This window comes from Pollicipes pollicipes, unplaced genomic scaffold, assembly GCF_011947565.3.
Source record: "Pollicipes pollicipes isolate AB1234 unplaced genomic scaffold, Ppol_2.1 Scaffold_3087;HRSCAF=3621_pilon_pilon_pilon, whole genome shotgun sequence".
Lineage (NCBI taxonomy): Eukaryota > Metazoa > Arthropoda > Thecostraca > Pollicipedomorpha > Pollicipedidae > Pollicipes > Pollicipes pollicipes.
Genome location: NW_023596225.1, coordinates 23829855 through 23970803, shown reverse-complemented (window position 1 = coordinate 23970803; position 140949 = coordinate 23829855). Strand labels below are relative to the sequence as shown.

At 50.7% G+C, this 140949-nt stretch overlaps 10 protein-coding genes across 14 annotated transcripts; 5 read left to right on the top strand and 5 right to left on the bottom strand.

Annotated features, from left to right (window-relative positions):
• Positions 1-1035: 1035 nt before the first annotated feature.
• Positions 1036-4396, top strand: LOC119089913 (uncharacterized). The gene is made up of 6 exons (XM_037212718.1): positions 1036-1216; positions 1486-2740; positions 2957-3013; positions 3146-3286; positions 3437-3630; positions 4261-4396. Exons 1-6 carry the CDS (start codon positions 1152-1154, stop codon positions 4394-4396), a joined length of 1848 nt encoding a protein of 615 aa, XP_037068613.1. The 5' UTR covers positions 1036-1151.
• Positions 4397-14803: 10407 nt separating this feature from the next.
• On the top strand, positions 14804-17497 carry LOC119089912 (uncharacterized). Its single transcript, XM_037212717.1, has 4 exons — positions 14804-14826; positions 15642-16025; positions 16952-17163; positions 17491-17497. Exons 2-4 carry the CDS (start codon positions 15663-15665, stop codon positions 17495-17497), a joined length of 582 nt encoding a protein of 193 aa, XP_037068612.1. The 5' UTR covers positions 14804-14826; positions 15642-15662.
• A 36715-nt stretch (positions 17498-54212) lies between these two features.
• Blos4 (biogenesis of lysosome-related organelles complex 1 subunit 4) lies at positions 54213-60442 on the bottom strand. 4 transcript variants are annotated; one of them, XM_037213248.1, is made up of 5 exons: positions 60390-60442; positions 59179-59276; positions 58743-58814; positions 57351-57569; positions 54213-55730 (listed from the first exon to the last, which is right to left on the bottom strand). In XM_037213248.1, exons 2-5 carry the CDS (start codon positions 59260-59262, stop codon positions 55617-55619), a joined length of 489 nt encoding a protein of 162 aa, XP_037069143.1. In that variant the 5' UTR covers positions 59263-59276; positions 60390-60442; the 3' UTR covers positions 54213-55616. The 4 variants fall into 4 exon arrangements, with proteins under 4 accessions (XP_037069143.1, XP_037069142.1, XP_037069144.1 ...); XM_037213247.1 differs by having other exon boundaries at positions 60385-60422; XM_037213249.1 differs by lacking the exon at positions 60390-60442 and adding an exon at positions 60281-60368.
• A 372-nt stretch (positions 60443-60814) lies between these two features.
• mdy (diacylglycerol O-acyltransferase) lies at positions 60815-76221 on the top strand. Of its 2 annotated transcripts, none has more exons than XM_037212156.1 (13): positions 60815-60952; positions 62891-63117; positions 63866-63924; positions 64304-64373; positions 64564-64661; positions 65221-65273; positions 66680-66785; positions 68182-68316; positions 68790-68982; positions 70493-70601; positions 70939-71162; positions 73061-73211; positions 73532-76221. In XM_037212156.1, the coding sequence occupies exons 2-13, from the start codon at positions 62927-62929 to the stop codon at positions 73688-73690; spliced, it is 1548 nt and encodes a 515-aa protein (XP_037068051.1). In that variant the 5' UTR covers positions 60815-60952; positions 62891-62926; the 3' UTR covers positions 73691-76221. The 2 variants fall into 2 exon arrangements, with proteins under 2 accessions (XP_037068051.1, XP_037068050.1); XM_037212155.1 differs by having other exon boundaries at positions 62908-63117; positions 73532-76220.
• Positions 76222-76722: 501 nt separating this feature from the next.
• Positions 76723-82215, bottom strand: RFeSP (Rieske iron-sulfur protein). Its single transcript, XM_037212416.1, has 5 exons — positions 81934-82215; positions 80335-80478; positions 79490-79667; positions 77422-77570; positions 76723-77008 (listed from the first exon to the last, which is right to left on the bottom strand). Exons 1-5 carry the CDS (start codon positions 82133-82135, stop codon positions 76869-76871), a joined length of 813 nt encoding a protein of 270 aa, XP_037068311.1. The 5' UTR covers positions 82136-82215; the 3' UTR covers positions 76723-76868.
• Positions 82216-86960: 4745 nt separating this feature from the next.
• Positions 86961-88005, bottom strand: LOC119089773 (elongation factor 1-delta). The gene has a single exon (XM_037212586.1). The coding sequence runs from the start codon at positions 87894-87896 to the stop codon at positions 87120-87122; it is 777 nt and encodes a 258-aa protein (XP_037068481.1). The 5' UTR covers positions 87897-88005; the 3' UTR covers positions 86961-87119.
• Positions 88006-88336: 331 nt separating this feature from the next.
• On the top strand, positions 88337-95911 carry LOC119090553 (solute carrier family 66 member 2). The gene is made up of 6 exons (XM_037213374.1): positions 88337-88504; positions 90221-90508; positions 91103-91239; positions 92753-92857; positions 93203-93314; positions 94777-95911. Exons 1-6 carry the CDS (start codon positions 88500-88502, stop codon positions 94964-94966), a joined length of 837 nt encoding a protein of 278 aa, XP_037069269.1. The 5' UTR covers positions 88337-88499; the 3' UTR covers positions 94967-95911.
• A 3374-nt stretch (positions 95912-99285) lies between these two features.
• LOC119089703 (uncharacterized) lies at positions 99286-104805 on the bottom strand. Its single transcript, XM_037212518.1, has 3 exons — positions 104618-104805; positions 101124-101277; positions 99286-100756 (listed from the first exon to the last, which is right to left on the bottom strand). Exons 1-3 carry the CDS (start codon positions 104749-104751, stop codon positions 100082-100084), a joined length of 963 nt encoding a protein of 320 aa, XP_037068413.1. The 5' UTR covers positions 104752-104805; the 3' UTR covers positions 99286-100081.
• A 593-nt stretch (positions 104806-105398) lies between these two features.
• LOC119114871 (uncharacterized) lies at positions 105399-114070 on the top strand. Its single transcript, XM_037238932.1, has 3 exons — positions 105399-105639; positions 112121-112278; positions 113326-114070. The coding sequence occupies exons 2-3, from the start codon at positions 112198-112200 to the stop codon at positions 114043-114045; spliced, it is 801 nt and encodes a 266-aa protein (XP_037094827.1). The 5' UTR covers positions 105399-105639; positions 112121-112197; the 3' UTR covers positions 114046-114070.
• A 1682-nt stretch (positions 114071-115752) lies between these two features.
• On the bottom strand, positions 115753-135269 carry LOC119114870 (integrin beta-3). The gene is made up of 2 exons (XM_037238930.1): positions 134132-135269; positions 115753-116677 (listed from the first exon to the last, which is right to left on the bottom strand). Exons 1-2 carry the CDS (start codon positions 134184-134186, stop codon positions 115791-115793), a joined length of 942 nt encoding a protein of 313 aa, XP_037094825.1. The 5' UTR covers positions 134187-135269; the 3' UTR covers positions 115753-115790.
• Between the last annotated feature and the right edge of the window lie 5680 nt (positions 135270-140949).

Sequence of the window (140949 nt, the reverse complement as noted above, 5' to 3'; positions counted from 1 at the left end):
TGTTCCAGGTATGGGAAGCGCAGACCGTGGATACGACTCGCAGCTGGGTCAGACTGACTGTGTGTGATTGGCGTATTGCGCTAACTCAGTGACGGCAAAATGCCGTACTGTGAAGCATGTGCGGTGTATTTACACACCAACATTCCAGAGCAGTGCTTTGCTTAGTTCTGGAATGGGCTAGATCCTTTCATCAAGATTTATGGTTGCTCATCATGAGAATGTTTCCTCTTCCTTTTTCCAAAGGCATCTGCTGTCATATGTTCCGGCCACTGCATGCACTGATATTTTGTCGACTGCACCAGCAGTGGCTGTCACCTGGACTGTGCTGTTTCCCTGTGTGCGGTGATAGGCCGTATCCGGCGTTTGCTCGTGTCGTGCGTTGATTCATGCGCGCCGGTTCCCCATGTCTGCTTATGGCCCCTGTCCGCCGATGACCCCTTCCGCCGATGTCCCCAGTCCGCCGATGATCACTGTCCGCCGATGACCCCTTCCGCCGATGACTTCTTCCGCCGATGACCCCTGTCCGCCGATGACCACTGCCCGCCGATGACCCCTGATCGCTGATAACCACTGCCCGCCGATGACCCCTGTCCGCTGATGACCACTGTCCGCCGGTGACCTCTTCCGCCGATGACTCCTTCCGCCGATGACCCCTGTCCGCCGTTGACCCCTGTCCACTGGTGACCCGTGTCCGCGTTCCCTGCCAGATGAACGAAGACGAGGAGGTGGAACGCGAGGAGCTGCGCGGCGACACGGCCGTCCGCATCTCACAGAAGGAGGTCAACAAGCTCATGTGCGAGCTGCTCAAGGACGTGAACGAGCTGCAGTGGCGCGAGCCGCCCTGGGAGGACGAGCCGCCGTTGCCGCCGCCTCCGCCGCCGCCGCCACCGCCGCCGGGCGCCGGCGGCCAGCCGGCCAGCCGCTGCGCCATGACGGCGACGCAGGCGCGCCAGCTCGACCGTCAGATGGCGGCGCACGTGCAGCTGCTGGCGCAGACGTGCCTGCTGAGCGCCGAGCAGGACTGGCTGCAGGAGGAGCGCGTCGGCTGCGCCGCGCTGCTGGTGGAGCTCAACAGCCTGACCTCGGCACTGCGACCCGAGGCGCCCTCCTCCTCGTTCTTCTGCGCGCCGAACCTGGCGCCGGCGCTGGAGATGGTGGCCAAGCTGGACCAGCTGAGCCCCGAGCAGCTGCGCGGGCGACCCTCACAGGTGTTCCGGTGCGTGGCGGGGCAGGGAAGGGTGACGGGCGGCCGGTGCGGGTCCTGCGTGGCTGAGATGGACGCTGGTGTGCGTGCGGTGGGTGGTCGGGTGCGAGTGGCAGTGTGGGGCGAACCTCGGCTCTCTGCCTGAGCTATATAAGTATGTTGGTCGAGTTCTAACGGGGCTTCTGAAGTCATTTCCAACCATCTCCAGCGCTCTTGCGATACGAGTCGTCTTTGTTGACCGACCCCGCTGCCCCTCATCTCACCGTGCGCGACACTTTCAGCGGCCGCTCGGGCTACTACTGCCGGTTCTCGGACCGCGTCATCGACACCGTCCTGGAAAGCACGGCGTTCGTGTTCCCGAAGCTGCTGCCGACCAGCGCACCCCACCTGCGGCCCAAGAACTGCGTCACGCCGGGTCGCGAGTTCACCATCTTCCGCGAGCTGGACCAGCTGATCGCCATGGGGCTGGAGCAATTCACGCCGTACGCCAACGCGATGCGGCCGGCCGACCGCAGGCGGGTGGCGCCGGTCGCCGCCGCCTGCCGCTACATGGCGCGCTATATGCTGCCGCTGACGACAGCCCAGCTGCAGGCGCGGATGCGGTACGTGCGCAACAGGAACCTGTCCGACAACCCGATCATGGTGTTCCTGGACCGCCGACGCGCGCCGCCGGTGCTCCGCGACACGACGCTGCCCGAGTACCCGCTGACGCCGCTCATCAGCCGGCCACGCCAGCTCGACGAGCCGTGGTCGTCGCTGGTGCACCGCGGCAACGCCTTCTTCAAGGCGCGCGGCCTCAGGAAGGGCAAGCTGGTGTGGCTTAAGAAGAACGAGGAGCTGAAGAAGCGGATGGAGGCGGAGCGCCGCGCTAGGATGCCGCCGCCGCCGCCCGAGAAGAAGCGCAACGAGCCGCGTCCGCGTGTCAGTCGGCAGCAGACGCAGGTGTGGATCGAAGATGCGCGCCGGGTGCGCTGCAACCTGCGGCGCGCGCGTCCGATGAAGGTGGCCATCTCGGGCGTGGGGCCGGTGCGCGCCGACGACCGGGCCCAGCTGCTGGCCGGCGGCGGCTGCGACCCGCACGGCACGGTCGACGAGTCGGGCGAATGGAGCGGGTGCGAAGGACGGGGTGGGCAGGACGAGCTGACTGAACGGGGTGAGCGGAGTGAGCGCGGCGGACAGGCCGACTGGGATGAGCAGGACGACTGTGATCAACACCACGTGCGGAGTGAACAGGACAGACAGGAGAAGTCGAACGAGTCGGACGATTCCGACGGAGCATTCGAGTCGGCGCGCGAGCCGGCTGCGGGGCCAGACATCCTGGCCATGTGCATACCCGAGATCACGGGCGAGCGTCCCTGCCGCCCACGGCGTGCCGAGGTCAAGGTGGAGCGCCTGGCCGCGGCCGCGGACATCGACGGGCGCGTGATACGGACGTCTGCGCTGCTGGCGACGGCGGACGCCGACGCTCCCGGCCCCACAGAGCGGCCGGCCACCGACTCCGACGCTGCGGACCGACCGGGAGACGGCGCCGTCTCGGCCGAGCCGCCGGTCGACGCGGCGGCGTGTCCCGCCACGCCGGTCATCTCAGTGGAGCGGCCGCGCTCGGCCGCCAGCTCGGTTATCGAGCTGGCCGAGGAGGACGGCCGGCTGGTGGTGATCATCCGCACGGCCGGGCGGCCCACCGTCCGCGTGCCGGTCAAGTCGACGGCCGGCTCCACACGCCTGCTGCTGCCGCCGCGGCTTGCGCTGCAGGAGATGGCCATGGCACGGCCGCCGGCCGCCCGGCGCACCGGCGTCGTGGCGCCCACTGTGCGGCCACCGGGTGGCGCCACGACGCCGTCACCGCCGCCGCTCGCGGCGTCGCCGCCGCCGCCGCCGGCCGCGCCGCCGCTGCCGCCATCACCGGCCGCGCCGCCGCCGCCGCCGCCATCACCGGCGCAGCCGGACGACAGCCGCCTCTTCAAGCAGCCGTTCACGCCGCACAAGCTGCGCCGGCCGCCGGCCGCCGCCGCCGTGATCACCGTCTGCCCGGTCACGACCACCGTGACGGGCGCGGCGACAACGGCAGGGAGCAACGCTCCGGTGCCGGTGGCGGCGACGGAGGAGCCGGCGGCGTCCGGCCCCGCCCCCGTCCCCGTTTCAGCCGCCATGGACGCTAAGCCGGAGTCCACGACGCCGCCGACGACGGCCGACTGGGTGCCGCCGCCGGCTGCCGCTCTCGCGCTGCCCGAGCTGTCTGATATGATGGCGCCGGCGCTGCTGACGCCACGACGCGGTTCGCCCGACCCGCTCGTGTTTGGCTTCCCCACGCCGGCCTGTGAGCGCTCGCCGTCGGAGAGCGGCGACCTGCGCACTCCGCCGCCCCCGCCCGGTCTGCTGGAGACGCCACTGGTGCGGAACTCGCCGCCGGTCTCGCCGCGCACCCCGTCTCCCCGCCGGGCGCGGGGCGGCGATTCCGCGCCGTCCCCCGCAGTGGTGACATCCGGTGATAGCCAGCCGAAGCTCAACTTAGGTTTCTTCCGGCCGACGGCGGGCGAACGCGAAGCGCCGGCGCCGGCGGCCGAACCTGCTCGATCAGGTCCGGACCTGACCTCAGAGACCTCGGAGCAGTCTCTGGGTGGAATCCTGGATATGTTGCTGACGCGTCCAACTGTCCCGGGCTGTACCCGGGCAGAGGCTGCGGCGCCACGCGCGGACAGCTCAGCCGCGCGCCCCCACCGTGCCTTTGTCGAGCCGCCGCCCGACCTGCCACCATCAGGCTCGCGGCCCGCGACCGCGCCGGTCAGCGGAGCCGCGGTCGGGTCTCCCGCGGCGCGCGGTACCGAGGCGGCGCCATGTCCCTCGGAGGCAGCGGCAGTGTCTCCGGCTCGCCTCGCCTCGACGGCGCCCGACGCAGCGCCGCTCGAGCGCGAGCCTGCGGAGCGGCCCCCCGAGTCATCGCGTGGTACTGAGTCAGCATCGCCGCCGGCGCCGTCCTCCGAGCCGCTGGGAAACCCGCCGACGCCCGACCGGCGGCCGGCGTCGGGCGCGGCCGAGCCGGCGAGTGTGGGCCGCAGCAGCGGCGTGCGCACGCGGAGCGAGACAGGCGGTCCGACAACGGGCCGTCCGTCGGAGCCGGTGCCGGACGCCACGTCGGCGCGGGAAGAGGACGGCACGCCGCAGGCAGAGGAGGTGAGTTTCCGGTGGCGGTGAACCGCCCTGTCTTGTCACAACACGGCCGAGAATCACATAAGAGCATCACTTACAGCGATCATCGGCCACCACGAACATCGCCTAAACCCTGAAACGAACATAGTCTAAAAATGTTGTTTAAACCGGGTCCTATGGTGAAGTTCGTACGTTCAGCCAAGGATGTAGATTCCAATTTCGATTCGGAAAGTTGCTTTAGGAGAAGCACGGTTCGAAGTGTTGAGTATCATCAATATAGTCAGAATTTAGCCTTACAACTTCGTGCCGAAGTGCCGAACAGGACGCTTCCGCGCATAGTGAGCAGCGCGTGCATAGTGACTTGAACCCCCACACCGTCTGGTGGGTTGGGATCGTCAGGAGCAGGTGCAAATTAAGGCGCGAAGGGCGACAAGCTGTTGCTTTTGGTTTCGACGTAATTCATTCCGGTCACCGTGCGCGCCCTTCTACCTGTGATCGCTGGTTTAAGCCCTGATGTCTAGCTGGCGCACTATACCAGGTTTTAACTTTTTTCCATACCGTTACCCAAGAACGGGTCACCAGGAGTGCCCCTCCCTCTATCCCGGCGGCGCAATAAACCGTACGTTAACACCAGAAAACCTCAAATGAAGTCGCGGCACTCCCAGCTTGGGAGAAAAAAACGAACACAGAGAAGCAGTCGAAGAGGTGGTGCAGACCTGGCGGGAATTGTGTTATGCGATAGGCCAGGACAAATTATGCATGAGAAGGCTTAAAGTAGTCATAGCTAAAGTCAGCTATAATGACAGTCCGCGAGAACCACCCAATAAGCTGCAGCCACTTACTCACAGTATCAGTAACGGTTGTACAGTTACACAAGGCGGAGGGGCAGTGAACTGGTCATTTTCGTGCTGGGTTTTGAGCTGGATGCATAGGGAGTCCACCCAGCTTAGCGGAGCTTGTTCGGAGAACTCCCGAAGCCAGCGCCATGAATTTGGGTACAAGTGCGTGGATATAACTACATCAGAACGTCCTTATGGAGCGTGAAGGAGGTTAAATATGAAGTGAGTTACATACGTGCAGAGCAAAAATTGCAATATCTTCGAATGTGTTGGTTACGTCGATATGTATTCACGAAATGCGTGAGGATGATGTTGGTAGCGATGGTTTTTGATGCTGAGATATCAACTATTCTTGGAAAGTATGAAATCATAATATCGTTCCACAGCTTAGGGCCAGGGCAAGATAGTGCATATCACCTATAATTACCATAAAAAGAAGATTGGTCTAAATGGTTTACTTGCCTCATATTCATTTCATTTGATTTGTAGAGCTTGTATATTAAATGAAATGATTCAGGAAGCTGTGGAGTTAGAAATTTGGGGATTCTTCAAGTACTTCACCTTTTTTAGAAGAAGAAAAATCTCCACCGCGAGCGTTTTATGCGCAGTACGAAACGGGCACAGCCAGCTCACGTTAGCAGAATTGGCCAACTTCGAAATCATACAACCCAAACAACATCTTTAGCACCAAAAATAACGAGCAGGCAATTAGCATTATTTACTTCGTCGTTTTGACCATTGCTACTCACAATGCCCGCTTGAGTGCCTATCATCTTCAAGAAGTTACCATCGGACACTATTATCATTTCGGCAACAAACCAGTAACGTGATTTTTAACTCGCAGACACCAGACAATTTATAACACGTACTTAAAGGGCAACCTAAGGACCAAATCACGGACATACGAGGAACCAAGAATAGTATCCCAGTTCTGCACATTCGTGTCTCGAATTATCTGTTGGTGCGCTGAGCCAACAAATTCACACTTATTTGAGCCAAACACATCGTGACGACAATGTCGCTTAAGCTACAACACTTGGGTTCAATTAATATGGCTACTCCGTTGCCGTGAGATCCTGCCATCATGTCGTGCGGAGGGACTGTCGTAGTACCCTCTTAAAGTAGTGCACCTCTTGTACAATTCCCACGAGCGAGGCCTGAAATCACTCTGACATCCAGAGACATACTCTGCTGAGATAGTATGCCAACAGCAATCCAAAGGAGACGGACCAAGCCCCGGGAAAATAAGACTGAAGCCAGGCCAGCGTTTTCGGTACGGTACACATACGTCTAGTAGCGTAGTGCACCTCACAAACGAGTCCGGATAATGCGATTCACACTTATTAGAACGTAACACATCGTGCTGACATTGTCGGTGGAACTGCAAGACTTCGGTCCGATGAATAAGACTCATGCATTGCCCTGAGATGTTGTCATCGTGTGCGGGCGGACTGCAGTAGCACCCTCTTCAAGCAGTACACCTCTTGTATAATTCCAATTGGCGAGACCTAAAAACCGCTCCGACGTCCAAAGACATCCTCTACCGAGATAATATGCCAATAGCAATCCTAAGGAAACGGACCAAGCCCCGAAAATCGAAGACTGAAGCAAAGCCAGGTACGGCACATATACGTCTATTAGCGTATATGTGCCGTACCGGAACATCCAAACCGTACCAAACTGACATTCAAAGACATGCTCTACCGAGAGAATATGCTAACAACAATGCCAAAGTAATAAGCCAAGCCCCGGAAACCGAAGACCGAAGTAAATCCCACGTTTTCAGTACGGTACATATGCTTTAATTGGCGCATTGCACCTCATACACTGGTCCGGATGATGCAATTCACACTTGCTAGAAATAAATATGTCGTGCGGGCATTGTCGGTTCAGTTACGACACTTAGGTTCAATGAATAAGACCCATGCATTGCCGTGAGATGTTGCCATCATGTGCGGACGGACTGCAGTAGCAGCCTCGTAAAGTAGTGCACCTCTGGTATAATTCGAATTGACGAGACCTAAAAACCGCTCTGACATCCAAATACATGCTCTACCGAGATAATATGCCGACAGCAGCCCCAAGGAAATAGGCCAAGCCCCGCAAACCGAAGACCGAAGCAAAGCCAACGTTTTCGGTACGGCACATATACGTTTATTGGCGCGGGGCACTTGAAACACCAGTCCTTATAGTTCGATTCACACTTACTAGAAGTAAACACGTAACGACAATGTCGTACTTGGGTTCAATGAACAAGACTCATGCATTGCCGTGAGATATCACCATCATGTTGCGCGGACTGACCGTAGAAGCAACCCCTTTAAAGTAGTGTACCTCTTGCATTATTGCAGTTCGCGAGACCTGAAAACGCCTCTGGCATCCAAGAACATTCTCTACCGAGATAGTACTGTCGTGTATAAGGTGCGCTGCGCTTATAAACATGTATGCACCGTACCGAAAACGTTGGCCTCGCTTCGGTCTTCGGTTTCCGGCCGACCGACCGGGGCCTGGTCGGCCCCCGTAGAATTGCTGTTGGCACGTTATCTCGGTAGAGTATGTCTTTGGATGTCATAGCGGTTTTTGGGTCTCGCCAATTGGAATTATACAAGAGGTGCACTGCTTTAAGAAGACGGAAATTTGTGCATTACAATCAAGATCTGGGATTTAGGGATATCAAACAATTCCAAAATTGCGTATAGTTTGAAGATGGGCTCGGCGCTTTGTGAAGGGTACAAGTTTTCTATCAGACGCACAGCCCTTTTTTGCAAGATTACTAACCTGTAGTTGAAAAGCATAATATACACCCTGAATCAAGCAACGGTAATTTAGATGAGGAAGAATTAAAGTGTTATAGTGTAAATGTGTCATTGTTTTATCAATGAAATACCTAATCCAAATTATTATTCCCATATTTTGTGACATTGTTTTATCAATGAAATACCTAATCCTACCTGTTATTCCCATATTTCATCTTGATGAGATGACAGGATGAGATGGGGTGAAGCTTGTTTTCATTAGGCTTAGTAAGGCTACTTAAATGGAAATAATCAGTGCTATTTTGCAACGAACAGTGGTACATTATTTGTATTTCTTGGTCCCATCTTAACAGAAGCCAGCAGTGTGTCTGTTGTGTCTGATTTGCTGATGTATTGATTTGGAGAAGTTCAATGCTTTTTTGTGTGAATACTAAACGCTTGTTGATTTTTTGGTTGTTGCTTCTGTTGTTAAATTCAATTGCTTTGTCTTGTGTTGATAAAATCCTGTGGAAGGGGAGCACAAAGTGACACATCAAAACAATGGTGCTGCATAGTTTTTTATGCTCATCACACTATCATGAAATTACTATTAAATGTATTCCATTTTACTTTTATGACCTACAGTGTTGAGACAAAACTATTTTGTGATGTGTATGATTTTGCTTCCATGCCAACTTGTATGTATGTCTTTGTTTGCTAGAACATCCCTCACTTGTCAGTTGTTGTCTCAGTCACTTATCACCTCTTTGACTTGTCAGTTCCAACTTTTGTTGAATTGAATTTTTCACTTCTGTGCAGCCTTGCTGGATGGAATTTTTCTCTCCTACCCTGGGTCAAAACCGATTCTAGCTTCTTGCTTACATATGTCGAGTGGCCAATCCCACAGAAAATCATCCTTGATAATGCATTGCATTAGCGTGTGTAGCATTAATGTTCCTTTTGGTTTGTCTGTATTGTTTCACTTTTACACCTTAAAAGGCAAACAAGAAAACAATGATGGAAAGGCATCCCACATTTTATTGGAAATAAGTACACAGACGAACACGCAACCAAGCACTCACTATCCCATGTGTAGACATCTGGTACACAGCCTCCATGACAGAATAGATAAACAGACAGCCACTCGCTTACAGTAATTCACCAGACCTATCCAAAGCGCCTGAGCCACCCACAGAAATCAAGAATTGAGTATAGTGTCGTTAGATCGTAGAAGATGTAGTAGTGTCGTAATCGTTAGATAGCCTTGGCGGTGCCTTCGTCTGCCAGCGACGAGCAGATCGCATTGGTATCCTGGTTTACCATGTTTCGCCAGATCTTGCATAAAGGCACTTCAGTCAAGACGTCGATGAGGACAATTGCCCCGCAGATTGCGAAAAACTCCGCTGGTTTGCGAATTTTGATCATGTCCAGGCGCCAACGCGGCGCGACGAGTGTGACTGCCAACATGGTGAGAGTTAGGGCTCGGAGAATGGTGACTACTACCCAGACCAGCAGAAGTCGGGGCTTGAGTTGACGCAGTCCGAACAAGGCGGAGGCCCCGGCCGGAACAGAGATGGCGAGCGCGGTCGCCTGAATGCCAGCGAAGGACATGACGGCCTTCTGCAGGTATTCTGGGCCGAAGTCCAACACGATGGGCGAATTGCAGATCGTTTCCGAGTGGTTGTTTCCAGTTCCAAACGCGTTGTCCTCATCTTGCACCCTGGTCGTCCAGGAGTTGAGGATGCAGTAGTAGTCCTCCAGGTGTTGTGGATTGATGACCGCGGCGAATGTAGTGAATGCTCCCGCCGCGACAACAATCTTGAGAACGAGAACAGTGGCCGCAAATTTCACCAAGATAGGCGCGCAACGCGTACTAAGCGGGCTGCACGTACGTTTCAACGCCATCATAACGAATGGTACCGCTCCGATGCTCGGTTGAGGACGAATGCCGATACAATGTCGCGGTACGAACATTCTCAACGACCTCGCACGTGTCATTGCCATTGATAACATTACGCCACGATGGCGAAACATCGCAATGCGCGCTGATTGGCTGAACTCACTGCTGCGCCACGTTTTCGCATTTGTGGCGGGAATTCGTACGTCGTCCTAACACCTCATTGGCTGAACGAGACGCGCGGCCGACCTTCGGCCGCAGCATTGGGGCGGGGACACCGGCTAAAACGAGGAGCTGAGGTCTCCAGATGGCAGCACGCGCGCATGACACCAGTGGGATGAAGCGCGGCGGTGTGCTGCGGCACGGTAGCTTGTGGGTTTTGTTCCTGCCCTAATTACAAGGCAAAAATAACTTTTAAAGGAGGAAAACAGTGCCCCTTGGTCACAAATAAGCTAAAGTCGGCGATTTTGGGAGGATTACCATCAGGAGAGGTTTTATCGACCCTGTGCCTCCCTTCGGCACAGTGCTCATAAATAGGCAGGGGCATAGCAGGCGTTCGGCAATGTTCTGGCCATGCCCCTGCCTATGCACAAGAGCAGATCTAGTCGGCTGCAATGAGTAGGGGGCAATTGAATGTCTATTGGGCCAATTCGTGCTTATGGCAGGCAGCTTCCTGAAAGCTTTTTTCTGCGAAGCTGTGGTTTAGGCAAGATAATTCGGAAAAGGGACTGAGACTGAACAGTTATAACAGGACGCGACGCAGACGCTGATACCAACACCAACACTGACACTGCACAGATACCAACACCAACCCTAACCCCAGCACTGGTACCGACACCATCACAAACACCCACACCTACACCGACACCGACACCGACATCGACACCGACACCGACACCGACACCGACACCGACACCGACACCGACCATTTTCAGTCACATCCAGAAGCCCGAACAGAGTGAAGTAGGCCATTTCATAATTGCGGGCTTGCACGATCCTCCGTGATGCTTTGCTTGTTCGTTCTCGACCGCGTCTGTCCTCGCCCTGCGAGTGTCTAGACTGGGGACTGGAGGGGGCGGGCGAGGGTGGGACGTTGGCCCGAAGTTGCGCTGATACTGGGCGCGCGTCCAGCGCGCCGGCCGACGCCCGTGACGTCTCGCCGCCGCGCTGCAGGACCGAGAGCTGGCTGCGCTGACCCTGAGCGGCGCGGCGACTCTGCCGGCCGGCCGGGGCCGCTCGGCTAAGCGGCGCCGGCCGCAGCGCGGAGCCGAGCTGACGCGGCTGGCGCTGGCGCCCGAGGCGCCGGCCAGCCGCGAGCGGCGAGAGCAGACGCTGGCGCAGCTCTTCTTCAACCGCGTCAAGGTGAGCGTACGGCGCGCCTGCGCCAAGATCCCGAGCCTGTGTCGGGATGCAGCACTGTCGCGTGCGACGGGGTCCGCAGGCAGCATCCCGAGATCCTGTTCTGGGGAGCACGCGAAGCGGAGCACCGCCGTCCGCCGCGGGCGGCGCGTGACTGTTGTGGTAAGCGGCGGTGACGGCGCTGCTCCCGGCGTCTCTTCCTGCGCCACCTGGGACATCTCTGGATCGATGTGCATCGGTGTGGTGTGCAGGACACGCGCCGCGTTCGGTGCTCTAGCGCAGTCCGTGCTGGCGGGGCTTGAACAGCGCTGACCATCTCCCGGATGCCACCCCTAGTCCTCTCGGACGCCACCCCCAGGTGTGGGGGTGGCGTCCGAGATGATAAACCGGATTGCCAAGTGACATTCCGTGTATTGCGTTGCAAGGTCATCGTGTGACCGAATCCGTCAATCTCCCGACGTTGACTGTGGCTGCCATGTGTATGTCAGATTCGCGAAGTTATGCATTCATTGCTTGTATTGTTGATAAAGAAGCGTACCTATAGTTCGATTCAAAATATTGGGCAGGAAACTGACTTCATTTGCATCGTAAGGTGTTCAACGGCTGAGAAAGCGTCCTACCCATAAGTTAAGTTTCTCACTCGCCACTGGACGTCTGACATGACTAGTGGGAACCGCCTGCCTCGCTGCCTGCAGCGAGGCAGCGTAATTCAAAGATAACTTTCCTTTACCGCCCAGTGCTAGCCAGCATTCAGCATAGCCGTAAGCAGCATATTATGTCGGGTCTGCATTGTGATGGCGGTGGCTGAAACCTGGCGTCGGCAACGGACCGGAGATGGCTAGTGAAATGGTTACAACAGGACGCGACACCGACGCTGATACCAACACCAGCATCAACACAACACCAGCACAACACCTACACCAGCACCAACACCAACACCAACACCGATAGCGACACTGGCACTGCACAGATACCGACACCAACACCATCACCGACACCGACACGGACACGGACACGGACACGGACACCGACACCGAAGCCGAAACCGAAACCAACACCGACACCAACACCGATGCCGACACTGTCACGGACACGGACACGGACACGGACACCAACACCAGTACCAGCGCCAACACCAACACCACCACCAGCATTGGCGTGAACAGGAACACCGACACAGACACCAACCAGATCGGATTGATCCTGTCCGCTGTTGTGCCCCACTTGTCCTAACCTCTGCCCACGGCACTGTTACCTATACCATGCATCGACATATCGTGCCCTGTCTCTGCTCTGCACTGCCGTTTGCTCTGTCCCATCCTAATCTCTATTATGCTCTCCGTCTCGTGCTGTCCCGCCCTGTCGTGTCGTATCGTGTCGTGTCGTGTCGTATCGTGTCGTGTCGTGTCGTATCGTGTCGTGTCGTGTCCTGCCTTGCCCTGCCCTGCCCTGCCCTGCCCTGCCCTGCCCTGCCCTGCCCTGCCCTGCCCTGTCCTGTCCTGTCCTGTCCTGTCCTGTCCTGTCCTGTCCTGTCCTATCCTGTCCTATCCTGTCTTGTCTTGTCTTGTTGGTGTCCTGTCCAGTCCTACTCTACCCTCTGCGCTGTCCCGTCCTGTCGGATCAGACTGGTGGGGCGGCGCCGACGCGGACCTGTCCGGTCCTGTCTTGCCCTCCATGTTCTTACTGTTAGGCTGCTGGATGTCTTGCACTGCGGCATTGCTCAGTTGCCGGAGCGCCGACACCGTTAACGTTTTCCATTTTATGTTGACGATGAAGTCAGCTTGAATTTTTCCTGGTAACTGTGTCACTGCCTATTTGTTCGGTGACATGTATGAGTTGACTTCACGCTGCATTGGCCTGCGATGCTGGCAAGAATTCGACGGCGTCCGACAGCTGATATTTGACGTTTGTATGACGCTTTTCTAATCGCTGGACACTGTTCATATACTGCCGCTTATATGTCAAAAATTGGCAGTGGTGGGATATGGCTTAAAACGTCACATGCAACCCGCAAATGGAAAAGACTGAAGACCACGATTACTCAATCTAAAGACAGCTGAAAGAGGTTAAAACACCTAACGTTAAAAGGCGTAAGACATACGGTCCACATGCATTGTTCTGCTGCTTTGTTTACCGGAGAAAGCTCGTAATTTTAGGGCTGAATCATTAAGGTAGATATAAATTGTTCAAGCGCACATTGAATATTTTGTCTCCGCAAACGTTTGCATTGCTAATAGGACGGGCCCTAAGTTTGAAGTAGAGTTTGTGATAGAGCTTCCGTCTGGTTGTACCACAAAAATGATGTCGAGGAATGGAATCGACCGCTTTGAGCATTTTGTCCCAGAGCAAAAGAAATATTAGGGTGGTGTTGATTTGATCTTTTCAAAGAAGTCTAGCAGTGAGCTCAATCTGGTTAGATGCCGATTTTTTTTTAAAGCGAAAGATGGGATGGTTACCGGGCTTAAGCAGTTGTATAGAAGGTGAATCACTTAAACGTGCACTGATGATATTTGTGTAGCATCAGAAATAATGGAAAGGCCGTCGGTTTATAAAGGGAATGTTGTTCCACTGTTAGGGTTGATTGCAACTTGATGGCACCAACTTATCATATAAAACAAGCATATCAAGCTAGTCAGTTTTCGGTAAATCTAGTATCAAAATCCTAGGTAACCTGTTCAAAGATGGTGCACTAGTTTTGAAAGACGCCTTGTCACGACTCGTTTTTTGACGATGAAAGTTTCGTCTAGAAAAACACCATTACACCAAGTGAAGAGATAGGAACGCAAAAAGCTCAGGTCTTCAGTATCTCCTGAGGCTGGAAATTTGGAAAGTGGATTTTGGAGCGGGAATGCTCGGCTGGGCGTGGTACAACTTGGTATGTATGCCAAGGTTGGCCCAGAGACGTCACTACAGAGGACCGGGGTCGAGTACTCAGCGATGGCGGGAAATCGGAAATAGAAGGCTATGCAAGGCGGGCGTCCGCAGATTGTGATTATCCACACAGCTATCGCAAATAAAGCGTGGAAGCTGTTTTGTGGGTTCTTTTAACGCGTGTCAGTTATGGAATGGCTTCTGCCGGCACGCGATAGAGAAACCCTGCGGTAATGATTCACCGGGATGTTTAGCATGACTGCATGTTTTATCGCTCACGTTCGAATGTAGGGCCTGTGCAATTATATGGCATGACATCGATGAAACTAATACTTTCAATTATGCGTCGTCTAGGCATGTCGTCCTGGCAGACAGGACGCATGATAATCTGGCTATGCACGTTTTTCAGTAGCCATGACAAATGAAACATAGGATGGGGCCGCTTACGTCATTGTTCAACCCTTCTTATCAGCGGCGTCCTGTGCCGTGTTGCAGGAATGCACGGAGAGCGTCGACCCCGCCATCTATGAGCAGTTCCTCGAACTGCTGAATATGTTCAGCGACACGGCGGATGACGAGGCGGCACTGTACGACCGTGTGTGTCAGCTGCTGCGCGGCTTCCCGGACCTGACGTCCGAGTTTCTCGGCTACCTGTCGCCGGACGTGGCCGTGCGGCGCGGCCTCGTCACCGAGCACGTGCGCGCCGTTCGACTGCGCGAGCTGGTGCGGCGCATCGAGGTCGTCAACGCCGGCCACCCGGCTCACGTCCAGAAGGTGCGCGGCCACCGAGGCCGGCGGCGCGTGGGGGTGTGACTCGAGCCGGCGCCGCGGCTGCAGAGGCAGCCTGGGTCCGAGAGCTGCGGCCCACGTGTGCTAAGGAGCATTGTGCCATCAGATGGCCGGCGAACTGTATTTCGAGATCCACTTAACTTTGGCCCCCACTTTACTTTGGCCCAGGATCGCTGGTTTCAGATCTCTGCTCTGACCATGGTTGGATGAGCAAAATAAGGTTTCTGTCTCCCGAAATTACCAAAGAACTCAACATTAGGGGTGCAACTTGCGTTTTTTTGCGCTATTTTCACTAATTGATCTCGAACAGTGCGTAACATTTTCCTTAGTAATGGACTGCAGTGCGCCCTATTCAGAGGATGTCACGCATTGATGAAACGCAGGTGTACGTAGCGGCTTGAATCTGCCAAATATTTCTCGGAGTCACACATTTTCGCGCTAAGTGAAGTTGGTTGCGGTTGACGCCGGTACTGGTCCGGTGCATTGTATGAATTATCTGAATGGATGGCCGTCGCCACCTATTTTTCGAGGCCTGTTTGGCTGTCACTTTCGACAAGTATTCGTGACAACAGCTGGATCGGCAGTCACGTGAACTGAAATGGTTTACATTCCCCCGTTGACGTGCAACCTAAAATCGAAGTTAGCATGGCGCCGAAGTCCCCCCTCTCCCTCCCCATCTTGGTCCCCAGCACGCTCCGTGACTGTCATCGCCCGTCGTTCGGCAAGCCGTTCACGTTGCGACCTGTCTCTCGGGTGCCCCGTGGCTGCAGCTCGACTCCAGTTCCCTGGTGCACCAACAGGTGGCGCGTGCGCTGACGCAGATGGCGAGCCGTGGCGAGGACGTGAGCGCGTCCGAGCTGCGCGCCGTCGTGCAGCCTTTGGTGCGCAGCTGCCCGCTGCTGGGCGCGCAGCTGCAGTCGCTGCTGGACTCTGAGCCGCCGCCGGCCGAGCCGGCGCCGCGGCCGACCGACTTCCAGACGGCCGCGCTCGACGTCGAGCCTGAGGACGAGTTCGAGGAGGTTTCGGAGCTGACCAGCGACGAGCCGGACCCGTACGGCACCGACCAGTGCCCGTGCGGCTGCCACGAGCACGCCGAGGACGCGCGTTTCCGACTGCGGCGCCGCCACTGCGAGCGCTGCGGCCTGCGCTTCATGGGCGGCCGAGTGTACCTGCAGACGGGCAAGGTGGGTGGCTGGACGCACGGATCGGCATTGGGCCCGGTGGCGAGCCCAGCGGGAGGGGTGAAGTCGGTTGCACGGGATCCAACGCAGGGAAGCGACATGTTTGAGACCGCTCCATGACCTGCAATGTTGTCTCTTGAGTAGTGGAATGATGGAGGCAATGTCCTATCATTGGCGCGGAAGAACTGGGGTGGCAGAGCGAGCACTGAAGAGCCGTGGGTGCAAATGAGTTTGGCGTGGGCATTGGCAGCCTTGTATGGCATCGTTTGTGTGGGTGTGGGTGTGGGTGTCGGTGCGGGTGTGGGTGTGGGTGTGGGTGTGGGTGTGTGTGGGGGGGGGGGGGGGTGGTGTTTGTATGTGCGTGTGCGTGTGCGTATGTGTGTGTGTGCCGCAAAGCCAAGGAGGCCGTGTATGGTGGCTCTGCCGTTGATGACCACCAGGAGCAATCAATGCTACGAATGGTCAGCAGCTCGACGCCTTGTCTCAGGGTTCGCCGTCCGTCACCCATTGTGTCTGATTCAGTCTGCCGATCTTCGGTCGCACCGTGAACCTCGCCGGCTTGAAGCTCGGCCCGGCGGGCTGACCGCGGCCTCTGGCAGCCTCCAGTGCTGTGTGGAGTGGTGGGTCGCCCGGCGGTGTCCCCGTGGGTGGTCTGGACCCGGGAACGTCTGGTCACAGAGACGCCTTTGCTGCAGGTGCTGCGGCCGGCCCGCGTCATCAGCTGCTCGGAGCCGGCCGATCCGGCCGCGCCCGCCCCCGCCGCCGCCGCTGCCGCCGCCGCCGGTGCCGCGGGCCCATCGGGCGACTCACCTCCGCCGAGCAAGCGGGCGCGACGGCGGGTCGGCCCGCGTGCCGAGCGAGGCCGCCGCCCGAAGCCGGTGGCGCCCGAGCCGGCGCCGCCCGTGCCGCCGCCGCCACCACCACACGAGCCGCCGGAACCGCGGGGGGCGACCGAGGCCGCCACCGCCACTGCCTGGAGCTGCGACGACGACCTGGAGATCTTGACCAACTGCCAGCGTAGCGGTGACGGCGAGAAGACGTTCCGCGCTATTCAGCGTCGCCTGCCGACGCGCACCGTCGACCAGCTGCGCGCCCGCTTCCGGGAGCTGATGCGGATGCTGCGCGAGCAGATGCAGCAGACGCCGCCGCCGCCGCCGCCGCTGCCGCCACCGCCGCCGCCGGGCGACAGTTAGCCCCTCCCCGTCCGCCTGTCCGCGGAGATGGGCTGGTATGTGGCATGCTCAAAGCGGGCGCGTGGGGCGGGACCGCGGCGCGCGGACGGCGTGTCGGGCGCGTTGATTGATCTCGGCCACCGCGCCTCTTCCCTTAGGCGCCAGCGTTGTGCTGCCCGGGTCACATCGGGCCGTGGAGCTGTATACGGCAATCCAGGATGGTAGTGTGATAGTGTGTGTGCTTACCGAAGAGTACGCTTATGCACCGTGTCTATGTGCTCCGTGCGCTTTTGCAGCACTTGATAGTCGTGCGGCGCTGTGATCAGTCGATGCGCTGTCACGCTGAGCGGGCGTGGGTCCAGCGCCAGCGCCGTCGCGGGACGTTAATAAACTCATCCGGCGTGTGGCGAGTCTGAACCGGACGGCGCATTATTGAAGACGAGGCTAGAGGCACGTGCAAAGTGCACGTGCCGCCTGCAGCATGCAAGATAACTTCCTCGTGCATGCGCACATACTACATCGGCACGACGCCTCGCAGTCTGTGTCACAATTGGCCGTCTCAACGCGGGTGATGAGCATGCCTTTAGAAAAAATTGCACAGATAAACATGTGGTACATAATAGAAAATGGCATTAAGGTTGTGAGGCTCAGTATATTTTTTTGCGGTTTGAGACGTCTACAGGGAGTTTCGAAGGGCCTGTACGACATGGAAAACAGGCTTCCGAGGCATTTAAATAGGTTCCCGATCCTGACAGTACCTCGAAGAGAAAACGATAGATGGAGCAGCGAAAATGGCGGCTAAATGGCCTGTGGTCTGATTGGACCACCTCCCTGGGCCAAAGCAGAGCTGTGCTCCTGGCCCGAGCCAAGACTGATTTTCGTGGTTCTCGTCTATTTTTCATTATTAATGAAACCGCACGTGATTGCCGCAGGGTAATGGGGGGAGGGGGCGATCGCGGGACGTGTGCGGGATCGGTTTATTTGGCTCCGTTTTTGATGTCTCATTAATTTCAAGTGATCATTAGTTCATGCACACGTTAATGCAGCTGTGGTGTGTGTGATGATGCGTGCTTGCCGCCTCGCTGGGCGCGCCTCTGCGCGCGGCTCAACCTTGACCGCGTGACCTGGCAAGACGGCACGGATGCAGCGTGATGAGTGATGTCTGTTTGCTGAAATTCGTTTGCATGCACACGTATTTTCGCGTGTTCTGATTCTTAGATATGCTCTGTATCGTGGTAATGGCTGGCAATCGCCCTTTGTTTAATCCTCTGGATGTCGGTGTCCTGTAGAAACTGTGACCCATTGTTTCAAAGAAAAAACTGAACAATCGAGTAGGATCATCGGCAGGCAGTTTTGAATTTATTTCTGCCCCTTGTTTCGATAAAAGCATGTCGCCCAAATATGGACCCATCTATATCACCAGTCTCCTGGTTTTTCTCCGAGGAATAAGGCTATTACTGTTGTATTAATTGAGTGACAGCTCGCTTAGATGACATCATCGCGAATGGAAAGACTGAGTCAGAACATTGATCCCTGCTTCAATCCGTCTTATATCGGCTTCGGCAAGCAGGATTGACAGTGAAAAGCTCTCAGGGGTGCCCTGTCGCCGCCGGAGCACGCCCCTGGGATACTTTGTTTTGGCCTTTGAACTGGAGCCCGATCCTGATAAGGCAGGCGCGATCAGAAGCTGGCCTCGCCCGGAAACAACCAAGCAGGTTTGTCCATGCGCTGGCATGAGTAACCACTGCAGCAGCTTTGTAACAGACCTGCAGGTTCTAGCCGTCCCTTACATGAAATATTTGGCAAGGCCTGTTTCTCGTAGGACGATTGTAGGCATTCTAAACATTTTGGATTGTAGGCATTCATAGAGTAGGCATTCCAGAGCCTTAAGCAAGCTCTCTGCAAGGAGCATTTCAGAAATGTCATAATGGCTTCCAGCTGACCAGCAAGCTCTACCTGGTCAGCTCGTGGGCCCTCTCTGGTCGTTCAATGCAATCTTTCTGACCATCAGGGGCACTCTGCGTGCTTAAGGGCCCCTATAAAGAGTAAGCGCTAGGTTTTTGGGCAATGTTCAAGTGAATGTGGAGGAGAGATTTGGCAGCACAGCTGCACACCGGTCTTTGGAAGAAGAGACAGCGTCTCACATGTATTATGTGTGCTGCCGAGATCTAGCCAGGAACTATATTGGTCATCACCATAGTGAGTTCTTAGGCAGCCTCGAAATATTTTTTCATTTCATTCTGACGGCACGTTCGCCTATATGAACTCTTCCTGCTGCTTCTAATCACCGACTACATGATCGTCCCGTGATCACCATCAGTCATCCACGCGGGATGAATGCGAGCCCCAACAGCAGATTGCGCGGATGCTTCCCTCCCGCCTTTACTTTGGCATCAGGGAGGCAATATCGCCGGGCGTGCTAGTGACAGAACGGGTGAAACAGGACATATCCGCCATGTTTTCGGCTTTTCTGCTAGACACCGGTCCGCAGGTAGGCCATGAATGCGCGTCTTCTGACGCCTGTCTCAATTTCCAGAAACATTGGTATATTTCCCAGCTTGATATACTTAACTTCCTCTTCATTCAGTATGTTCGTTACGTATGACTGCGATATGCGGAAATGCTTTGCTAGTACGCGCTGCAGCGTACTAACTCGACTCCCAGTCGCTTTCGCCATCTGTCGCCTGAGTTCTTGCACCATTTCCACCGGGGTTTAACATTCTCTGGCGTGTCGGACATGTCTTCTAGTCGCTAGACGTGGTAAGTCACTGCTAGCGGTCACTTTGGTCAAACCACTATCTTTTTCAATTTACGGACAACACAAAGTTTGGAAAAGCCAGAATGGCCTTGCCGATATCTTATGATAATAGCACAAAGTAGTCGTCCGTTAAAGCACACCATTTTCTAGCTTTAAAGAGGATAAAGAAACCGGCAACGCGTTTTACTAGCACCAGACTGCTACTATTACTATTACTTCCAGAATTCATTCGCAGCCACACCTGTCAAGCATAAAAAATGTTGTAACCATTGCATTCCGTTATGGCAAGATAAAGAGACAATATCTGTAATGCATTCCCACTTTTTTCACTGCATGAACATGAAATGTGTGCGTACGGCATGTATATGTTTACCGCATGCAGTGCATTATTGATCTCGTCTTGGATGGAACCGTCATGGATCTCGTCTTTGTTGGAACCCAAAGTGGATAGCACCAGATGACAATGTGCTCCTATCAAATTGCCATTGTTATAAATCACGTTGTCGCACCGCACACAGCTGGTACCCAACGGCATCCATTTGCAAACGAGATGGAGAGTCGCCATGTGAGCAATTTCGTTTCGCTAAAAACACGCGGAGCACGCCTCAAGCTCTTTCGATTTTGAATTCGCAGTTCTTTTTGCAGTTCACTTGACGCAAGCTAATACGCGAGCCAAGAATAAAGTTCTCACGAGACTATCCACAACTATATACGTGTTGACGGGTGCATTAGAAGCTTTGTCGTCCTTGCCCGTATTTGCAAATCTCAGGTTCAGCACTGTACAGCCGTTGATAAACGCCAAAAATTTTCAGCTCTGGTGCGTCCTGGTGCCGGCAGCTTGGATTACGTACAGGTAACTTACTGTATTATATGTTAGGACTTTTAGTACGGGCCATTGACATATAGACATCTTCAGTCTATTGTTACGAGGTCCTTGCTGGTCAAAAAGCATTGAAGCTAGTTGAAATAACTGGTGCTTTCGCTGTCTTCCTTGTCGACATGCTCTCTCTCTCCACGCACACACACAGACAGTAGACTCGTATGGCTTTGATCTATTCACAGAAGTAGTCACCACGGCCAGAGCAGTGCATGACACGTCTATAACGCACGCCATATGGATGGTGAAGTCTCTGGGTCAGTCAGTCCATAGTCCGGTAGGCGCACAAGTTTACTTCTTGAAGTAGTACGGATAGCCGTAGTATCCGTAGTTGTAGGGCATCGAGTACGTGAGGAAGGCGCTGTCGGCCTTCTGGTCGACGTCGCGCTTCTTGCGCAGGTAGTACGGAACTCCGTAGTAGTAGGGCATGGCACCATACGAGTAGATCAAGGAGTCCTCAGCCTGCTGGTCCTGGACCGGAGCCTCACGCTTCTTCAGGTAGTGAACGTAGTCGTACGCGCCGTAAGTGTACGGGTAAGCGCCATAGTAGTTGTAGAGCAGTGACTCATCCGCCTTCTGGTCACCGGCAGGGGCCTCAGGGGCAGCCCGCTTCTTTCTCTGCGGAATAATTGAGATGAGATCAATACAGATGCAATCTGTACCGAATGCACAATTACTACGGGATGGTTGATCATTAGCGCCGTTAGTAAATCTTCAGTAAGTCGATAGTTAAGTAGGCTTTGCAAGTAAAAACAGCCTTTTTCTTTTAAAACGCCATTGGGTATGAGCGAGAGAGTTACCACGTCTGGACATATTCGCATCTTCATATTTGTCATGACGCGTTAGTTATTAACACGCGATTTAGCATTGCTCTTGCCACCACATTGCTGAGGTCGTCACTTATCTGTCATACGCAGTCCACAGCGGGTCTGCACTCAGAGGTGGTAAAATGCCTGTACCCACCCAGATCGGAGAAACGGCACCGTAGTAGCCGCTGTAGACGTAGGGGCTGGTGTAGACACCGTGGTAGTACGCCGAGGCGCACGAAACCACGAGCAGCAGCAACACCTACGACAAGAAGCTTTGTTGCAACGGCTGTTGACATTGTTCGCACGACATTCGAGATTGCGGCATTATCGGATACTTGTGGCTGCTTATCATTGGGATTGTGATGTAGGTTGCTCGATCTCTGCATTGGACTGCTATCTCTTGATACACTGATGGTCGACATATTTTCAGCATAATATCCCCTGCTGCTGAACCCTCATGAAGGCACATTTCCTTATGCGTCACTCAGGCTTATTGTACTGAGCCTCCTATTCCTAGCTATCCTGCGACGCCACGCAAGAAGTCTTAATGAATTACCTTCAACTGAAAGAGATTCACCGCTAGCCGAATGTAAGAAGCTGATAATTCACTTACGATGCTTTTCATGATGAATGCAGTTGACTGTCGGATGCTTCGAGTGATGCAAAACGTGCTTATATACGGAGGCTTGGCAGATACGCCCTCTCTGGTGACCATTTAAACTTGACATTCGCAAGTCACGCCTTTCAAAACGGGCTCGTCCGGAAAAACCAGTTTCTGCTGGCCTTGGTAGTGACGTCTTTGGGCGACGTTTGATGCTGCATTGCCTGCAATGTATGTTTATTTATATTTTGTATGCAACTTGACTGCCCTGGCCCTCTTAGTGTCGAGAAGCACTGTCATTGTGAGACGATTCACGTATTTACGACTGGAACGGGATTCATGAAGGTAATAAGGGTAATGTAGAGTTTATCACGCTGTTTTGGGTTTAGAAAATTTTCAAGCTGCGCTTTATTGCTCGGCCTAAGGGAGGGGGGTTTCCTGTTCAGTCAGGAGGACTTCAGCTCCCCATCTTGAACTGCAGCCACGCCCCGCCCCAGCCCTTGAGAACGAAGGGGACTGAATATGGGGGAAGCCCGTTATCCCGGTGTGTTTGGGGGGTAAGTTGAGTCATTTTGCACCATTCAGCCCAGCTCCCTCTAGCTGTTTTGCGAAAATACGCCCCTGTGTTCATAAAATGGAAGAGACGTAATCCAGTGGATCACATGCGTATCAAGGTGGCTTGTAAATATAATCCATCAACCATGCAGGTGAAACGTATGTTGCTTATGACATGAGGCCTTTATGCAATTTTTACGCATACTGTTTTGAGACCAACCTTTGACCTCTCTGGCTATCTGGTATGTCTAGCTAATGCATACAATACAATCATGGCTAGAGATCCTCTGGGCGTTCGGCGGGTCCGGAATCCCCGGACCCCTGAAAGTCAAATCTTTGGGGTCCAAGGGGTACATGAGCCCTTTTGAAGGGCATTATCCGACCCACACAGCTGCTAGAAAATAAGCACACAAAATGAGAAACGCTTCAAAAGAGTTTCTTTAGTAGGATAGAAGTTTAAAGAGTAAGAAGTTGCCCCCTCGGAGATGCTCCGTAGGCCCCATGTGGCAACCCCGGGTTGTTCTGGCATTTCAACAGTTTTTTTTCTGGCCAACAGGGACACACTGATCGCTTAAGGGCCCCTGCAGCTACCAAGGGCTCTCATGTCTTTCGAAGTAAGCTCGCGTGGTTCGCTCGGAACCCTGTGTGCTGAGAGCCCCCTAGCAGCTTAAGGGCCGTTTTACTTGTTCGGGGTCCTCTCGGGACACTGACGGTCCCTCGTTATTGAGGAGTCCCTGTCCCGTGGCTTTCTTCTCTGAGTATTCATGGGACTCGCTGACCATCCAGGGCCTCTCTGGTCACTGATGGGAACCTTTGACCTTCGAGGGGTACTTCTGACCACCTAAATGCTCGGCATCATATTGAAGGCTCACTGGTTGCTCAGCGGTCCATATGATCGCCAAAGCCGTTTGGCTGCATTTTTGCAACCATCTGGCCACTCAGTTCTTGTCGGTTGCACAGAGTCTTTTTGGCTGATCAAAGGGCCTCCCACCGCATAAGAGTCCTAGGCTGCTCGATTGACCCGCGTCGCAGGCACGGGCACATGGGGAATGTGCCTTCCCGCAGGCCCCATGTGGTCGAATGGCTCTTGGGAACCAAAGATAGTGGCTCGAACGAGGTGCTCAAGTGTCCTAACGACTGGCTAGAGGTCACATTGACGAGTTCTGATACTGGGGACTGGGGCCTTCGAATGCCATTCAGAGGGCCTCCTGCACCAATATCCTGTCAAATGTGACACTTTAAGGGTCTGCCGGCAGAATCCGGAGATGAAAAACGGTCGGTCACAGGGCTATTTTCAGGGCTTTCAGGGCAGGGCAGGTCACAGGGCTGATGTCAGTCAAGGGACTTCTGTCATCGATCGGGATTCCTGAGACAAAGGCGTGCTCGTAAGCTTGTGTTCACCAGAGCGCCCGTGGTGCCTTCCGGAGGATTCATTGTCTGGAAGGGCCTCTGAGTCACTCAGGGCCCATTTTCTGAACAGGTCAGTCGCTCAGTGACCCTCTGACAATACAAGGATGTAAGGTTCCACAGTGGGGAAATTGAATGACCCGTGTTACTGAGGGGTTACATACCCAAATGGGTCCACGGGCCCGTTTCATCTCGGGCTCTAATAAATCGAACCGGGGCCCCTGTGTCATTTATTGGACTCACGTCAGGGACCTAGATGAGACAAAGGCATCAAAAACCCTTTTACGTCGTTGAGGAGGCCCCGTGTCGATCCAGTGTCAACCATTCCCGTCGGAGGACATTTGGCGTCGAGGAGAGGACCGATGTGTCTTGGATTCCCCTGAGGACTCCGGATTGATCAGAGGCCCAGGCCAACTTTTCCTTAGAATGGAAGCCGGTAGGTACCTCGGAGTGGGACGGAAAGGCGTCTCAGCCACTAATCGTGAAATGTATTTGGTCCCCTTGTCGTTGCTAAAGACTCGGTTGCAATCTGTGGGGCATTCGCAGTGTCAAGGAATTCCATGGAAGGTCTCTTCTCGGGTCGAGCATTGCGAACAATTGTCATGCTGCATGACAAGAGACAAAGCTATTTCTTGTGGCAAACATAATTTAAGAAAATGCCATAACAGCCTCTACCTGTCCAGTAAACCCTACCTGGTTAGCTAGTGTGCTCTCTGCCTGTTCATTGGAGTCTTTCTGGCTGCCAGGGGCACTCTGCCCAATAAAAGGCCTGATAAAGAGTGATTGTTGGGTTTTTCGATAATGTCCAAATGCTTATGGAAGGGAATTTTTGTCGTTCTTAACACGAGTCCGGCCGGAGATCTGAGACAACCGCTCCCGGTCGGGGAGGGGAGGAAGTTGACTTCCACTTGGGATCTCCAACTTTCATACGCCGTATGAGAAAAGCGCAAGTAACATTTTGAATGTCTCGTCAAGCCATGACGAATGTATACCAAATTTTGAAGTTGGGGCAAATGTAAGGCCACCAAATTTTGCGAACGGTCAAAAACGATCCTTCCGATAGACGCAGCTAAAATATATGCCTGCGTGTCCATGCGGATATGGAGCACACAGTAATAGGTGTTAAGGCTCTGAGGAGTCCTTTCCGCCTATTTCGGTTCCAACACACGGATCAGGTCAGATCAGATCTCCGTCCCAAATTGTTGTACCAATAGCATACAAGAACACGAAATTCGTCATGAAAAGTGTCGTAAGTAATTGCTCGCTCCTTACATTTCGGCTGGCGGTGAATCTCTGTCAGTTGAAGTCAGTCATTAAGTCATTAAGACATCTTGCGGGGCGTCGCAGGATAGCAAGGAATAAGAAGCTCATACAATGAGCCTGAGTGGGGCATTAGGAAATGTGTCTTCCACGAGAGTTTACCATGAGGTATTATGCTGAGAATAGTCGATCTTTAGTGAATCAAAAGATAAATGCAGACATCGAGCAAACTACTAGGCAGCATAAATGAGCCATGTTGATAAGCATGTGATCCACTGGATTACGTCTCTTCTATTTTATGAACGCAGGGGCGTATTTTCGCAAAAAAGGTGGGGGTTTACCGCAAGGCATGATGTTGAGAAAAGCCGATCATCAGTGTACCTAGCTGAATAGTGCAAAATGACTCAGTTTACCCCCCCCCCCCCAAACACACCGGGACAACGGGCTTCCCCACATTCAGTCCGCTTCGCTTTCAAGGGCTGGGGCGGGGCGTGGCTGCAGTTCAAATTGGGGAGCTGAAGTCCTGACTGAACCGGAAACCTCCCTCCCTTGGCCGAGCAATAAAGCGCAGCTTGAAACCTTGCTGAACCTAGACTCTTCTGCTCACAAAACAGCGTGATAAACTCTACATTACCCTTATTTCCTTCATGAATCCCGCTCCAGTCGTAAATACGTGAATCGTCTCACAATGACAGTGCTTCTCGACACTAGGAGGGCCAGGGCAGTCAAGTTGCATACAAAATATAAATAAACATACATTGCAGGCAATGCAGCATCAAACGTCGCCCAAAGACGTCACTACCAAGGCCAGCAGAAACTGTTTTTTCCGGACGAGCCCGTTTTGAAAGGCGTGACTTGCGAATATCAAGTTTAAATGGTCACCAGAGAGGGCGTATCTGCCAAGCCCCCGTATATAAGCACGTTTTGCATCACTTGAAGCATCCGACAGTCAACTGCATTCATCATGAAAAGCATCGTAAGTAATTACCCGCTTCTTATATTTCCGCTAGCGGTGAATCTCTTTCAGCTGAAGTAAGTCAGTAAGACGCCTTACGTGGCGTCGCAGGAGAGCTAGGAATTGGAAGCTCATACAATGAGCCTGAGTGCCGCATTAGGAAATGTGTCTTCCACCAGAGTTTACCGTAAGGTATGATGTTGAGAAAAGTCGATCATCAGTGCATCGAAAAATAAATGCAGAGATCGAGCAAACTGCATCAGCATCACAGAAATTAGCAGGCACGAGTATCCGTCTTTCACGCAATCTACATTTTCATACGAACCCTGTCAACAGCCGTTACAACAAAGCTCTTCTCGTAGGTGTTGCTGCTGCTCGTGGTTTCGTGCGCCTCGGCGTACTACCACGGTGTCTACACCAGCCCCTACGTCTACAGCGGCTACTACGGTGGCGTTTCTCCGATCTGGGTGGGTACAGGCGTTTTACCACCTCTGAGTGCAGACCCACTGTGGACTGCGTATGGCAGATAAGTGACGACCTCAGCAATGTGCTAGCAAGAACAATGCTACATCTCGGCTCAGCAATCACCGTTTCATGACAGAGATCCAGATGCGAATATGTTCAGGCATGGTAACTCTCTCACATCATCCTAAATAATGTCGTAAAGAAAAAGACTGTTTTTACTTGATAAGCATACTTAACTATCGACTTACTGAAGACTTACTAACGGCGCTAATTATCAACCATCCCGTAGTAATTGCACATTCGGTACAGATTGCATCTGTGTCGATCTCATCTCAATTATTCCGCAGAGAAAGAAGCGGGCTGCCCCTGAGGCCCCTGCCGGTGACCAGAAGGCGGATGAGTCACTGCTCTACAACTACTATGGCGCTTACCCGTACACATACGGCGCGTACGACTACATCCACTACCTGAAGAAGCGTGAGGCTCCGGTCCAGGACCAGCAGGCTGAGGACTCCTTGATCTACTCGTATGGTGCCATGCCCTACTACTACGGAGTTCCGTACTACCTGCGCAAGAAGCGCGACGTCGACCAGAAGGCCGACAGCGCCTTCCTCACGTACTCGATGCCCTACAACTACGGATACTACGGCTATCCGTACTACTTCAAGAAGTAAACTTGTGCGCCCACCGGACTATAGACTGACTGACCCAGAGACTTCACCATCCATATGGCGTGCGTTATAGACGTGTCATGCACTGCTCTGGCCGTGGTGACTACTTCTGTGAATAGATCAAAGCCATACGAGTCTACTGTCTGTGTGTGTGTGTGGAGAGAGAGTATGTCGACAAGGAAGACAGCGAACGCACCAGTTATTTCAACCAGCTTCAATGCTTTTTGACCAGCAAGGACCTCGTAACAATGGATTGAAACTGTCCATACGTCAATGACCCGTACTAAAAGTCCTAACATATAATGCAGTAAGTTACCTGTGCGTAATCCAAGCTGCCGGCACCATGACGCAAAGGAGTGAGGATTTTTGGCGTTTATCAACGGCTGTACAGTGCTGAACCTGAGATTTGTAAATACGGGCAAGGGCGACAAAGCTTTCAATGCATGTGTTAACATGTATATAGTTTTGGGTAGTCTCGTGAGGACTTTATTCTTGGCCCGCGTACTACCTTGCGTCAAGTGAACTGCAAGAAGAACTGCGAGTTCAAAATCGAGAGAGCTAGAGACGGGCTCTGCATGTTTTTTTGCGAAACGAGATTGCTTACATGGCGACTCTCCATCTCGTTTGCAAATGGATGTCGTTGGGTACCAGCTCTGTGTGGTGCGATAACGTGATTTATAACAATGGCAATTTGATAGGAGCACATTGTCATCTCGTGTTATCCACTTCGGATTCCAACGCAGACGGGATCAGTAATGCACTGCACGCGGTAAACATGTATATACCGTACGCACACATTTCATGTTCATGCGGTGAAAGAAGTGAGAATGCATTACAAATATTGTCTCTATCTTGCCATTACGGAATGCAATGGTTACAACGTTTTTTGATGCTTGACATGTGTGGCGACGAGCGAATTCTGGAAGTAATAGTAATAGTAGTAGTCTGATGCTAGTAATACGCGTTGCCGGTTTCTTCATCCTCTTTAAAGCTAGAAAATGGTGTGCTTTAACGGACAACTACTTTGTGACATGGTCATAAAATATCGGCAAGGCAATTCTGGCATTTCCAAACTTTGTGTTGTACGTAAATTGAAAAAGATAGTGGGTTGATCAAAGTGACCGTTAGCAACGTCTTACAACATCTAGAGACTAGAGGACATGTCCGACACACCAGAGAATGTTGAACCCCGCTGAAAATGGTGCAAGAACTCGGGCGACAGATGGTGAAAGCGACTGGGAGTCGAGTTAGTATATTGCGGCGCGTACTAACAAAACATTTTTGCATATCCCAGTGTCATAATAGCCTCTAGATGCTCAGTTACCCCTATCTGGTCATTTTGTTAGTCCTCTCTGGTCGTTCAATGTAGTCTTTCTGACCGCCAGGGGCACTCTGCCTGCTTCAGGGCGCTGATAAGGAGTGAGTGTTATGCTTTGGGATAATGTTCCAATGCTTTTGGAGGCAACTTTTGTCTTTCTCAGAGGCTAAAATGGTACTAAATGCGTTGTGTTGTATGGATATTGTGATCGATTAAGGGTTGCAGACCTGCAACACCGCATTTCGCTGCTACGTGCACGTGCAGAGCCACCTTTTCAAGCGCTGTACGAGGCGCCTCAGGGTTAAGTTCACGGCTGGTTTTTAGGATCCAGACCTTCGGCTGCTTGATCAGGCGTGCTTGCCAGCCTCCCGCATACACTGCCTTATTGATCAGATCCACATGCCTCTTATTGGTCTGAGATGGAGAGCGCAAGGTGAGCTCATCTTTTTTAGGTGCAAACTGCACGCCAGTTTTTTAAACAGAGGCAGTGTCTAAACTGCACCATGCGTGCCGCAGAGATCTAGCCGAAGTTGCACTGGTCATCACCGTGGTGAGTTCTTATGCAGATAGTTTTTTATTTCATTCTGACGGGGTGTTCGCCTATACAAAGTCTTCCTGCTGGGCGTAATCACCGACTGGGTGATCGTCCACGTGATCATCATCACAGTCATTCACGTGGGATGAATGCGAGCCCCAACAGCAGCTTGCGTGGACGCCTCCCTCCCGCCTCTCCTTTGCCATCAGGGAGGAAATGTCGTCGAGCGACACGTTCTCCCGGAGTTCCCGGAATTGTAGTGACAGAACAGGTGGAGTAGGACTCATCCATCATGATGTCTTCGGCTTTTCTGCTGGACACCGGTCCGAGGAATAGTTATGAAATGTGTGTCTTTTGTCGCCTGCCTCGATTTCCAAAAAAACATCTGGTACATATGCCAGCTTGATATGCTTAACTTCCCCTGCCCTTAGTATATTCGTTACATATGGCTGCGATACGCAAACACGCTTTGCTAGCATGCGCTGCAAAATACTAACTCTATTTCCAGTCGCTTTCACCAGTTCAGGACTAAACAAGTGCCTTTTCTGTCAACGACGAAATTTGGAACCGTCTGAATTGTCACATGGAGTCAAATCTTTCCTAAACCGTTGTAATGTGGAAATGTGCCAAATGCAATAAACCGCAAAAGCAAAGACGAATTAAATGCAATGCGGCATAACCAACAAACCTTTTCGTTTCGGGACTTCATTTGCACTCAATTTTGATTTGCTGGCCATGAAACATTGAATGAAGGTTGAGACTAACCTAGCAGAACCATCAGATGAGGGCATATTTAACATAACCGGCCTTAAGGCGCTTAGCTTACTAATTAGTTGCGGGGTTAGGCAAGATTGTGCCTCGTAACCAGTGTTGCAGTTTCCTATTTGCAGCTATTACTTTTATCTATAATTTTTCATTTATCATGATTAGGGGGTTCAGCCCCAAAAACTGATTTTGAGAAACTACACCCCAGCTGCCCGCTGCAAATCTGGGGAGAGAACTGTTGTTTGTCCATCTCGGAGGCAGGCTCAGCCATTTTTTCTTTCTGCACCCCCTCCTCTTCCCCTCTCTTCCCTCACCCCCATGGATTTTAGAAAATGTATATTATGATATAGCACATTATTGGTATTAACGGATGCAAATGACATTTCTGAACACCTTTAGCACCTTCACTTAGCTTTATATGATGATAACTAAAAGTCTTAATTGGTGCAACGGGGTTCGCGAAGGAAATGAACGTAACTTGGAATTTAACGCGCTGCCTTGTGGCCAGGAGTGTCTAGGTTCAGCAAGGTTTCAAGCCCCGTATCCCGTAAAAACCAGTATCTAGAGGCTGTTATGACACTATGATTTTTTTCTGACGGAGCAGATAGGTTTTGGACTTTATCATGCAGAATAATATTTTTCAGAGCGCGAGCCGAAAACAAGCGTTCAATGGAGCCCATGCACTCTTCGAATGGCAACAGCCTAGAATGCAAAGGAGTTTCAGCCACGACTAGGGGGTCCAATGCCTTTCTTGATTAGTTAGGGGCCCAGTACATTTCTTCCTCGATTCGAGAGGCGAATTAGGGCCGAATGACTCAATTTACTCCCAAAAGACACCACAAGAACTGACTTCCCCGGATTTCGTCCGTTTTTTTTCTCAAAGGCTGGGGCGTGGCGTGGGCTGTAGCCCTAGTTGGGGTGAGTGGGGGGGGGGGGGGGAAGAGGGATTGAACCCCGCTCCCCCCTGACTGAACAGCAAGCCACACCTCCGGCCTAGCAATAAACCACAGCTTGAAACCTTGCTGAACCTTGACACTCCTGGCCACAATCAGCGCGATGAATTCCAAGTTACGTTCATTTCCTTCGCGAATCCCGTTGCAACAATAAAGGCTTAAATCACCTTACAATGCGAGTACTTCTTACTGCTCAGGAGACCAGGGCAGTTGCGTTTCAGTCATAATATCAATAGACAGGCAGTACAACCAATGTAGCATCAGATATTGCACAGAGACATCGTTACCAAGACCAGCAGAAGCTGGTTTTTCCGGACGAGCCCGTTTTGTAAGGCGTGAATATCAGGTTTGAACGGTCACCAGAGAGGGCGTATCTGCCAAGCCCTCGTATATAAGCACGTTTTGCGTCACTCCAAGCATCCGGCAGTCGACTGCATTCATCATGAACAGTATCGTAAGTAATCACCCGCTTCTTAGTTTTCGGCTGGCGGTGAATCTCTTTCAGCTGAAGTAAGTCAGTAAGACGTCTTACGTGGCGTCGCAGGATAACTAGGAATAGGAAGCTCATACAATGAGCGTGAGTGACGCCTAAGGTAATCCGCCTTCCATGAGAGTTCAGCAGCATGGGGTATTATCCTGACAATAGTCGACAATCAGTGTATCGAGAGATAGCAGTCCAATGCAGAGATCGAGCAGACTACATCACCATCACAATAATTAGCAGCCGCGAATATCCGATAATGCCGCAATCTCCATTGTCGCGTGATCCATGTCAATGGCCGTTGCAACAAAGCTTTTGTCACAGGTGTTGCTGCTGCTCGTGGTTTCGTGCGCCTCGGCCTACTACCACGGTGCTGGTGCACGGTGCTGCACCAGCCCCTACGTCTACAGCGGCTACTACGGTGGCGTTGCTCCGATCTGGGTGGGTACAGGCAGTTTACCACCTCTGGGTGCACACCCGCTGTGGACTGCGTATGACAGATAAGTGACGGCCTCAGCAATGTGCTAGCAAGAACAATGCTACATCTCGGGTCAATAACTGCCGTCATAAAATAATAAATATCAGAATATGCTCAGGCATGGTAGATGTTTCATGTCATGCTCAAAAGCATCTTAAAGGAAAAGGCTGCTTTTGCTTGCTAAGCGTACTTAACTATCGAATAACAGTCCAATGCTAAGATCGAGCAAACTACATCATCATCACCATGACTACCAGCGACGAGTACCCGGCATTGCCGCAACCTCCATTTTCGTAAGAACCCTGTCAAAAGCCGTTGCAACAAAGCTCTTGTGAAAAGTCGTTGCAGCAAAGCTCTTACAGGCTTACTAACGACGCTGTTTGTCGTCCAGATGTATGTCCAGACGTGGTAGCTATTTCACGCCATGCTCAATATGGTTTTGAAAGAAAATACTGGTTTTACGTAATAAGCATACTTAACTATCGACTTACTGACGACTTACTAACTGCGCTGATTATCAACTATCCCGTAGTAATTGTACATTCGGTACAGATTGCATCTGTTTTGATCTCACCACGATTATTCCGCAGAGAAAGAAGCGGGCTGCCCCTGAGGCCCCTGCCGGTGACCAGAAAGCGGATGAGTCACTGTTCTACAACTACTATGGCACTTATCCGTACACTTACGGCGCGTACGACTACATTCACTACCTGAAGAAGCGTGAGGCTCCGGTCCAGGACCAGCAGGCTGAGGACTCTGTGCTCTACTCATATGGTGCCATGCCCTACTACTACGGAGTCCCGTACTACCTGCGCAAGAAGCGCGACGTCGACCAGAAGGCCGACAGTGCCTTCCTCACGTACTCGATGCCGTACAACTACGGATACTACGGCTATCCGTACTACTTCAAGAAGTAAACTTGTGCGCCCACCGATCTATGGACGGACTGACCCAGAGATTTCACCATCCATATGGCGTGCCTTTTAGACATGCTGTCCATTGGTCTGGTGACTACTTCTGTGAATAGATCAAAGCCATGCGAGTCTATTGTCTCTGTGTGTGGGTGTTTGGAGACATGTCAACGAGGAAAACAACGAACGCACCAGTTATCTCAACTATCTTTACAGCCCTTTGACCAACAGTGGCGTTGAAGCAATGAACTGAAGCTGGCCAGACGTCAACGACCCGTACTTAAAATCCTAAGATATAATACAAGAAGCTACTCATGCTTAATCCAAGCTGCCAGTTCCATGACACAACGGAGTGAGCATTTCTGCCACTTATCAACGGTTGTATGCTGTTAAACATGAGCTTTCTAAGTATGGGCAGGAATGACAATGCTTCCAATGCACGTGTTAACACGTATATAATTGTGAGCGGTCTCATGAGAGCTCTACCCTTGGCCCGCGTAAAAGTTTTCGTCAAATGGACTGCAAGAAGAAATGCGAACTCAAAATCGAGAGAGCTAGAGGGGTGCTCTGCATGTTTTGCGCGAAACCAGATTGCTTATATGGCGACTCTCCATCTGGTTTGCAAATGGATGTCGTTGCGCACCAGTTATGTGTGGTGCGATAACGTGATGTGTAACGATAGCAATTTGATAGGAGCACATTGTCAGCTCGCGTTATCCACTTTGGATTCCAACACAGGCAAGATCAATAACGCATTGCGCGCAGTGCACATGCATGTGTCTTATGCACACATTTTATTTCTATGCGGTGCAAAAATGGCAAGCATTAAAAAAGTGTCTCCCAATTTTACCATGACGGAACACAGTGGCTGCGGCATTTTTCAGCTCATGGTGACAACGAATGAGGTCTGGAAAAGCGGAATCTAAATAGCAAATGTCCCTAGTTCATTCGTCTTTGTACTAAGAAAATGGCGTCCTTTAACGGAACGTGTTCCGCGATGTGGTAGTCAAATATATGCAAGGTTACTCTATGTTTTCCAACGTTAGTGTTCATTGCAAATTCAAAAGAAATATTTCATTGTCCCAAGTGGCCGTTAACATTGTTTCACAACAAATGGAGACTAGAGGGCATGTCCGTCACACCAGAGAAGGTCAAATCCGGGTGAAAATGGTGCAAGGAATCAGTCAGCGGTGAAAAAAAGCTTCTGATTTACCGGATAAGATCAGTTACAAAAATTTACACTTTTGCGAAACAAACGGTGACGAAATCACGAAAATGAAACGAGTTGCACCAGAAAAAAACATATTACGACAGGTTATCCCAGCTCGACAAAACTCAAAGCTTACTATTGGTCTGTACTTGCTACCGCTTGCGGCGTGAGCACGTGTCGAAACATTGACGTTCCGCTGTATGAGCAGGCTGAGCCATATAATACTTTCAAACAAAGAAGCCTCAATCTATTCCGATAAAGTTTTTAGCAGATGACGGAGACGTCCTACAAAGTATACTACATCAGTGCTAACGCCACAGGTCAGTGGTTCCAACACACTTTTCCAAGGCTGTTCAGATCAGTGCTCTTCACATATTTTTTCAGCCAAGGTTTACTTCACATACTAAATAGCATAAAATACCAAATAACTGGGCGTATTACTAGTCGCAAGAGTCGTGGCTGGCTAAAGCATCTTGCAACGAACGTGATCAGTTTGCTACGCAGCGTTTTAAAGTGTCGTGTCGTTTGTGGCACATGGACTTGATCGCACGCCTCGCAGTGAAGCGTTGGGTTCAGTGTGGGGTTGTGGGCTGCTGTTGGTTGTATTCATGTCGTGATAAGCTGCCTGGCTGGCAGGACGTAGCTAATCGTCAATTTTGTAAGATAGGGGTGTAAAAAAGCCCTGCCGATGTAGGATTGATTGTGGATACCTGAGCTGTAGTTTCAGAGGTGAACGGAGGCCGTTGGAGCGACATATTTCAAGGGATGATCCGGGCCTTCCGGCTACTGAGAGGAACAGCGGCTTTGAGGTAAGAGGCCGAGGATCGCTGGCGCAGGCCTCTTTCATTGCTCATTGCAGTTATCATCATGCTTCATCCAAAGCTAAGTGAGAGTGCTGAAGGTGTTCAAAAATGCCGTTTGCATCCGTTGATACCAATTATGTGCTATATTGTAATGTGCATTTTGCAAAGTGCGTGGAAGTGAGGGATGAGAGAGGAAGGGGAGGGGGTGCAGAAAGAAAAAGTGGCTGAGCCTGCCTCGGAGACGCACTTAAAACAGTTTTCTCCCAAGATTTGCAGTGGGAAGGAGGGGTGTAGTTTCTAAAAATCAACTTTTAGGGCTGAACCCCATAAATATGATAAATGAAAAAGTATGGATAAAAGTGGTAGCTACAAATAGGAAACTGCAACACTGGTTACAAGGCACAATCCCGCCTAACCCCGCAACTAATTAGTAAGCTAAGCGCCTTTAGTCCGGTTATGTTAAGCATGCCCTCATCTGATGGTTCTGCTAGGTTAGTCTCAACCTTCATTCAATGTTTCATGGCCAGCAAATCAAAATTGAGTGCAAATGAAGTCCCGAAACGAAAAGGTTTGTTGGTTATGCCGCATTGCATTTAATTCGTCTTTGCTTTTGCGGTTTATTGCATTTGGCACATTTCCACATTACAACGGTTTAGGAAAGATTTGACTCCATGTGACAATTCAGACGGTTCCAAATTTCGTCGTTCACGGAAAAGTCACTTGTTTAGTCCTGAACTCAGGCGATAGATGGTTAAAGTGGCAGGAGATAGAGTTAGTATATTGCAGTGCATGCTAGCAAAGCGTGTTTGCGTATTGCAGCCATATGTAACGAATATACTAAGAGTAGGGGAAGTTAAGCATATCAAGTTGGCAAATGTACCAGATGTTTTTGTTGGAAATCGAGGCAGGTGTCAAAAGACACACATTTTATAACTAGTCCTGCGGACCGGTGTCCAGCATAAAGGCTGAAGACATCATGATGGATGAGTCCTACTCCACCTGTTCTGTCACTACAATTCCGGGAACTCCGGGAGAACGTGTCGCTCGACGACATTTCCTCCCTGATGGCAAAGGAGAGGCGGGAGGGAGGCGTCCACGCAAGCTGCTGTTGGGGCTCGCATTCATCCCACGTGAATGACTGTGATGATGATCACGTGGACGATCACCCAGTCGGTGATTACGCCCAGCAGGAAGACTTTGTATAGGCGAACACCCCGTCAGAATGACATAAAAAACTATCTGCATAAGAACTCACCACGGTGATGACCAGTGCAACTTCGGCTAGATCTCTGCGGCACGCATGGTGCAGTTTAGACACTGCCTCTGTTTAAAAAACTGGCGTGCAGTTTGCATCTTTAAAAGATGAGACCAGTCTCAGACCAATAAAAGGCATGTAGATCTGATCAATAAGGCAGTGTATGCGGGGGGCTGGCAAGCACGCCCGATCAAGCAGCCGAAGGTCTGGATCCTAAAAACCAACCGTTAGCTTAACCCTGAGGCGCCTCGCACAGTGCTGGAAAAGGTGGCTGTGCACGTGCACGTAGCAGCGAAATGCGGTGTTGCAGGTCTGCAACCCTTAACCGATCACAATCTCCATACAACTTAAAGCATTTATGACCATTTTGACCTTTGAGAAAGACAAAAGTTACCTTCCAAAAGCATTGGAGCATTATCCCAAGGTATAGCACTCACTCCTTATCAGCGCCCTTAAGCAGGCAGAGCGCCCCTGGTGGTCAGAAAGAGTACACTGAGCGACCAGAGGACTCACAAATTGACCAGATAAGGGTAAATGAGTATCTAGAGGCTGTTATGACACTTAATGATTTTTTTCTGACGGAACAGATAGGTTTTTGAATTGTATCATGCAGAACAATATTTTTCACTTCGCGAGCCGAAAAGAAGCCTCCGATAGAGCCCATGCACTCTCTGAATGGCAACAGCCCAGAACGCAAAGGCGTTTTCAGCCACGACTAGGGGGCTCAATGCCTTTCCGCATTAGATTAGGGGCCCAATACATTTCTTCCTCGATTCGAGAGGCGAATTAGGGCCGAGTGACTCAACTTACTCCCAAAAGACACCACGAGAACTGGCTTCCCCCGGATTTCGTCCGTTTTGTTCTCAAAGGTTGGGGCAGGGTGTGGGCTGTAGCCCTAGTTGGGGTAGGGGAGCGGAGGAGGGATTGAAGCCCGCCCCCCCCCCCTTGACTGAACAGGAAGCCACACCTCTGGCCGAGCAACAAAGCACAGCTTGAAACCTTTTCCGAACCTAGGCACTTCTGGCCACAAACCAGCGTGATAAAGTCCAAGTTACGTTCATTTCCTTCGCGAATCCCGTTGCAACAATAAAGACCTAAATCACCTTACAATGCGAGTACTTCTTACTGCTCAGAAGGCCAGGGCAGTTCCGTTTCAGTCATAATATAAATAAACAGGCAGTACAACCAGTGCAGCATCAGACATTGCACAGAGACATCGCTACTAAGACCAGCAGAAACTGGTTTTTCCGGACGAACCCGTTTTGTACGGTGTGAATGTCAAGTTTAAATCGTCACCAGAGAGGGCGTATCTGCCAAGCCTCCGTATATAAGCACGTTTTGCATCACTCGAAGCATCCGACAGTCAACTGCATTCATCATGAAAAGCATCGTAAGTAATTACCCGCTTCTTAAATTTCGGCTAGCGGTGAATCTCTTTCAGCTTTAGTCAGTATGACGTCTTGCGTGGAGCCGCAGGATAGCTAGGAATGGGAAGCTCATACGATGAGCCTGAGTGACGCAGTAGGAAATGTATCTCCCATGAGAGTTCAACAGCATAGGATATTATGCCGAGAATAGTCGACCATCAGTGTATCAAGAGATGAAAGTCCAACGCAGAGATCTAGCAAACTACATCACCATCAGCATCATTAACAGCCACAAGTATCCAGCGTTACCGCAATCTCCATTTCCGTACGAACCCGGTCAATAGCCGTTGCAACAAAGCTCTTGCTACAGGTGTTGCTGCTGCTCGTGGTTTCGTGCGCCTCGGCGTACTACCACGGTGTCTACACCAGCCCCTACGTCTACAGCGGCTACTACGGTGGCGTTGCTCCGATCTGGGTGGGTACAGGCATTTTACCACTTCTGAGTGCAGACCCACTGTGGACTGCGTATGACAGATAAGTGACGACCCCAGCAATGTGCTAGCAAGAACAATGCTACATCTCGTGTCAATAACCATCATGAAAAAGATGAATATGAGGAGACAGACATGTCCAGACATGGTAGCTGTTTCACGTCATGCTCAGTAGCGTCTTAAAGGAAAAGGCTGTTTTTACTTGATAAACGTACTTAACTATCGGCTTATAGTCCAATGCAGAGATCGAGCAAACTACATCAACATCATCATGTCGAGCAGTCACGGGTATTCGGCATTGCCGCAACCTCCATTTTCATAAGAACCCTGTCAAAAACCATTGCACCAAAGCTCTTTTAGACTTACCACAGATGCTGATTGTTGTCCAGATGTATGTCCAGACATGCTAGATGTTTCACGTCATGTGCAATAGGGTTTTAGAGTAAAAGGCTGTGTTTGCTTGATAAGCATGTTTAACTATCGACTTACTAAAGACTTACTAGCAATGCTATTCGTTAACCATCCGGTACTTATTGCATCTGTGTTGATCTCACTACGATCATTCCGCAGAGAAAGAAGCGGGCTGCCCCTGAGGCCCCTGCCGGTGACCAGAAGGCGGATGAGTCACTGCTCTACAACTACTATGGCGCTTATCCGTACACTTACGGCGCGTACGACTACATTCACTACCTGAAGAAGCGTGAGGCTCCGGTCCAGGACCAGCAGGCTGAGGACTCCTTGATCTACTCGTATGGTGCCATGCCCTACTACTACGGAGTCCCGTACTACCTGCGCAAGAAGCGCGACGTCGACCAGAAGGCCGACAGTGCCTTCCTCACGTACTCGATGCCGTACAACTACGGATACTACGGCTATCCGTACTACTTCAAGAAGTAAACTTGTGCGCCCACCGGACTATGGACTGACTGACCCAGAGACTACCCCATCCATATGGCATGTCTTGTAGACGTGTTATTCACTGCTCTGGTCATGGTAGCTACTTCTGTGAATAGATCAAAGCCATACGAATATGGTGTGTGGTTGTGTGTCAACAAGGAAGAGGACGAGCCCACCAGCTATTTTAAGTAGCTTTAGAGCTTCTTGAGCAGCAAAGGCCTTATAATATTACTCTGAAGCTGGTCAGACGCTAACAGTCTTTTCCGGATTTCTAAAATACCATACGGGAAAAACCTAAGCTTTATCAAAGTTACCAGCACCATGACGCAACGGAATGAGGATTTCTGCCGCTTATCAGTGGTTGTATACTGTGGAATATGAGCTTTGCAAGTAGGGGCAGGGATGAAAAAACTTCCAGCGCACATGTTAACCCGCACATAGCTGTGAGAGGTCTCGTGAGAACTTTTATCTTCACCTGCGTACCGACTTGCGTCAAGTGGACTGCAACACAAAATGCGAATTCAAAATAGAGAGAACTAAAGGCGTGCTCTTTATGTCCTCAGGGAAACGAGATTGCCTGCAAGGCGGTCGCTTGGGAAAGACTCAGATCCGACGTTTGACTGCATGTCCGTCTAATCCTCTGTCCACCTGTATGTGTTGTCCAACATTGGAGCGTCTAACACCACATCGCGTCGGCGAATCTCGACACCAGAGGCACCATCGGCAGCGCTGGCTTGGGCAGACAATGGTGCCGGTTTTGGAGCGATCGGCGCCGCCAGCCGGACCTCTGAAGAGTTCTCGTAATGATACTTTCAGCTCAAACGGAGGTTGCCACTGCCTTCGGCCGGGGGGGGGGGGGGTATCATGAGCCCCGCTGCGGGGGGGGGGCGTGCTTTTGAGGTCAGCAGACGTGCGCGGTCAATGGCGTGACCTGCTGGTGCGCTAAAAGATTTGGACTCGGGTTCCTCACAGTGTCGAACACAGTGACGGAGGAAATTCGGTGGGTGGAGAGACTCCCGCCGAACGGCACCCAACTTAGAGTGTCTCGTGCCCCAGATGCTCGCGTGGCGCGCCTGCTCAATTTGTTCACTTTTCCTTGTCACTCCATTGCAGAGACTTAGACGGCTCGGTGTGGCGTTGTATGTAATGGCCCCGAAGACGGACGGATGGTTGAGTGATCGCTTCTGATCGAGGCCGGTTCACAGGCGGCTGTGTCTCCTATTTGAGGCGTGACTTCCAAGATCGGTATCCCGGTGCCTTTGTCGCCAACCAACAACGCTAAGGTGATGAAGTTTGGCCGGCAGGATCGTGACATACGTGTCAGTAGATAAGCGACTGTTTTGCGACCCAACGGCTTCAGCCTCACTGTGCGGGAAGTGCCTTTGTCGCCAACCAACAACGCTAAGGTGATGAAGTTTGGCCGGCAGGATCGTGACATACGTGTCAGTAGATAAGCGACTGTTTTGCGACCCAACGGCTTCAGCCTCACTGTGCGGGAAAGTTCGCGCTGAGTTACACCTGTCTTCTGTGGGGAGTTGGTCTGGATTGACACTTGAAAGACACTATTACATACGCAATATTCATCTATACGCATATCCATATCGCATATTCATAGCTGCCTACAATTTCCTAGATGAAGGAAATATTAGGGAGCTTGAATGAGCATTGGGGCGGATGGAGAGGATTCTAGGTAAGTGCAGGTAAGTGCAGGTAGGCACTCTAGGTAAGTGCAGCTGAATACAACCCCCCCCCCCCCCCCCCTGTTTCCATACAAGTGTACACCGATTTTATGGACGCCTCAAAAGCACTTTCGGCTTAATGATGTTTCTGGCATGGATGCAAAAGGTCATCAAGATAATGCATGGGTATATCAAATATATTTTGGAGCCTCACATTTTGAAGTCCGGTTTTCACTTTGGGAAACAAAATACAAAGGTGTCGTTGCCGAATCTTAAATGGACGCCGTGGCAGGCGTCCCGGCACCCACCGAGTCTTTGTCGTGGAACTCCTGACGTAATCGTGGCAGGCGTCTCGGCACCCATCGAGACTCTGTCGTAGAACTCCTGACTTAATAGTGGCAGGCGTCTCGACACCCATCGAGTCCCTGTCGTAGAACTCCTGACGTAATAGTGGCAGGCGTCTCGGCACCCACCGAGTCTCTGTCGTGGAACTCCTGACGTAATCGTGGCACGCGTCTAGGCACTCATCGAGTCTCTGTCGTGGAACTCCTGACATTATCTTCACGCTAGATTTATCAGTGATCGATCATAGCTCATAAAGGCGAAGTGGTCATGCGGTGGGACAGTGACGTCGTTGACCTGACCAGTGACGTCAGTGACCTTTGTGAAAGCAGTCCCCAGTCATACGAAAGATTGAATGAATATCTGTCGCATAAGCAATTTTGACCTGTCAAAGGTGAACTTCCCATTATCCAAACCATTCCCCACCAAAATATTGTTATCATCCATTTATTCTATGATCACACCATAAATGTCCACATTTCATAGTACAAGAAGCATATTACTGCCGTCAATACAATATGCAGCGACCCCTACGACCTGTCTTGACCTCAGAGGTGTCGAAATGACCCCTTAAAGAAAACAAGCAAACTTGGACAACTTGAACAATGATGCGTCTGTTCATGTCATGTCACCCCATCTTGTTCAGTGTGTCAGCTACCGGTAAGGTATGGGAACTGCCGTTTTATAGCAGACACTCCTAAACTCGGTCATTTCCAGAAATACAGACAGCGAAGAACACGTCGGATCCTATGTAACTACTTGTTGCCTCTGGAAACTGCATGAAACTGCGACCAATTGATGCAAAACGTTTCCTCAAAGTCTCGAGGACCGGGATGAACCGATTTAACCAAATTTGACGTCGTGAACATACGGACGTCGTTTTCCCACAGCCTGGCGCGCCATAATTTTAGTTGGACGATAATTTTGTCATCAAATCAGCCTGACGCTGAATATTGGGCTGCCGGCTGATTCGTTTAGTGTTCCATAGATCAGTTCTTATTTCTCTCTCACTCAAGACAAACAGTCCCAGAGCATTCATTGCTTCGCATCATGTATTCTATGTCAACATTACATCAAAGCCATCTACGCTTGAGCAAAAGTCAGGTGTGAGTGGAATGAAACGACCAGCCACACTGGAAGTCTCCTGGGAGGTCGAATCCAGTGGAAAAACGCTTACTTCTTATAGAAGGCCCACGGATATCCATAAGCGCTGTACACTGTGGGAGCGTACCCAGAGTACAGAGAGCTGTACACAAGGGCGCTGTCAGCTTGCTGATCGTTGGAGTGTTCTTCAGGGGCCGCGCGCTTCTTGCGAAGGAAAGGCAGACCGTAACTGTAGGCGGACGGGTATCCATAAGCATAAGCGCTGTACGCTGTGGGAGCGTACCCAGAGTACAGAGAGCTGTATACTAGGGCGCTGTCGGCCTGCTGGTCGTTGGAGTGTTCTTCAGGGGCCGCACGCTTCTTGCGAAGGAAAGGCAGACCGTAACTGTAGGCGGACGGGTATCCATAAGCATAAGCGCTGTACGTTGCGGGAGCGTAACCAGAGTACAGAGAGCTGTATACAAGAGCGCTGTCGGCTTGCTGGTCGTTGGAGGACTGCTCGGGGGCTGCACGCTTCTTGCGGAGGAACGTGTCCGCGGGGACACCACGCTTCTTCCTCAGCTGAAAAACAAAATAAGCGTAAAACAGCGTAGGGTGTAGCGTTCGTTGAACATGTTTTTTTCCAATTCCAATGACACTGCTTGGCTTGTACAGCCCTGTAGACATTAACGCTCATAGGAGTACATGCTTGCATGGGCAGGGCACAGAACTTGAAGATCACAATTTAAAATCCTTACTTAGTGAGCTCTCACACCGAATTGGAAACCCCAGCTCCTTTACAAGAAGCACTACGTTGTGCTATTGTTACGAAAATGTCCCCCCAGGTTGTGGTCTACCTCTGAAAGCATTGCTTGTCACTACTCACGAAGAACGGGCTGTAGTAGCTCGCTGGAAGCGAATGCGCAGGATACGTGTAGTAGGCATACTGTGCAGAAGCACAGCTCACTATTGCCAACAGCAGGACCTGCGGACGGAAATGAAGAGAAAACGCGTCGCAGTTCACTAGTCACACGGAAACGTACACAAACGAAACGAATAAAAAACGTGCTGCAGTTCATTAGTCACACAGGAACGTACACAAACGAAGCGAAGAGAAAACGTGCTGCAGTTCATAAGTCACGCGGAAACGTACACAAACGAAGCGAAGAGAAAACGTGCTGCAGTTCATTAGTCACACGGAGACGTACACAAACGAAACGAAGAGAAAACGTGCCGCAGTTCCGTAGTCACACGGAAACGTGGCTGTTGGTTGTAGGCAGAGCATACGCTTACCACAGTGCCTGGGCTCTGTGGCCGGCATTTGCAAACTGGGCAGATCTGAGATCACCTTTTGTGGAACGAGCGCAAGTAGGGCGACGGAGCCAAGATGGGGGGATGCATGCGGCGGTTTCGCAGCATCAGCAACATAATGGGAGCGCAGTGACCTAAACATTTGTTTAGCTCATCACTTTATGGAATATGACTGTCCTAGAAGCAAGAGAAGTAGAAAGGTAGACGGATGGAAGGGTATGGTAGCATAAACATATTAAATAACAAGCACCAACATATCAGATACGACCAAGCCACCTAAGGTGTCGACCGATATTCCGTCATGCGTTTTTATAGGTGTTGCAGATATCCGTCGCTGCAGGTCAGGCATACATCCACGTGATTGCTACGACATTTGCTTTGGCTGTTTGAGTTGCATACTAATATCTGCTCTGTGATACAGGATGCCGAGTCAAACATGTCTGCAATGCATGTCTCGATAGATCAGAAATGCACTGTGAAAACGACATAAGTTTAAATCATATATATATGTATATATATATATATATATATATATATGTATGTATGTATGTATGCATCTATATATATATATATATATATATATATATACATATATATATATATATATATATACACACACAAGTATGCATCATCACTTCATCGTTCTTATCTTTTATCTTTTTCATGCTTATGGCTTATGTTGTGGACATGTCTGCCTCCAAAAATGGGCAAACGCCTTGGTAGCAGCGCTGCCGCTTTGCCTTTTCCTTGCCCAGTTTCATCAAACCAATTTCTGTACGCTGCAATTGCCACCCCTAAAATCGCCCACAAAGCGGCAAACATCATTCAAGCACACATCACTGCCAATGCCGCCTCGTAAACGCCAGGTGGTACTTACCACGCACTTCATCTTGCCGAGCTATAGATCCTGGTCTGCTGCCGGTGCTCGCCGGTTTTATACTGCTCGGCAGAAGCCTCACGCCGAGAGCGCCAATCCTGCGCATGCAACGTTGTTTGTAACGGCAGAAATGCCCGAGGATCGCGCTGGTAATGTGACCTTACATCGCTGAGCGGCCGTGTTGTTAACGAGCTAGGGCGCGTCTGTCTCGCTGGTAGGCAGATTAATAGGAACGCGGCGCGCCGCACTGATTTTTACGCTCAGTCATCAAAGTCATGCTCAAGCTTTGGTGGATGTAATTTAACGGCAAAGATGTTTTAGACCTCGAAAGTCGTCATATTAATCACGAAGCTCCTCAGTGCTGGCGTGTTTTCCTCCCGTTTCAAGTCACTCACCAATGTCAATAACTTGCAAGAAGGCCGCAAGAACTCATGTGTAAAGGAAGAGCGTTCCCATGTTGATTTCGTTCAAGTGTGGTTCATTGTTTCTTTCATAATGAGGTCCGATCACATTCATGTAACTGCATCACACACAACTGGTTTCCAACGAAGTTCCTTTCCAGATGAGACGGAGGACCGGAACGGGCTGTCGAGTCACACTTAGCGTTGCGGGTCGATCCTCCACGCAGGTCCCATGCCGTCGGTTAAGACCGCGACATGTTGGGGATTTAACTAGAGCACTAAACGTATGTCCACCATGTATCACGGGTCATGTGAAGCTGTAGAAGGACTTCTCTTGCGTGCGCGCTTTATGCGCTCTATGAAGACGTAGCCAAAGGCTTACCCTCTAAGGCAACTATGCGTCCCCTTTGTTAACGAAGTAAAAAAAGACTATAACGCGTGAGTTGTCGTGTATCATTTTTTTCACGACAAACAAGTTGAGAAGCCTATGACTGCTGCGGGTGATACGTCCCACACCACGGATGCAGTTTCCTTCTCACTTGGGGGGGGGGGGGGTACTCAGTCCCCCCCCCCCCCCAACTTTGGAAATAACGAAGTCCAACTCTGGGGAGAAGCCTATTTGTTGTTGTATTTTGCGGGTCGGTTGGGTCATTATTCACTGTTAAGCCCCCGAAACTCTCTTTGTGCAACATCGCCCCGGTCCCATAACACCTGAAAGCGTAAAGTGAGGCAAACATTTTTTGAGGCAAAAGTGCGTGATAACACCCTGGTTTGATATTTGGAGGATAAGCCCAATGAAATCTGGATCTTTGCGAAAGGCCATTTTGAAATGGAACGGTGCTCTGTTGGTGTTAACTTCCATAGTGGTGGATGACGCTCATGTACATGCACATACAAGCTCTCCAGGCATAATTGTTTTATACAAATGTAAGTGCAAATAAAATACTCCTTTGTGCTCTACAGAACCGGCAACTGCAGGTAGATTATCGTATCATATTTCAGGAATTGTAGTGAAGGAGGTTTACGTCTCGCCAGCTTCAATATATGGTTTCAAATCCATTCGTGTGAAAAAGCTGTAAAGCCATTTGAAATAAAAATAAACCATTTGGTTCGTTGTCTTCCTGCCGATTCTTCCCCCGCACACACAACATATTCGTATGGCTTTGATCTATTCACATAAACAGTTACCACGGCCAGAGCAATGAATAGCACGCCTAAAAGGTGTGCCATATGGATGGAGTAGTCTCTGGGTCAGTCAGTCCATAGTCCGGTAGGCGCACAAGTTTACTTCTTGAAGTAGTACGGATAGCCGTAGTATCCGTAGTTGTACGGCATCGAGTACGTGAGGAAGGCGCTGTCGGCCTTCTGGTCGACGTCGCGCTTCTTGCGCAGGTAGTACGGGACTCCGTAGTAGTAGGGCATGGCACCATACGAGTAGATCAAGGAGTCCTCAGCCTGCTGGTCCTGGACCGGAGCCTCACGCTTCTTCAGGTAGTGAACGTAGTCGTACGCGCCGTAAGTGTACGGGTAAGCGCCATAGTAGTTGTAGAACAGGGATTCGTCCGCCTTCTGGTCACCGGCAGGGGCTTCAGGGGCAGCCCGCTTCTTTCTCTGCGGAATAATCGGGGACAGGTCAGTATCATGCATCAAACGTTGTGGCAAGACGCGATGATAGCGTTTGTTTGCTTTTCCTGTTTCAGGCCAAGTCGGCGACGCCTCGCAACGCCTAGATGCCCCAGTCCTTCACATATCTGAAATGATGGTCAGATGTGCCCACCCAGTGCACTTTTTGCTACCAGCAAAATGTTAACAAAATAGCGCATACTTGATGCCAGGAAGTGCACAATGGACGTCGAAATCAAACGTCAAGAAAAGCATCATGCTGTAAGGACCACCAACCTATGTTGAAGGTCCAAGTTCACGGAAGGCACACGACTCACCCAGATCGGAGCAACGCCGCCGTAATAGCCGGTGTATGGGATGACGGAGTGGGCACCGTAGTAGTAGTACGCCGAAGCGCACGAAACTACGAGAAGCAGCAGCGCCTGCAAGGAATGGAGGTTGATTATAGCAGTAAGGAGACCACACAAGACAGACATCACGAGATAGTGCAAGAAAGGAGCGTGAGGGCTTTTGAGGATGTACTTGAGGAGCAGAAGATGCCGACAAGTGCAAGTCCCGAAAGGTTTGTAGCTTCAGAATATGCGCTGGACAGCGGTATTATCAATACGAACGTTTGCGTCAGAAAAGCGTTTGGGGACCGAATGAGATCGGCAACAACACAAGGCGCAAACAGCTCACTGCGGAGACATTAGCGAAAGACAACCGTAAGACACGGGTTTGTTCTTACGAGGGTCTTCATGTTTGACTTCGCTTCGTTGTGGGATGCCTTGGTGACAGAAAGACAAGCTTATATACGATCATTTTACGGGCACGCCTTCCCTGTGCACCAATCAGAAGCACTCATTGGCGGTTGGGACCGGACAGACCTGCTTTGCACAAATTGCCCGGGCACCTTGATGTTTGAAAATGTGGCGCGCGACAAACCTCGTCCGACATCTGACCAAATGGCGTCCAGCGTTCTTACTTGACAAAATAGATCGCGACTCAGAATATGCTTACAAATCACTGTGAGAGAATGTTCCAAACAAATCATGGAAGCTGGATTTTGTCTTCCTTGTTTTGCCTCACTTAATGCAAAAGAAAGCATGCACCTGTTTTAAATATCTAACGAGCAGTTTAAGACATCGTAAAAATGCATGACACATTTGATTAAGAACTTACAATGTGATGTCCTCCACCCAGCATGTATTTTGTGAATCGGGAAAAATCGGAAGCATTTTCACAATATCATGCAATACATGTTGCGTATTGCGTTATTGCGTATATATATATATATATATATATATATATATATATATATATATACACGCGCTGAAATTCGTTTTTAACAGGACAAATCAGGTTTTTATTTCAAGACTCCACAAAACTGTTTCGTCAGACATATTCTCTGTGTATGTGATGGTGATGTTCACTTATGTCTTGGACAATATCTTAACGGGGAGCATTGCTTCCAGAAGCAACAAACGTCGTGACGTTAAGGATACCTTTCAAGTGCTGATGCACATTAACTACCGTGGTGTTACTGCATGTGCTTACATGGCACCTGCATCACAAAATAAACATATCGTGGAAATTTTGCTTCACCTGCTGGTGATGTCCGCCACACCACGGAGTGACATGATTGGAATGATGTTCTTATGACGTCATGAATGCCAAGGTGACTTTTAAATACTCATCGCGGTATACTTTTCCCCATTTGTGCGGGCTCGTAGCTCAGAATCAAGAGGGGCTGAGGTATCCAGGTGCTCAGGTGTTAAGAAAGGCAGTGTTGTGAACAGCACCGAAGGTCTTCAAGATGGCTTTCAGTTCAAAGCCCCATGTTTGCGTGGAACACTCCCTTCAATGTCTCTGACCGAGGGGCGACCCGCACGTGCGTTGGTTGTGTACATCTACGAGCATGTAGGCAATGGTAGAAGCCATATTCTGCGCTTCACGCAAACCTCGTAGCACCATATTGTCAGCTGGCCGGGTCTTAGTGGGCTAGGCCTTCAAGCCTGTGGAACAATCAACATCATTGGCCAACTAAATTGCGCACATAAACCCAATTCCTTCGAGACGTTTACGCATGCATACTGGCGGTAAGTTCCGATTTTTTCAATATCGGAAAAGGCATTGCTAGTTTCCATCATGTGTCCAGCCGGTTTTGTAAAAGACAAACTTCTTGAAATCCTCGTGCTGCCTCCTGAAATTTTGCCTTTTCAAAGACGCCGTTTTGTTTTATATGGATAATGTTGATGAGGTGTGGAAGGAATGTTTTTTAACCCTTGTCGTGTAACATAAGCAGGTGGCGGCTGGCAGCGAGCAAGTGTAGCAGAACATGGCTCCGTGATTTCTCTAGTCATCTTGGTCCTCAGAAGGTATTCTCCAGACCCTCTGCTCTCAACGCAGCTAATCACATGCCAGTTCTGCGTGCATATGTCTTTAAAAGCATGTCTTTAAAAGCAAAGTGTGTTTGCATGCCGCCGCCGTCATGTCAATTCATATGACAGATGTTCTGATTCCCCAGAATTTTCTAGAATTTTTTTCAGAACCACTCCACTCATCAGTGTCACTGTCGGCGTCACTCGAAGCCCGCAGGTCTCGGATGACGTCCGCGCATGTAGAAGGGCGCCCTCAGGGTTAGGCGTTCCCTTACGAAGATCATCTACGCACCCCCGCAGGCAACGGCTAGCGCTTGGCGGGCACAATGGGGAGGAATTATAGACATACGTTGGCGCCGTCTGTCGGCCGGAATCTAAGCTCCACGCCGGCGCAACAGTTTACCAACGTCCGAGGGAAGAGGCGTGGCTTTGACCTTGGACGACACCAAGGTCAAAGCGGTCAAACAAAGGCACATCTGTGCGCGCGGCGCGCCAGGCCTTTACAGAACGTCAATAACCGGAGCTGGTGTTGTTTCAGCGGTACCCAGACTGGATCTCCCGCGCTTACCGAACGGTTGATGGATGGAAGACGCGTTAAACGTAATCATGCAGGTTATCGCATTGAAATAGTTGATGTTTTTCAGCGTGTCTTTCCTGCCAGCCGACAACTCAAGCGCTCTGGGTAGTCAGTCTATTCGTTGGCATGCCAAATAAGATTAAAAAGAATAATGCAAGGAGACTTAAGCTCGAATTCAGATTGTACGCATCCACTATCCACGACATTCTTTGCCACTGCCGACTTCTAAAAACGACTATGCAGTCCTTCCCGTATACTACGCTAAAGCGTCGTTTACCATCGTAACGAAGGACGGAGCAGGCATGTAGGCGTCGCGAAGTGATAAACAAAACGCTGCATTGAAAATGTATCGAGAGCAGTGGCGGATCCACAGGGGCTGCGGGGTCATGCCCTCGCCCCATTGGGTGCCGAATGGGTCCATGACCGGCTAAACGGACGCAGTTTTGCTTAAAAGCAAAACATAGAAATGGGTGTTTTGGGGGCCTCCAGACGACCAAGTTAAGTCGCAAGCGATAGTGAAGTTCCCGTGAGCCGAAAAGAATATCTTGCTGATTGAAAGGGTGGTCATTGAGAATATTTTGATGCTCATCACGCTGTCCAGAGGTCTTACGCTGTTGCCGGGGTCCTGTATGTCCACTGGCCGGGCCAATCCGATCGCTAAGAAGTCTTGCACGGGCTTAATCTCTGCATTTGCTCGAGGGGCCCTACCCTATTGTCGGGGCCCTAATTGCTAACATGTCGGGTCACTCTTGATCGATCAGGGTCCCTCAATAGCCTTTTTCCATTCGCCTCGAAGATTCTAAATGTTATTGACTGGGCCCATGTATGAACCTACAGAGGTACTCTAGGTTGCCCTTTTGCATTGGTCTCGGGCTCATTCCACTTTCTCGGAGGGCCCTAGGCTGGTCCTGGGCCCATATACGTAAACGCACTGAGGCACTCGATGCTCAGGGACCTTCCACATTGATGCATGACTCTTTCCCTTCGATCCCATCTGTGGAGGACTATTCAATCTTGTCGGAACTCTTTCTGCCAATTAGCCCGGGCACTCTTGATCGGACAGCGGCCCGCTGCAACGGTCTCGGAAACTTCGTTCTCGCTCGGAGGATCCTACGCTTTTGTCGGGATCCTAGATATTCCTCAGCCAGAGCACTTCAGATCGCTCAAGGCATTAAGTCGTGTACAATGACCTTGGGCTCTTCCCGTCTGCTCGAAGGGCCCTGTGCTCCAGCCGGGGCCCTATAGTTGATCTGCCGGGGCACTCCCGATCGTTCAGGGGCCTACCACATTGGTCTTGGGTTCTTCTCGCTTGCTATGAGCAGTGACGCACACAGGGGTACAGGGGACACGTGCTTCACTTAGGTCCCAATTTGAGGGCCTGATAGACCCGAAATGTCTGCTGGGGGGTCGTATTCAGCGGTCCCGGCACGCGGGGACGGGCCACCAAATGATACTCAAGGGTTCTTTGCACCGATCGGGGACCCCTGAGTCCATAGACCTCTATGTCGGCAAAGCTCCACCAGTATCACACGGTCGACACCGTGTCAGTTTTGGTCCGCGGGCCCGCTTCCCAAGCATCTACAAAGCCGTGGCCAGCGATTTACATGGGTCGGGGCCACTGCATCTGTCACGGGCCCACAACGCTTAACAGGGGGGTCCTGTATTGGCAGGGGACCTCGAGTCGACCAAATGCAGCGTTCGATTAGGCCCGAAGAGGGGCGCGGAGGCCACCGGAACCGTCGACCAAGGGCCCGATTAAAGGGCACAAGGGCCCAAAGGACTGGCTGTAGGACACATAAGGGATCTCGACTCGTAGAGCTGTAGCCTGAACTATCAGAGGGGTTCTTGCACCGATACATGACCCCCTGGGACAATGCGGACCTCTATGTTGACCAGAGACGACCAACACCGAACAGTTGCTCCCCGTCGTTCTGAAACCTGGAGGCCCATTCCCCAAACAGGAGCAAGGTCGGGATCCGCGATTTGCATTGGTCGGGCTAGTCTGGATATGGGCTGAAAAATTACAACGCGTGTCATCCGAACGGATTTTTATGGAGTTTGTGCGGGACGTATGCAATTGCGCGTTGCTGTGACATCAGAGACGAAAATGTAAGCCCACATAGTGCCAGGGTAATGAAAAGAGGGGGCAGTGGGACTTCATAGTAGCTGCTCTTGGAATTTCAAGCTCGTCACGGCCACAAGCCACTTATAGCTCGTTGCTGGTGACGAACTGATTCAGTGTCGAACCAGTTGATCAAATCCAAGAGAATAGATCAAATATTATCTGAAATCATTTCGGGAAGCTAGGGATTCGAATCAACCTCTATTCGCGGACAATTTGGATGATTCCTGCATCGATTCTAAATTCGAATCGAAACGAGCACAACTCTGCGTGCGGACATTCCAAATTCATAGACTTGCACGCATTTTGAGACGAACGTGTTAGCCATCGTGATCTGAGAACCTTGCACAGTTTGTGACACAATACCGCGCATAAACACTCCAGGATTCACTCAGCGTGGTTCGATGTAAAGTTCAGGCAGGCATCCATTAACGCGGAGCCGTTCTTTTTTAGCTTGTCGGGTACGTAAACGGAGGAGGGTTCCCATCCCAATTCCTTATGGGAGAGAAGTAGTGGCTCCACCAGCCGCTTTTGCCGAGACGGCACTAGTGCTAACACAGGAATGCCGCGGACAAAAACAAGTCGGCCATCCCCGGCGGCCGCACGCAATGATGGCTCTAAATCGGCGTCCAGCCGTGAACCTAGCGAGTTAGCGGCCGCCTCCCGTGGCGGTCAGCGGGGGAGGGGCGCGGGTTTGACATTGAACGAGTCGGAGTTCACTGGCAGGGCTTAGGCCGACCGCCGGGCAAACAAATAGCGTCAGGTGACAAGGCCAACCACTCGTCTGCCAGGCGGCCTGTCCAGATGCGGGACGAGCCCACCTGGGGGGCGCGCCCCTGCACAGCTGCGCACGCCGACGACCGGCTGCCGGCTCACCCTCGCAGCTTACGTGATTTTGACACGTGTCAGCGCTCGCACCATCAAATCATCACCGAGGATATGTACTTTAAACAGTCACGCGCAAACGTTTTCCTTCCTCACGATACCCGGACGCGCTTGTCATCGTAAAACTTTTGTGTTACACGGCAAAGGTACACGTTGCACATGGTTCATTGTTGTTGTGTTTTTTTTGCAACCGCAACCTCCCATAACCGTGGGGCTCAGATTTCTAGTCGCCCGTAAACGTAAGGCTCAAATATGTAGCCGCCCGTAACCGTAGGGCTCAAATCCGTAACCACCCGGAACCGTGAGGCTCAAATCCGTAGCCACATATAACCATAAGGCTCAAATCCGTAAACGCCCGTAAACGGAATGCTCAGAAGTAACCTCCCGTAGGCGTAAGGCTCAAATTCTCAAGCGCCCGTGATCGTAAGGCCTAATCTGCAACCGCCCGTAATCGTAAGGCCTAATCTGCAACCGCCCGTAATTGCAAGGCCTAATCTGTAACCGCCCTTAATCGTAAGGCTCAAATCCGTAACCGCCCGTAACCGCAAGGTAACGAGTTTTATAGCTGCCTGTACCAATGTTTTAACTTTTCAAAACGTATCAAACGAACGTGTTGAGTGTTTAATAATCGCGCCATTTTTAGCACAGCAAGCGATTACTGGAACACAATTACATAATGCAATAGTAATAGCATTAGTCCTTGGAGAAAAACCAGGGGAATGGAGACGTGGATGGGATGATATTTCGGCAACATGCCGTTTTCGGAACAGCAGTAGAAATGAATTCAAAATTGCATGCCTATGGTCCCAATCGATTATTCGTTTTTTGTTTGTTTTGTTCTCTTTTAAACAGCCAACCACAGTTCTTCGCAAATGCACTGAACAACTTACTAAAACGGCAATTGGTAAAAGATGTAAGATGCTTGGAAAATTAACAACTCCAGGAACGCAAAACAAAAACCCAGGAAGATGCCCACACAAAATGTGAGAATAAATATTTTAACAGCTTTCTTTTAGCTTCTATGTCGTCGCCAGCGTAGTCTCTTCGTTAATGTCTGTCCAATTAGAGGGAAATTATATATGTAAGGTGTGGCAGAATCCTTTTCTATACGAGGCTTACGCAATGTCCAGTCATTGTCCAACGTCCAGTCATTTTTGTCAATCGGTTCATGTACTCGGCCTCATCAGAAATGATTCATAGGTAATGACTTTTCAGGTTGTATCGCACCTCACTGTAATAGCGACTGTGATCATTTAAAACCAACATCGTTGAACAAGAGCGCTACTCCACCGGCCATGGTCTTTGATGGCATCCTCATCGCGTTTTCTTGCTGCTATGCAGGAACATGATGGCGTCCACCGATTCCGGTGCCAGCGTTGGCCGTCGCTCCCCGAGCACCCGACCGGTCGTAGAAAAGGTACGCTCCGAAGCAGCTGAGGCAGACGTTGGCCGTCGCTCCCCAAGCACCCAACCGGTCGTAGAAAAGGTACGCTCCGAAGCAGCTGAAGCAGCCGGAATCGCTAGCAGCTGATGGGCCACTGGTGACATCGCTGAGAACTCATATTTAACTGTGGGTGCCGATCAGTAGCCTGGGACATTGTTACGGCCCACAAGTTCTCCAGAATGTCGTTGCTGCTGATGCGCCAAGTCTGGGCGTCGATGCCGGGGTCAACTACATGCGCTCACTATACCGTCGCTGCCTGCGTTTCACACTGGGGCGGACTGATGCTCGTCTGGGTTCTCATGGAACCTGAAGACCCAGAATGGTCCAGGCTCGGTGCTGTGTTCCGCCGTCTCCTGTCCGCCACTGTTTGGGCCCGCGGCCATGTGGGTTTACCTTGTTACGTATTTAGTGTTCCGTTACTGCACTGCACTCAGGGACACATTCCAAAACTGGTGCTGCATCATCCTGCATATTTCAGTAAGAAACAGCACCATACCTCGTAACGTTTATTGCTAGCCCAGTGCGATAAAAAAAATAACGGCAATGTAAACACACCTTCCAGTGCACACATGCAACACCAAACGCTAAGCGAAGGGTTTATGGAATAGCACGACATAAAATTAAATGGTAACAGGTGGCACATTAAAATGCCCATTAACTAATGACAATGACGCCCAGGAGACGCATTGCGGGCGTAGGCACCTGGCTTCATGCAGATTTACCGCCGGTGTCCTGGGCCGCCACGAACAAAAACGGAATGTCAGATTCATGGATGATTTGGGCGACTCTCAAATCGATTCTGAATCTGAATCGAAACTGAGGATTAGCTGGGAAGGATCAGTAAGGGATCAGCTGGGAAACTGACCAAACCATGTCGAACTTAACAAAGGACAAAATGAAAACATGCTGGCTCAAAAAGTTGTGGATAGATTTGAAGCAACCGTTTAAACAGCAATATGGGAATAAAACATACTTCGCTTTCGTTACAACACACGGGTCTTTGTGTAACTAAAATAAACATTCCTAGATGACATGCCTCATCTTCAAAGTTTTATTCGTGAGAATCAGCACATGTGTACCTGCTCTCACGCCCCTTGTCCGCCACAAGCTCGAACTACAAAACACTATCGGTCACCAACCCGAAATCCCGGCATGGCTCCACCTCAAATGAGCAGACAATCGTAAGTGGCGTGCACCGTGAGGTGTTGTCTTCACTGTGCGTGCACCGTGATGTGTTGTCTTCACTGTGCGTGCACCGTGATGTGTTGTCTTCACTGTGCGTGCACCGTGATAGTCTTCACTGTGCGTGCACCGTGAAGTCTCCACTGCGCATACTTTGCGCGTGAGTCCAGTCGCGTGAGTTGATAACAGCACTGCAGAGAGGCAGGCGTCACCTTGACCAGCGGCGTGCGCACACAATATGTGGTATCAGCATCAAGAGCCACATGCTGACAATGCGCAGCCAGCAAGCGGGAAGGCGTACGTGCACGTCAAATGGTACAGTGTTGCTCATCGTCCGGGTTGTTTTGTTTACGCTTACCGTAGGCTATTCACTCACTCTAAAGTATCGCTGAAAACCGCGCCAGTCGAGCATGCCTTCGCAACACCGCATCGCAGTCGTAAATGACACCCCAACAACGCCTGAACAACGCTTATCATTTTCACAGGCACAACATAATGGATACAACCGATTCTGCAGCGGCGGTGTACTTGGACGCCGGCACCTGAGCATCAATCCTACACACCCCCAGTCCGCTTTACCATTGCCCTGCTTGTGTGCGCCCCAGAAACGAACGCAACACAGGCCACTTCTAGTTCAAAATCCCTAAAAGATAGCGGCGCTGGCCATGCAGCGGGCTGGTGATGCGGCGTGCCGCTGCGCACGGAGCGGAATCGTCAGCCCTCGGGCACGCCGAGCGGCTCGCTCCGCTGATGGAAGAAGTCCTCTGACCGGTATATCTCTGGCGGCGTGAACACGGCTGGCTCCTGGGCCTCGTCCCTCCGCCTCGTCTGGAAAACAGGCACGGCAGGCGGACTAGTGGCGCTGTCTGGCCGGTCACGTGACCCGGACAGCCCTTTGCCGTCTGGGCCGGTGGGCAAGGCTGCGACATCGAAAGGGTTTCACCGCATATACGATGGCCCGTCAGTTAGTAGTGGTTCACGCATGTACAAAAAAGGCATAAACTGAACATAACGCATAACCTGAACACAGCTGCTCAACCCGCTAGCAGAACACTGTTTGCGATGACCGCCAGGTTCGACCGAGCTCAGATGCTGCAACCCTGCAATTTACTCCCCTTCTCCAGACACCAGAATGCCCATAGTGCGATAATATACGTAGCAAGTCTTCTTTTCATCCTCAAATGCCTGCACCAACGCCCTGCCGTTCCCAGTCGCGGCAGTGTAGCCCTAAGCAGTCCGGCACTCTCGCCTCCAGTGGTTGGGGGTGCCACTGCCAGCGTGTTGGTGCGCTAGATTGGCGTGTTGAAGGATGGTATGTTGGTGTCTGTCTCACCATTTGCCTCGCCCACGGGTGTATGACTGCTGGCCTATGTACGGAAGGATTGGGACGAGATGTTAGTACCACGGATGGCGTGATTCTTCTGACCATCGTCCTCGTTTGGTGTGTCGGCATGTACAGCACGTTTTGGCTCGTCGAATCTCCGGCCGTCATCAGGGGTTATTCAGTCCAAAAAGGACGAGATGGAGTTTGGCTGTTAGGCATGCACGCGTCACAACCCGACTTTTATCGTTGGAATGACTGGCATTCCAACCGTGAGTATTTTAATTGCGAGTGCAGCGCTCTACCGACTGAGCTAAGCGAAAGCAACTATTCCCGGTGTAAGGGCTTCTTTCCCGCATAGCTCAGCTGGTAAAGCGCTGGACTTGCAATCAGGAGACCCCAGTTCGAATTTAAGCAATGTCAAGGCAATAATTCGGGTTGTCACGCGCATATGGCTGAAAGTCCATCACCATCCGGTCCATCGCAGGGTTCAATACCACCCGACAGCGGCCGGGGAGTTCACGAATCGAAGAGCCCTGTACATGCTAACACATAGGACGAGGACGCTAGTCTGAGCCGTTGTTTCAGCCGTGAGGGGGTATACATTCCCGCCAGTTATCAGAGCACAGGTCTCGGTGTGACGGCGCGTGCATTGTGTCGGAGTCTCATGCTGGGTGGCGCTCGGTGTGTCGATGTACCACCGGTCCGTGCGCCAAAACCGCTCAAGTCAACTGGTGCGTGAAAGATCAGGAACATCACTTGCCTTTGGATGATGAAATAGTTAACAGCACGCTAAGCACGCTAAACGAGCCGCATGACTGACAGCCGCATGACTGACAGCTGCATGACCTACATGACTGGCAGCTGCATGGCTGACAGCTACATGACTAAATGACGATACAGTGGAGTGAAGCTCAGAAAAGCGCCGCCAGACGTCAGAATTCTCAAACAATCCTGTAACGTAAAAAAACATCGAACAGCCGCTGGCAGGACGCAATTTTCGCTTCCTGTCCTTCAGTGCAGAGGCTTATGCCTATAACACATTTGCCAGGGTTCGGGGCTGTCACGGACGGCGTCGCGACCTGTGAACCCGTGGCCGCTAATCAGCTGCCCATGGCGCAGCGTACCTGAAAGAGGGCGGAGAACGTCTGGGTCAGCGAGCCTGGGGCGGCCAGCTCGCGCTCGGCCCGGTCCATCTGCTCCTCGAGGCGCGCCAGCTGGCTGCCGGCCGTCGCCACGAACGTCTCCATGGCGTCCACGCGCTGGAACAGCTGCTGCAGGCGCTGGCGGGCGGCGAACACGCGCGGCACCATCTCGCTAAGCGCGGCGCCCGAACACTCGGACATCTGCGAGCGGGGGCGAAGACGCGCTGAGAGCGGCACACACACCCGCAGGGTCAGCCAGACGAGAGCAGTGACAGAGGTGCTTGTATGTCTGGAGATGGAAGTACCAGCATGCTGAGAGGGGCTCTCAGCAACATCTGGGGGCAGGGGCCCAACATACAGAGAATAGTATACAACACAATATATACAACATACAATATATACAATATATACAATAGAATACAACAATAGTACCTGCACATCAAGGTGTACAGGTATCTGGGGGATAGCAGCAATGATCCAATGGCCTCACACACTGGATATACAGCACTCTCACATCTGGGTATACAGGTATCTGGGGGACAGCAGCAACAATCCAAGAGCCTCACACACTGAATATACAGCACTCACACATCTGGGCATACAGGTATCTGAGGTCAGCAGTAATGATTCAATAGCCTTGCACACTGGGTATACAGCACTCGCACATCTGGGTATACAAGTATCTGGGGGACAGCGGCAATGATCCAATAGCCTCGCACACTGGGTATACAGCACTCGCACATCTGGGTGTACAGACATCTGGGGATAGCAGTAATGATCCAATAGCCTCACACACTGGGCATACAGCACTCACACATCTGGGTATACAGACACCTGAGGATAGCAGTAATGATCCAATGGCCTTGCACACTGGGTATACAGCACTCACACATCTGGGTATACAGACATCTGTGGACAGCAGTAATGATCCAATAATCTCAGCAGTTGCAGAAAACCTTGGATGTTGGCAATAGGAGGAAACACCTTGACAGCATTAGTTGAACATCTCCCTGACAGCATTATTTGAGCATGTGAGAATTGGAGCACAGATGTGTTGGGCATAGCACTCCAACATCTGAATTCAAAATGCTGAGACCACCTCCAAGTATAAGCAGGCATACATGTGGTAAAACAGTGAAAGGACCAGCACACTGAAAGCGTGGCTATTAAGAACAGGGCCACAAATATATCAAGCATTATTTTTAAGAAGCTGGTGGCTGACAAACTAACATTCTGAATGCAGCACTCAGGCATCTGAGGGTCATAAAACTTATAATGGGAGCAGCATTCATATATCTGAAAGTGGAGGATGGCAAATGATTCCTGATTATTTTCTTGAAGCATTAAAAGTAACATTAAAAACCAAATACATACCATTTCCATGAGACTGCCAAACTCTTCTAGCTTTGCCAGCATATCCTCAATTGCTACATCCAGCTTCTGACACTGTAACACAAATCCCAGCTTATCAGACACTCGTTATCATGTACAGGATAGTGTGCACTAGCAATCTATTTGGGCCTACTCACACAGGTGTCGAGATTGAAGTGATTTGTACTCGCAGCTTGGCTTACAATCAAGGGTGGCAAGTGTTTGGCAGCAAGAACTGTGAAGGCATTGTTGATGTTATAAACAAGTATGCTTATTAGGCTACAGCCCCTGACATGTCAAACCATACATATTCATCAGTACAACAGTTGTATCAATACCATTAAGCACTGCCTTTTTGCACCTCAAATTGCAGTAACTTCACACATTACTTTACCCATATTTGGTATGAGCATATTTAACAGCCCTAACCAATACATACCTCTTGAGAAAAATCTACTTGTGCAAATGCAGAGTAGTCTTGGGCCATTTCTGCACTGATTTCATGTCCTTCTGATCTATCCATGCTTCAATTTTTTTCTGGAAATTACAGCAAATGTTTATTCAAACACAAAGCACTTAAATTAGCCTTTATATAATGTTATAAGCATCAGTCACAAAAAATAATTTTGTGCAAAACTTATTTCTGCACATGTCAAACAACAGCTCAGGGTAGGAAGACATTGTTGGCCCAATTTGTACCAGATATTAGTGGTGTGACATGGGATCACTCTAAGTGGGTTTAGGGATATATTTTCCATTTTTGTACAGTCAGATTTTTTCTTTAGTTGTGCCTCTGGGGAACTGCTTTCATGCCAGTGACAATGTACAAGCATGCACAAGCTTGCACAATCTTGTACAAGCATATGTGAGTGGGTACATGTCAATATATATATATATATATATATATATATATATATAATACCACACAAGATATTATTTAGCATCAGGAATTTGTGCTTTTTCAATCAACAATAAATAAAAATGTTCTGAAAAATGAAAAAACTTCCCAACTATGCTTAAGTACCCATCCCAGATGTTTTCATCTTCTCTACCAGACATGCACCTGAAACACCCAAAAATGTGCAAAAATCCCATTAACATGGAGCTTGATGGGACCCTGCTTCCACCATTGTGATCCATGCATGCATGCATTTTCTTCTCCCTTGTTCTCTCAGTAGGCAGCTGTCATTATCCACTAGGCAAGAATTGCTGTGTTCACTTTGTGTTTATGTGTCAAGGGTTAGGTCTACCTGTTATTAAATATCTGTATTTTAATTGCAGAAAGTGGATACTCCATGTCTCAAACTATCTCAACTATTGCTGGAATCCGCATCCTTTCTCTTCAACAAGTGCACAGAGCATTGGTCCCACAATAAGCCCAATGGGTCAGGCATTTGGTGTCTTATCACCATACCACTCTGCAACATGAATTTATATGCAGAGTTGAAAGTATGTTGGATGCTTATTTGTTAAGGCGCAAAAACTGCTCTTGAGCATAATAATCTGATGTTTCAAAACACTTGTTAGCTTCAGTAAATTACTCGGTCCAAGAACAAAATAATGCTCATGGTAATCCTCTGCACGGCTTTAGAGCATTTTTAGGAATTAACTCATAATGGCTGGTGCAGGCGACGAACAACCATACGTAACAGGAATCACGCAGCTGTGACACCCCGGGGTAACATCAAGATGCCAATTTTGTCCCGATCCAAAAACGAGACATCTGCGCAGACTTCGAATGGCCTACCATATTAATAAATTCTTTTAAAAGCTACGCAATATTTTATTGGAATGACAAATTTTGACGTTTAAAAAGCGGTGAAATATTGAAAATGCATCAATATTGTTATATCAAACATAATAAGGAATTTATTCCGTATTTGAGCCCAAGATTTTTAAAAAAGGTCGAATGGATACTTCTCATGGAGCAATTTTACAAAGTTTTTTTATGATAATTATTGATACCATATTTCGATGCATATATGACGCTTATGAGACATCACTGTCGCCAAGATCGCAGCTGAGGGGTTGCGACGGGCTTAAAATGAATGAATGGTGGCCATCGGTGGCCATGACCTTCGATCTCGCTGCCGCTACTCGCTTGAAGGAGAGGGCAAGGGTCGGGGACACGCCCGCACGGAAGCGTGCGCGGAAGCTGGGCATAAAGTCATTGGATCACGTGGCTGAGACCCTCATCTCTGTATTGGCATCGGGTGAGTGCCTGCTATAAGCAAAAGACATTTTACTTGAATGACATGGTCGCATTCCCACCTAGGTTTATCGTGTTTTTTAAAAATTGTATGAACTTCTGTTCTGCAGGTACCTCACCAATGGCTGCCTGCATTTGGAATTATGTGATGGTTAGTTGTGACTTGCATCATTAACACAGCTTTAAACTCCTTAACTGTTGATTTAGATCCATTGCACATCTAATTAAAATACCCCAGTCATTGGTATTGTGAATGGTTGGATCATTATGCACATGGTAATACATCTGTCACCCTGTCGTGGTCATAAGCCAGTTAGTGTAATGGTTATCTGTCACTAACGGTTGTAGGTTTTATGATGTTTGCTAATTGGCCAAGGTAATGACTCATCTGGATGTGCTAAAATTGTGAGATGCAAGAGGGAGTCACTCATTTTCTCTGCATGCTAAATGCAAAGGTGACACCCCCTAAACATGGTTGGACATGTTAGGAAAGGCATTTCTGACTACCTAATATACAGGGTTCTGGTGTTGTATCATTGTACATATACCTCTGATCATAATCACATGTTGTGGTGTTCTGACCCTTAACAAGTATGTTAAATGTCATCTCTAATGTGCTTCAATTACCTGAAATTCTGGGTGATTCTTTGAAAGGTCTACACCTGTCATGTAGGACCGCCAGAGACAGCTGCAATGCAGAAGTTAAATGATATGGTTTCTGTAATACTGACTTAGAGATGGATATTACTATGAATGTGAGTTGTGAGCTAATGGCTGCCACATTGCCAATTTTTGGAAATCAAAGCATAGTATTTTGATACTCAATTAAAAGGAATCTGGACTCCCTACATGAGCCCCTTCTACACATAAGGCAATTCCCCTAACTGTGAATCAGGTCAGCATCACCTTGCATGGGGCTGCTCCACCTGTCACTGATTGATTTAGGCAACACTCTATGGTATGTTGTAAGGGGTAGGTTGTGGCTGGCCCTTAGTTTTTACATCAACAAGATATGTACAAGTGGCAAGTATTGTGGCCTGCTCATTGAAGTGTATGAGGGTGAGAAAAGTGCATCTGCAGGTACATTCAAGATTTGAGCTTATGTGCACTCTGAGTCAATTTGTCCTGGTTGGAATGCTAATAAATAACCTATGTTTGGTGTCTTTGTGCACTTTTATGGGGGTATATGCTTATAGCCAGTTAAAGACAATCTAATGTGCACTGAAAACCTCAACATTGCCTGTGAAATTCCCTTTTAGGCACATTAATTTATAGATTTGCTCTGACAAAATATGTTGTCCAATTGTGCAGCTACCTGCATGGTCAAGTGTGTGGAGCTGTCTGGAGAGGTTTTACCTATATGAGGTTGTACATTTAGCTCTGCACCTGTTTTTTATGCATCCACACATGTTTCAATTGCACTTATTTGTCTCTGCACTGCTTATTCTATGCTGTGATGAATCTGGATGAACCTGAAAAGCTACCTAGACCAGACTCTAGACTTAAGCTAGACCCCCTGCCAGGCTCAAGCAGTTTTTCACCTCCAAAACTTGGTGTTCAAGAGAGCTATTTTGGCTTCTTGTCTCATAAACATTACTGTAGGCAGCAACATGTGGAGCCCAACAGGCATAATTTTAGTAACAAGACTAGCTGGTAGCTGAGTGAACATGGGCAGTATGCAGCTGAAGCAATTGTTTAAGGTACCCAGACAAACCAACATGGACAGCGTCTTGACATGCTTGGTGCTGTGGGTGTTACCATTTGTGGGTTCTGCTTGCCTGTTTGTGATGTGTAGGAACTGCCAAAGGGCTGGGACTCACTCATGGGAGATCAGTCCCCATTGCAAATTCTGGCTGGGTTTCTAAAAGCCACCATGTTTATTTTTACCCCTACCATCATTATCATGTTCAGCCCCAACTCTGAGCTCTGCCTCTCCTGGCAGTGTATTGTGTGACCCAGAACCGACGCTGGGCCGACAATGACGGCCGGACAGCAGAAGGGCAGTCCTCGTGCCGCCACTGTGCGGCCGAAGACGGCGGCGGCCCCGCAGAAGACCTCTGGCGGCGGGCAGGGCGCGCGGCCGCGCCTGCGCCGGACCATCTCCGTCGGCCGAGCAGAGGACATCAGTCAAACAGAGCAGCGGATTCGGCGCAACCAGCCCGACGAGCCGTGAGTCCCGAGCCAGCCCTGAGCCAGCCCCCAAGCCAGCCCCCAAGCTAGCCGTTGAGCCAGCCCGGAGCCTCCCCGAGCAACCCCCGAGCCAGCCCCGAACCAGCCCCTGAGCCAGCCTCCGAGACAGTCCCGAGCCAGCCCCCGAGCTAGCCCCCGAGCCAGCCCCCGAGCCAGCCCCCGAGCCAGCCCCCGAACCAGCCCCGGGCCAGCCCCTGAGCCAGCCTCCGAGACAGTCCCGAGCCAGCCCTTGAGCCAGCCTCCGGGACAGTCCCGAGCCAGCCCCCGAGCTAGCCCCAAGCCAGTCCTCGAGCCAGCCCCCGAGCTAGCCCGAGGAACCCCGAGCCAGCCCCCGAGCCGACCCCCGAGCCGACCCCCGAGCGAGCCGGCGGCAGCAGCTAGATTCGCTCACTGGCCGTGGGCCCAGTTGTGTTGCCCTTCGCAGGGCGGCAGTCACATGGGCGTCGCAGTTGTAGTGCAGTTGGTCAGAGGTGTGTCAAATACTGTGTGTTTATGTGGCCTGAACCTAGAGAGAAACTGACTCGAATGTTGATAGAAACTGGTTTTGTTTGCTTTGCTTATCTAGGCCACAGTTTTTCATGCAGATGAATCGTTCTGAATCATAGCGGGTCTTTCAGGAAGTGACGTGATGATTTGTGTTCTATCAAATCCGCATTCATATCTTCCTTGAACTTAGTGAAGCTGAAAATGAGGGCTCATCTAACAATCATGTCATTTCCTCCATCAGAATTCATAAGAACTGTGACTCCCTTTTGTCTTGGCGGGCTGAGTTCACCGAGTACAGCGGTACGTACCAATTTGCTTAGTGCAACTGACATGAGTTTACTGGAAGGAATGCATATCACTGATCACCACACACGCTACTTGGTTGACAATGCCAAAGGCCTGGGCAACTGCTGGAGGTCCGTCGCAGCTTTTTGCAACCTCTCTGCAATGTCCTGGCTGATTGCGTTTTTATGCTGCTAGATGGTTTACATATGGTTTTTTTCCTACCCCATATGTTTTCTTCTGGACATTATTACATGTTTCTTGTAGACCTTGTTTTTTTCTGCTCCTGTGTGGTACGCTGTTGCAGGCTAAGGTTTTAGCGTAGTCATTGTCGTCTTTTCATGTGTTGCTTTTTATGTACCACAACTTGTATCATCCCTGCCTGCTTGGTTTCCAGGCTTTGTCAACTGGGGCTTCACTCTTCTGTTCTTGGGAGGAGCGAGACTGATGCTGGAAAACATCCGCAAGTACGTGTAGCACACGCACGAAGTTACTCTGCTGCTCACAGCCGTGGGCTCTGGCTGTTCCCCATGTGCTCTGTTCGCCGCCGAGAGGAGCACCTGATCTTGTGTGTTCTCAGTTGGCCCCTTCGACCTCTTGTTCCCTTCTCCACCGATCGCGTCGCGTTGTGACGTCACGCGGCTCGCGCTGCCGCAGGTACGGTCTGCTCGTCGATCCTCCGCAGTGGTTCGTCGTGTTGAACGGCGGCCCGTTCCGCTTCGGTGACCGCTACCCTTCGCTGATGACGCTCCTCTGTAAGCAGGGTGCGGCCCATCAGGCCTTCTGAACTGGCCCATAGCCAGCTGTCTCGTCTTGTCGGACTTTCGTATCGCCGTAGTCTTCCACTTGAAATTTGGTTCGTTTGTTTGGGGGATGTGACCGATGCCTTTGATCTACCGTTCTTGTGAGTAGTTTCAACTATTGTGTTTGTGAGTAGTTTCAGTTATTGTGTTTGTGAGAAGTCTGAATAGGAGGAGGGCTGTAACATGGCCTTGAGTTGTGTTTGTGAGTAGTCTGGGTGGGGCTGTAGTTATTATGTTTATTAGTAGTTTTGGGCGGGGCTCTAGCGGGGCGTTGCCTTTCTAAGCACGTCGAATTTGTGCTCATCCTAGTTTTTCCTGAGTTATGTGAAGCATAACCTATATTAGAGCGTGGTATCGTCATGAATCTTATCTTTATTTCTACTGGGAATGACCATCTTTCGCTACCGCTTGTGCTGTGCGCTTTTCGTTGGAATGCCCCTTTTGTTTTCCATAAGCATAATGTACGATTGTCTCGGTCCATCTGGTGCTAACCGTGCCGCTGTGCCTGCAGACCTGCAGGTGCACGCATGGGTAGCCCTGGCTATTGAGAAGCTTCTGGCGCGGGTGAGTGGCGCCAGAATGGAGTGCCCGTGCCCGTGATTGACCTTTCGATAGCAGCAGCAACACACATGCTGGCAGCGGTACAGGGAAAGAGCTGCCTTGTCACTATCGTTTCCGACCCGCTGGTCGCAGTTCCCGCGAATCGCGATAGGCCAGCGATGACTAGCTGTCGCCAGTCTCTTCAGTGCTATGCGCGATTGGACGAGTCAGTCATACTCGGCCAGCCAATCGCTGCTCTTTCTGCTCCCACACATTCTTATTACCGTAACAGCTGCCAACACGACGCTTAATATAACGTGTCCGCACACAGCTGCAGGGGTGGGAGCAGGAGCAAAGGGGGCGGTTTCCTCCTGCTGGCAGGCGAGAGGGTGGAAAACAAGGTTGTGTGTTTTGTTTCAAGACGGTTTCGCGGCGACACTTATGTTACCAAAGTTCATACCAATAAGGCCCCCAGAGCTGAACTAGGGTAAGTTAAATCTGCCTCAGAAAGCCCCGTTCGCATCAAGAGGTCCTTTTTCTATATCAGACGTCCTTTTGATGGATGAGATAGTTCATGTTCCGGATCAGGTCGTATTTTGTTTTAAGGTTCCCTTTGCTGGCTTGAGTGGCCCAATTGTGAATAAGTAGACCACTGTTCTGGATAAGGATACCCCTTTATGCATCAGGAGGCCCCTTGCATCAGAGTGCAGCGGCCGTGCAGCAGAAGGTCGCTGTTCTAGATTAAGATGCCGCGTTCTGGGATAATGCTGTTTGCTTGAATGGAGACCTCTTGTGTGAGTGGAAGCATGCTGTTCTTGATGAGGAGGCCATCCTATGCAACAGGGGGCTCTTTTGTGGAACAGGAGGCCATGTTTTGTGATGGGGTTCTTTTCTGGATGAGGCAGCCTCTGTGTCAGTCAGAAGGTTCCTCTTCTGGATGTCTCAGTTATCAACATTTATTTACATGTAGGCTAATGCATGTAACAATTTGATGAGGGAGTACATCTCCCAGGTGTCCCCCTGGATATGCTACTATCCAGGAGTCCCCTCCCTCTGTGAAGAGGTTCTATTATTAGCTCTATATTCTATCCAGGAAACCCCTGAAAGTCCTTCCCGCGACTCCAGCTTTGTGCCGCCGCCGCCGCCCAGCTGTAGCGACGTAGCTCCATCTATCTGCCTCCGCTGCACGCAACGCATCTTGTCAGGATGTGCTGACCGCGCCGGGCATTGTTGTCTTCCTTTTTAACTTGGTCTTATTTTTCCGTTTCCTTCGCCCATGGAACACTCTCTTTTACTTTCTTTTTTTCGCGTTTTTGTGGATCCAATTTTTTCAGTTGGCATCGCGTCTTACCCGTTTTGCGCTGGTCACTTCGTCTCGTTTTGCCTCATGTTTTCGACGACGGCTGACGATTCGCATCGCTGCATTGCAGTGGGTGATATCACCTGTGATCGGGATCATCCTGCACACCATCAACATCGTCATGATCCTCATTCTGCCGCACGTGGTCGTCCACTTCATCGAAAACATTCCGCTCGGTAAGCAGCTCCTCGCGCCGTGCCGATCTGTGAGGTCCTGACATTCCACGTGAGCTGTGCGTCTGATGACGAATCACATCACGCTGTTTTTTTGTAATTTTCTGAAATGTGGCAATTCCTCCTAGGTTTAGCAAAGACAAGAACATAGTGCAGCATCTGTCAACATATTTGCCTATGACGCATCATTTCTGTGTGCATATTCGGGGCATGTAATGCACAGTATTGATCTGGCGTAGTAGGGACAGTACTTGATCTGGCGCGGCAGGGACAGCACTTGATCTGGCGCAGCAGGGACAGTACTTGATCTGGCGTGGCAGGGACAGTACTTGATCTGGCGCGGCAGGGACAGTACTTGATCTGGCGTGGCAGGGACAGTACTTGATCTGGCGCGGCAGGGACAGTACTTGATCTGGCGTGGCAGGGACAGTACTTGATCTGGCGTGGCAGGGACAGTACTTGATCTGGCGCGACAGGGACAGTACTTGATCTGGCGCGGCAGGGACAATACTTGATCTGGCGCGGCAGGGGCAGTACTTGATCTGGCGCGGCAGGGGCAGTACTTGATCTGGCGCGGTAGAGATGCAACTCTATCTGGCGCGGTAGGGGTAGAAGTTCATCTGGCGCAATAGGGACAGTGCTTGATGTGGTGCGTACTGACGCCTTTGTTGGAAGTTCAGGTCTGCCCCTTTCTTCGGGGAAGTCCGCGTGAGATTGTGTTAATCCCGTATTCCCGTGGTGATGTGCAAAAAGGGGCTGCAACTTTGCCTTTTTTGGAGGGTATCGTCAAGCTGTTTTGCTGGTAGCTGATCAATTTTATTGCGCGTCTTGAGTTTTAAGCCTCGTGGATGTGGGTTCGGGTTAAAGTTATCAGTAAATGTCCTATGCAACCCTGCAATGGGACTTGAAAATATGCAAGTTGTAGTTTTGCTTTAGGAGATACGCCCATAACGCTCAATTAAGAAACGACGCAAATTTAGCGTGACAACACTTTCAAGAATACAGTTGCTGTCTTGCTCATGAAACTGCTGGAAGGATGGATCATGTGCTTGTGGGATTATATCGCACTCCTAGCGCCTGTGTCTTGTCTGCGACCAACTGGCCATGACAAGGACTCAGGCCATGACTCTGGCCGTGCCACCGTCTCGTGACACTGCTCTGTCTGTGCGCTCGTGGTGCGGCCACGGCCCTGCGTGCGGTCGTCGCGTGGATTTGACGTCACCCCGCCGCCCCAGTCAGCCTGTCTGTGCGCTCGTGGTGCGGCCACGGCCCTGTGTGTGGTCGTCGCGTGGATCTGACGTCATCCCGCCGCCCCAGTCGGCCTGTCTGTGTGCTCGTGGTGCGACCACGGCCCTGTGTGCGGTCGTCGCGTGGATCTGACGTCACCCCGCCGCCCCAGTCGGCCTGACCGTCATCAGCATGAGCTGCGTGGTGCTGGCGCTCAAGCTTTCCAGCTACGCGCACGTCAACAAGTGGTGCCGGGATGACGCCAGCGGCAAGCGCCGTTACCGCAGCCTCTCGTACAGCAAGTCCAGTACGTGTCGACTGGCGGCGGCCGTCGATGCCGGACGTCCTTCCGACGACCGCCCGCGCTCACAGCTGTCCTGCTCGTCTTTGTAGCCACTGGGGTCTCGTAGAAGCGGCCCCTCGTCTGAATGTGACAGAATGGGCGCTTTCATCCCCGATATTGCTCGTGACTTCCGTCATTGTTGTATTTTCTTGGCCGAAAACTAAGTTCCGGATCAGTCCGTCCCTCCGTGTCGTCATGTATGTCTTCTCCGACCTCTTGAGACACGTGAATATCCGTGGCCACCTCATCGCGGATGGATTTCACGCACATTGCAGTCTTAGGGGTTTGGGCCCTCTTCTTATTTCCGCAGCGCTTGTACGCATTATTGTTCCGCGGTTCGACTACGTTGAACTCGAGTCTCTTGAAACCCCCATACGTCGAGCTTCTGCTTCCCGGCGCGCGCTTGGATGACGCCAATGAGCCGGCCCCCGTTTCAGTCGCGTGCTTCCAGCTGCCGGCGTCGGACCGCACTGCGGCCGACTCGCCGACGCCGGCGTCCGAGCCTATACCGGAGCAGCGGCTGGTTCGCTACCCGGACAACCTGAACCTCTCCGACCTCTACTACTACCTGATCGCACCGACGCTCTGCTACGAGCTGAACTTCCCGCGCTCTGGCCGAGTGCGGCCGTGGTAAGTAGGCCGCGGGGCCCACGCCTCGTTGGATTCAGGGAGCGCTTGGTCGGCGTAGAATCGCGGTGTGCCGCGGCTCTTTTTCTGCCAGCATTGTGTCGTTGCTGCGGAATTTGTTTGGTGTGCTGAACGAAACGTAAGGTCTGCAAGCATGCATGATGAGATAACGAAGTGGTGGAAACCGGGCGAGACGCTGGAGAAAATTACGTTGTTTATTGCATTAATGAGCATCTGCTTATAAATGTACAAACCTTACATGGTTTTCCTTTTCTGCTCATGATTTCCACGAGAGATTTCAAAATGCCAGCTCCTGTAATGCACTTGACTCGTTCTAGCCTGCTATCCAACCATCCGCATTCCATTCGTTCAGCTCCTATCCCCGTCCTCGCTGCCCGTTTGGATGTCCGGCGCTCATCTGGCAGACCCGGGCCACGGGGCATCTCCACCATGTGCGGCTCTGCCGTGTGCGTCTCCGCCACATGCGGCTCTGCCGTATGCGTCTCCACCATGTGCAGCTCTGCCGGGTGCGTCTCCGCCATGTGCGGCTCTGTCGTGTGCGTCGGCATCATGTGCGTCTCTACCATGTGTGGCCTGTCGTGTGCGTCTCCACCATGTGCGGCTCCGTCGTGTGTGGCCTGTCGTGTGCGTCTCTGCCGTGTGCGTCTCCACCATGTGCGGCTCAACCATGTGTGGCCCGTCGTGTGCGCCGCTGTCGTGTGCGTCTCTGCCGCGCGCGTCTCCACCATGCGCGTCTCTGCCGCGTGTGGCCTCCCGTGTGCGCGTCTCTGCCGTGTGTGATCCACCAGTGTGTCCTGTAATGTGTGGCCGGGCCGTGTGTGGTCGTACGGTTTGCGTTACCGCCGTGTGCGATCTACCGTGCGTGACACCGCCGCGTGTGGCTGCCGTGCGTGTGTGTGGTTACCCGGATGCTCCTGCTCCAGGGTCCCGCTGCGCCGTGTGTGACTGCCATGTGTGGCGACCCGGATGATCCCGCTCCAGGGTCCCGCTGCGCCGCTTGTGACTGCTGTGTGTGGTGACTCGGATGCTCATGCTCCAGGGTCCCGTGTGTGACTGCCGTGTGACTTGTGTGACTTGTGACTCTGCCGTGTGTGACTGCCATGTGTGTTGACCCGGATGCTCCTGCTCCACGGTCCTGCTGCGTCGCGTGTAACTGCTGTGTGTGTGGTGACCCGGATGCTCATGCTCCAGGGTTTTGCTGCGCCGCATGTGACTTTGCGTGTGGTGACCCGAATGCTCCTGCTCCAGGGTCCCGCTGCGCGGCGTTTGACTGCTCTGTGTGGCGACCCGGTTGCTCCTGGTCCAGGGTCCTGCTGCGCCGCTTGTGACTGCTGTGCGTGTGTGTGTGGTGACCCGGATGCTCCTGCTCCAGGGTCCTGCTCCGCCGCGTGTGACTGCCTTGTGTGTGTGGTTACTCGGATGCTCCTGCTCCAGGTTCCTGCTGCGCCGTGTGTGACTGCTGTGTGTGGTGACCCGGATGCTCCTGCTCCAGGTTCCTGCTGCGCCGTGTGCTGGAGCTGATTGTGGGCCTGAACATGCAGGTGGCGCTGTTCCAGCAGTGGATCATCCCCAGCGTGCGCAACTCGCTCGAGCCTTTCTCGGTATGTGTGTCCCGTTACCATCCGGCTCGGGCTCTGAATCATCAACGTTCTGGGATGTCGGATTCAAGAAGTGCAAAGGGGCAGGAGTTCAGACATGTTCGTCCCGTGCCCAGTTTTTCGTTATTATTTTTCGCGTGATATTCAGGTAAAGTTTTCATATAGTGCGGTGTGGGTTTGTGTGATGCCACTGTCACGGCACGAAACGACGTATCTTAAGAGACAGCTAATATTCACTCTGACTTCAGAAAGTCCTCCTTTCGCCAGCTCTTTTGACAAGTTGTCACTATTAGATGACACCCTGTCCCGGCGCGCGCTGACCCTGTCATCGCTCCGGCAGAGAATGGACCTGACTCATAGCCTGGAACGTCTGCTGAAGCTGGCCATCCCTAACCACCTGCTGTGGATCATGATGTTTTACCTGGTGTTCCACTCGTACCTGAACCTAGTGGGCGAGCTCACACAGTTTGGGGATCGCCGCTTCTACCTGGACTGGTGGAACTCGCCCAACATCAACACCTTCTGGCGCACATGGAACATCCCTGTCCACCGCTTCGCCATGAGGTGGGAGGCGGCAGATGCGGAAGCGTGTTGACATTATTGCAGGTAGTGCTGCACAAGGTATCGAGGCATCATTGCAGTATGTGTTTGTCTCTGGAACATTAGTGTGTCGTGGCACGGGATCATTTTATGTCGAAATATCTTTGGCATGTAACAGAGGGCGTAAGTGTGCAACCTCTTTGGCATAGTATTCCTCGCGCCACACCCACGTATATGAGCAACTGCTGCTGCGTTTCCAGGGGTGTTTCAGCCTGTTTTTCATCAAAGTCGTCGGCCATGACGCAGTTTCTCGACTGGAATTCGCCTTCGAAATAGTCCTAGGTGTTTTTGCTACGGGTGATCGTGTTGGATGTCACCGCGGTTTCAGTGGAATCGGCCTGTCCGACTCTGACCGCTATCTTGACTGAAGATTTTGCTGTCTTTCAGCTGCGCTCTGCGCTCCGTTATTTCTGTGCCTTGAATTATAACGCGCAACATCGAGATCTGCGTCATAAATCCACCTCACAACTAGCGTAGTCTAGTGGCGTCAGAGGGATGGACATGCCCCACATCTCGCCAAAGGCTGCACTGAAAGGCAATGCCGAGCCGTTGACCCAATCGGCATCGCCACACCCACCTGGGTGAAGCTGTTTTTGTTCTGAGACTCCTTAGTATGTAGTTCCACATCACATGTGCATCTTATTTTACGTTATATTGCGGTCTCTAACGGACCGTAAGACATTGGGGAACGGATGGGCCGCCCGTGTCATTTGTGATTTGATTGGCATGGACGGCCCATGTGTTGGGCTTGGGGCCTGCGCCCATCTGACGGCGCAGGTCCCAACCCGGACGGCCCACCGGGCTGGGACCCGTGCCTGCAGAAGCGGAGCCTCTGCCACCTTTCTGTGAATCTTTGGTTTTGTGTGCGTGATACCCGATAACGATCCATTGTGTTATTTGCAACTTCCTTTTAGATAGCGGAACGCATTGACTAATGGTTTTACGTAAAGGTTGAGACGGGACGTAAACATCAGGGATGGCATAATTATCGGACGATCGCGTTGATCTGATGTGTTAGTATGCACGCAACGCTTCGTCCATTTAGTTGTCCCACCGCCGTCCGATGTTACTGAGTCCTGAAAAACACTGGATGGTGTTTGGCTTCCAGTCATGTATGCGTCGCAAATTCAGTTCTTCTCTTGGCATTGCTGTGACTCGAACTGGGGTCTTCTAATTGTGGTTCCCGCGCTCCGCCAACTGAGCTAACCGGGAAGGGCTGGTTAGAAGTGACAGTAAGGTCCTTCAAGGTTAGCCCAGGTGGTAGAGCGCTGCACTCGCCGTCAAAAGACCCCGGTTCGATTCCAGCAATTCCAAAGAGATAAGTTTGGTTGTGACGCATTCGTGGCTGAAAGCCAAACACTGTCAGTCCGTCTCAAGACCCAATACCAGGCGACGGGCGGAAAATGAACTGGCCAAACCAGCAGGCTGCGCGAGGAAGATAGGCTGAGTACTTATTCCATCAGTCAATAGAATATAGAATAGAATAGATTATGAGTAAATTATGAATAGATTATGAATAGATTGTGAATAGATTATGATAGAAATAGAATAGATTATGTGTACGTTACACAGAAACCGAAATATGCAAATAGCGACTTGATCCCTACGAAGCTAGCGAATCTTGGACACAATTCTACGCCTAACAACGCAGTTCCAGGCAAGTGCATCGGCCACTGCACCGCTGCAAACAAGACCTGTGTGTCCGCGACGAGTTCGCCTGACAGGACACAGATACGGACACCTTCTCAACACTGGCGCATCTGACAACACCGTCACAGGCGCGCACATGAGCCACCGGCCCGCCTGACAGCACCACCGCCGGCCTGCGGACGTGCTCGCCACTAGCGCTTCCGGCGTTGCAGGCACGTGTACCTGCCGCTGGTGCGTCATCGGTTCAGCCGGTTCTCGGCGGCCGTGGCGGTGTTCTTCATGTCGGCGTTCCTGCACGAGTACCTGGTGGCGGCGCCGCTGCGTCTGCTCCGCGTCTGGGCCTTCCTCGGCATGATGGCGCAGGTCAGGCCGGGCTCAGTGCTGGGACACTGGAGCTTTGCCGTCTTTCTGCCCCTCGCCCCGTCCCTCCCTTCGACTTTCCGTGCAAACAGTAGGTCATATTAGTGTTTCTACGGCTTGGTTGATACGCGACGTGTCCAGAAGCTTCCTTTCCAATTTCAAGGGATGCAGCATTCGGAGCGTATCAATAAATTGCACCGCACATGTGGCTTGTGCCAATGGTTTGATTGTTAAGGCATGTTGCAGCCATTGTTTTTGTTTTCCGTGGCGAAGTTCATTGAAGGACACCTCGCATAGCTAACAGCGGGACTCTCACCATCCAGATACCGCTGGACTCGCTGACGGCGTTCATCCACAAGTACTTTTCCCCGCGACTGGGCAACGTCATCGTGTGGATGTCGCTTATCATGGGCCAGCCCATGGCGATCATGATGTACTACCACGACTACATCATCGAGACGCACGGCGACCTGGTGGTGTGATGTGGTGACCTGGGGATGAGTCGGCGGCCGTGCAGCGCGCCCGCCGGGAAGCCCCGAGGCCACCCGGTCAGGGAGACGCGCACCAAAGCGACTCGCTCGCATTGCACGACGCCGAAGACGTGGCGGTGTACCAATTCACCACGTGCAGGAAGCCGCCCGGCCCTGGAGGCTCGGCCAGCTGCGGTCCGAACGGGGAGGGGCGAATGATGGACCCCTTCGTCAGGTTGGCAGGGGCATGTCGCCGAAATCCACCTTTTTTTTGTCGCGTGATCGTAAGATACCGGGATTCTTCTCTCCGTTTTCCTCCGGCTGATGGCAGCCTCATTTTTGGACAGAACGCTTTGGTATCTTTCTGGGATTTGCTTTGGACGCTGTATCATATTTAGAGATGACGCCCGTACAGTAAGGAGCACAGTCGGTGCCGACAAGCAACACGACAAACGTCTGTTCCCTGGCTTAGGACCACGTCGAAGCAATCCTAACAGGGTAGGGATTCCGAACACGATGCCCATTTCGCTGTCTGCTTAACTATACTGGGAGTTTGTCTGCACGTCGATAACCGCGATATTTTGTGCGGTGCTTAGAACTGCAAGGACTGATTTTCAAGTTACAATCTGAGTGTTGCGGCCCGTGGACAGTTATTTGTTCTTTGTGTGCCATGCTGCCATTAACACTCATTGGCGGGCTTGGGCTAGAGTAATTTTACCAGTTTTCGTTCCGGGCTTCCTATTGTTGGTGATAAGCAAAGGTATTTCGTAGCATGGACGGAGATGCCGCGTGAACACGTAACGCTAACCAATACGAGATTAAGGTCAGTCATGAAGCTGTGGAATGAGTGTTTCATGACCGTTTGATTTGTCAGTTTGGGCGGGGTGACTTGTAAGATGGCGGTTGGCATGTGTGGAGTGGTGCCAGACGGCAACTCGAGCTGTCCGTAACGAACGTCATTGGGCCTACTGGCCCGACTGCTCTTAATGAGCAGCCATTCTGGCCCCACCGTGGAGGCGCGCGGGATCGTGCGCGCCCCCTGCCAGCTCGGGACGACATGAGGGCTCGAGCGTCTGTTCACAATCTGGTTGCACCGGGCTACTTTTTGCCTGTGCTGATCGCTGATGGAGATCGGACGATGTCGCGGCGCGCTGCGGTATTTGTTCGCGAGCAGTGCGGGCTGTCCTGCGCGAGACTGGCTCGTCCCCCGCGGCAGGAGAGGCGGGCGGGAGGCCGCTGCATCGCAGGCGTCTGTCATCACGGGCGGGAGGCCGCTGCGTCGCAGGCGTCTGTTACTGACACTTAACCGCGGACTGGGCTGATGCTTGTGATGTCGCACTTCTTTACTGCTGGTTGAGTTCACGTGACTCGCACGCATTCCCGGGCTGGCACGCACGGCGTTTGGAAGGATTATTCAGTCACCTCTCGCTGTAATGTAGTGGCCATATCATTTGGCACCGGTATTTTGTGCTGTTCCTGATGAATGACGGGGTCTCGTCTGGTCAAGGTGTGGCAGCGTAAAGATTATGTGCCCTGGAGATTATAGCAATGCAATCGGGATTTGTGCGTGATTTCGTCGCGAACAGTGGGATAGACGTAGTATTTGGGACATCTATGCGTAGTTCGTTCGTATGCCTGTGTTCGGGCTGTGACCGCGACGTATCGGATGTTGCACGTGTTGCTGAGGACGCGAAGGCGTTTCACAATCGACTGCTTCTACCGTGCGTGTCTTGCCAGCCGGGTGTTGCCGAGCCGAGGAGCACAACTTGCGTGCTGCTGCTTTCGTACTGTGTGATCCCACCTCTCTGCTGCCCCACTGTGTAGTGAAAGCCCCGGGCGTATGCAATGGACGATTCATATGGGTCATAACACCCACGTGGGACCTACATGGGAGGTCCAGGGGGAAATTGTAGGCAGTCGCAAGCGTGGCCAGCGTTCCACGGACATCACAGGCACCAAGAGCTTTTGTAAGCCCAGGATGTATTAAGATAATGCGACAAAATGTGGTGGCTGTTGGTCAGGGTCCTATCATAATGGCCTGACATTTTTCGAAAATTGTAACATCTTCGAAGTGCCCCACGGCATCTTGTAGGGGATTTGTCCGGCAGGGGAAAGCAATGGGGATGCCAGGGTAATTTAATGGCCCGCGCTTAACGATAGCCGAGTCCGCCACTGGCGCCCACTCTGTTTAACGAGACCGTAGCCCAGTAAATCGTCGACTACGTTCCGCAGTCAGTCAGGCCATGCTAATGACCTGAGCGGAGAAATGGCGGGTTTATCGAATGCTTGCCATTGATCAGCGGGTTACTTTCAATCAGACATGACGTTAGTGGTTGCTCAACGGCCGCGCGTGACCGCCGGAACCCCCTGTCGCAGTCGGTGCTCAGATGAATGGTCAATAAATCGGTCGGCGGTGGTCGGTGTTTGCGTTGTGCTCGGCTTCAGATTCACGCCGGGTCTGCTTGTTTAGAGACAGACGGTTTGTCCCAATAGTGGTGCCGCCGGTCGTGTCGTGCCGCGATGGACAGAGCCGGAAAAACTGCAGCCAAAATGATGCTTAAGGGGGACAGCACAGCGCACAAAGCTGGGTAAATAGTGGCTCAGGCCCGGTCAATAGCATCAATTACGTAATGATTAATCAATAGCGTTAGATATATAACATATACAATGGGTCAAAAGGTGGTTTCTGACCCGCATCACTCGGAGGAGACCTCGGCTATGCTGGGTTTGTGCTAACGCGATGCGGACGGCTGTGCAAACGCAGCACTATTCACTCTGGATAGACTGGTCGGATGTAAGTGCGGATTATTCAAACAAGAGTTTTAAGGAACTTGTTAGGACCACAAATTGGGGTTATGTGCGCACACTCACCATCCCAAGCCCAATACCTGATGTCAATTTTCCGAAATGTTCGGCAGGCAGCTGTATCACCTATAAACAAGAACGCCCCGCAGCTACTTGTGTAACTGTGTACCAACTGCCACAAAACGGCACAGCGCGGTTCAATCTCTGTCGTTGAATCTATCCTGCCACAATCTTTGGAAAGGATTTCTGACCAACTCGGTCACCACACAGACCTGTATTCACATTTACACACCGCATCGTCGCATGCGCCACTTTGACCTAGTGCCGGGGCGGGGCAACCCAGGCCGCCCCATAAACAACCCGGCGAGGGCGCTGCCCGGAGCGTTCAGCCCACCACCAGCAGGTCTTCCGTCTGGAACACGTACTCGGGCACCTCCAGGTTGAGCGGCGCTGGGCCCTTCCTAATGCGGCCCGAGGCGTCGTAGTGGGAGCCGTGGCACGGACAATAGTAGCCGCCATATTCACCTGCAGGCACGACCGCGGTCCAGGTCAGGTCAGGTCAGGCCGACACACGACCAAATCTGTCCGGCTAATTAAGTGCTCGTACTCCAAAATGAAGCCTATCGCATAGCAAAAAAATCGTCCGAGTAGATCTGGTCTCTGACCGATAGCACGCTTGGCGCGAACGCCTTCATCAACGAACGTGCGGAACCACAAGCACAGCTTCCCCGCAAAATGCAAAACAAACTTATCGAAACTGTCATAATCTCAGTGACTAACGAAAATAAGTTACACGCGTGTTCCACGCACACCGTCCACAGCAACGTCAACCCAGCGAGAAAAAAAAACAGCAGCTCAAGTGGCCCCCAGACAAGCAGAGTCCAGGGTAGTCGCCCCGCCCTTAAGCACTCTGCCTGGAGCGGGCCCCGCGTGCGTACCGGAGTTGGCAATGGGCACGCAGCCGAGGTGCGTGCACACGCCGACCAGCACGAGCCAACGGTCCTGTTTGACGCGCACGTCGTCGTGCTCCGGGTCGCGCAGCGTGGCCAAGTTCACGCTCTTCTCCGCCTGGATTTCTTCCGCAGTCCTGGCCGCGGCAGGTTGTCAGTGGCGTAGGGACAACAAGACAGCATGATGTTTTTTTTTTATTTTTTGGGCGCAACGACTACCACAGCATTTTGCGCCCAGCATGACACAGGAGTGCTGCGACATTGGTTCTACACGATATCCCTTCCAATTACAAACTTCTACACACTTAACGTATACGCAACGCTGCTTCGATTGCCAATGCCTATGCACGATGTTAGTGCTACGCGATAAAACTTACACTTCCAAAACGTATACCCGTCATTGCTTTACAGCAAAACCTATGCAGTCACTACTCACACGCAACACTTATTTTACTGCCAAGAGTTCAACGTGACATTAGCACTGTACGAAACAAATTGTGCTTCAAAAAGTTATATCCGCCATTATTTGTACAACAATAGCATAAGTAATCATCACCTATACACGACATAAATTCAGCTGCAAAACTTATACGCGCCGTAAGAGCTATACGCCAAAAAGTGTGCTTCAAAAACTTAAACTCATTGCCTTCATGGCAAAAACTTCTGTTGTCATTACTGCACTGAGATGCTATTTCTGCTGAACGCGCGTCAGACACCACGTTGGGGCCCGCGTTCGAACCCCGCTAGCGCCACAGCCCCTGAGGGCTAATATGGCCAATGCCGTCGCTGGCGATCCATAGAACTGACGCGGCGACGTCCGTCGCGATCCCTTGCCCAACCGAAATCCCGGGGGAGCAGACGCACAGGAGCGCATGGACGGGCGAAAACAGACAGGAAACGTCCAATTCATTGTGTTCACACATCATTGCTGCTGAAAATACTGAGACGGACAGAGCCATAACAGAAAATATTACACGCGACATTTCTCTTCCTGACTAAGCAATGCAAAGTGGAATTATGCAATGTAAAGTGCGGTGTCATAGCGTTGTAAAACCAGTTCGGGGGCTAAGCAGGGGAAAACGGCCAATCTCCAAAATATAACAAAAAGACTCAACGTTTCCTCTAATGTGACACACCTTCCCACCACAGATGAGAGGAGCATGAAAATGAGAACACATCCCTAGCCTGGTGTCCACTAACACATGACATTATATCTCCTGCCATGACTTATATAAGGTCTTGGTACTACACATCTAGATGACACAACTAACGCTTCTAAAGTAACATAGGTTATAGGGATTATCCTACCAAAACTACGGCCTTTACTCAAATTCCAAGCGCACACGCCAAGCACGACAAACGGACAAATAAGCCTAGCATAACTAATAAACCATTTTCGTATATGAACCTCGAAGTTTTCATTGCAGTATTGCACAGTTGAAAGTTCACTTCCAGCCTGATAATTGTTCCAAACGCCCTACAAGGTCGCCATACATTTTGCACTCCACAGCTAAGCGTTCGCAGCAAACGTAATATTGCATCGATTCAATGGTTATAACTTTTTGCGGTGAGGTAATCACTGGCATACATTTTTAAAGGACAAGCTTTGCTGTTTATTGCCAAATGTTGTGCATAGGTCTTTGCAGTAGAAGAAATGTGCACAAGTTATGCCTGTAGAATAAATGTTTGTGTCGCTGTTTTTACTACTCACTCACATACAAATAAGATTTAGTACAAGTTATGACTGTCAAGATCTTACAGCTTAAGTAATGCTGGTTTTAAGCTTTTGTAGCACACGTTTTATCGCACAAAACTAGCGTTGCATATCAGTGTCGGCAGTAGAGGGACCAGCGGAACGCGCGCGGGGACGCGTACGGAGGAAGCAGACACTGGCCAATAGTACGACATCAAGTCAAAGACTGGTAAACAACAGAACTGATGCGGAAACAACCGATGAAAGGTTTCACACGGTGTCAAGTGAGAACGGGAGACAGGAGCGATCCGCGCACGTCCGTGAGACATGAGCTTTGGATGCAGGTGATTGTTCAGGCCTCACCTGTGCCGGACGAAGAGCGGCTTATTACGCCACTTGAAGGTGATGTTCTTGCCCTCTGGGATGTCGTTCAAGTTGATCTCGATCTTGGCAAGTGCCAAAACATCGGCGGACGCAGAGAGGGACGAGACGAAGTGCGACACCACAGACTTAGCGCCATACGCCGCGCCCACGCTGCCGGCTGCCGGGCGACGCCATTATCGTCAGTGCTGCGCTGCCTCTGTCCTTGAATAAGCCAGCGAGAACTGGCAGCCAGGATCTGGTGCTTTGTGGGTTAACTTAAGGGAACCAGGGGCCAGCTTCTGGTTTTGAAAAAAGGAGGAGAGGAAACCAGGACCAAGCACCTGGTGTTTTTAAGGGAATGGGATCTTGAAATTTGTCTGTTTGCAAAAAAGTCAGGAACTGACATGCATGAAATATGATGTCAAACTACTAACAAACTGAGGATGCAGGCAACTGATGGTTATACATGAATGAACAGGAACCAGAAACCAGTGTCTGATGTTTACCAAGGAGTTGACATGAAATATGCAGCAGTGTCCAGTGATACCAATCAACAGGATCTAAGACGAAAGGTACTCATAACAGAACCAGTAGTAACCAAGAGCCAGTGTCTAACAAAAATAAATGGTGCTAAAAAACAGAAACAAACATTGGAAATAATGTAATTAATGGCCTGAACTTGCAAAACAGCATGAAATAGACTCAGCCAACCTTGTTCATTGACAGCCAAAGCTCATCAGTTGTCTGCAACCAGGCACCAGATGACCCTCCTCTTCCCATAGCTATCATGATGTCTCAGACTGCCTCCTTGCCCTCCCCCAGCATCAGCAGCAGGTAAGTCTCACCTCCAGCCATCAGGTAGGAGAAGGTCTGGCGTGGAGCACGAGTCTCGTCAGCCCGGGCATGGGGGTCGCGGGTGGCACTGCGCCGGTAGTCGCTGAAGTCCGGAACCGGGATGTCCGTGTGTGCACATCGTACCTGTGACGCAACTGCCGGCCCCACAGAACAATACGCTAAGGGGAAAATCCAGAGCACAGCAGTGTTCTTCTGCACACATGGGGATAAAGGCAGCAATTGCAAGTCCAGGACCAGGTTTGACAACATAATCATGTACAGCTTTTAAATCAGTTCACATTCATGGAGTCAGTGAATGGGTTTAGAATATGAAATGTTTGCCATGTCACCAATCAACCATGTTATGATTGTGTTCCAACCCTGTGCTGTGGCTTCATGGCAAAGCAGAAATGAAGGGTGATGTAAAACGATGTAGGAGTAAAACTGCCAATGCAGCATACAGCATGAGCACATCAAAACATTCAGAGACACTGTGATATGCCTCACAGGTCATGAGGGACTGCATGCACCATATGTGGGTGTGGTGACATATGATCATAATTCAGTACTACCTTATGGATTTCAAATTTGAGCATGAGCTCAGCAAACCAATCAGTATGTATGCTTCCTACAAATTTTAGCAGTCTACACCTTTGTGCCATCTACCTATATGATTTCTGCTTACAGGAAATGCCCTAACCTTGGAACACTTTGAAAGGCATGCTCTTAACAACCCTTAAGGCCTGGCATTGATGTTCATACTACAGGGTAGTGCAACCTCATCACCAACATGCTATAAGCATGTTCAGATTAGTCATTTTCTAGCCCAAATCCTGCAATGTCCAAATCATGCAAACATCCACCAGCATCACACTCACCAAAGTTTTCAATTATAGCTGAAATTTGCAACTAGTAAGCTGATTGTGTGGGAAAACTGCCTAAATTATGGCACGCATCATAATTTAGGATATTAATGCCAATATACTTCAGACATCATGCCTGGGCAGCATTCCCTATGGCCAGCAGCACATGGCCAGCTGCACTTGCTGGTAGACAGCACAAAGGAGGTCCCTTAGTGAACCTAGCCCCCCCAGATCGCATAAGCAACTATTCTCCACACTGCCAGAACTGTGCTGATGCCATTACGTCTGATGCCATAGGCTGCAACTTGCGAACAGCTGTTGGTGATGGGGAATGCTACCTAATTTCCCAAATTATGGCATAATCATTACAGAGGAACAAAATCAGCACCCAACATGGATGTCTAAACAAGGACAACAATCAACAGCCTGTGATCTATTACCTAAATAAGCTGCTGATGGCACCTAAGTGGCTAGAACATACCACCAGTGATTTGTCAAAATTGTCACCTAAATTTTAGGTTACTGATGTGAAGAGGGTTACAACCATTATTCTGACTTAAAAATAAAGGCTTTTCAGAAATGACAGAAAACTGTATGGAGTTGCTGTATTATGACCAGATTACATAACATTCACATGCACAACAATAATATTGTGATGGTCATCATCATCACGGCACAAAATCTTACAGAAATGACAAATGTCTACTTTTAATAACAATCATTGCTAGAAATGTTCAAAAAGCTCACCACCAACGCCAACAGAAGCCCTGGGCGCCGTTCTTGGGGCTACAGCACTGCGTAAAATTTCACTAGTAAGCTTAGGTTGCGCAGGAGCGGCGATCAGCCTCTCCGACGTCGCGGCAGAAACTGCACTTGCACCTGATGGAATAGCCTGGGTTGTGATCCTAAAAGCCGATGCAATCGTGCTGCTACGCCCGATGGCGTTCATTCTGTACGATGCGCCGTCGGGCTGTCCCCCGCTCCAATGCAACGCAGATCCCCACTCGCACTTTTCCCTGCGGTCTGTAGAGGTAGGGATGAGTTTTCGTGAAGATAAAGCGCCACCGAAAACGGTTGCTTATCACCTCAGATTATATCGCTATTTCTCGTGATCTTTAAGAGTTCAGGGTGGGTTTTGAATGATCCTAATTTTTTTCAGGACAAAAAATTGTTTTTTTAAAAAAATAACCTTGTGTATTTCGTCGAAATGAGCGAGCACAACCTATCGATACGTTTAGAGAAGAGCTGCTTGATTTACAGTATATCGATGGAGAAGGATCCACGCTGAATGGGTATGTGGCGAATACAGTCGCGCAGCCGAAGCCAAGGCCATTGAACAGAAGCATCGGCTAGGCAGAGGGGGTACAGAGTTAACAAAGAGCCCCATGGTAGTCATAAGGCCCCCAAGTTTATCAGATAGGGTCCATTTGTTCATGGGGTTACGCTTTTCATTGATTTTTTCCGTTGTCCTTCCGCTGCTTGAAAAGAAGCGAGAAGCTACCGCAAAATATATTCTGGCCGAATTTTATTGTCAGTCAGTTGAAGAAATCATGTGTTCAACGATTGGATGAAGTAGAACGCCGGCGCTCTACGTTATGCAACGGCCTAGTGGGCTCTTTCTAAAACGATAGGATTCAGAAGCTTCGTCAAAATTTTCACGTGGGCTCTTAGAGATATCAGAGACCCCACGAATGCAGATTGCAGATCAAAATGGGTCAACAGTTTTTACTTGTTTGGCCAAGCCATATTGGCTTTGAAATACTCAACATTAGGCCAGAATCGATTAGTGATACGAATTATGTACGTAGTTTTGAACGTGCGCGCTCGCAAACCTTAGTAACAAAAACTCCATGACAGGCGACAGGCAGTCTCCGTAAGCCGTGCGGTGTTGGCCTTGCGGCTAACATTAAGTCGTGGTCAACGGTGAACAAAAATGATGACCCATCTGAAAGTTTTTTTCAATGCTTTAAAACATTAAATCGTACATTAAGAGGGTAGTACGGGCGTGCATTTCACCGGTGCGATTTTTAGATCAGTGTTAATAACAGAATGACATTTACAGCACCGTGAAGTGGTGCTGGCTCGAATCTGGTGGTGGAACTGGAAGGATAAAAGCAGAATCTCAGAGAATAAAGGGGAAGGACATTTGGAACCATTATTTCACGACGGTCGTTCTCGCGCGGGCGCGTGATGTTGCTTGAAGTCGCCAACGCCGTTCAGTTTTCCGGAAGCTGCAACGCAGACCATCGCTGTCTGTTCCCGAGATTTCGGGCGCGCAGGTTCAAATCTTTTGATGTATTTTGCTTTATTAATCGATTCTGCAAAAGAATGGGCGTCTCAGGAAACAGGGATGACCCTGTTAGTTTCAAAGCTCATTCCGTCCCATCCCTTTCAACACTAGTGAAACCTCTTAATTTCTTTCCGGGTAAGAGGGTCTTTTGAGAAGGACACAAGAAGGTGCATTAGTGTTCCCGGTCAAGTGCTGGAGAGCCAGTCCGTTCCATCGCCGAGTGTACTCGGGCTGCCATTCTGGCGACACAGGGCGAGATCCCCTGGACGATCTGGAGGACGTTTAAGGAATACACCATATCACATTAATCGTTTCCTGACGTGACAGGCCTTCTGACCTGCGTGATTGGCCCGGATCGACGCAGTAACCCCCAATGACGCAACAACATTCCTGATCGCCGCAGGTGGTCCAACAATTGGCACACAGACTCCGTTTCGGCTTAACTGGCCCATGCTGAATTTAGAGTGGAGGGCCCGCCGTTCGGCACTGGTGCATCTGGCTGGCATAAGACTTTTCCTTTGTCTCAGTGTAAACACTTACATTAGGTTATAATGTTCGCTTTCATTGCCAGAGGGCCGCGACCAACGTATGAGGTCCTCTGTCGTTCGGGGTTCCGTCCACGTCCTCGCTGAGTCCTGACCGACCCGAGGCATCTCGTCTACACGGAGCACCCTGTTAGGCACCGGGCTCCTGACCGATGCGGGAATCAAATGCAATGAAAGGCCGAGCCCAATGCAAATCGCGGGCCCGGCCTTCTCACTGCTTGGGATATCGGCCCAAAGAGATCAGACCGGCACGCACCCGGCCGTTCGGTGTTGATCTCTGGCCGAAGAAGAGAAACACGTTGTCTCGGGGAACCGTAATCAGTACAAGAGACCCTCTAACCAACAATGAATATGATGGCCCTATGGACGGGGTAGTAAATGCGACTCACAGCCCTTCGGGCACTTCACCTCTCCAATCAGGCTCTTGATCTTTGGCCCCGAGAGGCTCTTCGGAATCCTCAAACAAAGGCTGTGAGCGACTGGGGGCTACTAATTGGCACACGACCCCCTGTTATGTACTGTGGGTGCCCGACCGACACAGGCGCCCCAATCATTGTTTCAGGGACCCAGGCCAATGCAAGTCGTGGACTCCGGCTTTACTCCTACTTGGGAAATGGGCCCCAGGGTTCAGACTGACAGGAATCGAACTGTTCGGTGTTCGTGGTCTCTGGCCGACCGAGATCCCCGCATTGCCTCGGGGTGACCCCAAACGGTGCAAGAGTCCTCTGACTGATATCCTAGGTCACGACCCCAAGGGCTGCGATTCTTTGTGACTCACAGCCAGCCCTTCAGACCCTTATGCCCTCCAACCGAGCCCTCGATCGCCGGTTTCAGTGGGCCGCCTGGGTCCCTCTTCAGGCCTCATCGAACGATATCCTTGGTCGGTTCTGGGCCCCTTGCGAACATAAGACCCTCTGTTACGTACTGCGGGCCCCGAACAGATACTGGGGCTCCGACCAGTGTGAATCACTGTCCCAGGTTTTGTAGCTGATTGGGAAGCGGGTCCTTGGCCCATATCGACACGGAGCTTACGGTGTGGTACTGGTGGTGCTTGACCAACATATAGGCCCATATCGACTCAGGGGCCCTATATCGCCGCAAAGGGCCCTCTGCCCATCCCTGCAAGCTGGATACCCTGAAGAAGACCCAGCTAGCACTTCCTGCCGTCAAGCCTTCCAATCGGGCCCTTGACCGTTGGTCCCTGTGAGCCCTCCAGGGCCTTAGGGCCTCCTCGAACACTGCCTCCGGCCGATTCGGCCCCTCGCCAACACAGGGCCCTTGTTAGGCGCTATGGCCCCCCGACAGATGCTTGGGGCCCTAACCATGTAAATCGCTGGCTCCTGCTTTGTCCTTGCTAGAAGAATGGGCCCTCAGGCCCGTGCCGATGCGGAGGAGACTGTCGTAATTGGTCGTGTCTGGCAGACACATACACCCTTATCGACTCAGGTAGTCCCCGCTTAGCGCGCGGCCCTCTGGATAACATTGAAGCGTCCGGCCCTGCGGCCCGGGCCCTTGCATGCCACCTCTGGTCAGCCTTTCGGACCCCTCGAGTCCTCAAATCGGACCCTAAATCGTAGGTCCCGAGGCCTCGGGCGGGGTCCCGGATCCGTTTAGGTCTGCTATGTGTTACGTTGCACGAAAGGGGATAAGTTTGCAAACCTCGTTTGCAACCAGAGCAGTTCCTTGGAGTCATGCTATTAATTTATGCTAATGCATTATTTACCTAGCGCATCTGCACCTTGCACTGGAATGGACAGGTCGAAATTGTCATGGAGTCCTAAGCCGGTTTTGCGGCGCTCGTATGAACTGAGTGGAATCATAAATTCATTGCATCACATATTGCCATAGCCTAGTTTGCTTTCGTGGCGGTGTAATGGTGCATATTGGTTGTCTCGTGACCGCAGGCCTAACCAGATCATTTTGTAGGTGCAGGTACATGGGGGCGGGCAAGCAGATAGGCGAGTTTTATGAATACAATCACGGGGGGGATGGGGATGATATACCCCACCCACATTTTTACAAGGTGGAACTTCATCCCCTTGAATGCTGCCATTGGAATGCATATTTTCCCCCGAAAAATCTCATTCACTGGCAAGGTTGTCCTAAATGGTTCATTTGAACTTCTCCAATCCTGATGTTTCCCTAACTCCACCAATCTCAGACATGTTTATGCCTAGTGTTCTAGTTCTCATTAGTGAAGCACCAGCCCTAGAGCAATCTGTGGAAAGGATTGTTTGCTCCAAAAATGAATTGCCTCCAACCTCCCACTTCTTCTTGTCTCAGTTAGCTATCGAGTTTCAAGGGCAAGTCAAGTGTTTTGATGATTTGTGCCCATTTTTCTGAACTTGTGCCCTAGACTTTCACATCCTGATACTCTGAGCCTTGATTCTCATGCCCTTCAACAAAATCATACTGAAGCCCGCTTCCATGAAAAATGTTTATGACTGGGTGGAGACTGGATGTAAAAACAGATTGAAGATGATAGACATTATTCACTGGGAGATACTGGATGTCAAAACAGATTAAAGGTGTTCAGCTTGTTCATAACTTATGTGGATCAAGACATTGTACAGAAATGTGACAACCAATTCCATAGATTGGAATGTATGTATGTGTGTGTGTGTGTGTGTGTGTGTGTGTGTGTGTGATTGGGGCTTTACCACGCACTCAGCCCCTGAGGCCATATGGTGTCGCCCGCCTCTCACCCTGGCAGGAAGGGCGGGCACTGTGGGGAGTCAAACCCCAGTACCTCTGGTTTCCCAGACAAGCTAACCACTACACTACCAGCACCCCAGATTGGAATGTAGGGGCACACCTAACAAACTAACAAATTTCAGCTTCTAACAATATATACACTACTGCTAGCACTGTTGAACTTCGGGAATGGTGAATGTCATTGGTATGCAATACACTATTCACAGGTATTGGCAAACAAAAAATATGCTTTGCTTTGTCATGGTGTATTCACTTGACACTTTTCACAAAAATTATCAAAAGTACTTTGAACTTTTTTATGTTGACAGACTTGAAACAGGCCATATTGCCCCAGAATGATTAGATTTTACCATTAGATCAGCGTGCCATTGTTTTCCTGACGATCAAATCTTGTTGAAGGCCGCAACATCAACACTTTGGACAAAGTCCTCAAACTCCTCAATCTTCTCTGACAGTTCTTCAATGGACACCTTATCATCTTCAACAGTGCACATGATAGAAAGCTTCTTAATCCCAAATGCCAATGGAACAAGCTTGGCAGCACCCCAGACCAAGCCGTCCATTTGGACCGTGCGAACAGCTTTCTCCATTTCTTTCATGTCAGTTTCATCATCCCAAGGTTTAACATCAAGGAGTACAGAGGACTTGGCAATAAGTGCTGGCTTCTTGGCTTTCTTGGCAGCATAAGCAGCAATTCTCTCCTCTTTCACCCTCTGAGCCTCTGCAGATTCTGCCTCATCATCACTGCCAAACAGATCAACATCATCGTCATCATCATCACCATTGCTGGCTGCCGCTGGGGCAGCCTTGGCCTGAGCAGCTGATACTGGCCCGGTTACCTTTAGCTCCAAGGCTGCCAGACGTGCCTCCAGCTTCTTGATGATTTCGGACATGTCAGAGCATATATTTCTGAGGGCGATGTTTTCCTGTTCAATGGCAGACACCTTGGCGATGGCATCACCGCTAAGTCCGGCGCCACCCGCCTGCAGAGACTGCTGGATATGTTGTCTTGCTTTTGCGATCTCGCTGGCGACTGACGACACCGGCGTGGCAGATGGAGCTGCGTCCCCTCGCGAAAGCCGCTCGTAATACTTTCGCTCCGCATCGTCATAGGTTGACTTATCGAACCATAGCAGGTCCTTAGCGTTCTTCGTTGCCATCTCGAAACAGCCTTAGTCTGCTACAAACGCCAAGTAAGTGTTTGACCCACGACCAGACACGGGGGAACCGACGCCTGCCTCTCTGACACGTGAAAGGGTCGCGTCGCTTGTCTGCCTCGTAGTGTCGAGCTACCGAAATCAGAAGATCACGAATTCCAAAAGTACCTTTTCTTGTGAGCATCACAGCAATAAATACAACTCACTTCACTGGTTTAAAGTCACTTTTTGGTGTATTTTGTGTGCATCGATAACATTACCATCACGATTAATTACAGGTATATCTCACTTAATTGAGAACTCACCGACGAGTACGAGCAATGGAGATAACGTGCCACTCATAATATCCATCACTATACGCTTTGGGGACAATAATAGCGCAACACAGGCATACAATAGTAGTTGCAAAGTCGTGGCACCTGAGGCCGTGCGGGGGGCTGAGAACTGGGGCCGTGTGGAGGGTGGAGCCCGGTGAATGGGGTAGGGTATTGACGTGATATAATTACGGTGGGACTTGTAGTTTTCATCCTGCTGAAGTAACCTTCAACTTTGCGTCATTTTCCAGCTTGGATAGAGGACATTTGGTACGGGTAGCAGAGGGCTAAGATGGGGTAAGTAGAACCACATCCATGCGCCAAACAGGAAAAGTATGTCGGGATGTGAGCATGTCAGACGTGGCACGCACATCGGGGCAGTAATTTTAGCGCCTGTATGCAGCGAATCAGAGCACTGAGGGTGCGGTAGGTACTCATCGTCAATTTCAGCAGTTAGAGGGCCCATGTTTATAACAAAATTTGATGTTGCAGTGGCAATTTTAGGCAAGGATACTCGAAATGCTAGGTCACCAAAAGATGCTGAACTTAACACAATTTGGATTTGTCTCAGCTTTCCAGGCATAAAGGCAAGATTCAGTGCACTTATTACATCAGAGTCCAGTGCAGCACACATATTTCTGTAGCTGTGGTATTCATGATCTTACATTTCACCTATTTTGGAAAGTTTAAACCAGTTTATTAGCCTAATATTTTACCTGTGGCCAGTAGCCAAGAGGTTAATGCATAATTGTTGGCACAGAGGATTGAGCCAGGCAAAATATATAAAAAACTACTCTTATTTTCCTATTAACTTCACTGTATCAGTAAGGATAACTGTCATGCATCCTGAGGCTAGGTGCATGGTGAACAGGTTATAAAAATATGTGATCCCAAATTTTTATAGCATAACCGGGGCAGCATCACATATTTTGAGATGGGGGAACAGGCTTTTCCATGGTGTCTCCTGGACAAAGTGGGTTCTGTTGCAGGGGTCATTCTAGGCAGTGTTATATTTAAGACAGAGGGATGCCAAGTGAATGTAATCCTTAGGCCAGCCAAGTATAGCAACATTATCAGGCTATTAATGCCACAAAATTGGTGCCACATCATCTGTCATGGTCAGCATTAATTTCTATGTTTTGAGTGTTTCATTGCATCATAAAAGTTGCAAAAATATGTTCCAATGAAACATCATAAAACTTTTTTGAGCAAAATTTATGGAGAAATGCAGAGTAATATGGTGTGCACAAAATTTAGCATATACTTGTGCCAAGTTTGTGCACCATTTTAAAAAAATGTTGAATAGGTATGTCTAGGCATCAACACTTTGATACCTTCTGCATGATGTATCAGTGCTGATAGCCTAATTGATCAGAATACCTGCTGTTTGATCAATCTTTGTGTGATCTTGTCAGTAGAAATGACTTGAAATTGGTTTATATGAAATATTTTCTGTCCTTTACCCTGGTGTACTGTTTTGTGTGGGCACACCTCACAGAAATGCATCTTATCAAAATTGTAGGCTAAATTTTTATATTTTGTATATTGGTGTGTGGAACTTTTAATATCATTGGAGGATGCATGTGCTGCTTGAGCATAGAAGTACTAATGTGCAAGATTCTATGCTTGGGATTGCTACCAGCTTATATTGGTGTCGGTAAGCTAGGTTATCTTATGTAATTGTTGATTTTTTCAGTAGGTATTCCATGTAAATGAGAAACAAGATGTTCCTAGCTACCATTTCCCCAAAAATTATCTCAGCTCTGTAGAACTTGGAAAAATGTCATGTATTCAGTGGTGGAGACATCACTGTAGATTGCAGCACTGCTGCTTTTGGTCATCCTGGGTACTTGAATTGTTGGACAGTGCAAAATACTTAATACAAAACAAAATCATCAGATAACACAGGCAGCTTGCCTTGCATGTTTTGGTCACATAATCAATGACAAGATGAACAGCAAGGGCAGCAAAACCCTGCCCCTTACTGACTGTTTCCATGCCTGCCTGTTTTAGGGACCCTATGGCGGCCATGGTGGATGCTCCGGCCGGCGAAATGGTGGAGCCGGTAGCGGCGGCGGCGGCGGCAGCAGCGGCGGCGTCGGCGCCGGCCTGGGAGGATGAGGCGGCCGCGCTGCTGGTGCAGGCCGTCTCACTGGTGTCGGCCGGTGCCATGGTGCTCGGCGGCGCCGTGCCCTACATCCCACAGTACCTGGAAGTCAAGCGTAGTCAGAACACAGAGGGCTTCTCACTTTTTGTCTGCCTGGCGCTCTTGCTCGCCAACACGCTGCGCATACTTTTCTGGTGAGCAACTGATTGCTACAATCTTGTTACACCTGTCTCAGCAAGGGTTGATTCAGTTGTTGCTGTTGATCCTGGTTAAGCCTGTAACCGCCCTAACTTACACAAATATCATTTTCTATTTGTACTATACCATATATTGTGAACTGCCAATTGGCTCAGAATCCCGCCCTATTTTCGGATATGCTACTTAAGCATATTTTGGTGGTATATTTGTGGTGTGCACAACAAATGTTGTTTAAAAAATGTTCTTACCTCAAGGCCACCTTGGATGTTGATTGCAATTTATTCCTTTTCAAATGAAGTAAAACACCTTCCAGCCTGGACACCTCACACTGCCATTTCACCACAAGCCTGGTCTGTCCTGCGCTCCTCCTTCAGCGTCTCAGCTTTGACCTGGATCCCATGACCCCTCTCATGGCTTGTCTGAGCCGGACCCCGCCTCTCGGGATCACCTCTGTTCGCGCGCTCTCGCAAGCTTGGCTTATCTTACCCATACCATGTGCATAGAGCCCCTGTTGTCTTTTTTTCGCCCCCCCCCCCCCTGCTTCCTCTGTTTTCTAGTTCTCTGTGCTGACCCTCACCCCCTCTGGTCAGGATGGGACACCCTTTCGAGCTGCCGTTGCTGGCGCAGAGCGTCATCATGAACGGCGTCATGCTGGCGCTCATCCACGTCTGCGTTGCCGTCAAGAGCCGCCAGCATATCGTCAAGTACAAGGAGCGCACCTTCACAGGTTAGCTGGGGCATTGCTTTGCACTTCGGCGTGATGCAGTTGGCGAGCTGACTGCAAGTACGACAATCCACGGAATTATTTCTCTACAGCTCTTGGCATGTAAGGTTCATGCTATTCAATCATAGATGGGATGGCCCGTATTGTTCCAATTTGATCGTCGTGCGTTTTTCAAACATTGACTGCAGAGTTTGCAGGGGTGAATTCGGGATCAGTCCTTGCTAAACGTAGATTGTTCCGAAGATCCCACCCCCGCCGCCCAGCAAATGCTTGTCACCACTTCCACCGCTCAGAAAAGCGATGTCACCACCCCCACCGCTCAGAAAAGCAATGGCACCACCCCCATCGCTCAGAAAAACATTGTCACCACTTCAACCGCCCCGTTGAGTATTGTCACCACCTCTACCGCCCAGTAAAGCATTGTCACCACTCCGCTGCCCGGTAAAGCACTGCCACCACCTCGCCGCCCAGTAAAGCATTGTTACCACCCCGCTGCCCGGTAAAGCACTGCCACCACCCTGCCGCCCAGTAAAGCACTCACCACCCCGCCGCCCACTAAAGCACTGTCACCACTCCTCCGCCCAATGGGGCGTTGCCACCACCCCGCCCGCCCACTAAAGCACTGTCACCACTCCGCTGCCCAATGGGGCGTTGCCACCACCCCGCCGCCCACTAAAGCACTGTCACCACTCCCCGCCCAAGAGGCGTTGCCACCACCCTGCCGCCCAGTACAGCATTGTCAGTTCGGCGACGATTACTGACTATATTGTAATGCGCCGCACATTGCCCCAGCAGCCTGACTTTCGGCCAATGGAAGACTGACCGCCGCAAACGAATAACATCAGCGTGGTTTCTGGGATGCGTACCCACAGATCTGCCCCACAGCGCGCTGGCAAGTCTTGCGCTCCCCAAATGAGCCGCCTTGCGACATAACATGTACGGACCGGCACATAACTTCTCCAACGGGGTTTGCCGGGCTTTGCGGTGAACTGGTGGACTACGCTTACCAAGGGCTCCAGCACTGGATCTTTAAGAAGCAATCTATATATTGGGCAGGCTACTGGGAAATCAAGTGCAAGGCGGGGGGGGGGGAAGTTGTCCCGTTCCGCTACCTACGGGGGCCGTTTTTGCGCCCTCCCAAGTGTCTCAAACACGCCAGTGTGGTGTATTGTGTACTTGGTGTGATGCATCATGCATCATTAGATACGTCATTAGATAGTGAGGATCATGTCGCACGTTTTGTGCATTTGGCACATAACATTGTACACGGCAAAGTATTAGTTAGCTCAGTTGAGATGACGTCAAATAACCACGGAGATGCGATTCGTGGTTTAAGCGGAGGTCCTTCAACGCATCCTTGACAGTAAAAACACTACGTCTAGGCCGTCGTAATCGTTGCTGGCCCACGACTGGATTGCGCGCTGACGCTTCGTGAAAAAAAATGAAGAGAGCTCGTTCTGCACTGGGCTTTGCCGATCTGTCGGTGTCTTTCGTCACAACTGTTTTGTTTCGGCAGATTTTGACATGCGGTACTTCTGGGAGTGGACCGACTTCGAGTCGTACGTGGAGTGCATGCTCACCTTCGCCCTGGTGGGCTCCGTGCTGATGTACTTCTTGATCGGTACGTAGCTTGGAGCTGCCCCGATGTCGTACAGTGTTCAAGTGTCTTGCACGGCTGTTTCCTCTTATGCTGCTGATCAGGCATGTTTTTTTAACGCAGTTAAATCAGCATTGCATGCGCAGTGGTGATGTGTGGAAAGATTGCCCCACAGCGCTAACACGTAGTGGGTTTTGCCGAGTGCGGGATGTCGCCATTGTTTGCGGTTTAACGACGACGAGAATCATCTTTAAACCGATGGAGTTTGCACAATTGCAGCCAGAGGTACACCATTAGCAGTGGGCACGCAAGAGTCTTCACGCTTCACCCGGGCTGTGATTGAGGCCGCTCTCCATGTCTTCTCCACAGACAATCCTTGGTTTGTCGAAACGATCGGATTTCTCGCCGTTTTTACGGAGGCCATGCTGGGAGCACCGCAGTTCTACAAGAACTTCGAGCAAAAGTCAACATACGGAATGAGGTTCGTGCGCAGCCAATCAGAGCAAAGTACCGTTTCTTCTATTATTGAAATTAAAATGCCATTCACAATCATCTTGTAATGCGTGCTTCACATTGGGGAAATGCTATTTTCTTTTGACGTTTGCAAAGGCTGAAAATGTTTCACTATTAAGGTGTGGTCTTTCCAAATCGTAGGCTGTTCACCAGCATTTCGTCTGCTTTTTATGCTTAATATCAGGGTTGGCATCGGGGATGTCTTGAAGATGGACAGGCTGGTGTCCATGGCGAAACTTTACCATAAAAACCAGTTTCCTTAGACTGAAAAGTCGTCACATTGCATTATGGTCTGGGTTATGCCTGGCTCTGCTTCGTGGCGCAAATTTAGGGATGTACATATTTCCTAGGAACCCAAACTAAAGCGAATGAGGCACTGTTTTCCTCTGGAAAAATGCGGCTAACTTCCCGAGGGCGCAGGCGCGCCATCCTTTCTTGGAGACAAGCATAGAGGCACTTTCGAACATGCGTGAGATTCTACGTACAATAGCAGCGTATAAGTACAATAGCAGCGTCGTTATAGTTAAGTGAAACCAGCTAATGCATACAGGGTTCTTCGAACGGACGCTCTTCTCTCATACGCGTCTCCCACCATATGTTGATGTTCAGCTTCTTGTAATGTTTGTTATTGTGCCCTTCTCCCATGCAAGACAGGGGCCTTCTGTAGCACGATCACCCGATAATCATGCGTGATCCTTTCATATCTGTTGCCTTCTCTCGATCATTACACTACGTTTTGAACGTGATCCGGATCGCCCCTCCCGCTGCTGCTAATCTTTGCCACCACCATCGTGTACGGGGCCCGGCACGGCTTTCGAGGAAACGCCTATAGTTTCAGGCCTTTATATAGTTTTGTAAGTATAAACGCCCATAGCTTCTGGGTGGGCAAAAGGCGGCATTCGCCGACCCTGTCTGAAAACGTGGTGGGCAGTCGTTCAGCCTACCCACTCTGACACTGCCTGTGATTATCATACTGTTAGACATTATGTGAAAAGTTCATGGTGTTCATGTGTTTTTGGCCCGATGAGGCTTTTTTGGCATGTTTGGCAGGCCCCAGTTTGGCATGGTCCTGTCTTAAGATGTGGTTGGCTGGCCGGATCTTCTAAAGCTCTGAGTGTGAGCTTTTGTAACAGCTTCATGCATATTTAAGCACAAAAATGCGCATAAGGGCACTGGAGCGGCAGTACTTGAATGCTGGTGCTGACTGGTGGCAATGATTTCGCGTGATTTATTTGTGCAATGCTTGCGTGTGGTTGCTTTGGGCAATACTTGCGACGTTATGCTTGCGAAAAGAGCATATCAGTGATTGTGTTCTTTAATATTTAGAAGGTCTCATCCATCTGGGTCACCATCTCAGCCGGGATAACCCAGGATTTACAGTACCTTCTAAGAGGTGGACCGTTCTGTGCATCTGCCTACGTTCTTTGCAGCGTGAAGATGGTGGCGATGTGGACGTGCGGCGACACGTTCAAGACGGGCTACTTCATTCTGCGCGAGGCACCCGCCCAGTTCTGGCTCTGCGGTTTTCTCCAAATCATGATCGACGTGGCGATCTTGGCGCAGGTGGGCTACTACCGGCACGACACGGCGCGCCGTCGCAAGAGCGACCTCGGCCGGTGACGGGGGGGCACCGCCAGGTGGCAGGTCGCACGATGGCCTTGGGCGGAGTTACCATGTCCCCGGTAGATGGCGCGAGTAGCGCGGTCGCAGGTTTTTGCGCCATTTTAGCTTATGTTGCGGGTGTAACTGCACAAATAAGGTTTGTGTTTGACTGATAGCTGTTCAATGATTGAGTTCGGTGGATGTGAGATTGTAGCAGTAACTAATTATTTTTGCGCATTTCGGAAGCTGTGCCTTGGGTGGTGTTTGTCGTGATCCTCATTTTGCGGTTGAGTTTTGCCTTCATGTGATAATGCTGTAGCCATTAAGTTTCTGATTATAGCAATAAGCTTAGTTGTTTTATGCACTTTGTACCTTGACGAAGTGTTAAGCCACTGTTGATACGAATTAAGTCATTTCTTGTCGCTGTGCAAATCTGACTTCTGATGATGTGCTACAAAACTTGATAGTCGCAAAGTATAGCATGCTATCCAGTTACGTAGTCTACATAAAGGTTCTCGTGCGCTGATCATCCCAGTGTGCCATGTTGGCGCTTATGATTTGTTTTGCAGCCACTCGTTTTCCGTGATTATACCTAGGGTGACATATGTCTTATTGGTGCATTTCATGCATTCAATTTCCATTCATTGCGTTAGCGTGAATAAATACAGAAATGGAAACTGAATGCATTTAATTAGACTCTGTATATCTGCATATAATGCACATAGCACGTGGCAGTGCACAGATGCATGTTACTCACTTAGTAGTGTTGTGTGGTGGTGCAGCCAGGAGCCGCTAACGGAAATGTCTGGCATTGACAACTTATGGTGTAATTCGGGCTCCGACTTCTGCCAAAACTGTTGATTTTTCATCCTGTTTGTGATCTCATAGCCGAGTCGAATGACGACCGTGTAGTGCGACGCACAAACGATCGTGAGCTTGACGCTGTTGCAATAATACAGGGCACAGTGCTTATCCAACGTTTTATAGCACACCTCCGGCGAGTTATGCGGATAAAAGTATGCAAGAACTTGGCTGCTACGATGCCCAAGGTTGTCTGCACAGTGACGTAAACGCAGGATTTCCGCTGGCACCCAGATCCTGGTTCAAAGCATCATCAGCCCCAGCTAATGAAGCTGGTCTCTGGTCTGTACCCTGTGGCAACACCTGCTCAACCAGATGGGTCGGTCAGCAATCATCGGGTTTGGTCTAAATATAAAAAATGCTTCCAAAAAATGACATCACTGTTCGTACATTATGTGTAAATCACTGTTAACTGTTCGCGTATTGACATGTAAAAGCAGCATGGCAGGAAACATCGCACCACCTGAAGTTCTACACCGGAAGATAGCTGAGGTCGGCATAATCTATTGATAGTCGGCACGTGTCACGATCGGCTGATGCTGGGTCTCGAAATATTTGCATGCGGTGGACCCCGCACATTTCCTGCACGGCAGAACGTAAGTCAGCGGCATAGGCATTCGAAATTAGGTCTGGGACTGCGCGTGCAGTTTGGTAAAACACATTGTGATTTGAATTAGTTTATGGAAATTCCGTGTTGTACTGCATCGAGGACCCGGGTACGAGTTATCGCTGCGCGACTGAAAGAGTGGGTGTGGGATGTAAAAGAAGATCACTGATGGAGGCTAGCACGAAAAATTCACAATTCTGTTGCCAAAAGTGTTAATAAGCAAACTGAGAAGAAGCGACCAACCGAGCTTTGTGGTACGTTAGCGCAAAACCGTGGTAATTGCTCGGGCACTTCATGAGGTCACGTGTTACAAACTTTTTAAAGAGAGCGTCACACATTTGTATGGGTTTCTGGATGGAAATAGCCACATTGAAGATCGTTCTGTGCAGTTTACAGCCCTGCCCTTCGTAAGACCTTATCCCCCTCTAGTTTCTGAGCTACATGTCCGCAAAGGTGCGAATGCTATTTCGGGGAGACTCTTTTAAAGTTACCCAGGCATCCATGATGCTGTAATCATGTCATTCAAATCCTGTTATTCCTTTAGCCATTTGGTAACCAAGGTCAAACAAGACAATTGTCGAGTCGTCATGTCTAGTGTTGGTGAGCGCGATTTCCAGATATAAAGGCCATCAGTTGGCTCTCAATTAATGTTGTACAAGGTACAATGGTGTAAGTCGTTCAGTGCATTAGCGAGGAACATTAGCCGCATACATAAGACAGTAGTGTTAGCCTCATGCCTCGGAAAAAACCGGGAGAATGGAGATATAGTTAGATTGATATTTCGGCAACATGCCTTTCTCGAAACAATAGCAGAAGTAAATTCTAACTTACCTGCCGATGATCCTACTCGAATTTTCAGTTGCTTTTTTGAAAGGGCAAACCACAGCCTTTAAAGGACGCCAACGCTCAGGGGATTTAACAAAGAGCGATTGCCAGCCATTACCAGGATACAGTGCCTATCTAAGAATTAGAATGGCCGGACTTGTGTGCATGCAAACGAATTCAAGCAAATAGGCATCACATATCACGCTTCATTCGAACACGCAAGCGAACTTAAGATAAGCAGGCATCACACATCGGGCACCAGTTATGCATGCAAACGATTTCCGTTGAACAGGCATGGCACGTTCGCGTCAGGCATCACTTATACATGTAAATGATTTTAAGCTGGCACACATCACACATAGAGGCACATATCAGGTTCGCATATTTTGCCATGATGAGCCCCGTATGTTTAGATTTCGTCGCCGACTTTTTATAGGAATGGGTTCACTTATTTACTGTCTGTGTGGTCCTGCGCTCTGTAGATGACTTTGAGCTTTAAAAGGGGCATAGGGTCCATACTTCCCTCGATTTCAGCCTGAGCGTGTTTTGCCAAAAAATGGTCACCGAAAGGGGTATTCCCCGTTTTGTTTTTAGCGTCTCGCAGGTGTTCATTATATCTCAAACGAATAGGGCGCATGGACTCCCCGACATAGACTATACCCCCCCCCCCATGTTTTTCTCACAGTTAACACTTGTTTTCGTAAACTACGTTTTTTTGCGTGCAAGCTCCTTGAACCCAGAACTGCACAAATGACATCTGTTGCCACTCGGGCACTTGGGTTTCTAGGTGGAAGATTTCGCCAGAGACTTTTTAAGCCTATTGTGTTTTTTCCAAGCTATGCGTATGCACAGCTTTGATTTTTAAACTATGTGTTTGATTTTCCACAGCAAACATCATCCATGTAACGTAGCGTTAAGAATCCCCCTTCCGATAGGACGTGTTGCGCCTCCTGCCACCCATCCCCCCACGCGCTATAGACTTTTTTAATTCTTCCAACATTCTACCTAAAAGTTGCGGAGAATATCCGTTACATAACAGCAACGCCCATATTTTGTTTACGCTGTTTTTCACCACTTGATGAGTTGTTTAGAGCCCCGTGGAATATGTCACGAATTATGTTGTGCTTAGTGGAAGTTGGATGCGCAAATTCGCAATGCAGAATGATACCAGAGTTGGTGGGCTCGAGCTCCGTTTCTAACGTTGTGCGGCTGCTCTTCCCTTCCACTGTCACTAGTGTTTCCAAATATGGGCCACCCTTTCCGCCCCCCTGCATGCCTCATCGTAAAACCTGGATTTGTATGCTGGTTGTTCATGAACTCTAAAAACTCTTCAAGGGCACGCTGTCCGTGCGTCCATACCCCAGCATAACCATCGATGTATCTAGCTAAGAAACTTGGTTTTAATGGGCTGGCGGCCAGGGCCTTCGTTTTAAATTGGTCTAAAAATATTATCGCCAGAGGAGGAGCGCATGGATTCCCCACTGCCATTCTCAATTGTTGTCGGTAGAAGTCATTTCCGAGCGAGGAAACATTATCCTGGAGACACTGTTCTAAAAGCCCTCAGATATCCTTTGATAGACCGAGAGCACCAACTTCACGGAAATGTTTGTCTACCTTAGCTTCCATGGCACCGATAGCCTTGACTGGTGTATTGCCATGTAAACTGACAACATCTGCACTGAAGCAAATGGTACCTTCTGGTAATCTTGCCTGCGAATGATAAGAAACCTTTTTAAAAAGTCGGGCGGCCTCCTCCTGCCGGCGCGCGCCCGTCACCCCGCACAGGAGCACCGTCGCCGCTCACTGCCCAATGGAGGAACGATGCCGTTGAATGCCGGCGTACGGCCGTCGCCCGCCAAATGGCTGCCATATCAAGCTAACAATGTGAACGCGACTGTGCCGAAATTGCAAACCTGTCTCCATGCGTTTCTGATTTGGTATGGCGCGGTCGTTGCAGGCACGGTGCGCGGTTAGCCGGATCGGTGCGTGCTATGCCGCTATATTTCGTGGTCGAGTTGTGCCAGAAGGCACTTGTTCTGCACGGTACCAGTTTAGCTGTATTCGTACATTTTTCGGCTCGGAGCCCAACGGCGAGCAAACAACACACCGCGGAACGCTTATTCTCCATATGTTCTCGGTGTGCCGCACACACCACAAGTGCTGAATGCTAGTTATGCTTGCCTTTCATTTCGTTCGTATCTCAAACATATGACCGCGAAGCACGTGTCCCTGAAGCCGTCTTGTGGCGTTGCACAACATGTAACACTCGGTAGTTTTGTAGCACGGCAAAAGGCGAACGTATTTGGTGAACCCAAATGGCACAACTCAAGCTCAAGATGCTCGCAACATAAGTGTTCTGCAACGAAAATCACTCCTGCAAACTATTTAAAATAAAGTCTCCAAAGATATCCGTTAATGAGCCTGGAATGATGTGATGAAATTTCTCCTTTGAAACAAACGGGTACACGCATGCATACACCTATAAACACACATATGCATATTACCCACTTGACCAACAAGTGGATCAGTTTCCCTGAAACATGGCCAATGCCAACAGGACAGTATATGCCGCCGAGTCGAGATACGGACAACCAAGTCTATTTCCAAGCCAGCGCAGGGGGGCACAGCCTGAAGGATTCGGTCGTTCCTTTTGCTGGGGCTGACATCAGCCCGTAAGCCATCAGCATAACATGGTGTGCAGGGGGTCAAAGGCCTGCCTGCGACGACAGTGGTCATCGTAATCCCGTTGCAGCCTTCTACCAGCAACGGAGCCACGGCAAATGTGATGCTCTTCCGTCAGTGACGTGTGTGAATGCCTACATCCGGGCCCTCACGACATCTCACGTGCCCTCGAGACCCGACGGTCGATTGACACACTTGGTCTTCAACCACACCACCTCCATCGCCCGAGGCCATTTCCCATCCATGCCCGGAATGCGGGTGTGTGGCTCCTCCGAGAGGTTCGGCTCGTACGAGAACAAGTAGAAGCCCATCTGTTGTAGGCCCAGGAACGACGCGTAAACCTCCCGGTAGAATGCAGCGTTTTCCAGCGTCGCCGGATTGCGGAAGAAGTGCAGCTCAATTCCCAGCTGCTCCACGTTCTTGAAGAGCGTCGAGTCGCGCCCGCGTTTCACCTGCTGCCGGAGCACCTGCCACTCAGCGTTCTCCACGTCCATCTTAAGGTACTGGATGGTGCGGCCAGCGTGCTTCAGCCGCTCCACGAAGGTGTCAAGCGTGCGGATCTCCCATTCATGTTCGGCGCTGTAGTCGCGATCGCCGACGCCGTACTGCAGGAAGATGATGGAGCCGTTCTGGTAGCCGGTGGTGGTGTTGATGGACGGGTCGAACGAGTAAACCATACAGCCGAACGACTCCATGTCCCAGTCGAACGACCAGTCATCGCTGACGCCGAACGAGTACACCAAGCACGAGTCGGTGCGCAGGATGCTGAACTCGTCATCTACGCAGACGTATTTGTGGCCATCCTCTATCGGCGGCATGCCACGCATCATCAGCTGAGGAAAAAGCGCAGGTCAGGTCACCTCGGGGCGGGGCGCGTCTGTGCGAGGCAAGAGCACGGGCGGAGAATGTGGACGAAGGCTGGCAAGGCAGGGTTGACGGGACGGAGAACGCGTAACGGAAACAAAGTCCGAAAATGCTGCCTGCATTGATGGCCCATATATGGGAGATGTGTTACGCTGTCCAATGCATAACGCTACGTCGGCAGCGGAAGGGTCGACAAGCGGATGAGGTTCCAGACAGCTGAGGTGCGTCAGCGCTAGCCTTCACCAATAGGAAAACATAAATGTTGCGCAAACGAAGACAGACAACACAACTGCAACAAAATCGCTACGCTTCATCGAGAGCAGCGCCGTCACTTACCGCCATTCCCCCGAACCTCAAGACTCTGCCGCACGTCTTGCTATTAGGCTGGGTAATGTAGGAGAACAGGTCCTTGAACATGGTAGCGTTGTCGTCTGACATCGGCGGCAGCACATTCACCTCCATTTCAGGTCGGCAGAGAGCGGCGGACGCGCTGCAGCACAGCAAAGGGACATGGTCACGTGCTACATAAATACGGCACCCACATCAGAAGACACAAACAATAAAAGCACACAAAAACCCAAAAACATAAATAGAAAATACCGGAAAAGCATTTTGACATGTCAATATTTTGTCATGCTCACCTCGTTTAAACGAGTGCTTTTTTTACATATAAAGCTTGCCATTACAAGGGGTGCACAGGGTTTTCAAATGGCGCTCTAATGGTGAAAATCCCCCCCCCCCCCAACAAAAAATCAACGGATATGACTAACTTGTCAGTGGAGGACGCGGTTTCCCATGCTTTATATGAGTTTTACCTTCTATAACCGGAACAAAAGTCAAAAACCACCGCGAAATCTATGTTGTTTCAATTTGTATGAAGAAATTAGGTGTTAAACGACTTGCATGTAATACATTGCCGGCGCTCTTTATTTTGCTTTGGTCAATGGACTCTGTCTAAACCGATAAAAGTCAGAAGCCTTGTCAGAACAGAGTTCTTCAAACATACTGAGGGCCCCGTGAACGTAGATTATAGATAGAAATAAGTCAAAAAGTTTCATCAACAAGGCCATGCTGCCTAAAAATGTTCAACACTCAGTCAGAATGGATTAGTGAGAAGAGTAGGGCGGTGTAGTTCTGAGCAGGCACGCCCGCAATAATAAGTAACAAAAGCCCCGACGCCCGGTATTACCATCCCCATAAGCTGCTCGGCATCGGTCCCGCGATCAGCACTAAGCGGTGCACAACGCACGGACGAAAAAGGAGTGGTCAAACTGGAAGAGTTGACTTAGAATGTCTATTTTTGTGTTGACATAACTGTCAATCCGTCCAGAGGACAGCCTCAAAGTTGTAAAAAGGAAGACAGAGATATGCGCCAGTCCCATCTTTGAACGGCACGGATTTATTTTTTTAAGGATTTTTACGGATTTATATTTTTCGTAAGACTTTCGGAAGCATTATTTCACGACGGTCGTTCTCACGCTGGAGCCCGACCAATGTAAATCGCTGATCCCCGCTTTGCCCCTGCTTGGGAAATGGACCCTCAGACCCATGCCGACACGGAGCCGAATGTGTGGTGCTGGTGGTGTTTGACCGACTGGTATGGCCTCACTGATCCGGGGGCCCCCGACCGGCATAAAGGGACCTCCGGTCGGCATTTGAGTGCCCACCCCTGCAGGCCGGGGCCCTGAAAAGTTACGGGGGGGGCATATGTTCCCTGTGCCCCCCTTCCCCTCCCGGCCTGCTCCGCTGCCGGCTTTTCGTTCGCTCTTGTATCAGTTTTTTCGCGTAACATGCAGTCTGTTGCCTTGAATGATGCATTTAGCCTATATATGTATATATACATATACATGTATATATATACATATATATATATATATATATATATATATATATATATATATATATGCCGACTAATCCGTAACGAAAACACCATTACGACGATCATCACCATGAAGTTGGCAACAGGATTGCCAGACAGTTCGTGGGGAGGGTCTGCGAGCACTGCGCTCGTGCCAGCAAAGGTTAAAGGGAGTGTTCCACATTCCTTGGGGGGAGGGGGGAGGCAATTGAAGCAGCCATCTTGAAGATCATCCAGTGCAGTTACACAGCCCCGCCCTTCTTCAGACCCATCTCTCTCTGGCTTCTCAGCTGCACTCGCGCTAAAATGGGCAGACTATTTCGAGGAAGTATTTTAAGGTCACCTTGGCATTAATTCCGTCATAATAGCGTCATTCAAATCCCATCAGTTCATAAGCCATGCGTTGATCAAGACCAATACAAATATGATTGGCGGGTTATTCATATCTGGCGTTCGTGAGCAAGACTTCCACGTAAAACCGCCGTCCATTGGGTCCCAATCGGCACTATACAAGGTACGATGACACAATCCAACCATGACGCATTGAGTAGCGTATTTACTTAAAACAAATATCGTACTGTCTGGCGCAGTATGTTTTACTTAAAAGTATACTTAAAGTTATAAGTTAGCTAGTTTCGTCATCTCTGATCTTTGCTTCAATATCTTCAAGCGTGACACATTCCCTTTAAAAATCCCAGGGACCAATCACTATTAGTCGCTGGCGACGAGCGATCATTGCTGGCGTATGATTATGTGGAGCGCAGAACCAATGGTGAGTTATCAGTTGATTGGTCAGGGGATGAAGTGAGTAGCCTAGCCAAACAATTTATGTTGTATGACCTGCCCGTCTTACGAGGTATTATTTTGTCTTACGAGTACAAAATGATACTACTGATCAACGAATTCGACAGGATTCCATAGCATTAAGTATTCATGTAGTGCTAATTTCAATTTCGTTTTCAACCCGATTTCGGCAGCAGTAGCGCCTAACAACTCATTAGTACAGCTAGCATTTGACATGGATGTTATCCAAACGAGCTCGTACCTTTACTTCCTTTAATTGCTTCTACCAGCATGACTGCTTCCTACTCGCATTCTCGCACCGACGTATTGTTCGCATTTAGATATACACGTTCTCATCGGTACACTGCCTCGTTAGAAGGACGTAACTGCCAGTCTGCTGTAATACAATACGCATCACATCGTTGTTCAGCAGCTCAAAATTTCAGCTCCGTGCGAAGACTGGGGATAGTGCGATCACGGGTCTCGGTTCTGGCACCCAAACCATTACCGATCACCTTGGTTTACCCCTAGTGTAGCAGACGGCCTGACTCGATGATCACACGGGAGCGCTGATGCTCACCACTTCCTCCGTGTATAATATGACCTCACTGGCCGTTCGCCTGACAGTCTCAGTTAAATGGAATGTTCCATATTCAAAAATGTTGAACCAATCGTCAGATACGATGAAAAAAGCTCACTTACAGCTAATGGTATGCCTTTAAGTGGTAGAGACCACTCTAAAAAACAATATTTTTATTTTTAGTAAGTACACTTCTCTATGCGTCATTGCTTGATCACACCGTCCTACCCTGCACAACATTAATTGAAAGCCAACGACTATACGATTACATTTGTCTTGACCCTGCCCGCCGCATGGCTAATGGAATGGCCAGGTTTTGATGACGTTACTATGGCATCATGACGCCTCTGTGGCCTTAAAATAGACTCTCCGAAACAATCTGCGCATCTTCGCTGGAGTGTTGCTCAGAACGGTTATGTCCAAAATGGGGGGGGGGGGGGAGGGCTCTGAACTGCACCGAATTATCTTCAAGATGGCAATTTTAGTCGAAAATCCCATGCCAACGTGGGACCCTCCTTTTTTGGGTCTCCATTCACGTGCCCATCGATGAAATATCCCACTTGGTTCGCCTATGGTTCATCCAAAACGGTGCAGCCAACTCGCACCCACCTGTGTGCCGGCGCGACCGTTGCCTGCCGCGTTCGCACGAGAAACGCTGTCAGGAGGATGTAGCCTGCCAGTGCAGCCGTCAGCCACTGCAGCTGTGTCTTGCGCTTGAAATACCACCGGGGCGGGACGGCCATGCCTGCACGGAAGGCGCCTCCTCGGGGCCGCCCGCCTCCAGCCGGCGGAGCGAGGCCGCCACCGCGAGTGACCGGCCCGACCAAAAACACCGGCCCACCGCCGGGGTCGCTGACTCGCCGTCGCCATGGCAACGGCCGGCCGGCGGGCAGGCGGGCCAGCGTGAGTGCCGTTGTTGGCGTAGGACTGTCGTTGCTGTGTGATACGCGGAAGTTCGCTTTCTCTTGCAAAACATCTACCCGAGATCTTTCAGTGAGACATTTACCAGACATCTGTTAGTGCACTGCGGAGAGCCAGGTCGTCACACAGGCAAGTTTACAGGCCAGGGCCTTTAACAGCATGCTGCTGGCGGGGAAAAATCCCCTCCTGCGCTTTCACTCTCGATGTACATTCCTCAGGCTGTGCTGCAGGAATGCGCCGCCGCCCGTTTAAAGACATTGTACGGTACCTCACGTTGGATTGTTCTAATTTTTGAGCCGTTCTTCCTTGCTGCTCAGGTACCCACCGTCAGCACATAAACGTGCGTGATAAAGCTGCTATAGTTAGCAATATATTATTCTAGCTCTACCACACCAAACACAAGACAACACCAGACAGTGACCCCTGACCACTGACCACCGGCCGGACCGGGACCATTTTCCAGCAGCCACGTGGTGGTCCGTGACCTTGACGGCGGTCTCGACGAGGAGTCGGTGACCGGACGCCGCGACGGGTCTGCTGCCGCCCGTCGCGGGCAGTCGGTCGGCGGCGTGGGGCAGGCTGGCTGTGCTCCCCAGCATGGCCTGGTGGCTCAGGACGTCGCGGCGCCCCCTGCTGGCCGTCGGGCTGGCGTCCGCCCTGCTCTACGCCTGTCTGGTGGGCCTGCCGCGACCCAGCGCCATCTTCAACAAGTGAGCTCAGTCTACAGGCTGTCGTCAGGCACTTTCGCTTGCCAGGTGAAATGATTTAGCCGTGGCTGAGGACTTCTTGTGCCACAGCCAGCCTCACTGTTACCAGGTGGGCGGGTCTTGTCGCAGTCCAGTCCTGTTTACCAAGTGCCGGAAGCCTGTTCGGCTTATCAACGCTGTCTACCAACCGAGCGAATCCTGGGTATCCACCACTCGTCAAGCACGCCAGATTCACGCGCGGTCAGATCGGCCAGGTGATCTGCATCGCAATGGTTGTTGGTTCCCAGGTTCGTCTAACCTTCGACGATGTGAGGCTGTGATGTCATGACCGATCTCGTTATAGGTGTACCGTACATCCAGCGGATGTAAATGATACCGCTTGTCTTACAGATTGTTCATTTTTGTAGGTCGCCAAGCTTATGAAAACATTCGGACCGGACAAGTGGGTTAGCCAAGTTACAGTTACAGTTAGACTAGACAAGTTACAGCCTTGCCTTAAATCATTACAGTGTTTGGAGCACATACGATCATAGCATTGTGCAAACACTGAAAAACTTAAGAGCGATGCTTTTGACCTGTTTCCTCTTTTGATGGACGACGACAAGGTGAAATATGTGGATCTATTAATATTTCGACTACAAGCCTTTGTCGGAGCAGTACAATGAGGAGCACTAAACTCAAGCCATTTGAAGGGATTTAAGGCGATGGGCAAGTTTAAAAATAGCTGCTCATTGATATCCTGTTTTGACGAAGGCTTGCAGCCGAAATATCAACAAATCTCTATCGTTTCATTTTGTTGTCCCATTAAAGGAAGTGTTCCATATTTCCATGCATTTGTGAAATAGCCGCTTTGAAGATCATTCGGTGCAGTTTACAGCTTTGCCCTTCTTGAGGCCTAAAGCCCTCTAGATAATGGGTTACACTTCCGCAAAGATGAGCATACTTTTTCGTGCAGACTATTTCAAGGTCACTCAGGCATGCGTGACGCCATAGAAACGTCATTCCAATCCGCCTCTCAAATGGTCATGCATCGTTCAAGGCCAAAAAGAATAGCATTACTGAGTTGTTTATATCTGGCGTTAGTGAACACGATTTCTTAGTATGGCGGCCGGCAATCGGCTCTCAACCAACGTGGTGCAGGCTGTGCAAGTTTCAATCATGATTTCGTTATTTGGTTATTTGGATCAGAGCCCTTTCGACCCATAAGGATCATTCCAACGCCATGGGCTGAAGGAGAATGGATAACGGTGGGACAGGACTACATGCACCTGGGGACCCAACCGTCGAGCCTGAGACCGTGCAGGGACATCTCTGCAGGAATTTGCCGTGCGCCGGGCCGGGGATCCCCCCCCCCCCCCTCCCAGGGCTTCTCGGCCCACTCGTGGCTGGTGCGTGCAGCCCGCTCCGGACAAACGGGCCGTTGTGAGGATTCAGAATAAAGCGAGAAAAATGAAAAGAGAATAGGGTCCGGATTGAGTTCGGAATAAAGACTTTTCAATCATCCTGCAACCTTGCAATCCTGCGAGATTGCAGGATAAAGGAAGAAAGAGGATAAGAGGATCGAATGTTCAATCACGATTTCATTTCGCATTTTATTTGCCCTGAGGCGTTTCGACCGTTTGAGACCAATGCACGCCTGGGCCACATTATTTTAAATCAGCGATGTGGTTACGTGCATGAAGACAAACGTGAATGAAACGTTCGTTGTGAACTGCTACATTGCTTGTAGCAGGTTGGTAAATGTGAGAAGGCAGAAAAACAGGTCGAGCAAATAAGAATGGCCATCATCAAAGTTGACTTTTAAAGAAAATTGGACGTTGTGTCGACGGCAATAGGCCTTCACAGCCTTGTGTTATTTCTGAAATTTGGCACGTTCAATATTTATATTTTAGGCCGAGATTGGACGACCGCAGGGCTGACAGGGCAGGGTGTTACAGCCGCAAGGCCCGCTCCGCACGGTCTGGAGACTGCAACGCCGGGCGTCGGGGCTGTTATTGTTATGACTTGCAAGCATGCATGTTCAACACCACATTACGTAGTTTTCTTATCAGTAATTAGCTCTGACAGGATCTTGAGCATTTTAAGACGAACATGGGTTAGCCATGTTAGCACAAGGAACCCCATTTCATCTACAATGTACAGTCAGGGAGAACTCAATATCTCTGAAGAACACAGGAAAACATGGAACTGGAATCTATGTGACAACTATCGGGCTACCTGCGGTGATCAGGGATGTTGTTGTGCCAATGAGGGTTCCTGTGCTGATCCGGGCCTAACTTCGCGAGTCAGAAGGCCTCCCGTGCCAGGGGTGGGAACAATGCGATATGATATACCCTGCTAATGCCCTCCGGATCGACCAGGAAATCCCGCCCCGTGCCACCAGAATGATAGCCGGAAGACACTCCGCAATGGGACGGAGTGACCCTTCGGCCTTTACCGGGAACGGTAATGTACCCCTGGTGCTCTACTCAAGAGGCCCTTTGCCCGGAGGGAAATAAGAGGTCTTTTATTGTTGAGTAGAGTGGGGGTCTCATTATTGTTGAATAGGGTGGGTCGAAATGAATTTTGAAATCAGTAAGGCTATGCCATGTTTGCATGAGAGCGTTTATTTTTTCAGAATGGATTAGTGAAACAAATTACATTAAAAGGTTTGAACATGCCCGCCCAAAACCTCGAGAGCAGAGACAAGAATGGCATGGACTACAGCTTCCGTAAAACCGAACCGCTTCAGCCACTGCAAGTGCCACCAAATGGCAGGCGCCGTGTTTATTTGTCTTTTGGATAGATAAATGGCTGCAAAAACACGAAAAATAAATATTTTTCCTTAACTCTTTTAGTTTAACTACCAGATTCCAGCACCACCTCGCGGCGCTTTAAGGGCCAATCCGTTCTTTTCATCAGTCCAGAAGCGTAGTTATTTTCGTCCACCCGTTATCCACAACTTAATACCAGCTGCTAGGCCGACGCTGCGCGGCCTGCGGAGACTGCAACGCTTGGGGTCGAGGCATGTGTTTCCAAAATTTTCTAATGCGCACGCTCAAAATTACGTCACATAATTTGTCTTACTAGTCGATTAAAGTACATAAAGACAATCATTTAAGGAACGTCATCATTTTCGTCCACCGGTGGGACACGGCTAAATATGAGCCACTGGGCTAACGCTCCGCGGACTATGGAGACTGCAATGCCTAGTGTCGAGGTTTTTGTTGCTAAGATTTGCGAGCGAGCATGTTAAAAAACACGTTACATCAATTGTATCACTAATCAATTTTGACTGAATGGTGAACATTTTCAGGCAAACATGGCTTGTCCGTGTTAATGCACATTGTTGGCCACTCGATCTGCCATAAACTTTTCATCTTCAGATTTGAATCAAACATAGCGATCTACAATCTGCCTTCGCGATATCCTCAATGTCATATGAACCCAGATATAATATTTTGTCAAAGCTTCTGAATTCTATCGGCTTAGAAAGAGTCAACTAACCATTGTAAATTAAGAGCACCGGTGATTTATTCCATGTAGTCATTCAGCACCTGACTTCTGCAGTTCAGTGACCACAAAATACAAACATAATTGAACTCACGGTAGCTCCTGGTTTCTGTTCTGGCTACAAGGTAAAAATAGCAATAAAGCGAAGAGAACCGCGTCACTTGTTGACAAAAAAGCTACATCCGGGGATTTTGGGGGATCACCATAAGATGGGCTTTTGTCAACCTTGTGTTCCCCCTTGGCAAGGCTCTGGCTACGCCCCTGCCTACACACAAAAGCAGATCAAATCGTATACGCTGCATGATGGGCAATAAAGTGTCCGTTTGGCCAATTCATTCCTATGGCAGACAGCTTCCCGGACGCCATTTTTCTGCTATGGCGTGGTGTAAGGGAAGATAGTTCGGAAAAAATACTGTTGCAGATGTCCAACACAGGTGTTTCATACACCATGTAGTAGTAACGCTGGTCCAAAAGTATGCAACAAAGCAGCCGTACGATCAGTTCGCATTCAGTCATGTGGGAGACATCCGCGCCAGGGCGGTGGTCACCGACGGCGGACAGGAGCAGGGCCTAGATAAGGAACATATGACAGATGGGCGTTATTATGTGGCTTGATTCTGAAAAGAGAATCTCCAGTTTTATGATTTGTGAGACACATTGTTTCTAGCAGTTTCAAGTTCCCGAATTTGTTTCCGCCTTAAATGCTGCGACAAGTCTTATCTCTTGAAAAGCAGCCAGTGAAATAAAGGCGCATGAAAAATCTGTCGCACTGTGAGCTATCGATGCACTTTCAAAATTCTCGCCAGCCTATATCCAGACCGTATTCTGGCATCTACACTGTGAATGCAGATGCTTCCTTAATGACCCAAAATGTCTACCCGCTGGTGGAATTTTGCCTCCCCAGGAAAGACAATGTTAAAATGGACGAATAATCCAGGGAATCTGGATAGCCTTAGTTGCCAAATGACTGATGAGTCGAATAGGTAAGATTTTGCACCAGTCATAAACAGCTCTAGATGGATATCTAGCATAGCAGCCATGACATTTGAATAAGGAGTGATAACAACCGCCACACCTACCCCCCCCCCCCCCCCACCGGTCATCGGGCTCGCTTTCCAGAAATAGTTCTTTGAGTACACCCTGAGCTTGGTCCCCCTTTTTAAATCATTCCGACGCCTATGACCCAGGCCATAAAAAGGTTATCCAGTGTTGGCCTTCTGGTTGTTGGTTCCAGGACTGAGGGATAACAGTTTTCCAGGTGCGGATTGTAAATGCTAGAGATATTAATTTTGGATGTGAAACATCATAGCAATCCTTAACTGAAGGTAACGGATTATTACCATTTAACCAAATTATTATTACCGGATTATTAGCCATTTAACGCAAAAAAATGTACAACTGGTAGCGAAGCGGTGGAGAGCGATATTCATGGATAGATTGAAGCCCGCAAGAGCTCTTTCTCCAGCACTGGCACTGCCTAGTATGACGTGAAATAGCGCATGGGGTTTGTTGCGTGCAATTTATGGTTTGATACGGCCGCTGACAAAACATGGTTTCGCCTCTCTCCGTACATGCGACGCCTCAGGTTTGAACCGAACGGATGTGCCACCGGCGCTAGGCCCGCTAGCCATTTAAGGTCATTGACATTGTTTGACTTTTCGGAGGTCATGGTGACCCAAGTCACACAGGACGGCTTTAAGTTTTGTATTTGAATAAGCGACACAGATTACGCTGGGTAGTATGTTCCTGGAAACAAAATGTTGAGCTGGCTCATTTTAGGTCAGTGACCTTTTCTGACTTATTCTGGTTTTGATCTGGATCTGACGTTCATACCTGACCCTAGTTCGATGTAATGTGTTCATTCAGTTGTTATTTTCCCCAACAAAAGTATCTCAGAGATGTGTGGCTTAATCTAACACTCCGTTATTGCATCAAATTGAGCGATTTCCTAGAAATTGACTTCGCCCAATCCAAGGTCTGACGTTGACTTGCTGTAGATCAACGACCTTGCAAGGTTATCCAATTTTTGGCACCAAAGGATCCGCTATTCAATTGTCTACAATGCAGATAGACAAAATTTTGCGCGGCTTCGCCGCGTCGTCTGGAAAACATTCCTGAAAAACCTTAGAGGGGCCAAATTGACCAGCCCCGAGAGCGTATTAAATGTGTTCCATGCGTTTGAGAGCAACGGGCATAACGTGGGCGTTCAACCCCAACGACCGTCTAGCTCGTGCTTGTCTTGTATCTGCCAGGTTGTAAGTTAGGACTTGTTACTCGAAACCTCAAAATGGTAGGGTTCCCTGTACCCAGTACACCCGCTACTCACGGGGCTGTGCCCATACTCATGCGCCGTCCGCGACGGGTTCCTCATCAGGTATGCCCATCCACAACCTACCCATCCGCATTTTCTAGCAGCTTGGTGATAAATTGTGGGAAAGTTTCCGGTAAGTTTGCACGCAAACACACTCTTTGGGGTTATAAGCCTATGGATAATTGCAAAAGTAGGGTGAATGGGGCTAATTATGACCAGAAGAAGCGCAAACAGTGAGATTGTGTAGTAAATTGCATGTATCGTCTACCTAGCATTTGGTCAGCGTCTTGTCCTTACCTGCAACCATACCCATTATCTCCCCAAAATATGTACCTTAGCCGACCAGTTACACGTTCCACATGGATACTAATATGGGTAATCAAACCCGCAAAGACTCCTACTTGCTGCCCTGTTCAAGGGCTGTGTTTCTGTTTCCTGCACCGCGGTTGACACATGAGGTTGTAACCCAAATAGTCATGGCGACTAGCGATACCGTAGAGTAAACCACGCAGACTGTGTCTTGTTCCACAGAATCTGCTAAGGCCAGAGCGCCATCTTGCAAAAGAGGGGGTCATCAGCGTAATCACACACACTGAAAGCCCATCGCCATTACTGGATCTGTCTCTCATGCGCGACTCGCGTGAAGTTTGCCGTCAGCTTCGCCCTGTTCTATCTCCGCAGTGGGTCGTTTTCCTCGCCATGTCTGCCGGGGATGGCGGTGAACGCACTGCCGCCCATGTCAGAGGACGACAGTGGTTATGCTCAGAGACCTGTTCACCTACATCACTCAGCCCAACAAGAGAGCTTGCCGTAAAGTGGTCTCCTTCGGTGGCAAAGCGGTGAGATCCTGTGCGCGTTGGTTCTGAAGCTGTTTTTGCGTGATGTTTGTACTGGTGCGGCCTGTTTTTAGCACATAGCTCGTGAAGTAGAGCACTGTTGGCTTTTGACGGGATTGAGAAGTTGTTTTGGGGAAATCGGCATCAGGTAAGAGGACGCGTTAACCATAATCTACAACATGTTGACCCTCGTGCAGGCGGGGTTCTTTCAGCGTTCGGCAAATTGCGTTTGCGTTTTTGCAAAACCTTTCAGTCGTTTTTGCTAGGCCCGTAAAATACACAGCACCTTGCAATTGATCAATCTCTAACGTAAAGCATCGCATTTAAAGATCAAGTTCTTGTCTGGTCAGCGATGCTGCTCACTGTCTAGCTGAGGCGCATTGACCCAAAACCCGGTTCGTTTTTACCGATCGTATGGTGCCTATTTCGCTGTAGTATTACTAGCAACGCATTCTGTCACAAAATATGTTGTTTGCCTTCGTCTTACTAGCCCAGCAGCATTACTGCTTGGCGACCAAGAGCCTTGCTGAAGCTATCGCTGTTCAGCGGTCCAGGCTGGCTTTTAATTTCTGTTTTGCGCGTGATGCGATCCAAAATCGTAACGTCTCGATTCTTATCAGGCTTTATCCTGGCAGTATCGTCCTCTTACTTGTGGCTAGAGTCTTACCCTGACAGGCCATCATGGGTGACTGGCGTAAGATGGCCCCTAGCTCCGACGTCTGGCAGCAGCAAACTAAGGAAGGATACGTTATCTGCCGCATTCCGTTTTGATATGACGCCGCCAGTAGAGCACCCCGTGAGGCGACGTTTGACAGGCACAACCTACACATTTGTAACGATTACGTGGGCGATAAAGCACATTCATGCAAGGTTGCCATCACGACAGCTTGTCGGCGCGAGCGTACAGAGTCCCGCCGTGCGAAGCAAACACGATTGCGTTCTGCATCGGCTCGTCAAGTAAATCCCCGTCGCCTGCCGCGTTACACCTGTTTTTGTCAGTGCCGCTGATGTCCCACGAGATCACCCGTGACTTGGTCCGCGTGACGTCAGATGGCCCGAGTGGACCTGGCCGCGGTGCTCGACGGCAACAAGGCCGCCTGCATGGACCCGGAGTTGGGCCTGCCTTCAGCCGCGCCCTGCCTGGTCTACTCGCTCGGCATCAACGACGAGTGGTCCTTCGACTGGGACATGGAGGCGTTCGGCTGCAACGTGTTCGCCTTCGACCCGAGCATGAACGCGACGGCCGGCGACCAGAACGGCACCATCAGCTTCGCGCGGTACGGCGTGGGGGGCGAGGACGGCCGGCACCCGCGCCACCCCGACTGGCAGATGCGCACGCTCGACACGCTCGCCGACGAGATGGGGCACGCGCAGAGCACGATCCACTACCTGAAGATGGATGTAGAGGGCTCGGAGTGGGAGGTGCTGCAGCAGCAAGTGGCGCGCGGCCGCGACTCGCTGCTGTTCAGGAGTGTGGAGCAGCTGGGCGCGGAGCTGCACTTCTACCCGCGCAGCGACACGGCGCCCGCGGAGCAGCACGTCCGCTTCCACCGGCAGGTGTACGCCTCGTTCCTAGGGCTGCAGGAAATGGGGTTCTACCCGTTCTCGTACGAGGCGAACCCGAGCCAGGAATCTGACGTCGTCATTCCCGGCCTGGACAGGAAAATAACGCCAGCCATGGAGGTAGTGTGGCTGAAGACCAGGTGTGTGGACAATGCTGGCGGTGACAGCAAAAGGGACCGTTCTCCCGGTTTGCGCTTCGTGTGGTGAGGAGGTCAGATGCTCCCCGTTTGGTAGCAGTCGCGGTTTGGTGATGCAGCTTCAAACAAGGGGGATTGGCGCACACAGCTCATTTTGATTTTCGAAGTGTTTCTCCAACGAAAAGCGACCATTTATATCGTGTCATCTGCAAGCAAATCCTCCCGGCGTTTTTTATGAATGGCCTGGTATGACCATGTTTGTATATACATTCATGACAATGCCCTATTGGATGTCGTGTTACTTGCACAGCTCGTCTTGTTTGATCGTGTTGGAATAATTTGTCTTACTCAAGAGGTTAAGCCGATTGACATCTTCGTGGCAAGTGTTCAAGTGCTTTCTGCTCAAGTCACGCGCCTTTGTTTCGTCCTTCCTGATATATTATATTCAGGACTAATCGTCAGGAAAGATAAGTTGTGCTAGGTGTAAGACCAGGCATTAAATGTAATTCAAGGTGCTTCATTCATCAATCGAGTATGATCTTGGCGTGATATTCCTACCAGCCTCAGGACGTAATACACTTGTAATGTGCACTGACATGTTGTTCTATGTATACTCTGGAACCGCACCGGTGTAGTGTGTTGGTGTATCCACGCGCATCGCACAGTCGTCGACAGCTGATGCTTTTACACTCGGAACAGCGGTGACGTGCAGTGCTGTTATGCTGCAGTTGGTCCACGATTGCACATACTTGGGTGATTCCAGCTCCTCGGGGGCTCGCGTCTCTCCCGTATTCGTCGCGGTGCGCAGCGAGCATGTGGCAAAACAGCAGTGTTTGTACATCGCACACAGAAGGCTGTAAGGCACCAGGCTTGTACATAGAACGCCGTGGAAGGCACACCGGAAAGCGAAGCGGGACACGTTGCTGATCATACGCAGTCGGCGCTGCACAGTCAGCTGCATAAACAAGCACTCGGCCGCTCACAGCGAGGGCCCTCAATAAATCCGTGCAGGGTGAAGCGCGTGTCACATGCCGTCATTGTCCGATATTGAACGCAACATCGGCCGCCCTAGGGAAGAATGTGACACATTCTGGCCAAATGCAGCTGTTAAGGTGAGTCACCCGTGAAAATGGCGCAATGTCGACGCAATGTTGCAGCTGTGTCTAAATACTGCAAGAATTGCACCAATGCGGAGCAAACTTCTTCGCAGTTCGGAGTTCAGACCACGTCGCTTGGCTTTTTTAGACGGGTTTCGCAATGATAACTGCAGCCTACATTTTTTCTTTTCCGGTGTGGTGTACATAATTGTGCTCAACATGGTGTATGCATATCGCGATGCATGTCGTGGTACGACAAAGTTACACCACGTGGTATGGCAAACTTACACACTTCGTCCAATTGACCACTGTGCAATTCCATTACAAGCAGTGCTATACGTGTGTACGCGGTTTTGCTTGCAATCAAATATGCGAACGTTGTAGCCTCTCGTGCGGTATATCGTCTTTCTAACAGGCGGTACGTGGACGGACCATATCACTGTCTGCCGCTTACCACCGAGCCGTGGCAGACGTGACGTCATAACGGTGACCGGCACAGCAGGTGCAGCGGTGCCTGCTCAGCGCTAATGGTGAGACGTCCAGTGCTGGTGTAAGCCCTCTGTGCGCGTAGTCACCGGGTGTTCCCTTTCCCGGTTCAGACGGCCAGCGGGCGCTCCGCGTGACTTCTCCCTCCCGTCCCCACTCGTCCGGCACCGCTCAGGGAGCGCGTATGACCCCGTACCCGACATGCGACATCCGACACCCAACATCACTCCCTTCAGATAAGCTGCCTCCCTGCCCAGAGGCACCACGCAACCACGACACCTGCCGCAAGCGTGGTGACCCCTCCACCGGCCGTCGGCGGTGGCGTGGAGGCAAGAAGCGTCGGTGATTTTGGCGCCACCTGTTGACTTAATTTGGAACTGGAAATAGACGTCGCCGCCGTTGCCGCCGTTGCCAGCGGCTTAGTGACTGGCGGTTGAGCGGCGGTAGTGGTAGTGGTGGTAGTCATCCCCGTCGTCGTCGTTGTCGTAGTTGTAGAGCTGTCGGCCGCAGGCGCCTCTGCACCGAATGGGAACCGACCTCGGGCGCTGCCGCACCGCAACTGTATCCGCGTGTGCAGCTCGAGCAGGTCGTCCCGCCAGTAACGCACACGGAACGAGCAGCGCGAGTCGTCCACGATGGACAGCGTGTCGAACACGCACTCGGACGACTCCGAGTGGACCGGCTCGGCGTCCATGAGCTGCGTGTCCAGTGGGCAGGCGTTGCACAGCGTGGCGTTGCCCTCGCGTTTGACGCAGCGCGCGCAGTTCGCCAGCGGTCGACACAGCTCGCCCCAGCAGCTGGGACAGTTCTGGCAGACGGCGCCCTTGTAACGGGGCTCACAGGTGCACGTGTCGCACACGCACGTGCCGTGCCCTGAGCACACCTCGTCCTTTACCCCCATGCACCCACTGCGGTCGCAACGGTTCGCCTGACGGGCGACTCGCGGTAGTTCATGGCACGGCAAACAGATGTCGCTGGAGTTACGTGCTGTTTCAAGTGATGTGCAGCGGAAGTCCTGCGAACTTGAACTGTAGCACCAGCCGCAGGCATCGCTAGTGGTCTGACATTTTTTGCAGGTTGTCTGGGACTCGCAGCCGCCAGACAGGTTGATGGCGAAAACTGGAACAAAAGGGCAGCGTTCACAGCTTGGCGGCTACCGCGATCCAACATGATTCCGATGATTGATGAACAAAGACAGACGCAGGGCACCGTGTAACGAGCCACAAACGAAGCAGGCCGATATCAGATAACTGTGGAAAGTTAACTGCGATTCGTACTGCTCGTCCTTAAATGCAAGTGCGGCGCTTTGTGTTTTGCAGTAGAATTAATGTAAAAACTCTACAAAAAGCTGAAGAAAGAAGAAATAAATATAACAGAATTAAATCGAAAAGATCTAAACAAATTTTACTTCTAAATAAAACTGAGAGCTACTCATAGCTAAGAACTAAATGAAAAAATTGCTTTCGATTGCAGCTACGCATAGATACGGATTACCAGCACGGGCAGTGTAAATTTATCGGTACACTTAAGCAAACAGCGTCAAAAAGGTACGGTTTGCTGGTGGTAAAACTGTCGAAAACTTTTAGGTGGAAGTTAAAACTACGATACACATTTTGTTAGAGCCATTTCACGCAGGCCGACATGCGAGCAGAATTTCTTAAAAGTGAATTGACTTGGGTTGGAGTTTGAAAGGCCAAGTTGGATCGGGATGAACCCGACCTTGGAAAATGTTTGCACGAACAGTTCGGCCTTAAGTGTTGACGTCTCTCGACGGTGACGAGATGATAAATCATGTGAGGTGATTCACGGATTATGATTGTGTGGTGGTGATTGTGGGATGGTGATTTGTGAGGTGATGTGTGGGGGCGGTTGTTGTGAGATGATGGTTGTTGGTATGACATTATGGGATGATGCTTCTTATCAGCGCTGTGGGATGATGGTTGTTGGTATGAACATTGTGGGATGACGATTAAGGGAAGATGGCAGCTCAGCGTCTTTAAATTTCAGACGACACGCACGACGGCTGCAAACGCTATTCTGCGTCCAACAGTGGTGAGATCCCTAGAGATAATTTTTTAGAGTAACCTTTGTCTCACTGCATATGCAGCTTGCCTAGATCAGCCATGCATCATAGGTGGAAATTGTTCCCCGCTACAAACATTTTTACGGTGACGCCACCTTAGCATTCCCATCTTCGGAAGACCGTGGTGTACCTTCATTTGGGTACCAATGGTGGAGCGAAAGCCCTCTTATGTATCTAGGGCCAACGTAAATGTTCTTCACCAACGAAAAGGCCGGTCCTTTAAAGTGGAGAACTGCAAAGTCGATACGCCCAAAAAAACTCCCTTTCTCAACACAGCCAAAGGGAGTTTGATGCGAGTCATAAACTAAAAAAGTCGATCACCGTGACAACGCCAAACGGGACCCGACAGACAGGCTGTGCTGACGTGTCGCGTTCCAATGAGCGCAGTACTTGCATGCTATTGAAGCTCGTTGGCGGGCTATCAGATCTCGCCGCGTGTGCTACTGGATCTGACAAGCATAAATGGAGGCAGACCTGCGCAACTGGTTAGCGAGGCTTTCCCTAAGTTCGGCTCCAGACGGGCGGGCCGACGGGCGGCGCTCGCGGCCTCTTCATGCTGGATCTGGGCCTCTGGCCGGCGGCCAGACACGCACGGAGAGACTTCCGAGAATTACGACTTGTTTTGTTGTCAGGAATGGGGCATTGTCATGGAAACCTTTTTAGAAGAGCGCTTCGCTGGATATGTGCAAGGTGCAGAGTGAAGTATCCATGTAAGTTTTGGGTCCCTGCCTTTGAATCTCAAATTCTCTCGCGAGATAATATTGCTCAGTTTGCATATTGCTAAGTTTGCTCCCGCCTAAGCAAAATTAAGCACAACGTATTTCCAGAAACTGTTACGCGGTAGTGAACCGCATTTAAGACACCTCGTTTAATATCTACCCAAGTAAAGTTGAGTAGGCACGTGCAAGCTAAGCAGTGGGCCTTCTTGAGGACCAATCGTATCCAATGGTGAAGCGTTCATCCAGAAGTCCACGATAACGCCGAATTGGAGTGCTGATTATAGGTATGTCATGGTGCTGCTGTTGACAGCTTCCGAATGAGGATAATTGGCTTGCCGGATACAAACTCGCAATGGTAATTCCGATTTCAGGGCTTAGAAAGCACCTTCAATCCGTTTTTAAAATGAGACTGGATCATCGGTCTGATCGCTATCTATTCTGGCTATTGTTCCTGGCAATCCGGTCCGAATGGCATTTCAGTTCATTAACGCGATTTCTCACCGCCGTATGTTTCTACCATGTTTTGCTTGGAAGGGTATGTTGTGACCCGTGATGACGACATGATCACCACAGTATTTACTCAGATTATCAGTTTCACCTAAAACACTGCCAGTTTAGTGCTGAGGTTCGGGCTATCCTCACTGCCTTTCCCAAACGGTATTATTCCCCTCTGGAATATGGCATTCAAAGAATGACGAGCTGATGACGACCCAGACTTCAGTTCCACATCGGCCCAGGAACAGGCGGTAACCCGACACTTCGCAGCAAACGTGCGGCGCTCTAAACTACCGGCAACGTGATGCGCGCATGTTTAAAGACCCTGCTAATGATAGGCGCTCCGGGGACGTGACCGTGTGAAGGCATGTTATGATACCAGCCGGAGGAGTAGTTTCCTATTCAGCTCGGCGGACTCCGGCTCCCTCCACCCCCTCACCTCCCCCAATCCAACTTTGAGAGGAAAGGGGACCAAAGCTGAAAAACCCGCTTTTAACGTATTTTGGGGTATTTAGCAATTTTCCCCGTTCAGACCCCTCATGGGGTGTTTGTACAAAATACACCGTACTAAACTACACTCCAGAGGTGCGTGGTTTCCAACTTATGCTGCGAAACTGCACCGCTGGCACCAGCTATTGGCTGTATCACGCCTCACTTCTGCAGTATTTCCACCTGCTTATCACGTCAAGCCCTATTGGTCCGTCCCGAACCGACAGCCCAGTTGGTTAGAGGGCCTAGCCTGCCTTCCGATCCACCCACCTGCGGAGAGGCGGGTTCAATTCGCACGAGGCGCTCGGTATTTGCTGTTAACAGGCATGGCTTGCGGCCGGTGGCAGGGGCCGCGCTAAATGTCAAGTGATGCCAGTGGGCAGGACGGACCGTGCCGGGTATTGCGGCACGTCAAAGTTTCGCGACCAAATCCTGACGTTCACCTTAAAGGTCAGGGCTCATACAACAAGCGTTGTTTGGCGTGACCTGTGATCTCAGAAATCTGTCCATTCAAAAGATTCGGATTAAATCTCGTAAAGAACAGCTGTGCCTTACACGATTAAAATCGACTACAATAAGAGCTCCGTTGCCGATTGTAATCATTCCAGCGGGGAGATCATGAGGCCCACATTGCAATCTTCGGTGGAAGATAGACTCGGTCATTTTATTGCGGTCATTATAAAAGGATGACCCCATTTTTGAACGTGATGAATGTCGATTTCGAAGAACCAGCTGTGACCCGGACCGTGTGATGCTGACATAAACGATCTCATTCCACCATGACAATCATCCTACCCATCTATCGTCATGACCTGTCACATGACAACCATTTTCTGTTCGGGTAGAGAATGGCGCGGAATGCAATGTGAGAGGACACCATGCAGAACAGCATAAACATGATGAACGTATACCTGAACGGCTGGAACTAAACAAACGCTCAGATACGACCGGGGGAGAACTTTTTCACACTTTTGAGGCAGATGGTGCCGCCAATGTTTCTGAACCGCAGGGTAAGTGGGCTTTGCTAATGTTTGTAGACATGTAGTGATCCACGATCATTGTTTTTAAGTTCCACCTCTTGGGATGATGCACATTCACCCAAAGTCCAGATAGCACGGGACATTTTTTGCGTGTGACAGAAGTTCAAATTCCTTGTTAATCTTCTGTACTTTACCCGAATGGTGATCGTAGTAACACGTATAAAATCCGTGAGGCACAACAAGCATTTGATTTTTTCGTTCTGCGGCCCGCGGAATTAAAACCACCATCGGAAGTTAACAGCAAGCATAACCACCATCGGAAGTTAACAGCAAGCATATACAGTTTCAATGTCAACAGCACTGATGCACTCGCCATGCAAGCCTGGTTCATTCTTCCAGCTCGGAAAACCCGAGCACGTAAATCATCTGGCGTCAAATCACGCCGGTCGTGGCTGGACGGCCGCTTGATCCCTTCCAAGCAGGCGGCTCGCTCTCAGACCCCCTCCCCCAGCCAGACCCGGCCTAAAGCCCCTGAGGACCGCATTCCTCACCATGCCGTCCCTCGTGCCCGAGAGGTCAGCGAGCGTCGGCGATCGAGGAGAACGGCCTCATAAAGGTCAGCTGTCCGGCAAGGCCTGCTTTTGAATCAGGTGGTCAGTTATTCTCGTGAAAACGTTTTGAGGAAAAAGCATCTCTTCGGCAATATTGCGATACCGTGTCACGCTGTTATGGTGCTTCGGTGTTACGGTGTCAAAGATGTTACGGTGTTTAGCATATTTCGCGGATATATGGCGGTTAAGCATAATACACGATAAATGCAAATCTACCAGGTGGACGGGTCAAATAAAAACTGCACAGAAGATGACGATAACAGGGATTCACTTATTGTCAGCTTACAATTCTAGCAAGCGCATAACCCATTGCAGACGCTTCTAGCTTGAAGGGGCTTTCCAAACACAAACCTTAAACTCATCGTAACTAATTGTAAGCTGCACATCATTGGTACAGACCAACGCAAAAGATCAAAAGCTTCAAGGGGCCTTCCAAAACCAATACCCAAAATAATCGCGAAAGACACGAATGAGCACGCCACCGTGCAGCGTACAGTTGAGCATCAACACCAGACAGGAACATCGAAAGCCATGGTGTTTAAACTCAAAGGCCGTCGCTGTCCAGGAACGTGCTGGACCGACTGCTGATACGACCATGTTTACTGGCGCCCGGCGCTGGGATCAACTAGACGACTTAACTGCGGCGTTTGTAAGCGCATGCGCAGTTCCTCGGACCAACGACATTCGCGTGTGACAGCCAGCCAGATGTCGTCAGTAACATTGTAATGTCTGCCTGTGACGGTGCTCCGTTCGATCACCGCTGGTAGCATAATGTGCTCTTCTCGGGACGACTTTTCAGACCGAGCCAACGACGAGTGGGATCCCTGACTGCCTTACTGCGGCCACGGGCACCGACCATCGTTACTCCCTCACTCCGCGTACCGCTGCGACAGTGGCAATCGTAACCGCCACTGTCGCTTGTCCAACTACGGGAAAACCTTCTACAGTCGCTCATGTGACCTCTACAGTTGCTCAGATCAGACGTACAGTCGGCGCCTGACCTCGACCCATGGTGACTCGTCTGACCTGTGAGACCCTGCATGACCCGATTAATCCCTCATCTGCCCCACCCGCGGTACGCTGCACCACCCGGACTCAACAGTCCGTCCATCCGGCTGGCGAGCCATGAATGGCGCACGCACGCCCCCTCCCCGGCCCGCTGACCCTGAGCCGGTGCAGCGGCGGAACGACTGCAGCAGAACGCGCCGCACTGCCGCTAATCTCCACCTGCGCCACTTACGGCTGCCGCCACCGCCGCGGCGAGAGCGGCCTTGACAGGGCGAGCGTGGCGCAGCCGGGACGCGAGGGATGCGACAAACCTGCGGCCCTCGGTGAGACATCGCCGAGGGCCCACGGGGTCGACGTAGCGGGATCACGGGCGGTTCGGAGGGCGGGATCAACCGCTGCTTCATCAGGACCGGTGTCAACAGCATTGCGAAAATCCGCTTTCCTGCTAAGCGTAGTTAACACCGTTCTCTCACACCCGGAGGCATGCTGCCCACTAATAGCTTTACAGTCCTGCTGCAATAGCTATGTACGAGAAACCCTTTGTCCTCGGTGCGTCCAGTTTTGCGGTTCAAACGCGGGTGGGAGGCGAAGGACAGTCACTACACCTGGTCACGTCAACTGCCCATCACGCATCTGGAGCGAGCTATTGAACAGGGCCCGCTGCCACCGCCGTTGCCGCGCTGCGCCGACTGCGAGCCGCCGACCGACCATCCCGTGAGAGGGCGCCATAACGGGACCGACACGGACGTCACCCGCCCGCGGCTCCACCGTGGGGCTGGGTACCCCTGAGGACATCCCACGAATCCACCCCACGGCTGGGTACGCCCCAGGACACCCCACGAATCCACCTCCGGGCTGGGTTCATCTCATGATACCCCACAGCTCCAACGCAGGGCTGGGCCCACCTCAGGACACCCCGACGCCCCACTCCAGGGCAGGATCCCCATCATGACACCCGGCAGCTCCACCTCAGTGCTGGGTCCATCCCAGAACACCCGCCGCTCCACACCAGGGCTGGGTCTGCCTCGGGACACCCGGCAGCTCCACCGCAGGGCTGGGACTGGGGTCCCACCGAGCGGCCGCTTCTCCGGGTGCCCGATGCCCCGCGCGTGCCACTGCCGCCGTCGCGTGGACCGCGTGCCACGTGATTAAGCCGCGCGCCGTGTGGCGTGGCAGATGCCGGTTTTTAGATCACGTCCATGATTGTTCCGTTTCTCAGAGCCTGCTCCAAGAAAACGGACCGGTTGATGTGAGACTCAATGTTTATGGAGACTGCGATACAGCAACCAATCAGCGGTACGGCCGCTCGTGTATCGCCCCCCTGATTGGCCAGATCGCTCACGAACGGACTTCGCTCGGGCATCAATGGCTGCCCGTGCACGGAATTTGGGCATTCCAAACACTCACCCTGACCTCTTTTCACCGCGTGACCCCCGCCGAGGACGCTGACCGCCAACAGTCGCCCCCGACAGCCGACGCGAACGCTCGGCAGAGCTCTGACGTTCTCCCTCGAGTGACGTCCGTTTACCGGAGCGGGCGCATCCGACCGCGGCCGCTACCAAACACTGCGCACGGCCACTGCCAATCATCCGCATGCACGGAGGCCGCCCGACATTCCGACCAATGTTCCGCCCTCCGAGGGGCCCCGAGGTCACCAGGCACGCCACAGCCGGCTGGGACAGCTGTCACACGACACCGGGTCGCTCGATGCCGCAAAGTCCTAAGGCTGACCAGCACGTTGCACCATGTTGAGGGTTCACGGCCTCCAAGGCAAGGTCACGTGGGCTCTGTTGGCAGCGGCTGTCGTGCTGCACTTTTCACACAATGTCCATGTTGACTGGAGGCCCTGCCGCTTTCTATGCTTTGCTGCACAGCGCACATCGAAATATCCCGCATACGACCACCATCATAGTGTTGGTACCACATCATTAAGCAGGTACGGCTTGGGAAGTACGACCCGCGTGCCCTGACCGAGTTTTCTAAGCCCGGTATATCATCGGTCAGCTTGTCCCGGCGCTCCACGCAGGGACGTCACTTGCAAACACGACAGGAGGCTCCAACAGCAATTCTGGACGGTTTGAGCTCATCCTTGTCATGCATCGCCGTGCGCTCCATGTTAAAACCTGACATGACGGGAGCTCCCGACCATGATGGAAGTACAGGGTCACCACTCCCGCCCTCCAGCGCAGACGTGCGCGCGGGACGGCACTCGCTCGGCGTCGGCGTGTGAGTGGGCGCTGACGCTCCGGCGCCGCGGGCCAGGCGTTCACAGGACAGGTGGGTCAGTCTATCGTACGACGTTCCCGCCATCGATTGCGGCCAGCTGCAACAGCGCGGCCGCGTCGGGCCCGGCCTGCAGCCGCCGCCTCGGCCGGCTGCCGACCACTCCCGCATGTGCGCCGTTTTGGGCAGCAAGCGGCGAGTCGGGCCGAGGCCGACCGATGAACGCCGGGAGTGTCAGCGCGTGTTTAGATGGTGTCGCTCATGCGGTGGACGGTGCGATGAAGCGCCGGATGCGTTTCACGCTCTATAAGGCCCGGCACTGCGGAAAGCGGTGTCGCGATGAGCATGCAGATTCGCGAATTATGGTGTGAGGGTGACCAGACATTGCAGACAGTTATTGAATTTGCGTGTTAAACTGGCAGCGACGTCGCCGCGTGGTGTGGCCTCGGGTGCGCGAGAGAGAATGAACAGTTCTTATACTCTGCTGGACGAAAATACCTGTCACGAGGGTATATTCCAGATAAAGTGTTAAACTGAGGATCCTCGCTTTGCGTGCCTGTCGATCCTAAGACGCGCAAAGCTGTCCAGGGAAACATCGCCCGTGTGAACATGGCTACCGTCTGAGAAAGCGGGCAAGCTGGGGTGGTAGACTCTCTGCAATTATATGCATGGCGTTGTACTCTTCGCTCATTCGCCATCCCTCGTTAGCAAGGGGGGGGGGAAGGGGCGGTTTCCGTACAAAAGCTCGTCAGGTAGAGCGTTGTAGGACAATAGTTTGTATCGCAAAAGTTCGTATGTATGAAGTCGCCCAGGAAAAAAGCTAATGCTTGAAGCCGTCCTGGGGAAAAGCTCGTATTGGACAAAGATTCGTATAGAAAAAACGTCCGTGTGACAGAATTTCGTCTTGAACAACATACCGCAAGGGATAGGCCTCCATTCATGGAAATTTGGCTCAGGTTTGGACTTTTCTCCGATTTTAATCTGATGGCATCGATTACGGTTCTAGTGTACAGCAATAGAAAACCATTCCGACTTGGGATCTACTTCGAATGTATTGAAGAATGCAACCTGTTCGTCAAACGGTTACAGGCTACGTTCTCCGAATCTAGGCGTGATTGTCGGTAATGGACCCTCCTAGTGACAGTGAATGTCCCAAAAAATCCGAATGTAAAAAGGTGCCATGGAAAATTCATATGAAAACAATCGAAGCAAAATCACCTTCGCAATCGAAATAGTATCTGTCTCACCATCACAATTATCCTTTTGTGATTGCCATTCTAGCGCTCCTTATTAAGCTTTTCGTTACAGCTTAGCAGTGTTCTAGCTCCTCAAACCTTGCCAATGCTGGCACATGCAACTCGACTTTAAAGAAAAAGATGCAATTCGTGTCAGGCCGACCAACTTATGGTAAATTGTCTTAAAGGGAGTGTTCCACATCTGTACAGGGTTTTGAGCTCGCATGGCCATTTTGAAGATCATTCGGTGCAGTTTACAGCACCGCCCTTCTTAAGATTCAAAAATGTCTGGTTTCTGAACTACACGCCCGGGGAAATGTGTAGACTACTTTCGTGCAGATTATTTCAAGGTCGTTCAGGCATGTATGGCGCCACAGTAACGTCATTCAGATCCTGTCACCCCATAGGTCACACAGCGTTCAAGGCCAAATATAACATTTTCGTCGAGCCGTTCATATCTGGCGTCCGTGAGCACGATTTCCAAACACAGTGGACGTCAGTTGGCTCTCGATCAAAGTTGAGCAGACTGTGCAGGTTTCAATCACAATCGGTTGTTTGATTGTTTGGACCAGAGCCGTGTAGATCAGTAATGTTTCTTTCAGGGCTCTGTGATCAGGGAGAATGAATACCGGTGGTGCAGTACTCAATGCGCCTGAGGGAGGAGGGGGGGGGGGGCAACTTCCGAACTTTAACCCATGCAGGGACCCCTCGGAGCGTGCGCTGGGCGCCCGGTCGGGGTTCCTTTCCAGGAGGCCTCTCAGCCCACTCGTGATTGACGCATGCGGCCTGCCCTCGAAAAGCGGGACGTCGCGAGGATTTAAAATTGCTCGAGAAAGCCGATAAGAGGATCAGGTATCAATCACGAATCACCTTTTGTGGTACATAACATAAGGAATTGGACATAGTTAATAGTTGCCACGGAAATAAAACTTGTGATTGAATGACTTAAGAAAAACACCATAACCGAATGCGTTAATGCCATACAAATCTTGAGCTCATGATAAATGTGCTAGAACACCACAAGAAAGGGTCAAAGCATGAACCCACAAGGATATCTGACTAAGCGAACGTATTCAGCGCCGCAGCTGCCATCTCTGGGCGAGTTGAAGTGTTACATCTATGTGGTAGGGTGGCAATTTCGCATGACTAGTTTGGCAGCACCTTAACGTCATACAATCGTTCCATGATGCAATCAAACAATGACGTGTTGAGGAGCATGTTAACTAAATAGAGACATTGCGTTGTCCAGAGCAGTCATTTTCACTTAAAAGTGTACCTACAGTTAAACGTACCTATTTAACTGTATACACACACACACACACACACACACACACACACACACACACACACACACACACACACACACACACACACACACACACACACACACACACACACACACACACACACACACACACACACACACACACACACACACACACACACACACACACACACACACACACACACACACACACACACACACACACACACACACACATATATATATATATATATATATATATATATATATATATATATATATATGTATGTGTGAGTACTTCTGTCATCACGTTTAATGTATATTTTCAATATATTTAAGTGTGGAACATTACCTTTAAAAAAACACTTACGCTCCAGAAATTCGCAGCAAATCTTTGTATACCTCCAATCGGCAAGGCGTCCCATTTCCTTAAGTAATCTATACTTACCACGATTTTGTTAGATCCCAGAGTTCTTAACTGATTTGCTAATGCTTGGTTAGGTACGTGCGTATATCACAAGTGTAATTTAATACTAAGTAGCCAGGTGACCGCCAAGCCATTATCGGGTGCCCACTGTCTGTCAAACCACATACCACTCCATTTCCTGCCACGCGATCACCGGGACTATCACCATTCAGCATCTGCCACTATATGTAGATACGCGGCGGATGGCGAGCTCCCCAGAAACCTCCTGAATGTTGGCGTGGCGTTCCTGGTATCTGCTGTCTCGGAATTTTAAACGCATGGGATGGACGTGCTTGAGTGCTGGTCAGTGAGGATGCCTACAATACCGTCCGTGGGGATGTCGGGCAGCTGCTGGCACACAGTCCATAAGTTTCATTTTGCCGTGCCCGTCAGGGCTGAAATCGATCCTTATAAAGTGTGTGTTGGGGCGGCGGGAGGTGCTCCAGGTTCCAGGGCATGATACCAGTTCAGCGTAGGAGACCTCACATATGTTTTGAACGAGTTGGCGAGCTTTTTCAAAAGGTCCCTTCCCTAGCCATAAGGCCTCGGCTGTCCACCTTGGCTTGTATTTTCGGGTATGCTCATTGATCACGATTTCTCTACAAAATCAAGATTTGTCATGAAGAGCGGCAAGCAGACTAGAGACTGGATAGAAGCCAGACATGCTGTTGCATGTTAGGACACTTCCAAGGACCACACAATTTTGCGCTACGAACGCTTAAGTACTTTAACCGTTTGAACATTGCCCCAGCCTATATTTCGACGTTCGGCCAGCTGGCCCGATCGAACTGCTACTGACACCAGCCGATTCGTATCAGCCTTGTTATACAGAAGCTCAAAACGTCGTTAGTTATATACCTGTCGTATGTGCATGCTACATATGCACACCACATAGTCCCCCTCACCAAGGACGCATGCCGCCGTTTGTCAACTGTTTCCAAAAGGACTTTTGTTCCAGATGAACATTTACCCTCGATGAATTTATTCCTCGGATGAGCTTTTCCCCTAAATAAATTTTAGCACGATGATTTTTGTCCTCGTTGCGCTTTGATCTTAAACGGTTTTTTTTACCTTTTTTGAGCTGAGCACGAACACTTTTCTCCTCGACAAGCCTTCGTCTCACGCAACCTTTCCACTATGAGCTTCCGCGCGACGAACTCTTAAACATCGAACTTACGTCCTACGAACTTCTGCTGTACGAACCTTTGTCCTAAAATCAGGGTGATTGAAGCACCTGTCATATTCAGGCGGGTGCAGTATGTACCCGCACCTATTGCTTCAGAGGGTCACCTAATCAACACAAAAGCCTCCACAGCTATTCCATGAAACAAATGACGGTGAGGAACCGACCTGGTACCACAGTGTTTGTATTGACCTTGGAATGAGTTGATGAACCATTGCACGGAAACAATGGAAGTGTGGACCCAACACAGCACCATTTGGCCTTTGTTTTGTTCTCGGAATGAGCTGTCGAATGCAACGACATTACATAACACGACGCGAGGTCAGTAAAAACATTCTGGCCCAAATGTGGTAAGATTTGTGTCATATTTCACCGGTTTAGGGAGGGCGCTGCTCCACAGTAAAGTCATGCATAGTGCCCAGATACCTCCGTTTTTTAGGTTGTGTAGACTAAGTTCAATGTGAGTGTAAAAGCCCGGTGAACCACAACTTTAACCCCAGCCTTTATATTGGATCTCAGGGGGCCGAACACACATCGCCGCACGCTCGCAGACCTGTTAAAATCATACGATAAATGCTAAAATAGGGGGACCAAATCAGTCCGTTGATCACATCTGGTCAGCACTCCAGTTCACCACCCTGTGGCGCCTTCTATTTCGGGTTTCAGCGGGTAATACGAAAAACATTTTTGCACATTGTGCCTCGCCCGGGAAAATACGGAGACAAAAGCTATTAAGGAACTTCACCTGGAGAGGAACAATAATTGTGTGCATGCATGTATAAAACCACCACGCTGGCAAAGCTCTAACAGACCATGATTTCAAAGCCGAACCATGCGCTTGCGGGTTTAATGTTGGGGCTTTCCGTCGTCCGTTCCGCCCGCGGCAGCTCGCTTATGAATTACCCATACGTGAATCAGACCAAGGCATGTGGCGATCGTGATCTACGAACGACTGGAACGTACAGAACGCTGCACGCGGCACTGACGACGCAGTTAAAACGCAGTTGCCAGCGGCATGTATTCCCCGAAGGCTTGTGCGACGACAGAAAGTGGCGTTCTGTGTACGTTATCCCATGGATGTGAAGCTTGCCTGCATTCACTCGTAGGTCTGGCTGCCTTGGGCCAGCCACGGCTGCAGTTTCAGCCAGGAGTCGAGGTTGGCTCTCTGAGCAAATCGCCACTTGCAGATGCATCATCTGCCAACTCGCGGCGGTTCGCTAGCCTCTTACATGCTAGAGTATGTACGCGCAGCTACGTAGGTGCGCGCGCAGATGCGTTACTCTGAATTTGTTTTATTTAGATAAGCCTGGCACAAATCGGCCGGCACAGTTACATGCTCGTCAGACAGTGCTGAGCGCTATGAAGAAGCCCGTGACCCGGGCCATCTACTGGAAGGGGAATCGGTTTTCAGAGCTGGTGTGGAATTCATTGTAAAAAATCATGCAAAATAATCGATGACTGAGACTTGTGGAACGGATCGTGCGGCTCCCTCGCTGACCACGCAGACTTCGTCTGGGCCGCAAGGCCACAAACAAGGTACGTCCCTGAACTGCACGTTGCACACGTCAGTCCTATAATACGACGTAATTCCGATAATATAATGTCAATTCGATTATGCATTGGCAGGTCGATTATGCAACGTGAGTTCGATAATGCAATGTCAGTTTGATAATACAATGTCATTTTAATAATGCAATGTCAGTTCGATACTATCACTTCGAAGCATTACCTGGGCGGCGAGAAAGACTTTCCACTTCCGTTTTTCGACGGTGTTTAAACGATTCAACGGTCATTTGTGCCCAAAGTCGATACAGAAGTTTTCACCGTAGCTGGCTCCGACGTCAGATGAGCCTCATGTGAGCTTCACTAACGACGCGATGTTGTTTCACTTCAGCATCTGCTCAATTAAATCCTGACCCCCTCAACGAGACCAACATGACTCTCGATCCGACACCCCAAATCAGATGCATATATCCCTGTAAACGTACCGGTGCGACCAGCTCATGCCCTTGACCTCTGAGCTATCCCTCCTGCCATGGCGAACACAATTCAACGTTACGCAAAGAAGATGTTCCGCTGTGCGGTCACACTCTGCAGTGCAGCATCAGCCAGGACCGCCCACTTTTCTTCCGTACCTTTCTACCATAAAGACATGCCGGTAAGCTCTCAAGACACGCGAATGTCTTCTTGCGGTTTTGTGTTAGTTCTTACGCACATACTTTGCCTAAGCTGTAATTTTGTACATGTCGGTAACGGGACATATTTGCATGCGTGAACGGATCCATCCGATTATGTGAGTGCAATCAATCGCATGACGGCTAGGTCGTTCAACTCACCGATTTCAGGAATCGGGCTAGATGCTGCTTGGTTCTAATGGCAGTAAACGTAAACGTAATCATCAACACAAGCGTAAGGCACGGTGATAGCTTGTCTCGTGCATGTTTTGAAATAAAAATTGTCCTGCGCGTGCAGGGTAAAGCTGTTTGTGTTAGTCAAAGGTGGCGCTAGTCACCTTGAACAGACTGATGTGTACGACGTGTACTACGACTGTCACTCCGACGTGGAAAAAATGTGAATAAATATAAATAATGTGACACATCCCATTATCTTAAAAGTATCCATGCTCATGCGATCCCGCCGCATGGTTGTCCACATTTTCGCTTCAGCTTTTAAGGTACTTAATGTATTAATGTACTGCATCGCCTATCTATACCCTTGAATGTGAGTAGAACTCCTGGTATGTTTTTTTTCCTTTGAAAGTGAACGTGGGCTGGCAACGTCCGCGTTCCGGACACCCAGATTTCCACTTGTAGTTTGTCAGCATTCCGTCGCCCACACGCGCAGGGCTTGGAAGCTATTATTCATTCATACACACCAAAGGGAGAGAAAAAAAACACGAAACCTGCTTTCCAAGTCACTAAGCCGATTTCCAGAGCCTGTGCCATTAAGCCTCAAGGTTCAAGGAACTTAGCATTTCTATTATGACATCCCGAATTCTAGCTAACCCGCAAGCATCTCCCTGGGCGATGTGCCCGTGCAGCACAAGGCCGTGCAGGTCCAGCAGAAGCCGTTAGGATTAGCCTGCAACATTTAACCCAGATGCAGTGTTACAGGTTATGCAGGCAGGTGCTGCGTCACAAGTCGGGCTGAATATACGTATGTGTATGCACCTACAAACTGTATGCGAGTACCTTGAGTAATGAGCACCACGTCTATAGAAAATCAATCGCCACAACCACCTCAATTCACAGCACGCATACTGCTTCAGCAATACCCGATGGGGCCTCTGGTGAATACGCTTCCCATACCAGCGAACACCATGCAATCAACCGGCCCGTGGCGCAAGCTCCCCCTGCTCGGCGGTGGGGGCGCGGCGAGCCGGACGCGCGGCGAGGCGCATCAGCCGCGTGCGCGGTGACGCTCCCCGTGTCCTGCAGCTAATCTTCGCTCACTGGTTCCGAGAAGCGTGGGCTCGCCGGCGCCGTGCCCGCCTTCCGTCTGCATCAGCAGCGGGACATTAACTGGATCAAGTCGAGGACGGGGATTGGGAGGGCGCTGACATGGTGATGCTCCTGCCTTGCGGATCACGGCGCCGGCCACCCGGCTGGGCACCCGGCCACCCGGCTGACACGGCCACCCGGCTGACACGGCCACCCGGCTGGCATCCGGTCACCCGGCCACTCGGCTGACGACCACCCGGCTGACACGGCCACCCGGCTGGCATCCGGTCACCCGGCCACCCGGCCGACAGTGGCCTCCACTGACGTGCAATTGGAACACAGCCTGCGGTCCAGATACAGGTCCGATGCGTACTCAATGACTTTGTTTGACTATGTTGGACGATTATGTAGCGGAATGGGCACTGTCTGCGTATGTTGACGCGAGGTCAACATGGCACAGGCTGAAAATGCGTGCCCAATTTGATTGCGCTGAATCTCTTTAAAACAAATTTTACTGTACTTACGTTCGATTTTGGTCTGCGTGCAAGCGCTACAAACCGCAAGAATTTCATGACTGGCGTCACGTAAGGAGACCATCACAGCACCAAGATCCAGAGTAATCCAGAGCAAATACCTTTTCTGTAGAGGGTAAGCACTAGATTGACGTATATTTAGCGGACAAAATGCGTGGCGCAGACGGCGCGATGAATATGGCATACTGGCGTGTATGCATGGGGCAAACAAATAACCTTGATGCAACGGGTCTCAACAAAAAGCAATGTCGAGCCGTCGGCCGCTGAGGTCTAACGAGACAGGCAGATAGGCAGCCGAGGAGGGGCCATGAGCCATGGAGGGGCCATGCGAATGTATATTCGAACCATTCGCAATTGCCGTAGTACATCAACACGTGGTGCCACGTTGACAACTATCGGCATACGTAAAACAACATGAGAAGGGCTTGCCGCACCATTTCTTGTCTCTGAATCGAACAATAATCTCTTTGAAGCCGACTGTACTTAAAGGCATTGGAATTTACAGCCATCTAAGTTGCATCTTTTGCACATCAAAATAGGATACGGAGCTGGAAAGCAGGGCTCAAAGCACGAAACATAGCGGAGTGAGAAATATCGTAAAATACTTCCTGGTAATAAACAAAAAATACTGAGAAATTTTCAGAAGGTAACAATATCTTTTGTCGGTGTAAAGTACAACGCATCACTAACTATTTGAATCTAAGGTATTCTCATGCATTTAAGACGTATTTATCAAAACGCGCAGTGGCAATGTGTCGAACTTGAACTGTTATATTCAAATCACGGTAGAAAATATATCAATAGTTCTCATCCCAGGTCTGGCAAAGAATCCGCACATTATCCTGGAAAATATTATCCCACCGCGAATGGTTTCCAAGTACTAACTACTAAGGTACCAAAACGCATTAGATAAATCATAATCCTAAAAAAAACGTTTGCCTTCTTCACCCACCGTCCGAAATTCAAGCAGAACAGCGGCGACAGACATCCGCGACCGAGTGGACGTATTTACGAAGTACATCGAACGACACAAGAGGATTGGCGAGCACTGCCTAAAGGGCAGGGGTGACGCGGCAATTATAATGCATCGAACGGGACTGCAGCCAGCGATATATGGTGCCGCCCGTCACAAGCACAGACGGCGGGCAGACGACTTCTGGGAACCGTCCACGGCGCCGGCACACCACACACCCGGACACACATCGCCTGACAAGCAGACGACACGACAGACACAGACACTGTCAGCCTGACAAGCAGACCACGGGGCGGGCCTGGGCGTGGACGCTTCCACATAAAAAACACGGCGGAACATACGCCAGCACAAAAACGACAGGCACAAAAGCACACAAACACTGGACAATACGCACGAGCAGTGGACATACGGACACATACACGTGGGAAGGTATGAAGACAGGCTACTCAGATACCACATTGACATGGCATGACATACGCACAAACACACACACACACACACACACACACACACACACACACACACACACACACACACACACACACACACACACACACACACACACACACACACGCGCGCGCGCGCGCGCGCGCGCTCAGCCATTACGACATCCACAAAACACGTCACGACAGACATAGACACAGGTATTGCTACAACGGGCAGAGACACCATTGAAGACACAAGCAACACGAAAAACGGCAGCAGACGCTGACAAGGAGGAGCGCAGCCGAACGGCAAGCGACCGGATGACGCGTGGGGCAGACACCGGGACGCAGCAGTGTCCGGGTGCCAGTGGGTGTGGCGACGCGCTACGGGTATTAGCCGGCGCCCCTGCCTGATCACCAGAGGCGCCTACCAATCACCCACTCACCGCAGCAGCCGAGGCAGACGGCCGCAGCCAGCAGCCTGCTCACGGAGATATGCATCGTCCCGGACGTGGGCTCCTGTGTTGCGGTCGGGTGTCCGGGGCGCACGGCGAGGTCCGCAGCAAACGCCCCCGGTCAGGGGCAGCTGGCCCGCTCTGGAGCGGCGGATGGGTGGTTGGCGACGCACTGACCCAGCGTATCGCAGGGTGGAGACGCACTGGCCCAGTCGATTGCAGGATGGGGGCGCACTGACCCAGCCGATTGCAGGGTGGAGACGCAATGACCCAGCCGATTGCAGGGTGGATACGTACTGACCCAGCGGATTGGATTGTGTACGTTATGCCGCATCCGCTAGCTGATGCAGACACATTGTACGGTGCCGATGGCTATCTCGGTTCTTAGCGACGGTCCGCAGCGTTAAGTCCGCTTTGAAATGAAGCTTTTTCGGCTGTCTAACATTTCACGCCGAAATGCAGCACGTACCGGGCCGATCTTAGAATGGCATAGGTCACTGCTCGATAGCACGACGCCCAGCGCTAGCGGTTGAGCCAGCGGGCCGGTGTGGCGGCTCACAGCACAATATCCAAATGTAGTTAAGTGCTTCGGCTGTCCCGGTGGCCCGCAGTTCAGGGTTTGACCCGATGACCCATAGTTCACAGCCGATATTGACGGTGGTCTGTAGCTTACAGCCGATATTAACGGTGGCCTGTGGCTCACAGCCCGATGCCTCCGTGGTCTTTAGCTCACAGTCCGATGCCTGATGGCTGTAGCTCGTAGTTCGATGCCTCCGTGGTCTATGGCTCAAAGCCCGATGCCTCTGTGGTCTGTAATCCACAGCCCGGCGCCTGCGTGGTTTGTAGCTCGCAGTCCGATACCGCCGTGGTTTGCAGCTCGCAGTCCGATGCCGCCGTGGTCTGTAGCTTGAAGTCCGATGCCGCCGTGGCCTGTAGCTCGCAGTCCGGTGCCGCCGCGGTCTTTAGCTCACAGTCCGGTATCTGATGGTCTGCAGCTCGCAGTCCGATGCCGCCGTGGTCTGTAGCTCGCAGTCCGATGCCGCCGTGGTCTGTAGCTCGCAGTCCGGCGCCGCCGGTGTGCGGTACATGCGTCGCGGAGCACTTCGTTGGCTGCACTGGCGGCGCCCGAAACTCCCGCCGCTCTGAGCGTCCGTTAGTCCAGTCCAACCGGCCATTGTGGCTTCTGTACACGGCAGCGGCAGCGCTGGCGGCGGGGGGATGGGGTGCTGGGGTGAGGGAGGGGTACAATTGGACGCAGTATGTGACACCAGCGTTGTGCAGAGGTCAATTTAAGAATTAATTTGGATGTGATGAAATGACAGGCAGAACGCGTGGTCTTTACAGTCAGACGCACTCTGACGCATCGTGCTCGCAACAAGTATGAAGTTACTGGAGTGGTGTCCTCTCCCTCTGTCTGAACAAAACTGGAAGTACTTGCTGTAATATAAGGTACGCATTTACGATAGGGTGACACAAAACGAGGCGTATGGTCGTGACACTGAGTAACATCTGACCGAATCACTAACGGAACACCAAATGCAGGCCGCGACGTTCTCGCTTCGAATTTCGATTAAAACAAGACGGATGCTTGCAAACTAGGGTGCCCATGAGCGTGGGCGTGTCTGTTGTTAGAGCAGCCGGTAGTCCTGTACGCATCAGTGCAGTGCAACGGTATAACGAAACAGTCAGACGTGGCTTCGAGAGGGCCCAGGCCCAGTCACAGCCGGCAGTCCTGTACGGATCAGTGCAGTCCAACGGTGTAACGAGACAGTCAGGCGTGGCTGCGAGAGGGCCGAGACGCAGTCACAGCCGGCAGTCCTGTACGGATCAGCGCAGTCTAACGGCGTAACCAAACAGTCAGACGTGGGTCCGAGAGAGCCGAGACACAGTCACTGATGATGTCATTTGAATACACCAGCTAAGTCATGCGCACAGGACAACAGCTGTTACATCGTCGGGCAATGTCACGGTTGACACCGTTCAGTATCTGAGGTTCTACTTGGGTGGAAAGTGAAAGTGGTCAACATGATCGTGTCTCAGATCGTGATAAATGCGAGCAACGGCCATCAGTATGTTAGGCTTAATGCATGTAATGGACATTCCGCGATGGCTTATGACCGAAGAACTTGGCCTATACCAGTGTGCGCATGCCCAACTGAGCATTTCTGACCGGCTGCTGCCAGCCACAGCTGAGCATTTCTGACCGGCTGCTGCCAGCCACAGCTGAGCATTTCTGATCGGCTGCTGCCAGTCACAGTTGGGTATTTCTGACCGGTTGCTGCCAGTCACGACTGGGCATTTCTAACCGGCTGCTGCCAGTGACAGCTGAGCATTTCTGACCGGCTGCTACCAGCTACAGGTGATCATTTCTGACCGGCTGCTGCCAGTCACAGGTAAGCATTTCTGACGGGCTGCTGCTGCTGCCAGGCAGACTGTGCAGCGATTTGACATCAACACCGGTTCTAAACTTACACTGTACTGCACAGCCAAGGTTTTGATATGCTCCCTGACCACTGTCTCGCCTCTGCCAAAGTCTAAAATGACTGCGTAAAATAGTTCCGTTTCGATGAAAATTATGAAGATAATCCCCTACGAACCTAGGAAGTCATTCGCAAGTGAAATATTCTGACACTGTCTCAATCAGCTGCTGTATCATTCCTTCATGATCCCCACTTATGCTGCAGGTGCAATTCGGCAGTACTGCGGTGCAAATGCATTCTTGCCACGTTTGCAGCATTCACAACAATCAAACTCCACCTGCTAAATTATTCAAAGCTTCTGTTCCTAATTGGTCTAGTTTAGGGGGAATGTTCCACCTTTGAGGATATTTAAGCAAACATCACATATGATGATGAAACAAGCCCACTCATCACCGTTGGTGCATTTTTTTAATGAAAAAGATTGTCCTATACAGCGCAATTTCTCTAGTAAATACGCCCCTTCGTATGTCGTTGTTGGATTGCGTCATGGAGCTTTTGTATCAGAGCGCCCACTTGTAATTCTTCAATCTCCCGTGAGACGGCAGCGCGGGCTGGAAGTGTTCATAAAGTCAGATATCCCCATGTGCTCGTATTTTAGCCCTTTCTCTTCGTGTTTTTGCATATTCATCCGTTAGTTTAATAACTATTGTGTTTAATAACTATTGTCCATTTGTATTAATATGCTCGGTAATAGCACTATTCTTGAGCTATTTGATTACAAGTCTATTTCCTTAACGACCAGAAAGAATGCAAAACGTCTTGTACTATGCTGTACAAAACATCAGTGTCCGTTAGCTGCAATACTAACTGGTAATAGTACGATCGTCCACCCTTGGTTAAACATATCATTGAAGGCACCAAATTTCAGGAACCACGCGAAACTATGAAGGTTCGTTGCCGTCTACACAACGTCAAATTCTCTTCGGAAGTCACTCTTGGCGATCAGTGAGCTCATTTGCCCGACCCACGTTTCAACTTCCTGAGAATAACCAAACCACCCCAAGCAATGTACAAGCTCGTAACGAGCGTCTTATTCTCGGTTGTCTTCACTTACGTTCTCATCCTGTTTATTTGAAATAGCATGGTCCAGGCGCAAATGGTCCGAACGGGCCAAAGCGACTCAAAGCAAACAGAACGTAAAATGAAATCGTGACTGGACATCTGACCCTCTCATCATCTTTCTTGCGCCATCCCGCATCCTCGCGACGCCCCGCTCGTGCGGGGTAGGGTGCATGGGCCAGCCACGAGTGGGCCGAGAGGCCCGCTGGAGGGGCCTCTCGGCACATGGTGCACAGTGGTGCACGTGTTATACCATTTTCATGATGCTTTAAATGTCCTTGTTGTCCAATTGTGCCACAATGTTCCTTCTCAAAGCGCTGCAACCGCAGCATTGTGTATTGTGTTGATCTCAGCTTAAGGATATCTTGATTTTCAATTGAAGAACACCAAAGGACATACCACCTGACACTCGCTCCAGACAAATTCTTCAAAATCACCGGTTTCAGGTGGCTTGATGAATTACATGACCAGTCACAGCATTCTTAGATACACAAGCGACATGTGCAGAGCAAGCGTAATACCTTCCCAGAAAGTATTCGAAGTTCGTAGTCTTTTTACGTTGAAGTCTCCATTTTGTTGATGGTCTTCATTTTATCAATTTGGGCGACTTGGGCACAGCAATGTCACACCACAAGTTATGCAGCGCTATTCTGCACTGATGTCTGGAATTCCAACACGCCTTATAAACTGTTATCAGTACAGCTTGGTAACAAGCCACTGGAATCGGTAGGGACATCGGGTTTCAACCACAGCAGTCCCCACGCTTTGGTCTGTGTCCTGCTTGCTTTGCTTTCTTTGCCCTGCTTCAGTTTTTACCTTGTTATAAGTACGTTGACAGTACCTGGACCAGTGCGATGGCACAATATAAGAAGCGCGTGCGATATCAAACATTACGAGCGATAACAGGATCACGTGCAATGTCAGCTATACCTTCGATTCGCGCCCAGCGATCTGCAGCAGATCCGTGTCCTTTCGCCTCACCTACACGTCGCGTGACCTAGTGATATTTCAAAGCGTCACAACACCGCGTCTTTTGGTCAGGATGCCACAGCACTGGCGGTAGAGCTTGATCGACTGTGAGGGAGCCTGCAGCTGGTCTTGATGCAATGTTCGGTCGGTGGAATTTTGAAGCAATTTTCTGACTCCTTCCACCTTGCATGCGAATGACCAGCTGCTTCGACCTGCGCCACCTTCGAAAACAGCCTGGAGGAGCTCTAGGGCTCTGACAGCGACCTGGCCCTCGCTAGGATTGGCTCTGTCACGCAACGTGATACGCAAGGTCGCCTCCTCTGTTACGCAAAGTGCTCTGCTTTACAAGAGCGGATCCAGGGGCGGGGTGGCAGCTGGAACACGCTCCCGCGAGGTGACCCAAAGTTTGACAGAAATGACACATTCCTGAGCTTTTATGAACATCTCAGGAGCCCTCCTTAATAGGCAGTTTATTTGAGAGCACTCCTTGAGGTAGAGCAAAGCAAAATTCAATGAGTTTATGAAATCAAGACGCTTTGAAATTTCACCCCACACGTCGGCCGGGGTTGTACCCCTCCACCTTCCCCACGACGTGCTCTGAATCTGCCCTTACTATTTTGCAAGTTCCTAGATACCTAACGCTTTCTGAATTCGGGTATACCACCTCAATCTACATCTATCACGCTCGAATTGAGCATAAACAGCGTTCACCATAAGTAAAGAGAATGGACCATACCTCATCTACGCGACGCCACTGGAGCGAACGGCTCTCACCCGGTTGGAACCACTGGCGGGGAACATCTCCCCGTTTGCCATCGGAGAATTAGGCGCAGTCCATCCTCCTTGCAAAGACAGGCGCAACAACCTCCTCGCAAAGGAAGAAGATTCTTTGCACACGTTCGCATTGATAAGGACCGACCTTTTTCTTCATGATTAAGTTCGGTCACATTTGCTAGCAATACTCTTCTCAAAAGACAACAGGGCTAAGGCTTACCCACAATACCATCGGGCGGCATTCCCCAAGATTGGCCGAGTGTAGTCAGTGTCTTCAGTCCAGTACCTAAGGCTTAAACCGCATTGTGCTGCCAATAGTGCAGTGGTTAGGCTCCGCGTCTGGAAAACCCCAGACAGGGGTTAAATTTCCCGTGGTTCCCGCCCTTCCCGCCAGACTGAGTGACGGGCTACACCATGCAGCCCCAGCAGCTGAGTGCGTGGTAAAGCCCCAATACCACACTTAAGCTGGATTGGGAGGTAATTGGACCACTTTGCTCCTGAAAAGCAATGGATCTAGAGCTTACTGATTCTATAGCCTTGCATGGATGCTCGATATTTTATTGAGCTAAGGGTGAAACCTGATAGTGCGCATCTGTACAGGGTACTCGCGGTGTCTTCGGATGCGAAAGCTGTTTTCGTACGCTCTGGTCCAATTACCATCAACCTCCATTCATCTGTCCTTCTCGGCCATAGGCGCGATACATTTAAAATGCAAATGAATGTTTGCATTTAACAGCCCGAGCAATTTCGTATGTATTTTCTTCTGTCCTTGAAAACCTTGAAGCGTTGCTTGGCATAGATACCATGCGTGACATTCGTCATTATGAAATATGTTGTTGACTCGTGTCTCCCAACTCGAATAATTTGCAAAACAATCAAATCAGCAAGTTTGGTACGGTCCAATGCCTTATAAAATGAAAACGAAGTCTAAGCGCGGCTTGGCGGAAATAGGGTGTGATCAGATATCCGTCTACCTCAGGGTTTTACAAGCTTAACAAAAAATGACGGAGAGCAGTGGACCAAATTTCTCTGGCACTCTTTTGTTTATCGGTTTCACCTCGTGTGCAAACTCGACGCTCCAAGGAGGTCAGGTCGCTGGCGAAGATAAGTTCAAGATAACACTTGAAATAAATGGAACATATCCTAACTTGTTTAGTTATCGACCGATTTTGACGAAACTTGTAGCAGTATCTTTTGATGTGGTGCATACGTTCCATACATGCATAATAACATCACCTTAGCATTTCCCAAAAGGTAAATAATCAGGTCAGGCTCCTCTATCATGCAGCAGGTTTCCTTTCCTTTTCCTAATTTGACTTCGGCTCAGTCTGACCTGTCATCAACTCTCATGGCTTCAATATTGACCCAAGTTGCAACAAAATGTTATCGCTCAAGTGGCCATAATACGTTCACTTTTTTCTTCTGTGCAACGCTCAGAAAATGGACTTGGCCAGCCGGGCTGGGAGACGCATTTGGAGGACCAGTTGAACTCTGGTTGAATAAGCTCTTGCTCAAGTTTCGAGATTT

Excerpts from the sequence above, each read along its gene's own strand:
- LOC119089913 (XM_037212718.1), top strand. The coding sequence starts at position 1,152 with ATGGTGGCCAAGCTGGACCAGCTGAGCCCCGAGCAGCTGCGCGGGCGA. Across the intron at positions 3,014-3,145 it reads CCGGCGTCGTGGCGCCCACT|CCGGACGACAGCCGCCTCTT; the intron begins GTGCGGCCACCG and ends TCACCGGCGCAG. Across the intron at positions 3,631-4,260 it reads CCGGTCTCGCCGCGCACCCC|CAGCGGCGTGCGCACGCGGA; the intron begins GTCTCCCCGCCG and ends TGTGGGCCGCAG.
- LOC119089912 (XM_037212717.1), top strand. The coding sequence starts at position 15,663 with ATGGCGAGCCGTGGCGAGGACGTGAGCGCGTCCGAGCTGCGCGCCGTC. Across the intron at positions 16,026-16,951 it reads TGTACCTGCAGACGGGCAAG|CCGCCGGAACCGCGGGGGGC; the intron begins GTGGGTGGCTGG and ends CCACCACACGAG.
- Blos4 (XM_037213248.1), bottom strand. The coding sequence starts at position 59,262 with ATGGATAGATCAGAAGGACATGAAATCAGTGCAGAAATGGCCCAAGAC. Across the intron at positions 58,815-59,178 it reads AAGTAGATTTTTCTCAAGAG|TGTCAGAAGCTGGATGTAGC; the intron begins GTATGTATTGGT and ends TTTGTGTTACAG. Across the intron at positions 57,570-58,742 it reads TTGGCAGTCTCATGGAAATG|ATGTCCGAGTGTTCGGGCGC; the intron begins GTATGTATTTGG and ends CCCCGCTCGCAG.
- mdy (XM_037212156.1), top strand. The coding sequence starts at position 62,927 with ATGACGGCCGGACAGCAGAAGGGCAGTCCTCGTGCCGCCACTGTGCGG. Across the intron at positions 68,317-68,789 it reads CCTCTCGTACAGCAAGTCCA|TCGCGTGCTTCCAGCTGCCG; the intron begins GTACGTGTCGAC and ends CCCCCGTTTCAG. Across the intron at positions 73,212-73,531 it reads TCCTCGGCATGATGGCGCAG|ATACCGCTGGACTCGCTGAC; the intron begins GTCAGGCCGGGC and ends CTCACCATCCAG.
- RFeSP (XM_037212416.1), bottom strand. The coding sequence starts at position 82,135 with ATGAACGCCATCGGGCGTAGCAGCACGATTGCATCGGCTTTTAGGATC. Across the intron at positions 79,668-80,334 it reads CTCCTACCTGATGGCTGGAG|CCGGCAGCGTGGGCGCGGCG; the intron begins GTGAGACTTACC and ends GTCGCCCGGCAG. Across the intron at positions 77,009-77,421 it reads CGTGCCCATTGCCAACTCCG|GTGAATATGGCGGCTACTAT; the intron begins GTACGCACGCGG and ends TCGTGCCTGCAG.
- LOC119089773 (XM_037212586.1), bottom strand. The coding sequence starts at position 87,896 with ATGGCAACGAAGAACGCTAAGGACCTGCTATGGTTCGATAAGTCAACC.
- LOC119090553 (XM_037213374.1), top strand. Across the intron at positions 92,858-93,202 it reads GCTGATGTACTTCTTGATCG|ACAATCCTTGGTTTGTCGAA; the intron begins GTACGTAGCTTG and ends TCTTCTCCACAG. Across the intron at positions 93,315-94,776 it reads AAGTCAACATACGGAATGAG|CGTGAAGATGGTGGCGATGT; the intron begins GTTCGTGCGCAG and ends CGTTCTTTGCAG.
- LOC119089703 (XM_037212518.1), bottom strand. The coding sequence starts at position 104,751 with ATGGCCGTCCCGCCCCGGTGGTATTTCAAGCGCAAGACACAGCTGCAG. Across the intron at positions 101,278-104,617 it reads ACGGTCGCGCCGGCACACAG|CGCGTCCGCCGCTCTCTGCC; the intron begins GTGGGTGCGAGT and ends GCTGTGCTGCAG. Across the intron at positions 100,757-101,123 it reads TGAGGTTCGGGGGAATGGCG|CTGATGATGCGTGGCATGCC; the intron begins GTAAGTGACGGC and ends CTTTTTCCTCAG.
- LOC119114871 (XM_037238932.1), top strand. The coding sequence starts at position 112,198 with ATGCTCAGAGACCTGTTCACCTACATCACTCAGCCCAACAAGAGAGCT. Across the intron at positions 112,279-113,325 it reads TCTCCTTCGGTGGCAAAGCG|ATGGCCCGAGTGGACCTGGC; the intron begins GTGAGATCCTGT and ends GCGTGACGTCAG.
- LOC119114870 (XM_037238930.1), bottom strand. The coding sequence starts at position 134,186 with ATGCATATCTCCGTGAGCAGGCTGCTGGCTGCGGCCGTCTGCCTCGGC. Across the intron at positions 116,678-134,131 it reads CGTCTGCCTCGGCTGCTGCG|TTTTCGCCATCAACCTGTCT; the intron begins GTGAGTGGGTGA and ends CTTTTGTTCCAG.